At 39.6% G+C, this 144,179-nt stretch overlaps 3 protein-coding genes across 3 annotated transcripts; 2 read left to right on the top strand and 1 right to left on the bottom strand.

Moving 5' to 3' along the window:
* The first annotated feature begins 28,942 nt into the window (after positions 1-28,942).
* Positions 28,943-113,908, top strand: LOC306884833 (sucrase-isomaltase, intestinal-like). The gene is made up of 48 exons (XM_079441049.1): positions 28,943-29,053; positions 29,365-29,464; positions 38,943-39,034; positions 39,114-39,234; positions 39,526-39,635; positions 39,725-39,876; positions 40,973-41,144; positions 54,951-55,050; positions 55,195-55,307; positions 55,981-56,106; positions 58,072-58,203; positions 58,300-58,416; positions 58,664-58,777; positions 58,931-59,015; positions 59,101-59,218; positions 59,497-59,668; positions 60,507-60,623; positions 60,767-60,921; positions 61,003-61,087; positions 62,629-62,685; positions 66,337-66,461; positions 66,620-66,708; positions 67,917-67,966; positions 68,090-68,263; positions 69,609-69,758; positions 69,879-70,082; positions 70,891-71,045; positions 71,218-71,386; positions 71,518-71,614; positions 77,413-77,525; positions 77,630-77,755; positions 78,055-78,186; positions 78,375-78,494; positions 86,104-86,166; positions 86,529-86,645; positions 88,021-88,111; positions 93,148-93,286; positions 93,408-93,541; positions 95,805-95,839; positions 96,437-96,553; positions 96,780-96,928; positions 99,361-99,445; positions 109,089-109,145; positions 109,319-109,443; positions 111,108-111,196; positions 111,871-111,920; positions 112,202-112,363; positions 113,397-113,908. The coding sequence occupies exons 2-48, from the start codon at positions 29,365-29,367 to the stop codon at positions 113,475-113,477; spliced, it is 5,436 nt and encodes a 1,811-aa protein (XP_079297175.1). The 5' UTR covers positions 28,943-29,053; the 3' UTR covers positions 113,478-113,908.
* Positions 113,909-123,831: 9,923 nt separating this feature from the next.
* Positions 123,832-133,719, top strand: LOC306885868 (uncharacterized protein). The gene is made up of 19 exons (XM_079442661.1): positions 123,832-125,009; positions 125,170-125,299; positions 125,621-125,698; positions 126,005-126,394; positions 126,806-126,904; positions 127,106-127,338; positions 127,458-127,636; positions 127,796-127,889; positions 127,992-128,101; positions 128,363-128,488; positions 128,622-128,736; positions 129,381-129,443; positions 129,751-129,805; positions 130,072-130,163; positions 130,572-130,689; positions 131,531-131,632; positions 131,718-131,888; positions 132,403-132,579; positions 132,889-133,719. The coding sequence occupies exons 1-19, from the start codon at positions 124,911-124,913 to the stop codon at positions 133,098-133,100; spliced, it is 2,643 nt and encodes an 880-aa protein (XP_079298787.1). The 5' UTR covers positions 123,832-124,910; the 3' UTR covers positions 133,101-133,719.
* A 2,988-nt stretch (positions 133,720-136,707) lies between these two features.
* Positions 136,708-142,240, bottom strand: LOC306885289 (uncharacterized protein; the record flags this gene model as incomplete). The annotated part of the gene is made up of 5 exons (XM_079441716.1): positions 136,708-137,033; positions 138,045-138,088; positions 138,583-138,647; positions 139,197-139,725; positions 142,235-142,240. The coding sequence occupies 5 exons, from the start codon at positions 142,238-142,240 to the stop codon at positions 136,997-136,999; spliced, it is 681 nt and encodes a 226-aa protein (XP_079297842.1). The 3' UTR covers positions 136,708-136,996.
* Positions 142,241-144,179: the final 1,939 nt, after the last annotated feature.

Here is a 144,179-nt window from a genome sequence, read left to right as displayed (position 1 = left end):
CACAAAGCAAATGAAACTTTGCTTCTTTCGCACTCCAGTACTGGATAGGACATTCTGTTCGAACAATGTTGGGCTCTGCCAGGTACAGTTTGAGTTCAGTTAAAAAATCTTTTCTAGGATTTTGTGATGAAACCTGTAAAAACACATTTTTAATAAAGACAGACATGTGTATATTAGAAAAGGCAAAAATCAAATATCAAATATGTAGTTCACCCAAAAATATCACTTAGTTCTGTATGATTTTACTTAACTTGAGAGAAAATACCTTGAGTTCTTATCCAAAGTGATATGCTTTTATTAAAGGTACACTGTAGAAGAATCAGAAGAATCAGAATGAGCTTTATTGGCCAAGTATGTTTACACATACAAGGAATTTGTTGTAGTGACAGAAGCTCCACAGTGCAACAGAAGGACAGTAACAGGACAGGACACAGGTAATGAAACAAAATAACAGGAAATAGCCAATGACCAATGTACAAGCAGCAAAAAAAAAATAAGAAATACACAATATATAATATATAATATAGGCGACTATGTATGTACAGGTCAAGTATGTGCAAATTAGAAATGAGAAAATAAAATAAGTGAGTGTGGTGAATTGATAATGTATTAGTTGTGTGTTTTACGTTTATTTATTGAGTGTTCATGAGATGTATTGACTGAGGGAAGAAACTGTTCCTGTGTCTGGTCGTTCTGGTGCTCAGAGCTCTGTAGCGTCGACCAGATGGTAAAAGTTCAAAGAGGTTGTGTGCTGGATGTGAGGGGTCCAGAGTGATTTTACCAGCCTTTTTGCTCACTCTGGATGAGTACAGTTCTTGGAGAGTGGGGAGGGTTGTACCAATGATTCGCTCAGCAGTCCGGACTACCCTCCGTAGTCTTCTGAGGTCAGATTTGGTAGCTGAGCTGAACCAGACAGTTATTGAGGTGCAGAGGATGGATTCAATGATGGCAGAGTAGAACTGTTTCAGTAAGTCCTGTGGCAGGTTGAACTTCCTCAGCTGGCGAAGAAAGTACAACCTCTGCTGGGCCTTCCTGACAATGGAGTCAATGTGAATATCCCACTTCAGGTCCTGAGAGATGGTGGTGCCCAGGAATCTGAATGACTCCACTGCAGTCACGGTGCTGTTCATGATGGTGAGAGGGGGGAGAGCAGGGGGGTTTCTCCTGAAGTCCACGATCATCTCCACCGTTTTGAGTGTGTTAAGCTCCAGGTTGTTGAGACTGCACCAGACAGCCAGCTCCTTAACCTCCTGTCTGTAAGCAGACTCGTCACCGTCCTGGATGAGGCCGATCAGTGTGGTGTCGTCTGCGAACTTCAGGAGCTTGACAGAGGGGTCTTTAGATGTGCAGTCGTTGGTGTAGAGGGAGAAGAGCAGTGGGGAGAGTACACAGCCCTGAGGAGCTCCAGTGCTGATGGTTCGAGTGCTGGATGTGAATTTGCCAAGCTTTACTAACTGCTGTCTGTCTGTCAGGAAGCTGTTGATCCACTGGCAGACGGAGGTGGGGACGGAGAGCTGAGTTAGTTTATATTGAAGGGTTTCCGGGATAATGGTGTTAAAAGCAGAGCTGAAGTCCACAAACAGGATCCTCACATAAGTCCCTGGTCTGTCCAGATGCTGCAGGATGAAGTGCAGTCCCATGTTGACTGCATCATCCACAGACCTGTTTGCTCTGTAGGCAAACTGCAGGGGGTCCAGTAAGGGTCCAGTGATGTCCTTCAGATAAGCCAGAACCAGTCTTTCGAATGATTTCATGGCTACAGACGTTAGAGCCACAGGTCTGTAGTCATTAAGTCCAGTAATTTTGTGTTTCTTTGGGACGGGGATGATGGTGGAGCGTTTGAAGCATGAGGGGACTTCACACAGCTCCAGTGATCTATTGAAGATCTGTGTGAAGATGGGGGCCAGCTGCTCAGCACAGATTTTTAGGCAGGCTGGTGACACACCATCTGGACCAGGTGCTTTCCTTCTTTTGTTTTTCCTGAAGACCTGGCACACATCGTCTTCGCTGATTTGAATTGTAGGTGTGGGGGAGAGAGGGGTTGCTGGAGGTGTGAATGGTTGTGTGGAGGGGTGTTCTGGGCGGGTGTGGGGTGATCGTTCAAAACGACAAAAGAACTCGTTTAAGTCGTCTGCCAGGTGTTGATTCTCCAGAGTGCTGGGGGGTGGTGTTTTGTAACTGGTGATGTCCTTCAATCCTAACCACACTGAAGCCGGAGCACTGGAAGAGAATTTGTTCCTGAGCTTGTCAGAATAATTCCTCTTTGTCACTCTGATTTCCTTTTCCAGTGTGTATTTGGCCTGTTTGTACAAGACTTTATCCCCCTTTCTGTGAGCATCTTCTTTGGCCTGACGGAGCTGTCTGAGTTTGGCAGTGAACCATGGTTTGTCATTGTTGTAGAATAGATGAGTCCTGGTAGGAATGCACATGTCCTCACAGAAACTGATATAAGATGTTACAGTCTCTGTGAGCTCGTCCAGGTCATTTGCCGCAGCTTCAAAAACAGTCCAATCAGTCAGGTCGAAACAGGCTTGTAAATCCCGCTCTGTTTCGTTAGTCCATCTTTTAACAGATCTTAATACAGGCTTCGCAGACTTAAGTTTCTGCCTGTAGGATGGAATAAGATGAACCAAACAGTGATCAGAGAGTCCTAAAGCTGCTCGTGGAACCGAGTGATATGCGTCCTTTATTGTTGTGTAACAGTGATCCAATATATTACTGTCTCTGGTGGGACATGTAACATGCTGTCTGTATTTTGGCAGTTCACGGGAGAGATTTGCTTTATTAAAGTCCCCGAGAATGATTAAAACAGAGTCCGGGTGTTGTTGCTCACTCTCTGTGATCATATCAGCGAGTTTCTGTAGAGCTGTGCTCACGTGCGCTTGCGGTGGAATGTAAACACTCACGAGAATGAACGAACAGAACTCCCGCGGCGAATAGAACGGCTTGCAGTTAATGAAGAGCGTTTCTAGATCTGAACAGCACATCTTCTTTAACAAAGTTACATCTGTACACCACCTCTCATTGATGTAAAAGCATGTCCCGCCGCCGCGCGATTTCCCCGTTGATTCTGTGTCCCGATCTGCTCTTATCAGCTGGTAATTAGGCAGATGGATCGCGCTGTCCGGTATGTCGCCATTCAACCAGGTTTCCGTGAAACATAGAGCAGCAGAGTTAGAAAAGTCCTTGTTTGTCCGGGAGAGCAGAAGGAGTTCGTCCGTTTTGTTGGGTAGAGAGCGGAGATTCGCCAGATGGATGCTAGGCAACGCCGTTCTAAATCCGCGCTGACGAAGTTTCACGAGCGCGCCAGCTCGCTTTCCCCGTCTGCGCGTCCTCCTGAAGCGTTTGACCAGAGCTATGGCTCCACCAACTACAATGTCCAGCAAAACGTCCGAAAAATCAAAAACCGGTAGAAGATTTTGTGGTGTGTTCTGCCGAATGTTCAGCAGATCATCCCTGGTAAAGCTGATCTTATTTGAAAAACAAAAAACAGGAAAAACAAACAAAAACAATACAAACACGGAGGAGCAACGCACAATAGCTGCCATCAGCGGCGCCATTTTGATGTACTTTGTATACAGTGCCTTCCACTAATACTGGAGCAAAGGCTTTTACTGAATAATCTTTTGCTCAGAATATTAACAAACATACTCTGCAAACAACTGCAAACACAACACAGTTGTGAACTTATGATACAGCACATTCTTCCATACGTTATTGCTCACATATGTGAGCAGTTACCATACGATACAAATATTAAGGGAAAAATATCAATTGAACTTTCATGAGTCACCTACTTCTTGAATGGCCCAAGGGTAAGCACAGTAAATAAACAACACATTTTATATCCCTCTGCTATCCTTTCAATTTAATCTCTTACCTGAGTGTCAAAATCATGCCAAAGTTCATTTGCTGTTGAAGAAGCTAAAGGTGTAGATGCTTGTGCCTGTCCTTCTAAAACAAACATTGCACCTTCAGATGAGAGGCTCTTCACAGCCTCATCAGCCTTCTGTGGACTTATGAATCCGAGTGTTTTGAAGCGCGGATCGAGGATGGTTGCTTTTGACAGAAGACTAACAGAAACAACAAAAACAATTCATTGTACAAATCACAATCGACAAGAAATGAAAAACATGAAATAACTCTGTGAATGCACACTTTCCAAAGTGTTCAGAAAGACCATGGCATAAAACCTAATACAATGGGTGTATGTTTGTGTCATTCCAATCCATTACATTAGCAAAAGTACATCAGCTTTCCACAGCCACAGTATTTCTGACCACAGTAAAAAAATCTATATGCATCTCATGGGGAAACATACCGTGAAGTCTCATAGGCACTGCATCTACGCTGAAGGGTACCATTCAGAGCTTCTGAAGACGATATCCAATGTTACCTTTTTCTTGTTGCTGCATCATACTTGCGGTGACCTTCTGTAGGTTTCGAACCATAGGAATGCATTTGGATGCTGTTACATTGAGCTCTGCAGAGATATCCTCTGTTACCTGAAAGAATGGATGGAGAATCTTAAAAGAGAAAGAGAAAAACAAGAAACAAATTAAAAACATTAAAAATTAATTATTAGTTAGCCCAAAAATTAAAATTATGTAATTTACTCACCCTCATGTTTTTCAAACCTGTATGAGTTTTTCTTCATCTGACAGTAGCCATCGACTTCTAAAGCATTTTTTTCTACTTTGGAATTTTACTGTTACAGTTAATTCTGTCTCGTTACCAACATACAGAAAACTCAAACAGGTTTCGAACAACATAAGGGTCAGTAAATGATGGAAATTTATTTTTGGGTGAATTATCCTACACAATACAATGAATGGGGCTGTGATTTACCCTCACAGCACTTTCAATCGCATCCCAGTCAGAGCTGAAGAGGACTGGCAGTCCAGCATCTATTGTTGATAAGGCAGCAGGCAGTGGGACTTTAACGGCTAGGAAGCGTTCGAGCATCAAGTATGTGGAGTTCCACCTGGTTTCAACTTCTTGTACAAGTTTGTACTCTGGAAGCTTCATTTCCCGCTGATATTTTGAAAGTTTCTCCATAGAGACACAGCTGCTCTTAAAATGTCCAACAATTCTCTTCACCTTCTCTCTGGTTTCGGTTAGCTCAGCAACTGCAGACAGGCCATCCTTCACTGTAAGATTTAAGGTGTGTGCGAAACAAGGCATGTGCCTTAAAACAAGTTTTTTTACAGCGGCTACCATGTTGGCAGCATTGTCCGTCACAACGCACCCAACTTTGTTTTCAATGTTAAAATCCCTAAAAATCTCATGAAGAGCTGCTGCTATTTCATCGGCAGTGTGCCTCTGTGGGAACCTTTGGGGACAAAAGAAATTGTAATCACAATTACATGTATGCTTAAAACTACAGGAACACCCAAATAAATGGTAACCCTGCCTATGAAAACCCAAAGATTTACAGTTTTCTACATAAAATCATCCTATACAATGTAAAGTACATTCTGTAAAGACAGGGTAGGGTACTCTGTAAAAGGGTAGCTGACAAATAAGTTTTTAATGTCTCATACGGTGTAACAGCACAAATTTAGAAAAAAAAATCATCAAATTTCAAGAACTCTCTCTCACACTAAAAAAAAATTAATTAATTAAAAGATTACCTGTGTACGTCCAATAAACATGACATGAGGCTGTCATCGATAATAAAGTGTGCTGTGACCGCCAAGTATGCTTCTGTGTTTATCGATGTCCACATATCTGTGGTGACAGATATGTGATCAGCTTCCTGTAAACAATAATAATGGTGACAAAATATTGTTAACAAATTTGACAATTTTGTTGACAAAATTTGAACAATACTGTGGCTTTGAAATGTTTTTGATTGTTTGAAATTGAACTGTTTTGACAGCTTTCTCTTGTGGCAACTAGCACCAGCACCCCATCTACCCCTATATCAACATAGATCAAATGAAGGCATTTAGCAAATGCTTTTATCCAAAGCAATTTACAAAAATTATTTTGTACTTGAGCAATTATAACAGAATATAAGATGGCTTGATCGTGAGAAATTATGATATATAAAAAAATAAGCTGAAATCTAAAACTTCAGACAGAGAATATATTACAGCAAACAAATGGACTATACACACCTCCATTTTCTTTTTCAAAGAAGTCTTGGTGGTACCATACTGTTCTTCGAGGTTTCTAATTAGTGTTGATCTTGATGGGAGTTGATACCTTGGATCTAAAGCATAAACAAACTCTCTAAACCCCTCATCATTGACAATGTTGTAAGGCTGCATGTCTTTCACCATCATTTTGAGGAGCTTGTTATCAAGCCTTTTCTTTGGAATGCTGTTAGCTGCAATGCAAGAAAAAGATTAAAAGTTCAGTTATTTCACACTAATTGTATAGAACTATGTCACGTAAATAATTGGTACTAAAGCCTGTTCAATAAAAAATAAAATTACTGACAGCCCTAAATAGCAAAAATAATCTGCCTTCACAAGAATAAATATATACATTAATCTAGTTTCACTCAAACAGAACCCAGCAGTTGCATAAACACAGCCAATAGTTTAAGACTGTGTCTTAAAAACTAGTCTGAACAACTAGAAATTATTTAGGGCTAATTAGTTTTATCTTTGTAATTTAAAATAGACCAATCTTCCTTTTAATGTAACAGACTTAACAAAATTATGACCAGTCTTGAAGAAAAAAATTAATTGACTACCATGTAAGACTAGTCTAAGCAGTTTATGCAACTAGCCTGGTGCAAGTAGTCACAAAAGTAGTGGAAGTACTCCCTATATTACATAAAAACTCACGTAGATAAGGATCCTTAATAGCATACTGGTGCATAACTGTCTGAATCGGACGTTTCGCTGGTGGAGGACAGTTTCCTGACTCAGCTCCCTAACAAACAAAATGTCTGCACATGGTCAGATGAAAAAATGCATACAATATCTTTCATATTACTACACATTACATGGTGTGGGTGGGAAAGGGGAAATTAAACCAAGGCCCACCATCTTGTCTAATCTTATTCTAAAAGTGACGTATTTTTGTAAGGGTTGTAGGTGATTTTACTGTCATTTAAATTTGATATATATGGACATTAACTCCTAAATAAACTCCTTATTTGGATTTACATTTCATTAGCTGAATTACGTGTTTTATCTTAATTAAATATTTATCTGGGACTGTACAGGAAAACATATAACTAGCGTTATAGCGTTTACCTCATCCATCTCATCTTGACTGGCAGTGGTGCTTGGCCGTTGAAGACTTGCGAGTTCTGTTCGATGAAACGCTTTCAAGTGTTTCCACATGCATGACGTTGAACTGTTGAATTTTAAACAACGTTTACAAATATCACAACGAACTTTAGTTTTGTCTTCGGTCTGGTTGAAATATTTCCACACGGTTGAGGTCGGGGTTGCCATTATAAGTTAATGTTACTGGATTCAAAAACAGTCATCACTCAACAGTATCACTCAATCAACCACCACTTGCCAATTATGGGCATGTCCCACTCTCATCCTGAGGACTGGTACATGATTGGTTCGTAAAACCTACTGCAGTGTTTTGTGCCAATCACAACCAATTGACTGTATTGAACCACATCATGATTGATTGAGCCGCAAAACAGACCCAACAGAAAAAAAATATCTATACATTATTGTTCTTTGTTTTCCTGGCATTACTTATTTTTTCCTCTCATTTCTTTATCTTTTTGTTTTAATTTCTGTATCTTTACATTCATTATAATCTTTTCGTTATAATGAACTGTTGCTGTGTTGAACTTGAAAAAAAACACTCGACACTGGGAGTCGATTCCTGACCTGGAGTCGATTCCGACACTAGGGCTAGTGAGAGTCGAGGAATCGACTCTTTTGGAGTCGACTCCCCATCTCTATCACACATAGACTAGTCATTCGTCAGATGTAACACAGCATTTGACCAATGGATTTACAAAAATCATTTCAGGTTTAAGAAGTGTTTCAACATTGCATCAACTACTGATGAATGCATTCATTTTTATTTGAATCATCACTCAGTAGGTTATTTAACCATGTATTATTGAACAACTTTTATCTTTCATAACCATGTATTATTGAACAACTTTTATCTTTCAAACTCATTAAAATGCACAAATTCTTGTTATTTCTTATTTGGCGACATTCTCAAACTTTTTGTCAGCTGAACCTCTTTCACCTGATATATTTATGTTAAAGGGGTGGTCAATCAGCAATTCTGTAAAATAATATCTCCTTTGCATTGAACTTTGAATATAGTAACTTTGCAGATGTCGTTTATGCTCAAACAGCAATATTACACACTAGCTAAAAAAGTGAAATCATAATCAATGACCCCTTTAAGTACCCCGGAGATTTTAAAATAAATATTTTTAATAAATAAGTGTCATATTTGCATATTCACAGTTCTCTGACATTGGTTAATGGCCATATGGTGTGCAGGTAAACCAAAATATTTTTTATTTTTTAGTAAGTGAATTATTTTGATTGTTATTTTTTTAAAATTATTTATTTTAATTTGACATTTTTATGATTTAATTACATGTTTGCCTTTCATTAAACTCACAACCCCCCTGCAGTTCCTTCACAAACCCAGTTTGGGAAACCTTGATGTAATATAATGTTTAATGCACTTCATGTTGTTAATTGCAATGAAAGGAATATATTTTCTCACTCTTTGTATTTTTACATCATTATTGTACAAGATTATCCTGTTTGAATCAATGTGATAAACGAGTTAGGTCAAAAGTAATCTAAAAGTAATCTGATTATATTACCTAAAATGTGTAATGTAATGGATTACGTTACTGACTACAATTTTTGTCATGTAATCTGGAATCAGCAACAGATTACAATTTGTAAGTAATCTATCCAGCTCTGAATATAGGTCAGGGTTCGTTGTGTATATTGTTTGCTATGTGGTTGTACATGTATTACATACAGGTGTGTTAGCATGAAGCTGTATATCATTAACTGATAACACTGTTTATTTATTCTTTTATCATAAAAATAAACACAATGCACATATGTCTGATTCAAAGCATTTATTTAGGATTAAGTTAGATATGATAACAAATATAATTTACCACTTGTGATACACCAGTTGACCAAATCTGTACTGTTTAAAGCCTAGATAATTGAAACTTTTTATTTGCGCTGTCTGAATAGTAAAAACCATGCTGGGTATGACATCACTGTGGGTTTTCTTTTCAGAATTGCACATGTAAAACATGGTTTATATTTGTTGAATTATTTGTTCTGGTGTTGTATGTTTTATATTGTATTAAAGGGGACCTATTATGCCCCTTTTTACAACATGTAAAATAAGTCTCTGATGTCCCCAGAGCGTATATGTGAAGGTTTAGCTCAATATACCCCACAGATAAATTTTTACAGCTTGTTAAAATTTACACTTTTAAGGTATGAACCAAAACGGTCTGTATTTGAGTATGTTGCTTTAATGCAAATGAGCAGGTGCTCCTGGTGAAGAGGGCGGAGCTTCAAGAGCTCAAGCTCACACATTAGCAGTGCTAGCCTTTGCAAATAAACACTCCACTATTAGTACAAGCCTGTTATCTTTACAGAAAACTACTCCGTTTCAAAGTCAGTCATCTGATTATACTGTGCATAATAAATTTGTGATTATGAATTACGCAGACAGGGAACACGGCAGGATAAAAATAACAACATAGCTGGTCTCCTGCTATCACAAACTTTATAAGTCCCACTTCTGATTATGAGCTCGACAACTTAAGCGATCGACTCACATTACTTTCATATGCAACTTTTAACAACCACATTCCTATTCACGATCATTCTGGCAGCACTTGAAGGCAGCATCAGTGAAAACACAGAGACAATGGTAGTGTTAGCAATTAGCCTTACAGAGTGCCAAAAAGCTCTTTCAGAAAGGCAATTTTGAAAACAAACGCATAACACTTACTTTGTCTGGAGCTGAGATTCGTGCACAAAACAATGCTATTAATTCCTAAACATTTAGTGGACATTACCGACCTTTTCCAGGATATTTCCTTTGAAAATGAAATTTAACCACAGTGTCCTCAGGTCAAATGAGGGGAGTCTATGGAGACTCCTATGTTCACTAGTGCATACCAAAACACAACACTTGTAAAACCTCTTTGGCAATGACATTGCATATATCTCCAGTAATGGCGGACCGCAGCTTCTCACTCAGGGCTGTGTTTATGCTAATAGGGCAGAAAGCGTCACAAATGGGCGGGACTTTTTCCCCTCGGTGACGTGCACAGAGGGAGAATCTGAAACAGCTCATTTGGAGAGACTCGTTTATGATTTATTGGTTTTATAAAAAAAATGAACTGGTAGATTTTTAACATTATAGGCTGGTTGTTTTCACACATTGTGGCCACACAACTGTATTCAAACACCTTATAAAAGTGATTTTTGCATAATAGGTCCCCTTTAAGTTATGAGTGGTATGATAAAAGGTAAATACACTATAAATACCAGTATCGCTGGGTTGAATTAAACCCATTATTTTTTAAGAGTGTATGTTCTGTAAAGCCCAAAGTATACTTAAATTTTATGTGTATGCGAGGGACAGCATACAGTGTGCATGACATGAATTGTGCCATCAAAACAGTATTCGTGTACTGTACGCATACCACCCAATTTTTGTAACTGCACATACTTTATATGCTCAGGTTGCACATGTGTACTGAAGTTATTTTGTGAGCAAGAGGGTATGAGACAGCTCAGCGTTGGTTTAAAAGAGTTCAAAAATATTTATTATCAGTCATGACTAAATGGGGGAAATAGAGCAGACACTGAACATGGATGAAGCTTTCTAGAGCGTATGTGTCGACCGCCTGCATTCGCAAACAACTTCAAACAGAGTATACTTTGAAAGGCGACGCGTTTGACTGTACGCATACGTTAGCGTGTACGCATACAAAGACAAGGTATACTTAGGCCTTAAGGCAGCACCCTTACCTGTGGAATGGTACCCACCAGTGGTGGAGCCTAGACTACAAAATGGCTGACGGAGGGTATTTTGAAGCTCAAAACAACAGCTGTTGTGACTATTCTCAAACAAACATATTTTTTCAGATTATTTTTTTTAGATTGTTTTTTCTTAATTTATTTGTTTAATATTGATTTTTTCTCTCTCGCTGTGGGGTTATTCACTGTTATTATTCACTTTGATATTAAATTATATTTTTTCCCATTCAGTGTTTTTCAACAATATCTGGCATAGCAGGTTGCAAGGGTGGAAGGAGGGAGAAACCAAAATTATTATTATCAATTATAATATTCCTGGACCACAACAAAACTTGAACACCATTGTACATGGTTCATTGTACCTCATGGACCTCCAATTTTTTTATTTAATTCCTCCATAAAATCTCCATATAATAATCATAAAGGTAATTTGATAATCTATAAATATAGCTTTATTTTATATAGATTAAACAAATCTAAAATATGATTATCAATTTAATTTTGGCCCAAAATGACCTCCATCATCATTATAAATGGTAAAATAAAATTATAAAATATAATATTATGTAATTCCTACGATTTTGCATTAAAGATAATGTGTAATCATAAAGGTCATTTGTTTATCTGTAATTGTAGGTTGAAGCATTTATTATAAAATTAATGTAGCAGTCAATCAGTTGATGCTTTTTGTCTAAAACAAGACTCGCCTGCTGTCTGTCACTTCTCTTGAATTTGAAATACTACAACCCGAACTCCGGTAATGTTGGGACGATTTTAAAATTTGAATAAAATGAAAACACTTTAAAATCACATGAGCCAATATTTTATTCACAGTGGAAGATAGAGAACATAAATGTTTAAATGGAGAAAATTTACACTTTTATCCACTAAATGAGCTCATTTCAAATTTGATGCCTGCTACATGTTTCAAAAAAAGTTGGCACGGGGACAACAAAGGGCTGAAAAAGCAAGAAATTTTGAAAAGATTCAGCAGGGAGAACATATAGCAACTAATTAAATTAATTGACATCAGGTCTGTAACATGATTAGCTATAAAAGGGATGTCTTAGAGAGGCAGAGTCTCTCAGAATTAAAGATGGACAGAGGCTCTCCAATCTTTGAAAGAGTGCATACAAAGATTGTGGAATACTTTAAAAACAACGATCCTCAATGTCAAAATGCAAAGGCTTTGCAAATCTCATCATCTACAGTGCATAAGCTACCAAATCTGACCTCAGAAGACTACGGAGGGTAGTCCGGACTGCTGAGCGAATCATTGGTGCAACCCTCCCCACTCTCCAAGAACTGTACTCATCCAGAGTGAGCAAAAGGGCTGGTAAAATCACTCTGGACCCCTCACATCCAGCACACAACCTCTTTGAACTGTTACCGTCTGGTCGACGCTACAGAGCTCTGAGCACCAGAACGACCAGACACAGGAACAGTTTCTTCCCTCAGTCAATACATATCATGAACACTCAACAATAAACGTGGAACACACAACTAATACATTATCCATTCACCACACTCACTTATTTTATTTTTATTTTTATCATTTCTAATTTGCACATACTTGACCTGTACATACATAGTTGCCTATATTATATATTGTGTTTTTTTTGCTGCTTTTTACATTGGTCATTGGCTATTTCTTGTTATTTTGTTTATTACCTGTGTCCTGTCCTGTTACTGTCCTTCTGTTGCACTGTGGAGCTTCTGTCACTACAACAAATTCCTTGTATGTGTAAACATACTTGGCCAATAAAGCTCATTCTGATTCTGATAAGATCATCAAAAGATTCAGAGAAACTGTAGAAATCTCTGTGCGAAGACCTTTGTTGGATGCCCGTGGTCTTCGGGCCCTCAGACGACACTGCATCACTCATCGGCATGATTCTGTCATTGACATTACTAAATGTGCCCAAGAATGCTTCCAGAAACCACTGTTGGTAAACACAATCCTCCGTGCCATCTGCAAATGTTAACTAAAGCTCTATCATGCAAAAAGGAAGCCATATGTGAACATGGTCCAGAAGCGCTGTCATGTCCTGTGGGCCAAGGCTTATTTAAAATTGTTTCAAAGTCTTGTTGGAAATTCAACATTCTTGTTGGAAATCATGGACACCATGTCCTCCGGGCTAAAGAGGAGGGAGACCTTCCAGAGTGTTATCAGCGTTCAGTTTAAAAGCCAGCATCTCTGATTGTATGGGGTGCATAAGTGCATATGGCATGGGCAGCTTGCATGTTTTAGAAGGCACTATGAATGCTGAAAGGTTTTAGAGCAACATATGCTCTCCTCCAGATGACGTGTATTTCAGCAGGACAATGAAAAACCACATACTGCAGCTATTACAACAGCATGGCTTTGTAGTAGAAGAGTCTGGGTGCTGAATTGGCCTGCCTGCAGTCTAGATCTTTCCCCTATAGAGAACATTTGGTGCATCAAACAAAAAATACATCAAAGACGAAAAATACATCCACAAACTCTTCAGCAGCTGGAAACCTAGATCAGGCAAGAATGGGACCAAATTCCAACACCAAAACTCCAGAAACTCATAACCTCGATGCCCAGATGTCTTCCAACTGTTTTGAAAAAAAGAGGAGATGCTACACCATGGTAAACATGGCCCCGTCCCAACTATTTTGAGACCTGTAGCAGGCATCAAATTTGAAATGAGCTCATTTTGTGCATAAAATTGTAAAATTTCTCAGTTTAAACATTTGTTATGTTCTATATGTTCTATTGTGAATAAAATAGTGGCTCATGTCATTTGAAAGTCTTTTAGTTTTCATTTTATAAAAAAAAAAACAACAACAACAACAACCTCCTAACATTTCCGGAATTTGGGATGTAAGTTCCATCTGCATGTTCACATGTATTCTATAAAACTAGAGGTACTAGAAATACTAAAGGCATTTCATATTGCTTGGCGGGAAAGTACCATATCCTACAGAAAAGCATTAAAACCTGCTAGATCTGATTACTTTTCGTCTCTTCTAGAAGAAAACAAACATAACCCCCAGTATTTATTCAATACAGTTACTAAATTAATGAAAAATCAACAGGTGTTGGCATTTCCCAAGAGCACAGCAGTAATGACTTTATGAACTACTTTACTTCCAAGATCAATACTATCAGAGATAAAATTGTAACCATGTACCCGTCAGCCACAGTATCGCATCAGAAACGATTCCACTCATTCTCTACTATAGGAGAGGAAGAACTGTATAAACTTGTTAAATCATCTTTTATGTTAGATGATTTAACAAGGGTATAGGGGATGATGGAATAGGGTATGTTAGACCCTATTCCATCTAAACTACTAAAAGAGCTGCTTCCAGAAGTCATAGATCCTCTTTTGGCTATTATTAATTCGTCATTGTCATTAGGATATGTTCCCAAACCTTCAAATTGGCAAGACACGGTGTTAGTTTTCACTGTTATGCTGATGATATTGAGCTCTATATTTCTTTGCGGCCCGGTGAAACACACCAAATTGAGAAACTAACGGAATGCATAGTTGATATAAAAAAACTGGATGACGAGTAACTTCTTACTGCTAAATTCTGAAAAAGACAGAGGTGTTAATTATCGGACCTAAAAACCCCACATGTAATAACCTAGAACACTATCTAACACTTGACGGCTGCTCTGTCAATTCTTCTTCATCAGTTAGGAACCTAGGTGTGCTGTTTGATAGCAATCTTTCATTTGAAAGCCATGTTTCTAGCATCTGTAAAACTGCGTTTTTCCATCATAAAAAACATATCTAAATTGTGACCTATGCTCGCAACGTCAAATGCAGAAATGCTAATTCATGCGTTTATGACCTCAAGGTTAGACTATTGTAATGCTTTACTGGGTGGTTGTTCTGCACACTTCAACAAACGATAGTTGGTCCAAAATGCGGCAGCTAGAGTTCTTACTAGAACCAGGAAGTACGACCATATTAGCCCGGTTCTGTCAACACTGCACTGGCTCCCTATCAAACATTGTATAGATTTTAAAATCTTTTTAATTACTTATAAAGCCCTGAATGGCTTAGCTCCTCAGTACTTGATCGAGCTCTTATCACATTATAGTCCTCCACATCCGCTGCATTCTCAAAACTCTGACCGTTTGATAATACCTAGAATATCAAAATCGACTGCGAGCAGCAGATCCTTTTCCTATTTACCCCCCAAACTCTGGAACAATCTACTTAACACTGTTCGGGAGGCAGACACACTCTGTCAGTTTAAATCTAGGTTAAAGACACATCTCTTTAACCTGGCTTACACATAACACACTACTACACTTCTATTATTCAAATCCGTTAAAGGATTGTTAGGCTGCATTAATTAGATCAACCAGAACCGGGAACACTCCCCGTAACACACAATGTACTCATTACATCGTAAGAAGAATGGCACCTACGCTAATATTTGTCTTTTTCCTTTCTTATTCGGTTTCTCATTCCATGTCCAGATCAGATGGTGGATCAGCACCAAGAGATGATGTCTACAGCCCTGATCGTCGGCGGAGACCAGGACACCTGGATGAGCCCCAGAAACATATCCCCAGTGAAGACCTAGACTAAAAATACAATAAAAATAAAAATAAAAATAAAACAAAATAGCTAAAAATATAATAAAATACCTAACAACATAATACTATTATTGTTAGAAATAATAATAATAATATAAAAATAGAAATATAATACATTTATACATTGAAAATGTTAATTAAACAATTGTCACGCATTGGATGGAAAGGCATATGAGGGTGAATAAGGTAAAGGCTTCTTTATTAAACAAACTGAAAATGACCTTAACAGGTAAGTGCAATAACTCAGATTTCAAAGTAGCTTAATAAACTGAGGAAGTAATCGTCCTATATCTTTCCCTTCGGTAGCATCAACTGGAGGATGACATCCACTGGGCCTCAATGATCCAGCAGGTAAGTGGTAAGACAGATGAAGCGCATGTAACCTCGACTGGACCTTGAAACCTTGAGTTTGCAACCTTGAGACCAGCCATTGGCTGTGTCCAAATTCAGGGTCTGCATCCTCCTTAGGATCCTTCCTACCCGGTTGAAGGAGGAGGGATCCTCCGACGTCCGCAAAACCCGGAAGTCGGTGTTTGTGAATTTGGACAGCCTACCCTTCTTTCAGTTCCCTCCCTTACCCGTTGCTCATATCCTGTCGCCTAGCAACCGTGACAGCGCCAAGCAAGAAGCGGGAAAATGGACAAACAAAGAGTTATTCTCCTCATTTTTATTCTTTTGGAAGAAATAAAGCAATTAAATAAATTAAATACTTTCTTTGCTCGTTGTCGGAGAGTTTTTTATATCAGACTACAAGACAGTCACATCCAGGTAAGCCATTATAGCCTATTTTTATTTGTTTTTAAGTATTCTACTAATTTCTCCTACAAATTCATTGAGCCGAAGCATAAACTTTAGCTTGTTTTGTCAGAGAAACTCCTCTCCCACTCCGCTACCGCTCGCTTCGTCCGCCATTACGCTCTGCCGAAAAGAATTATGGGATAGGTAGGACGGGAAAGGATCCACCGCACCCATCCTTCCAATTCGGGGAAAAGGAGGACGTATTTGTGGGCTGCATTTGAAGGATCCTACGAATTTGGACAGGCTTCGTCGCGGCGCTGTGACGTAACATCCTTCAAATGAGTACTCTGAAGGATGCAGACCCTGAATTTGGACACAGCCATTGAGTGTCTGGAGTGAGCGATGTCTTATATGGAACTTGATTGGTAGTGCCATTTGTGGAGGATTCCCTGATAGGGGTCAGGTGTGAGTGATAATGAAGGAGTGCAGGTGAGTGGCCAGAGGGATGCTGGGAAATGCAGTGCAGTTCTAAAGGTGACCGTGACAATAATAATATACATATGTGAAAAATGAATAAATACATTTTAAAATAATAAATAGTATAATATATATATATATATATATATATATATATATATATATACAACAGAAATATATTAGACAGAGAAACAATAAATACATTAAACTATACTTTGCAATTATAACAAATGAATGAATCATATAAATGAAAAATGTCAAATAATGAATAAAACACAAATATAACAAATACATTAAATTATAAATTAAAATGCCCCATTGGGACAAGACCACGGGAATCAGATAAGCCCTCTACACAATCTGACATGGCTGGGGTTGGAATAGAACTGCGGGTTTCGTCTGGCAAGAGGAGAACACTGCCACTGTGACTTGACTTGAAAACAAGTAACTTTACCTTGGGCACTAAAAGCTCATGTTGGCTTGCAATACTTTGTTTCAAATACATTTGTACTCAAACAGCTAAATAAAACCATTTTTTAAAGTGTTTGCTAAACATTAACCCTTGTGCACCCTTATGGACATTTTTTTTTATAATTTTGCCTGTGTTAATGCTAACTACATAAATTTTGGCTCAGAGGTGTGTTTTTTTTTTTGAATTTTAATATTCCACCCTCATTTCCTTTAATAAATCTATTTTACACTAGGTACACAAAATTGTTACACTCAGGACCTTTTGGACAAAAATGTCCCCATTGAAACCCATTAAAACTGCTATTTTTAATCGAAGTGCCGTGTAACTGTAAAATGATGCAATTTTTGTTAATAGGCTTTCGTTCTGTTGGCAAGGCTTCAAAATATTTTTTTTTACCAGATGGTGCCATTTTTTTCAGGTTTGGTCTATAAAGCAAATACTTGCTGTATTCCTGTTTTCTGCTTCTGCGTATTATAGAGTCAATTGGATAAATAATGCAGCTATAATTGTGTGGGTGTGTTGGTATAGATGTCAGAGTGTGGTTTGTACGTGTGTCATAAAAAAATTGTGTGTGTGTATGTGTGTGTTCTTGTAAAAATTGAGAGAGAGAAACTCTACTGTAAATCATAAATCCAATTTTGCTGGCATCTAATGGGGAAAATTTGGTACTGCGCCCAAACAAAATTTTACTGAAAGCTCATTTTTTGAGATATCAACCTCAAATTTGGAACACAACTTGTTTAGATTTATGGCTTTGATTTTCTAGCAGGTTTAGAGTTCAACATGTTTCATATATAAAATATTCATAAAATAAAATATTAAATATTGTTCATAAATAATTTTCATAAACTTAAACCTGTATAACTTCACTTTTTAAACTGTTTTTTTTACTTCAACAATAATCTGCCATGGCCCAGATAGCACACGTACGTCTCCAAGATGTCTGTTAAAGATCTCTTGATCTGGAAAGCATCTGCTGTCTACAAACGTCTGGCAGACGTCTTTCAGATGTCAGTTTTACATACATTCTAAATCATAAACATCTTAAAGACATCTAATAGATCATCTATTTGACATCTAAAAGGAAATTGCAGATGAGCAAACACCCTAAATAATACGTCTTGCAGATGTAAATGCAGACATCAAATAGACGTCTCGGAGATGTACGTGTGCTATCAGGGGGGTCTTCTTTAAAATGAGACCACACTTAAGTCTGTGCTCCCAAGCTTCAAATTTTTATGACCGTTTTTTTGACATGGACATTTTTATCCACTATGGACCTAAGTGTAACTTTTTTTTTATTGATGCACAAGGGTTAAAACAACAGCAACAACAACACTATATCTACATAACAAAAATAACATGGAAGCCACCCAAATACTTGGCACACAATACATAATGTCGGTATAACGTTTGATGGATTGATTTTGAATATGAACATGTCATTTTGAGGAAAAATCTAAATTATCTCCAGATGTCACAAACTGGCAAGTTGTTATACTTAACGACAAAAGCAAAAACTGTGTAAATACAGCTGAAAAACAGCAAACATATCAATTATTCATGCTGTAATGGAGATCTACTGGTTAAGGAAATTTGTCAACAATATGGAGTGTCTAGTCAGGACACGGAAGTCAGGGATAGTCGTTGAATGGTTTTAATAAATATACTTCTAAAATACAGATGCACAGGCACTATTTCTCATACACTTTACAGTGAAGGTGTGTTCTAAATGAAAGGAAATAAACATCAATATTACTTACATAAACACAATTTAGTTAACTGAATAACTATCTCTAGTCACTTAAATAAACAGTGCTAAACATGTCCTGAAACGTAACTACAATGAGAATAACCTCTAAGTTACACATACAACAGATATAAAAGGCTGTCACTGACTATAAACATTAACATAAATTACTAATATAACTTATCTATATGATAAAGTTTCAACTTACTGGTGGTCACTGACGCACACGAACACTATTCGAAGATTAGCTTAACTGAAACTGACAGCCGTTCTCTACAAGCCAGGGCATGTCGCAACATGTCAGAAAAGGGGTGTGGTCTGAACGAACACTCGCTGTATATGCTCTGTCCATGTTCACATCACTTGAGCCTTTTGCACAGCCGCCCCATAATTCACGGTGTGAATTATCTCCTGGAAAGGCTCAACTATCCACAGGAGCTGTTGTCGAGGCATTCTCCGGGATGGCCGGCAGCTCAATGAGCTTGGCCACTGGTCTGGTGTAGGTTCTCTCGTCTACCTGCACCTCAGCAGTCCTCACTTTACTATCGACACTCCTAATGGTCTTCGTGACTCGTCCCACGGGCCACAATGCACGAGGTAACCTTTGGTCAATTACCATCACCACTGTACCCACAGTGAGGTTCTCTGTGTCCTTTACCCATTTCTGCCTTGATTGCAAGAAAGGCAAGTAGTTCCGTATGAAATGGGTCCAAAACTGGTCAGCTAACACCTGACTGTGCCGCCATCTTCTCCGACTGAGAATCTCAGACTCAGGGTACACCACTTGAGGAAGCGAAGAGTCGGGCCGCCCCATGAGGAGGTAGTTGGGGTTACGGGATCCACATCAGCTACATCTGTCGACACATATACCAATGGCTTGGAGTTAAGGATTCCCTCTACCTCAATCAGAACTGTCTGCAAGACTTCTTCGGACTGTCTGTGCTCCCAGAGTAACATAGAGTGCAGCCTTAATAGATCTGACTTCCCGCTCCCAGGCTCCACCAAAGTGAGGTGCATTTGGTGGGTTGAACTGGAAACGGATCTGGTGCTTAGCCAACTTGGTCTGCAGCTCTTCACACATGGCCTCAAAACTTGCCTTGAGCTCGTGCTCCCCTCCGCGGAAGTTGGTCCCACAGTCAGAGAGAAGCTCGAAGGGTGTTCCCCGTCTAGCCACGAACCTTCTGAGTGACATAAGGAACGAGTCGGTATCCATTTTGGGCAGCACATCTAAGTGAACGCACCTGGTGGTCATACACTTAAAAACTATTCCCCATCTCTTTTCCGTACTCCGACCACGCTTGACCTGGAACGGGCCAAAGCAATCTACTCCTGTTGAATAAAATGGAGGCTTCAGGAGGCGGAGACGACAAAGGGGCAGATCTGCCATTTTAGGAATAGCAGGCTTTGCTCTCCATTTCTGGCACTCCGGGCAGGATCTCTGATGACGACGTACAGCTTCTCGGCCTTGGAGGATCCAAAACTTGCGCCGGAGCTCTGCAAAGACCCTCTCCGATCCAGAATGGAGTAACTTGTTGTCATACTGTCGTATGATAAGTTTGGTAATATGGTGCTTAGGTTCTAGCACAATTGGGTGTACGACATATTCTTCCAGACCAGTAGAATGGCGCAACCTACCACCTACTCGGATATGGGCCTTAGAGACATCGTACTCTGGAGCAAGTGACAAGAGCCGACTGCTGGATGGAAGTGCTTTCCCTGTTTGTAGGCACTTGACTTCGTCTGGAAAGCTATCATATTGTGCTCTCTGAAGGATTCTGAGTTCTGCTTCTGCGTAGTCATCTGCACTGAGGGCGCTTGACTGGGAGGCCACCCCATGTAGTGACCTACTCGTTGCCTCAAGGAGATCTTCAAAGGTAGAGTGGTCTTCAGCGGCGGGGATCTCTGGTGCAGTAATGGCTGACATAATGCCACAGAACGTAAACCTCTTCATCTCTGACTCATCTGGCACCTCCAAGAAAGAAGTTGTGGCTGACCAACTCTCACGTGGTAGCCGAAGGAAAGCAGGACCTTGACTGAATTGGTTTGGCTTGGCTAGGTTGGATAGTGTCATCCCTCTGGTGATAGCATCCGCGGGGTTATTCTGTGTGTCCACATACCTCCATGACTGGTGATTCGTCAGCTCCTGAATCTCAGATACACGAGTCCCTACAAACACCTTGTATCTGCAGGACTCTGACTGTATCCAGGCAAGTACTGTGGTGGAGTCAGACCACAGCACTGTGTCCCTCAACTTAAGGGTGAGCTCTCGCTGGATCATCTGGGCAAGCTGAGCTCCTGTAAGGGCGGCACAGAGCTCAAGGCGTGGCATTGACTGTTGTTTTTTCAGTGCCACTCTTGAACGTGCCAGCACAAAGGCTACATGGACTTGGCCATGTGGATCCTCACCGTGTAGGTAAGCAACTGACCCGTAGGCGGACTCTGATGCATCACAGAATACATGAAGCTCGAGGGTGATGGCACTTACATCCACGTCTAGTGGGAAGTAGCTCCGGGAGAGACTAACTGTTGGGAGCTGAGGGAGCTCTTCTTCCCATAAAGTCCAGGCTTGCAGGAGGTCGACCGGTAAGTTTGGGTCATCCCAGTCGCGGTCTTTGGCCCACAGTCTCTGGACCAAAACTTTGGCCCTTGTGGTGAAAGGCAGGATATGACCTAGGGGATCATATTGGCTTGCTAGTATCTTATAGATATTTCGCATGGTAGTCTGGCTTGGGGAAACCGGGCGATGCCTGTAATGGAGTGTGTCCTCCATGAAGTGCCAACTGAGGCCTAGCGTCATTTCTTGAGCTTCACCATGTGTCTGAGAAACCCATCTTTCGCTGCTGTCAGACTTGGCCTCATTAGGCAAGTTGCGAATCACCTCTGGCTGGTTACTGGCCCACTGATGAATATCGAAACCACCTGCAGCTAGAAGGGTTCTAAGCTTCGTCACAAGGTTACTGGCTTCTACTATGGTGGGTAGACTCTGCAGGCAGTTGTCTACGTAGAAGCACTGTTCTACACTGTGGCGGACATTTTCTCCTGGTTGACTTGACTCACTGATGTGTTTCTGAAGAGCAAAGATCGCGCAGCAGGGACTGCACGTCGTCCCGAACGGCAGAACCTCCCACTGGTACACTGATGGTTGTTTGTCCGTTTTTAGATCCCTCCAAAGGAACCTCAGCAAGGGCTTGTCTCTGTCCAGCAGGCAGACCTGGTGAAACATCCCTTTAATGTCTCCACTTACTGCAACTCGATGCTCCCTGAAGCGCAGGAGGACTCCAAGGAGTGAGGCTCCTAAGGCTGGACCAGGAAGGAGGTAGTTATTCAAACTTTGTCTGCCAAGCTGGAAGCTGCAGTTGAAAACAATCCGTTCCTTGCCATTGTGTCTGACCATGTGGTGGGGCAGGAACCACGACTCCTCGGATGAGTCCACCTCGCCGGAGTCAATCTTGGTGGCGTACCCAGCAATCTCCAGTTTCTTGATCTCCTCCTGGTAGGTAGATATCCGCAGTGGGTTTTGTGCTAACCTCTTCTCTGTGTTTCGCAGGTTCTTCATCACAACTTCCTTTGAAACTTTCAGCTTGGGCATGTTTGGGACTCGTAGAAGGGGTGTAGCGTACCGATGCACTCCGTTTACTTCTACACGGATGGTCTCGGCCTCTAATAGGTCCACTGAGTACTTGTCCTGTCTGGATCTGGTCACCAACTTCTCACCTTTGAAAGGCAGTGTATCTAATTGCCACAACCGTTCAACTTGACTGAACAGCTCAACAGAAGGGGAGGAAACTGTGAACAAGCACTGTGTGGTGGGAAGCTGTTGCTGCAGGTATTTCGCTGGACCTTGGAGTGTCCAACCGAGCTTAGTCTTGACTGCTGCAGGACCACCAGGGGGACCAAGATGCACTGGCTCAATCGGAACGATCAGATCAGCATTATCCGATCCAATCAGGAGGGTTGGCTGAGCTCCATCGATGGGTGGGATTGCCAGACCTCATAGATGACGATATCTTCTCTGGAGCTGGGTAATTGGGTAGCTGTACTGAGAGAGGCCTAGGTGTTCACCTGTGAATGCGCCTTGAATGGAGAACCTCTTTGTTGGTTGGGAAGCTGGAGTGATCGTAAAGGACACACGTGAGCCTGACAGTATCTTGATGTCTTGACGGATAGTACGGAGTGTGAGGTCTTCTACTTGACCCTGTACTCCTAGGTGGCGTGCTGCAGACGAAAGCAGGATGGTTCTCTCAGAGCCATCATCCAGCACTGCATACGTGTCAAGCACTTTATCCTGGTATTGCAAATTGACTCTGACAATCTTTAACAGCACTTGGCTATATCTATTTGGCTGATCCAGGTAGTGAGTTTCTGCTGTCGATGTGATGGTGGGCTCGTTCCCACTCCTCTGGTTGACCTCGTGAAGGACAGAGAGGTGTTTCGACTTACAAAGGCGACACGGCTTCTTGAGGTCACAAGCAGAGGCTAGGTGAGACCGTCCGCATCTCCAGCACCTCCTCTTAACTTTAATCCAATCCACCATCTCTGCTTTGGTAAGTTTAGCGAAGCTCTCACATTGGCTGAGGTAGTGTTCTGCCTCACAGTAAGGGCAGTATATCTTACCCTTCCCTTGGGTTCGCATAGAATGAGCTGCTTGAGAGGGCGTGTCGGATGGATGGTTACTGGAACTGTCTGTCCCATGCATAACCGTAGTAATCTTAACCTTGGACTTCTGCTGCTTAAATTCTCTTTTATCCTTCTCACTGTGAGCTTGAAATGAGGGCTCAATGTCCAGGCATCTGACTTCTGCCTTCAGCCACTCTGAAAAGTCAGTGAGTGTTAGCTTCAGTTTATCCGGGTCCTTCCTAAACTGTTGACGACGAAATCTCTCTTGCTGGTGCTTGGGGAGCCTGCTTAGAAGGCGCTTCACATTGGAGCCGCAGTGGAGTTCCTCATGGCCTTCACCTCTGAGAGCTTTCAGCATCCCGACAAGCGACTGTACTCTGATGGAGAACTCATCAAGAGCCCTATCATCTCGGATGGGGGGTAGGCGTTCCATGTCCTCTATCTACTTCAGCACAAACTGATATGTACGTCAGAGTAGGGCATACTAGACTCTGCATGAGCTAGCACTAGGCGATGTGCATGTGGCACCTTGACATGCTTCAGCAAGATGGCATACTTGTAATGCTCGGACTGAGAAGGATGAAGGAGTGTGCTAAGGGAAAGACGTAGCTCCACATATTGAGCTCTATCCTCCTTGGTAAAATCAGGAAATGTTGGGCCTTCTATATTGGGGGGTGTATGCTGATACCCGGCGGATGGATAATGGGCCAGCATGGCTGGGTTCCCTTGGTAGAAAGGTTGGGGTACATAAGGAGGTTGATGTATTGACTGGTGCACGGGTAGAGGCATCATCTGATCGAAAGCTGGATTTACATGTAGCGATCTGGGAGGAGCCACATGTGAGAGATGTGCGGTATGAAGCTCAGGTGGCACCAGATGTGTATTTCCCAACTGAGGTTCCCTACCTTTCTCGTGTTGGCTGCCGAGTGCAGCTGCATTGGGCTTACAATTACCCGATATAGGGTAGGACGAGAGTGAGCTATATGATGTGGCATTTCTTAACAAGCCTACTGATGGCTGTAGACCCTGGGTTGACTCTCTGGGATGGCTGGGCTGAAGGTGAGCTGATGGATCATGATTAGATTCCTGCTTGATAGCTTGAACGTCATAGCATGGAACGAGCGTATTCTGAGGGGGTTGAGTGACTCGGCTGAGAGACGGAGGAAGTGTCATTTGTTCTAGCTGAGGGGTTAGATCTGCAGCTACGCTTGGGTTATCCTCAGTTCTGTGGTGGTGAGGAACAAGGGCTGGCGAAGGCTGTGGTTCACCTCCTCTGTCTGGGTAGAGTTGGCGTACTGGGGTCTGATGCCGTGATGACCTCCTTGACGACTGAGCTGAGGTCCGAGGGGAATGATGCTGCAGGAGAAACTCCAAAAGCTCTGTTTGTTTCTTAGTCGTTTCACTCTGTTGCCGCGCTGTCTCCAAAGCTTGATGAACAATGGCTTCATTTGCATTATGCATTGGTGACATTGTGGATATGCTACTAGCAGGACTGCGTAGCGCCCTCTCCTCTTCGTGCCTGTGCATCTGCGCTAAGCTATGCTGATCTGGATATTCGACCAAAAAATCATCCAGATATCTTGGGCGTTGCACTGAGCGTTTGGGGCGCACCGGTGAAACAGGGAGGCTGAGTCCTTCTTTACTGGTTGCCATATCATTGACACTATCCGGCTCGAAGGACCATAAATTGTAATGGAGATCTACTGGTTAAGGAAATTTGTCAACAATATGGAGTGTCTAGTCAGGACACGGAAGTCAGGGATAGTCATTGAATGGTTTTAATAAATATACTTCTAAAATACAGATGCACAGGCACTATTTATCATACACTTTACAGTGAAGGTGTGTTTGGTGGTCACTGACGCACACGAACACTATGCAAAGATTAGCTTAACTGAAACTGACAGCCGTTCTCTACAAGCCAGGGCATGTCGCAAATGTCAGAAAAGGGGCGTGGTCTGAACGAACACTCGCTGTATATGCTCTGTTCACATCACTTGAGCCTTTTGCACACATGCCCTGGTGCATGATGGGAATGCAGTATCAGAAAAGTTGAGTAGGATTTACTTAATTTGATTGATATTTCTTACTTACGTTCTACAAGCTTGACCTGGGTAATATAGAATTGATTTTGTTTTTTAAATTCTTGCCTGAACTAAGTTTTTTTCAGTAGTATTTTCATCAGAACAGAATGATTTTTATCAGTGCAGGAGAAAGAGCTGTCACAGTGAATTCGTGCTCTCGACTGAAGCAAGAGCTCTCACCTTACACAACCCTTCTCTGTTTTCATACTGTGAACACACAGGATCCAAAATTAACACTTGCCAAGTCCCAAAGGCATTTAAAATTTGGTGTTGGTAAGTAAATAAAACATTTCCCATTGGCTGGAAACTTTTTTATGGTTAAAACTGCAGTGTAAGAAGCACATTTAGAAGTTACCAAACCTAATAAGCAGCTTCTCAGCTAACAGGGGTGGGAATCACAGGTTAATTCACGATACGATACTGTCACGATATTTTGCCCACGATAACGATGTATTGCAACACCAGCAATTCTGTGATACATGATATTTTGCAAGAAAATTATCCACGATATATCACGATCTGTAAACGAAGAAAAAAAAAAAAATGCAGCAAAAACTCATTATGTTTCATTTATTAACAGTACATCTATTTTATTTAGAACAGCAACAATGTAGTAGTGTGCATACACAGCTGTAAAAGCCAACAAGTTAGGGTAACTCAAACCGTTTGAGTAAACAAATTCCCCTTGGTTTAAACCAAGTTTTAAAACTTGCAGTTAAGTAATTAAGTGATTAATTAAGTGCTGATTGAGCATTAGTCTGAGACACAAACAGAATCACTGAAGAAAAGAGTAACATATTTGTTACAACTCAAAAGCCCAGAGAAAATGATTGGTAGTTGGTTGTTATATATTTATAATGACAATCATCTATTAATGAACTGATCTCATTGAGAGTGAACATAGACTCATTGTGTGTCTTATCTCTGATTAAAAGGATGTTGTATTGATTATAGTGTAAATGATTCTAAGAGCCAGTAGTTTTGTGACAGTCAGTTAATATAAAGGACTTTCCAAACAGTTTGTCCACAAAAAAAAAAAAAATTCCTCTATGGCAGTAACGCAGACATCAAGAATCAGCTTTTGAACCTCAACAATGGTGACCATTAAAAAAAAAAAATCATGCAGCAATGCATGCTGGGAGCCATGGATGAGTTTTGTCCTATACTAGTACCCAGCATGCATTGCAATATGATTATTATTTTATTTTTATTTTTTAATGGTCACCATTGTTGAGGTTCATAAGCTGATTCTTCATGTCTGTGTGAGAGTTTAATTGCTGCTGTAGATGAAAACATTTTGTGGACAAACTGTTCAGAAAGTTCTTTATATTAACTGACTGTCACAGAATCACTTTCACTATAATCAATACAACATCCATTTAATCAGAGATTAGACACACAATGAATCTATGTTCACTAATACATGAATGTCATTATAAATATATAATAACCAACTACTGATCATTTTCTCTGGGCTTTTGAGTTGTAACAAATATGTTTGAGAAACACTTGCTTACAACAGCCAGAGAAAAATAAAAATAACACAAACGTCAAGGGTCAAGAGCCCAAGTAAAGCAGACACTGATCTCTAACATGGTTACTTCAAATGAAACAATAAATCAACATCTAAACGATAGTTAATTCTCAATAAGATCTTCTGTAGATGTCTCAGTCTGGTTATTATTTGGGTTGTTTAATCAGATCTTGAGAGAATTACTGTATTTTATTTCTGTTGATTTCATCTAAGGCTGTGACTGAAGTCAGTTGTAGTAGTTCTTCTGTTTCTCTTTTCTTCAGTGATTCTGTTTGTTAACAGCAGGTGTTCATCACTAATGCTCAAACAGCACTTAATTAATCACTCAATTACTTAACTGCAAGTTTTAAAACTTACATGGTTTAAGCCAAGGGGATTGGTTTACTCAAACGGTTTGAGTTACCCTAACTTGTTGGGTTTTACAGTGAATAATATTTTGTTTATTGAAATTATCACATATGCAATCGTGCTCATATTTGTGGAAACAGCTCTTACTTTTGTGATACTGCTTAATTCTATCATATGTTATAACATACAATCCAGGTCTCATACAAGTGTTTTTTTGCAACATTATCTTGAATTTTGTGGGCATTTTTTTTTTTCATTTCTGATCCAGCACAAAAAATGAAAAGATTTTGATTGCATCTGAAGCCAGAAATTTTAGATGCACATTAATGACATTTACTTACTTTACTTTACTTTACTTTTGTCATTTAGCAGACGCTTTTGTCCAAAGCGACTTACAAATAAGAAAAAGCAACTAAAACTAAAAGTTACAACTCTATAAATACTATATACCCACATATTTAAGAAAATAAAGAAATTAAATAAAATTGACACATGCATATAACAACATTTCAATAATAAACATATAAATGAATAAACTAAAATAAAAAGCGATACTTCTATCCCTTGCCAGTGTCCCTGCCCGGTGGAGTCGCACGGTAGAGTTGATGGTCTTTACACTCTTTACTTTTTAATTAATAATAAATTAATAAATACATTAATAAATAAATCAGACAATGCAATTTAGTGATGTCCCCGCAGTTGTGGTCTTGACTGATCTTGAAATAAAATCCTGAGTCCAAGACAGGAGCGAGTACTAATGCAGTCAAGACAGAGAGAAGACCAAGACCTTAAAAAAAGACTGGTTTCGAGTACTACAACACAAGTCAAAGGTCAAGCCAGTTTAATAAAGTCTCAAAGAGGCTCATAAATGGTACATGTAATTGCTTCATTAAAATATACTTATTACTCTGCAAATAATTGTATGTCCCCAAGCTCTCAATTCAACACATGACTCAAAGGAATGTGTACATTTTGAAAATTGCACGTCTCACAAAAACTTATATAACTGATTTTTTGAAAGAGTACATGCAATTTATTTTGGAACAGAAAATGTCTTGCATAATGATTTTTTTTTTTCTTTCAACAACAGTTGTGGAATTCCCACGACAGCTCTGTTTTTTGACAGCGAAATCCAGCAGTGATAAAGTGGCTATTAATAGTATTTCAGGTAGATAAGGTCACGCTCACATCATGAACTGGAAAAAAAGCTATGTCATGCCTTACATAAACAAACAGCACAGCATTGCCTCAACAGCCATGACCTTTGGAAGAGACCATCATGCATTGAAAAAAAACAAAAAACACCCACACCTACTTAATTTCATTGCTTTGCTATATATAACAGATGGTCAAGCTCAGCTCTTTCTGCTCTGCTTGTGTGCTCTGATTTTAGGCTGCACACAGGACTGGAAAAGGGAGGAATTAACAACAGAGTACTTCCATCTAACAACGAGGTAGGACTATATATATATATATATATATATTTATATTGTCAGATTATTGTAGATGCAGCATGAAGTACCTCTACTGGACATTAACAGATTGCAGAATTGAATGAAATAATGACTGTGTTTCTGACTGTTTTGTCTTTTGAAAATTTGGATGGATCTGTTGAAATTTTGGATGTTTTATGCTTTCATGGAATACATTAATAGGTGACTATTAACCTGTGCGTTTCATATATAGACTCAAAGGCATGTCCTGTGAATATCAAAGGTATGCAGAGAGATTAATTAATCTATGCTGTTTACTGTGTGTTTGTCAGATGGGAAAGCGGTGCTTCTCAGGGTTGGAGAAGACCCAGATGGTGTTGTTCGCATTGGTCAGTTTACTGCACACTGGAGAACCAAGAACAATCAGAGACGGTAGGTGAAGAGACACCAGTAACAACCACACACACTCATACAAAGACACAAACATGCATATAAAACATGTTTGGATATGAGAGACCCCTGGCAATACTAACATGCTATGCTTTTTGCAGGAATAGCAAGTAGTTCATTGCAAAGTAGTCTTCTTTTCAAAGTTCAAAATGTAGCAAAAGTTCTAAAATAGTAGAATAGATGTTCAAAATACACAGAAAAAAATAATTGCCTTACTTCTTATTTTAGATGTTTTCCAATACAAATATCTAAACATTCTTAAATTGTTCTATTATTTCTTCTAAACTTTCTTAAAACATTCTTTACTTAAAATGCAAAATGACTTAAGATATTAAGTCTTGTTTTCTGAAAAAAAAAAGTTTAAAGTTTTGTTTAAAACATAAAAAAAAATCTGTCATTGGAGCAAGATCCCCGCTTTCCCCCTTTTAAGTTTACTTTCCTGACAGGAGTTTGTTCTTGGGTGTTTAACAGCTCAGAGGGGGTGCTAAGAAATAGTTTTTCAAGTGCATCAGTTACTTCAATATTGTGCATTTATTGCATTTTATTTATTTTTCCATTTTACCTTAAAACTATACATTTACAAGGCCACATTGTAAAGTGTGCATGGTCATTAAGCACATCATCAGCTTCACTGAACATTTATTATTACCTTTATCAGCTCTTTGATTCAGCATTCGTTTACTGAAACCTGCTGGCTGACAGTCGTATCTTCAGACTGGAACAGAATGAGGGCTTCAAAAACTGCAGTGAGCTAAACTAACGAAAACATTTGTGCTTTTTAAAATGTGAACAAAATGGAAAAGAGCACAGGGTGTCGAGATGTGTTGAGAAACTAAAAAAGCAGATGAGGCGCGACAGTCAGAGACGTCTGTTTAATGCATTATGTTTACATCAAAACAACCTTTTCTCTTTTTCATCACCACTAGGCTGGAGCAAGCAAAGCACAAGGATTTATACTCAAATCTATATTATTTGATATTTCTAACACCAGTGATTCATCAAAAATATCAGGGTCTTTCGAAAAATCAGGTGCTTAAAGGGTTTTTGTAAGAACAATATGCATATTTTAAAAACACTTTAAAAACACTTTAAAAAGCTAAATAAGGAATATGAATCTGCCAGAAGCTAGATATTTTACTTTATAAAGTTTTAATATATACAGTATATATATATATATATATATATATATATATATATATATATATATATATATATATATTAGACCAGGTTTGAGTATGGTGCAGTCTATTTTCAGTTCCTCAAAATAGCAAAGTGCCAACAATGCATCTGAACACATCTCTTTTTTAGACCAGTTTGCCCATGGGCGCAAATGCATTTGCTGTTTATACAACGCCTTGCAGGATGGCAAAATGAGAACTGTGTCAGGCTGAAACTAGTAAAAACACTTGCGCCGTGCCTTGCGCTGCATTGTGCCAGGTGTATGATAGGGCCCTATGTGTTTTTGCTCATTTTTGCAGAGAACATATTACCTTTAATAATCTTTTTACTTTGCGATTAATTAGATTAATTAATCGAAACATCATGTAATTAATTAGATTAAAAATGTATATATAATATATATATATATATATATATATATATATATATATATATATATATATATATATATATATATATATATATATACATACATTTTTAATCTAATTAATTACATGATGTTACGATTAATTATATGTATATTATTAGTGGTGTCAAAATTAGCGCATTAACGCAGGCGATTAATTTTTTTCAGTTTGACACGTTAAAATTATTTAACGCTGTTAACGCAGGGCCTAGGATTGGCCACCCCACTCATAACTGCTAATTCTGTCTCTTTTTTTCTTGGCAAGAAGTGTATTTATTAAGTCGCAGAACGTCTTTACGAGCACATCAAACAGGAGACGTTTCAGACGCAAGCTTCAACTTCACTTCAGTGTCAGGCGCGAGTCAAACGAGCGCGAAAACAGTACTGTGCTCGCATCGCGTGCTCTTCAATACACGCACAAAGGTGCCGGTGCACGCATAGCCTGTATCATTTCATATCAAATCAATGCAAAGTCATGAAGTTACCAAAAAGGTGATTAAAGCTTCCATATAACTGTGCATGCATGTAATATGTTATATATGACAATATGAGTTATATTAAGAACATGTCTCTGAAATGGTTTTCAAAACTGTCCTGGACCATCCGAGCACTGTCTCTGTCATCTAACACACTCGATTCAACTCATCAGCTCATTAGAAGAGACTGAAATGGGTCAGAAAAGGTAGAGTAAAGAGAAAACAGGATGCGTGTCAGATCCGCGTCATGTTCAGCAGCAGCAGCTCTTAAAGAAACAGCAGCCAAAACAACCTCATAACCAACTGTTGTGATGTCTGTTCATCAAGAACAAAAGAAAAAAGGGGAAATCAATAACTTTTATAGCTTTAAGGATTAATCTGTTTTTAGTTTAGAATTTAGTGTTTGATAACTTTGTTGTATTTCTGTATATTTCTGCTGAGGGGCACAGGTAGATAAATATGAAATTTATTATAATGTTTTTTTTTGTGAAGATTGTTTTAAGTTCACTTAAATTAGAAGTTATTTTTAAAGTCTAATAAATGTTAAAACTGATAGCTCTTAATTATAATGTAAAGCTGAATGGCTATAGTCAATGGTTAAATATTAATGGGAAACATTTTTATAGGGAAATCAGTATTAATTGTTATCAGTGATACTGGCCTTCAGTCATAAAAACAAAGATGCCATTAAACAAATATTAAAAATATGCTGTCTTTAAGTTGACATTAATTTGAAGATTGAATGTGAAATTATTGCAATAACAGTATATTTAAAAACTTTAATGTTAGGTGGGATTAATCGTGATTAATTTCAGAAAAATGTGTGATTAATTAGTTAATTTTTTTTCATCGATTGACAGCACTAATATATATATATATATATATATATGCATATTTTTTTACATAAAAAATATCTGTAATTGGGGCAAGAAAGCTATATGTTTACATGGTCAGATTGTAAAGTGTACATGACTATTAAGCACATCTTCAATTTCACTGAACATTTATTATTACCTTTATCAGCTCTTTGATTCAGTGTTGGTTTATTGAAACCTGCTGGCTGACAGTCGTACAGACTGGCCAGATAATGAGGGCTTTAAAACTGCAGTAAGCTAAATGAACATCAACGTTTCTGCTTTTAAAAATGCTAATAAAATGGAAAAGACCAGAGTTCAGTCTTTAGCCTCCTTGTTAGTGTGCCTGTTTTTAACATTTAAACTTCGCCTTAGCACTATATGCCCTATCATACAGTCACAAGTGTTTTTTGCTAGTTTCAGCTCTACGCCGTTATCATTTTCATGTCCTGCACCATATTGTTTAAACAGCAAATGCATTTGCGTCCATTTGTGTGCCCATGGCCAGGCTGGTCTGAAAATAAGGTGTGTTCAGGCGCGTTGTTGGCGCGTTGCTATTTTTAGGCAACTGAAATAGACCGCACCACTGACCAACTAAAACCTTGTCTAAAGACAATGGCACAGTATTTAAAGAGCGTGTTAGTAATATGCACCTATAGGCGGGTCCACAACGCGCGTACACTCTGCTTATTACACACACAGGGACACGCCAGCACACAAACATGTCAAATATTAAAATTGAAAGGATTACTATGTAAAAGATTATTAATGTGTAGGCTACATAAATATAAAAATGCCTACAAGCCATAATGGAAAGTCATTGCATGTTTCAGAAGTAGGCTACCTATTTGCTCATGCACGAGCAGATCCATTCCTCTCTGGAGACGTGTTTAGTCTTTGCGCTTGCAAATTCCGCTTGTAGTTATTAATTAAGTTTGTAAATAGAGAATACGCCATGGCGTGAGCGCAACTCACTCTTAAATGGAATGGGAGACGAGACTCTGATTGGTTTATTGCATGTTATATCCAAAACACACCCCTTACTCATTAAGAGAATAGGGACAACCCTTTTAGACCATGCGCCGGCCGTTTTTCTTGTTGTTAAACTAGCAAAAGTGCACCTGCACCATGCGCTTTAGACCCTGTGCTTAGGTCATTAAAAATAGGACCCTATGTTTTAAAATGCAGTGTGAGAAAATTAAAAAGCTGATGAGACGCGAGAGACAGAGATGTCTGTTTAACGCATTGTTTACATCAAAAATGCTCTCAGTTACTCACGTAACCTTGGTTCCCCGAAATGAGGGAACGAGACATTGCTATGGGGAAATAGCTTTTTCTCGAATACTACTGAAGCCTTATTGAATCACACCAGTGAAACTGGCCAATGGCGTTCAAGCGTGCGAAATATGAGCAGGAATCCCACTCTATATAAGGCAGTGCTTGTACATCATCCATTCAGAATCTTTGACTGAAGCAACTTGGCATTCGAAGATCCTGAGCTTGGTGACACGGCAATAAGGGCAATGTCTTGTTCCCTCATTTCGGGGAACTGAGGTTACGTGAGTGTTACAACCCTGGCTCAAGGGAAGCAACATCAAGGACACAAAACAAGTTTACCGAATAAAATAAGATTTATTAAATAACAAAAAGAAGAGAGAAGAGGGACTGCAACGAAAACAAGCCCAGCTCCTGCCAAACTGGCTGCAAAATCAGAGAGAGAGAAAGAGTGAACAAGTCCTGGAGTTTAAAAGGGCTCCTTTCAGGTGACATCAATTAGCCTGTTGATTGCAGATGAGCTACTGAGTAACTGCAACAAAACACAAGTTAGAACACTCCCACATAACATGAGTAACCGAGAGCGTTCCCCTTCAATTCGGTCACTCTACATTGCTATGGGAATGTATAAAATCCCGCCGTGTCACAGCGATGGAGCCTGGCTCAACTAAGTATGTCAAGTTTCCCATTCGGAGCTGTAATGAGAGCGGCAATGATATTGGCACTCTTAGTAAACACAGCTCAGGTCTACAGGACCTTGTAAACCATGTAAAAGTCAGGGAGGTGCGTGGCAACTACACAATGCCGCATCACACCAGGGGCGGAGTTAACTCCGGTGAAACAGAGAATGTGAAATGGCAGCGGCTTCTGCACTTTTACATATAGATTAGTTGAATTTGTTTAATTTCAATGAAATCATGTGTTATGATGCACGGCCGTAGCGGTGCTCAATAAGCAGAGTATAATGGTGATCAAGTCCTAAAAGATGTGGTGAACTATATCAAAACATTGTGATAAACTGTTAGGGACCGCATTGAATTGGTGGTGCGTCAATACAGGGTGTATACGACCTAGTCGAAACCACTGATACACAGATCATAGCTGAGTCTGAGTAGGTGCGTGTGCTGCTCGCACTGACAGCACATGCGAGGCAAGTGACGACACATCCAGGTTATAAAACCTTGCGAAAGTGCTGGGTGACAACCAGCCTGCTGCCGTACAAATGTCCTGAATAGACATGCCATTTGCCCAGGCACAGGATGATGCGAGTCCGCGGGTTGAGTGGGCCCGAACCCCTATCAGACATTCCGCGCCCTTAGAGCTGTAAGCCAAAGCAATTGCATTGACGATCCAGTGTGACAGCCTTTGCTTGAACACAGGCAGTCCTTTTGTGTATCCACCAAGACATACAAATAACTCCTCCAAGAGTCTGAACTGTCTAGAGTATTCGATATAAGTGCGCACCGCATGTACAGGGCTCAGCAGTGTATTAAGTGGTTCCATCCCGGACGGTGTTTCGGGGCGGAAAGCAGATAGTGTTATGACCCTTTAAATGGAGTCGAAAGCACTTTAGGCACATATCCTTTTCAAGGCTTCAAGGTGAGTCAGCAATCACCTGGCCCAAATTCAATACACAAGTCGTCAATTGAAAGCGCCTGCAGGTCTCCAACTCACTTAACAGAGGCCAGCGCGAGCAGGAGCGATTTTCGACGTGCGCCTGAATTGCTGTTATAGTGGCCACATACACTTTCAATGTGGATGGCATACCACCACTATCAAATCGCTCTTGGAGGAAGGCAAGAATTATTGGTATCGGGGCGGTTGATTGGGTTTTCGCCCTGCAATACGCACCAACTTGAAAAAACTCTCCATTTATGTGCATAAAGACACCTTGTGGAAGAAGCCCTAGCCTCAGAGATAGTGTTCAGCATGCGCTGAGGAAGTGAATCTGTTACTGGCAAGCTCCGTCGAGCGGCCAGACATGAAGGCTCCTTTTCCTCTCTGATTTTGCAAAGCACGCGAGGCAGAAGTTTCACTGGAGGAAAGGCATACTTGCGTACTTTCGGCCAGCTGTGAGCAAGTGCATCCAGTGAATCAGTGAATAAAACAGCGGGCAGTGAGTGTTCTCCGCTGATGCAAAGAGATCCACCTCCGCTCTGCCGAATACACTCCAAATAATTTTGACTGTCAGAGGGTGTATCTCCACTCCCCGTGGATTACCCTGCCCCTCGACAGTAAATCCGCGCCGTAGTTCAGGCGTCCGGGGACATGTACTGCACGGATGGAGAGGAGGTGTTGATCTGCCCACAGAAGGTCTCTCGCCAGCTGCAGCAGTGGTCGCGAGCTCACTCCACCTTGGTGATTTATAAATGCTACCACTGTCATGCTGTCCGTCCTGATGAGAACACGTGATGGTGAAGAATGTCTGGGAGAAAGCACTCAAGTGCTAGGTGTATGACTTATGTGCCATGACTTCTCCGTTTCTGACCATGTCCCGAAGGCTGGTCTGCCATCGCATACGGCTCCCCAGCCCGTGCTCGATGCATCTGTCGTAAAATTCTTTCTCCTGATCACTTGGCCAATACAAACACCCCGGCGATACAGAGTCATATTGTGCCAAGGGGTCAGCGTGTGCAAACAGTCGCGCGTCACTTTGATGCGGAAGGTACGCGTGCGCCATGCGTTCTGTGGCACCTGGCTCTTTAGCCAGAGCTGAAGCGGTCGCATATGTAGGAGCCCTAGATTGCACACTGTCGAAGCAGCAGCCATCTGGCCGAGCGTCCTCTGAAAGCATTTTAGCGGGGAAGAACGCGCTAGTTTGAAGACTGCGAGGGAGCTGATCAGTTTTGGTGAGCGCTCCTCCAACAAACGCGCTCGCATATTGATTGAGGTTAACTCCACTCCTAAAAAGGAGATGTTCTGGCTCGGTACCAGCATGCTTTTTTGCATATTTACAGTCAGCCCAAAGCTCTGAATATGAGCGAGGAGTCTGAGTTTGTCGCTGAGCAGTGCGCTCTCTGATTGGGCTAAGACTAGCCAGTCGTCGAGATAGTTCAGGATGCGCATTCCGCTCTGCTTCAGAGGAGAGAGAGCAGCGTCCACGCATTTCATAAACATACGAGGGGCCAGGGATAAGCCAAAGGGCAGGACCGTGAATTGGTATGCTATCCCCTCGAATGCAAATCTCAGGAAGCGCCTGTGGCAGGGGGCTATTTGAATGTGAAAATAAGAGGATTTGTCTCAGCGTAATCATTTTGGACGAGTGCTTTGAAAGCGCGCGATTCAGCGGTCTCAGGTCCAAGATTGGGCGGAGTCCGCTCTCTTTCTTTGGCACCAGAAAATAACGAATGTAGAAGCCGCCCTCGCGGTCTGTGAGGGGTGCTGCCTCTACAGTGCGCTTTGCGAGAAGATTGTATATCTCCTCTCGCAGAACTGAGGCATTCCGCTCCCGTACAGTGGACATTAACACACCGTTGAAACGGGGCGGTCTGCGGAAGAACTGAAGCATGTAGCCGTTCTTTATTGATTTCATAACCCACTCTGATACCCCTGGCAGTGCCTGCCACGCTTCTGTGAACTGTGACAGCGGGCGAGGCAGACTGCCACGATAGTGAGGGATAACTCGCCGTTGGGGGGCGGGGAGTTTAATACCACACGAGTGTGAGAGTGAGTGATCGGGAAGAGGGGAGTGAGAGGAGGAAAATTGCCCTGATATTGAGGTGAGTTTTGTAATTTTTCCACTTTATTGCACTGCATAGTGGAACAGTCAAAACACAAACATGACAATTGCTCTCACACAGCGGAGCGAGCGGACTTCTTCAGTGGCTCGTCTACGGCGTTGGGTGCAGCTTTCCTCCTCCGAGAGACAGCATCGGGAATGCGGCTTTGATTCCGGTGCCGGTGGTCCTCCGTTTCTGCCAGGGCGGGGTCTCTGGCCCTTCGAGCCCTGATGACGCTTCGGCCACGGTTGTCTTGACCTCACATGATAAGACAGGAGGGAGGATCCCGGATTATGCACCCAATTGGTGGACTTTTTTATCTCGTCGTGCACCTCGGGGAAAAAGGGGCTGGGTCTCCGTGGGGTGATATATATGTTCAAGAATTGTATACGTTCACGCCATTGGTCAGTTTCACTGGTGTGATTCAATAAGGCTTCAGTAGTATTCGAGAAAAATGTATTTCCCCATAGCAATGTAGAGTGACCGAATTGAAGGGGAACAACCTTTTCTCTGGGTCATAGCACCTATGTAATCCCTCCAGATCCTAACCTCCCTGCTCCAAGAGGGAATCAAACTCAGGTCGCCGGCATGGGAGGGGGGTGAACTAACAAGGGATCTAAAGACCACAGTCTTTCAGGACGGTCACTAGTGCACCTCTTGCGGCCAGGGAGTGCGGTTTACCTGCACAGCTTTCTACCAACTGTCTTCTGTTACACTCACCCCCTTAAACCTCACTCCTATCCAGGACATGGCACCAATGTAACCCCACCCAGTTCTAACTACCCCTCTCCAAGCAGGACTCAAACCTGGATTGGGTTTAAAGGGAACAAATTGAGCCTGGTACAGGCTCACAGGACTTTTCATCGGGGGAGTCTGTCAGGTTACAGCTGAACATGTTTTAGGGATACAGGGTACTAACGGAGATCAGGTTACAAAACAAACAAATAGATTTGTGGTAAACATCATATGTAGAAGGTTACTTGGATAAATGTAGTAGTGTATGATCATATCAGATTACATTCTATTCAATGATTAGAAAATAATATATGTATGATAATGTAGTTTATACACATTTGAAGAATTCTAGCCAGTGTATGATCACTAGAAACTGTACAACAGTTAAGGGTTTAACCCCTTAACTGTCAGTCCTATTTATGGGGAACAGACCCCAATATAAATTGTTTAAACTCTGGAATGCTTTGGAGCACAGACTTAAGTTTGGTCTCTTTATGAAGGGGACACTTGGCAGATTAATGAAAAAAAATAATTAATGTGAAAAAAAAAAGTTATTAAAGTTTTAGTTTATAAATATGTAAAACTCTAAAACTGCAAGAAAATCAAAGCCAAAATCAAAATCAAAGCCAAAGCCATAAGGACTGTTCTATTTCTATATAACCTATGATTTGAGTGACCTGGACCATATATTTCCATAATGTTCATTCAATTTGTGAAACTGTCAAAATAAATGTCTAAACATGCCTTATGAGTCTGAAAATATTGTTGTTTAAATTATATCAGAGTGGTCATTTGTCTTTTTGTCCCCAACTTCAGATTCAGTATCAGTTCGAAACGTTGTTCCAGAATGTCCCAATGTTCCATACAGTGAGAGAGTGGACTGCTTCCCAGATCCTGATGCCTCCGAGGTAAGCCACAGTGGATATGGCCTGCATTCCGTACAAGCTCCCAGCATGGATTGCTAAATAGTACTGCATGTCCTTACAGCAAAAATGCTTGGAAAGAGCCTGCTGTTGGAGCCCTGTGGATGAGGCTAATGTCCCCTGGTGCTTCTTCTCCAAAAGCCATGGCTACAATGTGGTCAGCAAAAGTCAGCCTGACAGCACACGTGAGTTCAGTCTGAACCAATAATCGAAAAAAATGTACAAACCTTCTTTCCATTGTAAAAGTTTGTATTTGACCATGTAGCACAGAAGTGTCCTAGGGGGCCAAGTGTCCTGCACAGTTTAGCTCCAACTTTCCTCAACACACCTGTCTGGAAGTTTCTAGTACATCTTGTAATACCTTGATTATATGTTTCAAGTGTGTTTAATTGTAGTTTTAGCTAAACTTTGCAGGACAGTGGACCTCCAGGATCTAGCAATTAGAGACCTCATGGAAAATGTTTGTTTTGCTGTAGATATTGAGGCCAGGCTGACAAGAATGGATGCTCCATCTCTATTTGGGGCTGACATTGAAGAGTTGATCTTCTCCGCTGAAATGCAGACCGAAAACCGTCTTCGATTTAAGGTTTGTTTAAAAACTAACACAAATAGCAGAGGTATCGTATCAATGTGAACACGTCTATAATGGCGTGCAATGTTTTCTTTGTCTTCCAGATCACCGATGCAAACCAAGCCAGGTTTGAGGTTCCTCATGAACACGTGCAAGCGCCTTCCAGTCCTCCCACCGGACCCCTCAAATATAGACTGGAGCTGATCCAGCAACCCTTTGGACTGAAAGTTTGGAGAACATCTCCTGAAAAACTCCTGTGAGATGCTGATTTCTTATGGATGTTGTTTGTATTAAAACAGCTCTCAAAGAATGACTACCCACTGAGAAATAGGCCTTATTTCCAAAGAATACAACGATTTGACACATTATCATGACAATGCTGTTTAAACTGTTGTTTTTTATCAAGTCATTTCCTTTTATGTGAAAAATCAGCTCCATACAGTATGTGTGTTGCAAAACAATTTAGAAATATTTAATCTTATAAAAAGCCTGACCCAAAAGACTAATAATAATTATTTTATAGTGGATTTAGCATATATTGATATGTCATAAGGCAGCGGTTCCCAATCCCAGTCCTCGCGCCCCCCCACTCTGCATATTTTGCATGTCTCTCTTAGTTAACACACCTGATTCATATAACCAGCTCGTTAGAAGAGAGCTACATGCATGAATTGTGATCTGATTGATATGATCCCTACACCATGTTCATTGCTCCCTACTCCCTGAGCAGGGGAAAGTTTACTTCTCTTTGGGAAGGTTTATTAATGGACTTATGCTGCGCCGTTGCCTGCAGCGTCTTCACACACAGACGAATGTGACATCATATACCTCTGTAAATAAATACAATTTAAATTCATGTCTTGCACACTTTAATGCCCTTTGAATGGAACATATACACTCATTTCGAACTGGAATCATGGCGGAATATCTGGTGATGTCCACTTCGCAGGGCACTTATGGTTGAACAGAACAAGCGTTGTGCATGATAAGAGATACATACGAAATATGCAGAGTGGTGGAGGGGCAAGGACTAGGATTGGGAAACTCTTTTATAAGGAATGTATCTATATAATATGCACATTAGTCTCATCTGTAGTGAAGTAATTTTTAAAATGAAACCATACATGTGTTACAGAATGATTCTTAGCTATCAGTTTAGCTGTGGCTTCACAAATAGGAAGTTGATTTTTATTGATGAGTCATTTATCAGTATTCGTCCTTTATTCATGTGGTTTGGGTGTGCATTTTCACTGTTTTTGGACCCCTCTATATTTGAGGACATACTTGAGGGGTCAATGGATATGTTCTTGACAGGTTTCATGACAACATCCCTTCGTCTCTTGCTCTGTCAGGTTTGACACAACCATTGGGCCACTGGTTTTTGCGGATCAGTACCTTCAGCTCTCGGCTAAACTACCCTCTCACAATATTTATGGACTCGGAGAGCATGTCCATCAGACCTTCCGCCATGACACCAACTGGAGGACTTGGCCTATCTTCACAAGAGATGCTTTTCCCAATGGCGTGAGTCATAACATTCAGATCATTTGCACAAATATTTTCACTATTCAAAACCAGTCTGACAGTGAAATACAAAGTTTTTAAAGAATATATTGGCCAAAAGCAACATAAAAGAAGTAATTTGACTGAAATTCAAGTCATTTTTCATTGATAGCCAGTGAGTCAAACTCAAAAGCTGGATCAGTCTGATTTATGAATGAATCGACTAGAACAAGTCCCTAATTAGCACTACTTTTCAGATGAGATCTAGGGTGGATTTCAACATTTTCAGTGAATAACAACTTAAAACTAGATTGAAAAGTTTGTAGACAAACTTTGAAATTGGCTTGACAAAGTTTGAAAGTTTCATAAGCTTTAAAGGAACACTCCACTTAAAAAAAAAAAAACAAGGCAAATTTTCCAACTCCCCAAGAGTTAAACAGTTGAGTTTTACCATTTTCGAATCAATTCAGCCGATCTCCGGGTCTGGCTCCGGGTTTTAGCGCAGCTTAGCATAGATCATTGAATCTGATTACACCATTAGCATCTCGCTTAAAAATTAACAAAGAGTTTAGATATTTTTCCTATTTAAAACTAAATAGAAAAATATTGAAACTCTTTGGTGATTTTTGAACGAGATGCTAATGGTCTAATCAGATTCAATGATCTATGCTAAGCTGCGCTAAAAGTGCTACCGCCAGATCCGGAGATCGACTGAATGGATTCAAAAACAGTAAAACTCAACTGTTTAACTCTTGGGGAGATGGAAAATTAGCCTTTTTTTTAAGTGGAGTGTTCCTTTAAATATAATGATGTGGAAAGAGAACAACATAAACCATGGTAGCATGGATTAACATGTTTTTGCCATAGACTAGGGGTGGGGAACCTTTTTTCTATCAAGGGCCATTAGTATTTTTGTAACATACTAAATTATTGAACATATATATCACTAACCTCTCTAATGCTATAGTTGGAACGGCTTCTCTCTGATGTCAGATGGTAGTGATGACGATTGCTAGTCGCAGCTGGTTTTCCGAGTTTGGGTCAGTTGGTCTTGAGCAGAATCGAGTCTTTGCAAGAGTCAGTTTTGAAAAGAACTGCTCACAGCAGTAGGTCGTCCCAAACAGAGATGCAAACTTCAGTGCATGTCTCCTCAGAATGTGCATACAGTTTATAGAACTCAAGCAGAGGGAGGTTGTACTTTGCTTTGAGCTCATCATTGCTTTGCAGCTCAATTATTTTGTATTGTAGGTTATCAGGTACTTCAGATGGTTCCACATTAAACGGTGTAGCAAATATCTTCAGTTCATTTAGTTTACTTTTCATGTCCTGAAACATCTTTCCAAATGCCTGTAGCAGTTTTGCACACTCACCAGAATACTCAGCTGTCATAGCAGGCTTTTGTTCTTGTGAAGTAGGAAAATGCACAGTGTTACCCTTTTCCAGTTGCAATTGCTTCAATTTTGCCTCAAATGATTTCACATTTGAAAGCAGAGAGCTGAGAAGCTGGTTTGGACCTCTGAGCTTGACGTTCAACTCTGACAGGTGCTTGGTTATGTCCACCATAAAGACCAAATCACACAGCCACTTGTCATCACTGAGTTTCACAACAGGTTTTCCCTTAATCTCCATGAATTGTTTTACTTCTTCCCTCAAATTGTAAAACCGTAAGAGCATATCTGCAAGACTCAGCCATTGCACCTCACAATGGTAAACCAGATCTCCAATGACAGTTGTCATTACACTGTGGAGCTTCAGGGAATGTGCACACAGACCCTGTTGATGTATGATACAGTGGCATACAATTAAATCACTTGGATCAAGACTGAGATGACTCATTTCCTTTTTGACCAATGCAGTTAGTCCCTTTTGCGGGTCAACTGGCTGGAACTCCATCTGTGGAAAGGCCACTTAACTTTCAAATGTAATTCAAATTTTTTCATTGCCAAAACACCTTGCTCAAACAAATCCTCACCTTTGGTAGTGCCATGCATGGCTTGCAAAGACAGCAATTCCATGGTTGTTTCAAACTCAGCAGTAATTCCACGCACAAGGATGGCTAGTTGGGTGGTATTAGTTATGTCTGTTGGTTCGTTGCAGGCCAAAGAGAAAAGCTTAACTTTTCTTAGCTATTAGCTCGCTCACCACAAAACATGAATAACATTCTCTCTGTCAGAATGCGGTCTTGTGAAAACTGCTTTTTGGGCACCCAAACTCCACCAAAGAGTGTTAAGTTTATCCAGGTGCATTTGTCCTTGCAACTCATTCAGTTTAGCATGCTTCGAGCTGTAATGATGCTTGAGATTGGCCTTTTTCATCACTACAAGCGCATCCACACAAACAAAGCAAACTGGCTTGCCTTTGACTTCAACAACAAAAAAAAAAATTGTAAATTTTTCTTGAAAAGCACAACATTGTGCATCTACTTTTCTTTTCTTTTCACCATGATACTTATCAGCAATGACAACCGCAAATGTTACGTGCATGTTGTGTATTCATGCTGGCTGTGATTCAGACAGGCAAACCTATTTTATATTATTATATATTATCTACAATATTATATTTCTATTTTTATTATATTGGTAACTTTCTATGAAGCCAATATTTATAATATATTACAAGGGAATCTTTAAGGAATTATAATGAATACATAATGCATTATTTAAAAATATATATAATATATTATCTTATGAATATTCATAAGAACAGTTTTAATGTATTATAATATTTACTTATTTGTGGTTATAGCTTTTAAGAGTATGATGATTTATGACACACAGTGAACACGTTGCATCCACTTAAGTCAAGTCAAGTCACCTTTATTTATATAGCGCTTTTAACAATGTAAATTGTGTCAAAGCAACTGCACAACATCAAAAAAGGAAAATAGTCAATAACGAATAGTCAAAAATGTCAATAATGTAAAATGAAAGATTATAAAAAAAGAAAGATTTTCAGTTAAAGGCAATTCATTATTGAATTCAGTGATGTCATCATCCAGCTCAGATTAGTTTAAATAGTGTCTTTGCAATCATGTCGACGATATCGCTGGAAATGAAGTGTCCCCAACTAAGCAAGCCAGAGGTGACAGCGGCAAGGAACCAAAACTCCATCGGTGACAGAATGGAGAAAAAAACCTTGGGAGAACCAGGCTCAGTCGGGGGGGGGGGGCAGTTCTCCTCTGGCCAAACGAACCAGCAGTTCAATTTCAACTGCAGAAAAGTCGGATTGTAAGGGCTCAACTGGTTCCAGTGGTCTTTTCCGATGGCTGTCTAAGTGTTGGGGTCCTCACTGGGGATCTGTCTCTGGTGCTCATCTCGGTTCCCTGGTCTCCGCTGACGTTCAGGGCTGTAGAGGTCGTCTCTGGTTGCTGATCCACAATCTGATCCGGACAAGGACTGAGAAACAGAATAGAAATAGACAAATATTAGCGTAGATGCCATTCTTCTTATGATGTAATGAGTACATCATGTGTTATGGGGAGTGTTCCCAGTTCCGGTTGATCTAAATAATGCAGCCTAACAATCCTTTAACGGATTTGAATAATAAAAGTGTATTAGTGTGTTATGTGTAAGTCAAGTTAAAGAAATGTGTCTTTAATCTAGATTTAAACTGACAGAGTGTGTCTGCCTCCCGAACAGTATTAGGTAGATTATTCCAAAGTTTGGGTGCTAAATAGGAAAAGGATCTGCCGCCAGCGGTCGATTTTGATATTCTAGGTATTATCAAACGGCCAGAGTTTTGAGAACGCAGCGGACGTGTAGGACTATAATGCGATAAGAGCTCGCTCAAGTACTGAGGAGCCAAGCCATTCAGGGCTTTATAAGTAATTAACAAGATTTTAAAATCTATACGATGTTTGATGGGGAGCCAGCGCAGTGTTGATAGAACCGGGCTAATGTGGTCATACTTCCTGGTTCTAGTAAGGACTCTAGCTGCTGCAATTTGGACCAACTGTAGTTTGTTGATCAAGCGTGCAGAACAACCACCCAATAAAGCATTACAATAGTCTAACCTTGAGGTCATAAACGCATGAATTAGTATTTCTGCATTTGATGTTGAGAGCATAGGTCGCAATTTAGATATGTTTTTGAGATGGAAAAACGCAGTTTTACAGATGCTAGAAATATGGCTTTCAAATGAAAGATTGCTATCAAACAGCACACCTAGGTTCCTAACTGATGAAGAAGAATAGACAGAGCAGCCGTCAAGTGTTAGATAGTTTTCTAGGTTATTACATGTGGGGTTTTTAGGTCTGATAATTAACACCTCTGTTTTATCAGAATTTAGCAGTAAGAAGTTACTCGTCATCCAGTTTTTTATATCGACTATGCATTCCGTTAGTTTCTCAATTTGGTGTGTTTCACTAGGCCGCAAAGAAATATAGAGCTGAGTATCATCAGCATAACAGTGAAAGCTAACACCATGTCTCCTGATAATATCTCCCAAGGGTAACATGTAAAGCGGGAAAAGTAACGGCCCTAGTACTGAGCCTTGAGGTACTCTGTACTGCACTTGTGATCGATATGATAACTCTTCAGTCACTGCTACGAACTGATGGCGTTCATATAAGTACGATTTGAACCATGCTAATGCACTTCCACTAATGCCAACAAAGTGTTCTAGTCTATTCAAAAGAATGTTGTGGTCGATAGTGTGGAACACAGCGCTAAGATCCAGTAGAACTAATAAAGAGATACAACCACGATCAGATGATAGAAGCAGGTCATTTGTAACTCTAATGAGAGCAGTCTCAGTACTATGATACGGTCTAAATCCTGACTGGAATTCCTCACAAATACAATTTTTCTCTAAGAAGGAATATAATAGTGAGGATACTACCTTTTCTAGTATCTTTGACAGAAAAGGGAGATTCGATATCGGTCTGTAATTAACTAAATCTTTGGGGTCAAGTTGTGTTTTTTTAATGAGAGGCTTAATAACAGCCACTTTGAAGGTTTTGGGGACATATCCTAACGACAGTGATGAATTAATAATAGCCAAAAGAGGATCTATGACTTCTGGAAGCAGCTCTTTTAGTAGTTTAGATGGAATAGGGTCTAACATACATGTTGTTGGTTTAGATGATTTAATACATTTATACAATTCTTCCTCTCCTATAGTAGAGAATGAGTGGAATTGTTCCTCAGGGGATCTATAGTGCACTATCTGATGTGATACTGTAGCTGACGGCTGCATGGTTACAATTTTATCTCTGCTAGTATCGATCTTGGAAGTAAAGTAGTTCATAAAGTCATTACTGCTGTGCTTTTGGGAAATGCCAACACCTGTTGATGCTTTATTTTTCATTAATTTAGTGACTGTATTGAATAAATACCTGGGGTTATGTTTGTTTTCTTCTAGAAGAGACGAAAAGTAATCAGATCTAGCAGTTTTTAATGCTTTTCTTTAGGATAGGGTATTTTCCCGCCAGGCTATACGAAATACCTCTAGTTTTGTTTTTCTCCAGCTACGCTCCATTTTCTGGGCTGCTCTCTTTAGGTTGCGAGTGTGCTCATTATACCACTGAGTCGGACTGTTTCTGTATCTAAACTGTATCTAAAGTGCTAGAAAAGAGAGAGTCCATAGTTTCTGTTACATCATCAAGTTTTTCTGTGCTGTTGGATATGCTGAGGAATTTAGATAAATCAGGAAGATTACTTACAAAGCAGTCTTTTGTGGTAGAGGTGATGGTTCTACCATGCTTGTAACAAGGAGTAGAATTTACAGTTTTAGCTATATGGAGTTTACACAAGACTAGATAATGATTTGAGATATCATCGCTTTGCTGCAGAATTTCAACACCACTAACATCAATTCCATGTGACAGTATTAAACCTAGAGTATGATTTCGACAATGAGTATGTTCTGAAACGTGTTGTTTAACCCCAATAGAGTTGAGAATGTCTATGAATGCTGATCCTAATGCATCTTTTTCATTATCGACATGGATATTAAAATCGCCAACAATTAAGACTTTATCTGCAGCCAGTACTAACTCAGATAGAAAATCAGCAGATTCTTTAATAAAGTGTGTATAGTGCCCTGGTGGCCTGTATACAGTAGCCAGTACAAACATCACAGGGGATTTATCACTAACACGGGTTTCTCTAGATAATGTTATACGCATCACCATAACTTCAAACGAGTTATACTTAAAGCCTGCCCTCTGAGAAATACTGAGAATATTGCTATAAATTGTAGCAACACCTCCCCCTTTACCTTTCGGACGTGGCTCATTTTTATAGCAGTAATCTTGGGGGGTAGACTCATCTGGTTTTAGCCATGTTTCTGCCAAACAGAGCAAATCCAGATTATTATCATTGATCAAATCATTTACAAAAAGTGTTTTAGTAGAAAGGGACCTGATATTCAGTAAGCCAAGCTTTATCAATTGTTTCTCTGTATAGTAAACATTTTTTATTTGTTGAACAACAATTAAATTGTTACTCTTAATTTGGTTAATTTACCTCAATGAAATTTAAAAACGTGAGCAGAAACACAGAAAGAACTGCTTTGAAAGAAATAGAAGAAATAACTGCTACCATACTTTACATGTGAGAGGAAAGTTTTCTCTCACCTTTACATGTGAGAGAAAACTTCATGAGTCTGTCTGCAAATGTGGATGCAGACAGACTCATGAAGACAGACATTCAAAAATGCTGTGCTACCATTCTTTATAACTAAGAGTAACGAAGACAAAATGTGGTACGTTAAATGTTAAGTTTATAATAGTTGATCGCTAAATGTAGGGGCTATGTGCTATACAGACTGATTTAAAACATGTGAATTCAATTATTTATCCCGAAAGAAATAAAAGTGAAAAGTGCCTGGTGAAGAGAGAGAAAAATTTACTAATATTTTATAGTTTTATATATATATAGACTACAATTCACAAATCATTTTGTGAAAGAAACACTTCTTCAAATTATATTTTAAATGATCATTAGGCCAATTGCCGTTTTTTTCCCCCTTCAAATTATAGATAATTTTTTTGCAATGATTAATTTTAAATCTAGCTTAAATCAAGGTTTATCTAATAATTATTTTTCACCAAACTTTAAACCTTTAAAAATAAGCAGGTTTACATTTTAACCCATCATTTTGATCCTGAATTTATTTAAGTAATATTTGCACCATAACTTTAAACTCAGATTTAAATGTTGATTATGGATTAACTTTAAACTTAATGGAGATGTAAATAAAATGCACAAGCAATTAAAAAATACAACTGATTAAACAAAAACAGTGGAGATCTGACAAAGAGGTGTTTACCAATAAATATCGATATTTCGATAAATATCGATACTGAAATATCTGAATAGTACCAATATTAATTTCCCGAAGTATGGATACACCGATACTAGCCGAGCTGTCACTTTCACTTCTCTCCAAAGGCGCGTGGACAAGCACCACACGTGACCGCACTCGTCTCCTTCGCTCTGGTTAAATAGCAAAAGTGAAGTGAATAGAAAGATGACTGCTCTGGTTGTTAAAGAACACAGCAGGAGCGCTATCTGTAGGGATCTATGATCTCCGCGATGCAGAGAACGCCACGGAATCCAGTCATAAACATGGAATTTACAGTTTAACGCGGAATGTCACGGAATTTGTCAAAATCAAATCGCGATATGGACTAGTATCTGTAAATATTAAGCTGCAAAAGTGGATTTAAATATGAATCCTGCATGTTCTGCGCGTCTCTGTGTGAATGTGCTGCACGTGCGGTTGTGTTTACTAATGTGGCGCTCGCGGTGATTTCAGCGTCTGCCGTCTCAATGAGGACATAAATACATCAACAATATCTCCAGAACTGATCTGAAAGGCACTTTACGAGCATTTTACCATTTAATTTGAGTAAAACTAGCTTCATATCATACACACACAGAACTTTAAAAGTATTCACGGCAACCCGTCAAAATAAAAGTTCAGTTTAACTTAGCCTATTAAAGACCGTGTGCCAGAAATAGGCTATATTACTATTATTTAGTAGAATGTACATAATACTACTACTTACTACTACTGTTAATTTTTTTTTTAAAAAGAATCACAAAATATTTTAATTTTAATAGTAAATCCCCTTCATTTGCCAAAAATGTAAATGTTTAATTTTCATTAATTCAAATATAAATTAATTAAAATAGTTTTATGCCTTCATCTGATATCCAGTAAAATTTAAATACACAACACAGAATTTCTGAGGGGGAAAACACATTTCATAAGGCTACTGTAAGAATAAATACAAATTGTTTGTATGCATTCAAATAATAGACATGCTAAAACACAGAATTTGGTAACAATAAAACATAAGGTGAGAAAAAAATAAAACATTTCATACGGCCCTAAACATGTCATTTTTGTTACACTTTTACTAAATTAAATGTTAAATTGTATAATTTTCATGATTTTAATTAATTAGACATGCTTTTAGATTAATAGCATTTAATTTGACCATTAAAAAAAAAGAGTCCAGAAAAATTCAAACGGGAAAAAACGGAATCCAGAAAAATTTTAATGGAAAAAATTGAATGTAGAAAAAATAAAACGGAATTTGGGGAAAAATAAAAGGGATTTCATAGGGCCCTATATCTGGAAATATTTTGGTTATGAAGCAAATGAGAATATCAACAAATAGAACTTTGGATTTTAATTAGTACATGTATTAGTAAACGTTAGTTTCAATTAACATTTAACTAAGATTAATAAAAGATTAATAAATAAATCAACAAATGCAGTACCTCAAGACATTTTTTTGTTCATGTAAAATATACCGCATGTTCTCGACTTGTCACATTTATTTTTAAATTAAAAAAATTACCCCCTTAATATTGTGGCAGTTTTTTTCTCCGTGGTATCGAAAATGGTATCGAATATCGATATTTTTCAAGGTATCGTATCGAAGTTAGAAATTCCAGTATCGTGACAACACTAGTTGGCAGAGCTGCGAGGGTGGTGGCATGATGCAGCTCTGTAACTCATGGTGCACCTCGGTGTCAGACAAACAAAAGAAGAGAGGAATATGTTTAGCATTTAACAGCAGCGGTTAGCAGCGGTTAGCAGCATCAGGTGATGATGAGTCGAGCACCAGTGATCACGGCCGTACTGCTCGTTTCTCATGCCCGCTCCGTGTGTCTGCTGGGTGGCGATCAAACGGGCAGGGCAGCGCTTTTCACGTGCTTTTAGATATACTAGACGAATCATGTCATTTTTTTTTCTTATCTCGGTTCTTTTGTCTAAGTTATGCTATTACTCCATTAATTTATACTAGAATATACTGTATATCAAGCACTCCCTGAATGCAGTCTCTGGCTTACTGCCAGTCAAGCGCAAGTACGCTACACCCGTCTAGAGTGATAACGACGCTGATCTGATCATAACGTCTTTCCGAGTCACAGGCCTCAAGTCCAAGTCAAGTCTTGAGTCATTGCTGTCAAAGTCTAAGTCGAGTCTCAAGTCTTCTTTAATTATGTCGAGTTGAGTCACAAGTCATCAAATTTGGGACTTGAGTCCGAGGCAAGTCTCGAGTCATGTGACTCGTAGTCTCAGCCTCAGACAGACGTTTAGCCCACGGACTGTTGGCTAAACGTCTGATGCATATGGCACACTTTTCTGGAAACACTTCAGGAATGCCAAAGTCGTCATCTGACTGGTTGAATTAAACGGGATTTCCGGGAGATGCAAGTGTCGCGTTTACTTTTGGTCTGCCGGGAAACAAAGATGCCGTGGCGCCAAACCCCCTCACGAAAGAAGAAAGCCGTTGTGTTTACAAATGTGATGACGAACGCTTATCAGAGTCAACTAAATACTGGATTTTCAAAAGTATGTGAAATATTTAAAGTTTGCGGCATTGAATCTTTAAAATACATCCGAGAGTTTCACACACCGGTCTGTTATTGTGGCGACATTTCCACACCCTGAAATGTGACGCTAAACGAAACAAACTATGATTGGTTGTTTGACATGTTGGTCAAACGGCCTCATGGCTGGACCTTGGCCAATGAACGTGGCCATCTATTCCAGACTGGTGTTTTTGCTCCCCATGTGCTCCGTGACCCAGTTTCTGTCTCCCGTTCATTATGTCATTTGGTTCAGGTGTGTCTAGCCGTTAGTCCCTTAATTGTCTGTGTATTTAAGGTTTTGTCCATTTAGTTAGTGTTTGTCAGTTCTTATACGTCGTTCCTTATGTCTGTGTCCTCTACGCTCCCTGTGTTCCCTGTTGGATAATTAAAGACTTTATGATTGAATGAATTCCTTCGTCTCCTCGTTCCACGCTGCATGTGAAATAGCATATTATAAGGCTTAAATGCATTATGCATTCATTATAATGCCTTAAGAATACCCTTATAATGTAGTATAAATATGGGCTTCATAGAAAGTGTTGCCATTATATTTTTCATTATATTTGTAATTTTCCATCACAGGAAAAATAATTGCTGTCTAGCTTTTTTTTTCCCTGAGGGAGGAGGGGGATTTTGAATCGACTGATGGGTCGGATCAAACTGTCTCATGGGGTGCATGCAGCCCGGAGGCCGGACATTCCCCACCCCTGCCATAGACCATAAAAAAAATGGACGTAGTGTCCGTTTCATCACCTGTAGGTTCCTAAAGATCGTATTCGAAGCCTAAAGTGTGGTCGAGCTGGCTGTTGCGTGTTACTCCCGGATAAATGAAAATGGGCAAAGAGGTAGGATGTGAGTGGAGCTAAGAGCTGTTTCTCGGGTCAGGCTGGAGACCTTTGTCTGAAACAACATGAACCAGGAATATCACGTGATCCCCGACCAAGTTGCATTTTCTGGGATTCAATTTCAAACCTGCCGAACATATTCTGGAAAACACTTTTTCAGGTGAGTTAAATGCTTGTCAAATGTTGGACTATAAATCAAAATATCGTCCAGGTACACCATGCAAATGTGCCATGGGAGCCCTCTCAGAACTAACTCCATCATTCGCTGAAAAGTGTCGGGGGACTTAGAAAGCCCCATCCGCATGCAGCACCACTGATATAGACCCTGACCTATAGTAAAAGCTGTTTTTTTCTCTGTCTTGCTCGGCCACCTTTACTGGCCAGTATCCATTAGAAAAATCCAATATGCTGAACCATCTGGAGACTACTAATGCATCCAATGTGTCATCCACACCTGGCAGAGGATAAGAGTCCCGGACAATTATACTGTTCATGCGTCTATAATCAACGCAGAAGCCCCAGGCACCACATTTATTTTTTACAAGCACGACTGGAGACACCCGGGGGCTACAGCTTTCCTCGATGACACCCTCAGCTAGTAGGCCCACCACCTGTCTCTCTATCTCAGCCCTCTTTTCAGGCGATCTACGGTATGTGCGCTGCTTAATAGGGCCATGTTCCTTCAGTCCTGATACGGTGAGAAAGTTGTGGCCTAATGGTTAGAGAGTTGGACTTGTAATCCAAAGGTTGCGAGTCCGGCAGGTATTGTAGGTGGGGGGAGTGAATGTCCAGCGCTCTCTCCACCCTCAATACCACGACTGAGGTGCCCTTGAGCAAGGCACCGAACCCCCAACTGCTCCCCGGACGCTGCAGCATAAATGGCTGCCCACTGCTCCAGGTGTGTGTTCATGGTGTGTGAGTGTGTTGACTGCTGTGTGTGTGCACTTTGGATGGTTTAAATGCAGAGCACAAATTCCGAGTATAGGTCACCATACTTGGCCACATGTCACGTCACTTTCACTTTGATGCTGCACCAATGTACATTTCCCTGTATTTTTCCCTGAGAAGATAAAGATGTCACTGTACTCCTACAACAGTGCTGCGAGTTTTGTCCTATCAGATGTCGGAATTGGTGACTCACTTAAAGATATTGGAGGAGCTGTGTCGCGTGGGCAAGGAACCCCTGCGTCCTGTTGAAAGGGATGAATATCAGAATCAGCTACATAATAAAACTCACCCAGGCGAATCCCCTGTTTTATAGGAATGTCCTGTCCAGTAGGGTTCAAAATTTGCGCTTTAGTCAGTCCATTGTGCACATTAGTGAGTGTGTGTGCCACAACTAGACCGGCAGACTCTGACACTGGCACAATTGACTCACTGAGGGGTGGAAGTGTCATGTCGGTTGCGAGAGGACACATTGCAGTATGTAGGGACAAAATCTGAGCTGGTAAGAAGTGGAATGGAAATGTGCCATAAATGTAAATTAGCATGATTAATTAGAATGAGAGCAGCATGACAGCAGGGCATGATTTTTTATTAAAAAGTCCCATCCCAGCAACACAAACTGTGTTGTTTCTCTCACTACATGAAAAACATGTTGCCAGATTTCAGTACCCAGCTGTAGTGTCACAGTAAGTGTGCCAAGCATGAACAACATCTGTCCGTTTACAGCACAAGCCGCAATATAATCTTTTTTTAGAGGTTGAGTGCGAAGTGCAGGGATTGACATACGAAAAGCTCATCAGTGATACACTCGGACCAGAGTCAATTAGGATAGGAAGCTTGATGCCCTCAATTGTGCCTTTCACATATGATACCAGAGGCCCCTGCTCAGTGTCTGTGTCCAGTAAGGTTGTGCCATCAGGCCTGTGTAATACAGCTGGTGTTTGGGCTGCAACATCAGCTGTAACCAGTTTCCCAGATTGTAATTCCTTTCCTCTTCACCAAGGGTCATGAAGCGCACTCTCTGTCTCCTAGTTTCCTCCTCATAACTGCCTCGTCTCCGCATGCTGGGGCTAGGGGAGGGGCTGTTAGCACACCTTATAAGACAACGAGTTGAGTTGTGGTGCTTACGACTATTAAACTCCATAAACGGTTTTCTTTCAGAAGAGCGGCCTCTCTGCATCCCATATGCTTGCATAAGGCAAGCAGGTCCCTGACAGCAGCACTGTCCTGACTCACATGATGAGTAGCATGCTTTACTCCACTCATGTCTGCCGCTCCGACTCACTCTCTCTTTCAGTCTGTCGTTCTCATCCTCCAAACGGTTAAGGGTGATTTTCATGTCTCTCACCTCATTAGTTTACCTATCAATTACTCTGTACAGTCCATCAATGTCCGACACCGAGTTCACACTGGCCCCAGCCCCGTTGGCCATCAAATTATGCCTGACATTAGCAGTCACATATCCCACATCCATCGCATTTCTCACGTTCTCGCACCGATCTGTAATTATTACGGCTTCCTCCATGTCTGTCGCTCCCTGTCATATTTGTTATAGTCAGATTTAACAGGATCAGGGAGACTTCCCATAGAGAGAAAGCTGCATTGTTTAAATGTGTGGGTAAAATCCTTTTCAGTTCATAGTTGTATGAAGCGGTTCCATTCCCTTCAGTGAGCGCTTTGACAACAACTTCAAACAGTCTTTCCCAGCACACAAAACTTTGATTTCCTCTCTGGAGAACGGAGGGGAGAACAATTCAATTCGCACGCTCCTATTGCTTCTGTCACGGTCCCGCAAAACACTAAAACTGTCTTCCTCCTTGAACCACATAAAGATGATGCGTAGACCGCTCATGCTACTAACTATAAACTTTTTAATTTATGCTAACTAATTTAACACCCAATGGAACACTTTACAACACTAACTAAACTCACCCAAAACAAAACCGCTGCCACCAATGTGACCGAGCTTACACCTCGGGTTCGCCTAAATACTTTTCAAATGATAAAATAAAGCAAAACTGATGTTAGAAGACTTAAATTATAGTACATGAGTCAAATTAATAACTTTTATACTCTACTTTGTTTGTTTTTCTTTTATAATACTTAAAATATGATGAGACATAAATGTCCCAAACTTTCTAATTAACTGATTAAAAGGTTGAAATTTGGCATTACAAACCTTAATATCTTTTCCACCCCAGGGCACACACAACCTCTACGGCCACTACCCCTATTTCACATGTCTGGAAGATGAGAGCGGCCAGTCCTTTGGCGTTTTCCTCATGAACAGCAATGCTATGGGTAAGCTCTGCCATGGACTAAAGTCATAATGACTTGAGATGTCTATTATTGTGTTTGGAATGGTTGCTTTTGTTGAATATTAGCACATGAGAGCAGTTTTAGTTGTTTATGTCTGTCTGCTCTTGTCTGTGTGCATGTGTGCAGAGGTGACAATCCAGCCTGCTCCGGCCATAACCTACCGGACTATCGGAGGGGTTTTGGACTTCTACATCCTGGTTGGAGACACACCAGAAGCAGTGGTGGACGAGTTCACACAGGTTAGCATTGTGGGCAAATATAAATAGAAACACCATTATAAATTATAAGCACTTGGAAATGCTTTTTCATGTTAGAGACAGCATGGTGGACAGTACACATGCTATGACAAAATAAATAAATAAATAAATAATTAATATTAAAATATATAAAAAAATAATAATAATGAAAATTAAAATATAAAATAAAATAAAAATATATATACAGTATATATATATATATATATATATATATATACACACACACACACACACACACACACACACACACACACATATATATAGCTTGTATAATCTATCTATCTATCTATCTATCTATCTATCTATCTATCTATCTATCTATCTATCTATCTATCTATCTATCTATCTATCTATCTATTCAATTAATTCAAGTTTATTTGTATAGCACTTTTCACAATACAAATCGTTTTAAGTTTCTACATTATATTTAGGAGTAGGTTATTAGTGGTGACTATGACAGAAATGTACAGTAAGAATCACGCAGTTAGTTACAAATTACACGTAATCAAACAGATGGTGAACACTATTAACTAATACATAATAATATACAAATAACTTTTTTTTTTGTACTATATACAAATAATATATATGTATGTATATATATATATATATATTTTATGTTTGGTGTGTTTACCATTGCTTTGTATCTTTCCAGCTGATTGGCAGGCCTTTCATTCCTCCGTACTGGTCTCTGGGATTCCAGCTCTCTCGCTGGGACTACGGCAGCCTGGACGAAGTGAAGAAAGTCGTGGAGAGGAACCGGCAGATTGGCATTCCGTATGTAAGTGCCGGGAACAGACGGAGGGTTCTCGCTTTGTTCTGCAATATTTGATTTCACCCAGCACTTCAAATCCACGATCGAGAACATGGAGCAAATCTTACCAATTCATAAAAAAATAACTCCACACTTCACCTATAGGCCTACATGCATTTATGCTGCATTCACGTGCTATCGGAATTATTGTAAATACGAGCTGCCTAGTCAGAAATGATGGCCAAATATGGCCAATTTCTGACTAGTAAACTCATATTTACGATAATTCTGATAGCACGCGAATGCAGCATTAGAAGCTTTTAACACCTTATGGCGGGGCACTCATTTTTTTTTAACAAAGAGGGCATTCATTTGCATGTCAGGATTACATTGCATGATTAGAATTAGAAAATTACTAGTAGGAGAATCTCACCATCTACTAATGGCTGATAGAAGTCAAGCTTTCAGAAAAATCGAAACAGACAACAGTGAATCAATGTTAGAATCAGAATCAGAATGGATGCAAAAGAGGATGACAGAACTGATTTCACTGTAATAGTGCAGGTAGAGAGAAACTAGATTGAAAAGTTTGTAGACAAACTTTGATGTCAGCTAGCCGTATGAAGGTTTGAAAGTTTTATAAGCTTTAACTTTGAAAAAAAAAAAATCATAGCATGAATTAACATTTTAACCAATTACTTGCATGTTTTATTGCATTGCTAGCATAATTCATCACTCTGCTAACATTAAACAATGCAAACTTTTCTGATACCACTGTAAAGTTGCTTTGAAAATCTGTATTTTAAAAAGCGCTGTATAAATAAAGGTGACTTGACTCTGCTAGCAAGAATTAGCATGTTTTAGCACACATTGCTAACATGAATTGCATTTTGCCAAGATGTTTTATCATATTTCTAGCCTGATTTAACACTTTGCTTGCATGTTTTCGCACCTTGCTGTCATTTTTTAGCAAATTGCTAACTTGAATTAACATATTGCTAACTTATCACATTGCTTGCATAAATTAGCATGCTGCTAGCATGTTTTAGCACAGTTAGAATGATTTAGCACTGTTAACAAGATGTATTGTTTTAGCATATTGTTATATGAATTAGCATGTTGCTAGCATGTTTTGCCATATTGTTAACATGATTTAATACTTTGCTAACATGAATTAGCATGGCAATAGCATGATTTAGCATGTTGCTAGCATGAATTAGCATGTTGCTAACATTATTTAACAGATTTAAAATGCATTCTCAGAAATGTCGTAATTACTGTACGATTCTGGCACGTAAAAAGTATTTACGTCCTAGTAGATTACAGTTTGTAAACTGGCTGTTTTCTGAAACTATGTGGTCCTTATACCACCTGAGCGCTGCAGATTCAGTTAGGCATTGACAGCGGTGCCATAGAAACACATAATTCCCAGCCCAAGGACATGGACAGTTTTGAATATAACATCACGTGTTGTCATCGAGATTATGAAAATTATTCGGTGGTGTGAATGCAGCATTTGCATGCTGATAAAAGGATTTAACATATTGCTCACCTGAATTAGCATGTTACTAGCATGATTTTGCACATTGGTAACATGGTTTAGCATACATTGGCATGCTGTTAGTATGTTTTCACATTGCTAGCATGATTTAATATGTTGCTAGCATATTGATAACATGAATTAGCATGTTGCTAGTGTAACTAACGTAGGTCGGTACGAGCTGTGTGTTTAAACCTCATTCCCCTGAACTCAAGAGGCACTCTAGCGACTGATGCTAGGGACCGCAGTCTTCAGCCTCATTGTTAGACTGCCCGACTCCCATGCAGATGGGCCCAGGTTTGAGTCCCACTTGCAGTGGGTGGTGTGAATCAGAAGGGCTAGACTGGCATGTTGAAGAGTGCAACTCCCATAGTAAAACGTTGAAGTGAAACATGATATTCAATGAGAAAAGGATAGACTTTCAGCTGAATCATACTTACTTTGTGTTCCAGGATGTCCAGTACACTGATATTGACTACATGGAGGACAAAAAGATCTTCACCTATGATATGGAGAAATTTAAGGAGCTGCCTCAGTTTGCTGACTACATGCATGAGAAAGGGCAGAAATACATTGTCATATTGGTGAGCTTTTGATATTCATGCTGAGGTGCAGAGTTTTATGGGTTGGCAAGTTTTGAGTCCTACATTTCAACCCCTTGAACATTTCCTTCCTGGTAGGATCCTGCCGTGTCCACAGGTAAAAGGCTAAACGGACCTTATGAAGCACTTGACCGGGGACATGCAGCCAAAGTTTGGGTCACTGAACCAGATGGCAACACACCTCTATTAGGAGAGGTAAGACCCTCCAAAGAGACTCCTGACTGTGACATTATAATAGTTAATTGTCAGTACGGTTTGGGATTGAGAACTGGTGGTGGTTCTTCATAAAAATAACTGAACTTGAAAAACATCAGTTTTTTACACTGATGTGGACACAGAAAATTGTATTGCATTGTCCTCGCTGGTTGAAATGCACATTGTGAACAGGGTCTGATCTAGGAACACAATACTCATGGTAAAACGTATCTCTCACACGTCACAGGTCTGGCCAGGGGAAACCGTGTTTCCTGACTACACTAACCAGGCTTGCGTTGATTGGTGGGTTGATGAAATTTCTCGTTTCCACAACGAAGTCAAGCATGATGCTCTCTGGATTGTGAGTAACCCACAGAGATGAGCCTGATCATTTTGAACCGATCTTCCAAATCAATACTACACATGACACCGCATCAATATATATGAGCTCAATAGACATCTCATCTAGTATACAATATACACCACAAAAGCTTTAAAACTTTTTTCGCCTAAGGACATGAATGAGGTGGCCAGTTTCGTACAGGGAAGCAGCAAAGGCTGCGCTGAGAACAAACTCAACTATCCTCCATTCACTCCACGTGAGTCTGAAATGCATCTACACCTGGATTTATTCATAGCAGATACGTAAACATCCAGCCTCTTAATTTCCATTCAATGCTATAGGTATCCTTGATAACCTGATGTACAGTAAGACCTTATGTATGGATGCTAAACACAAATGGGGGAACCACTATGATGTCCACAGTCTCTATGGGTACTCGATGGTCCTGGCCACTGAGAAGTATGTGTTGGTTTTTCCACACTCTGCATGCAAATAATCTCTGTTGTGATTGACTGATGCTGCTTTTGAGTCTTATCAGAATGCTAAGAATTACAATTAACATTACAACAATGTTGTATTTACAATTGGATAGCCATATCATTTGTTCCTCAACACCCTTCTCTCAATTAGCTTAACATTTTTAGGCCACCATTGTGTCTTTCCAACACCCTCCTGGATGTCATTTTATTGTGGTGCCAGCGCTCCCTATAACTCTAATATTATATTTCTGCTTCCAGAGCAGCGAAAGAAACGTTTAAGACAAACCGTTCCATGGTTTTTACCCGTTCCTCTTTCCCCGGGGTGGGCAAGTATGCTGGGCACTGGTTGGGTGACAATGGCGCCAATTGGAATGACATTAAATGGGCTATACCTGGCATGCTGGAGTTTAACCTCTTTGGAGTCCCTTACGTAAGTGGTTTGTATTGGTAGATACCTCATTAGCGACTGTTTCTATGAGCCGCTATACATAAGTCGTCCGCCATATTGGACTGGTCTGCGAACCCTCGAGCGCAAGTTGAGTCTGCATCTGCAACACTAGTTTATATGCATGTGCAGTATTGTGGCATTTCAGATACTCATTGATTGTTATAGTGTGTGATGTCAAGTACCCCGTTGCAATATGGCGGATGCGTCTACGTGCTTTGAGTGGTCTATGGCAGGAATGATTTCACAGTGACACAAGATCTCACAGAGACTTAAAAAAAACACAGATATTTGATGCAGTTTTACTTTCCACAACTGACTGATGAAATAATATAGAGCACCTTTAAATTTAAAGGAAATTACAGATCCATCTTTGTTTCATATTGGCACCTATGTCTAAAACTAATTGGGCAATTCGAAAAATATGTATGATTTAGCAAAAATCTTACAAATTGGTATGAGTGAATCTGTACAAATTCATTTGAATTAACCACCTTGTAAAAAAAAAATTATGAATTGCTAATGAAATGTAAAAATAATCACAAATTAGATGATTTGGTCTTGGAAGAGAATGACTTCATATTTGATGTTCTTAATTGCACACTTTGGACAATTTTTATGTTCTATGGAGACATTTGTCAGATTACTGGTATCTTTTTCCATATATAAAAGACTGGAATCCCCATTTGATTTAGATTTAGATTTAAGATCTAGATTTAGATCTAGATTTAATTGTCTAGATTTTGGAGAAGCATTTCAGAAGATAAAGAGTGATTTTTCCCTCCTCTGGAGAGAAACTGAATCTCATAATTTTTTTCTGCAGATTGGTGCAGACATCTGTGGGTTCTTCGACGACTCGTCGGAGGAGCTTTGCAGACGCTGGATGCAAGTCGGTGCGTTCTACCCCTTCAGCCGTAACCACAACGCACAAGGGTACAAGGTCTGTGCTGTTCCTTAAACACCAATAGACTTTAAGTCTCGAAGTGTATGAAGTGTCTTCCTGGGCTATGTGTTACAAACATCAGTTTCTCTATAGGGATATAAGTATCTCTTCCTGACTAGTTTTATGTGCCTTTCTAACAGGACCAGGACCCTGCATCATATGGCGCTGACTCTCTCTTGGTGAAAACCTCCAAGCATTACCTGAACATCCGATACACCCTCTTACCATACCTCTACACTCTCTTCTACAAGGCCCACGTCAACGGAGAGACTGTATTGCGTCCCATGATGCACGAGTGAGTTTGTAAATATGTGCAAACAGCAGTGTAACAGTTCTAGCCTCAGCTGCTTTATAAGAATTGTTTCACGCTCGGTAGGTTCTATTCTGACAGTGAAACCTGGGGAGTGCACAGCCAGTTCTTGTGGGGAGCACATCTTCTCATCACACCTGTGTTAGATCCTGTAAGTGAACACACACACACACACGTTGGATTTCCATGTTTTATGGGCACATGTGATTTTTACACTGTACAAACTGTATATTCTATCCTCATACACCAACCCGGCAAACAAGCCTGCACTGGCCCTTTATGGGCTGCCAGCACAGGACCCCTGAGAATTCGCTCATTGGAAAAACGTTGGCCCCTTAGCGCTGGTCCTGCACGGGCAGCCCTCACTTAACCTCCAGGAAGCCTAAGCGCTGTTTTATTGAAAATAATAAAGTTTGAAGTCACTGTTATGGAGATAAGTGCTTGCTTTAGTTGGGCTCTTGGCCCTTGACGTCTTAACTTTAATTTTTCTCTGACTACTATAACTGTGTGTTTCTGAAGCACTTTTGTGAGAAGACAAACTGATCAGATGGTGATGGTTACTTATTGATGATTCAGTCACCATGTAGTGTCCTGATTCACCGATCTCATCCAGAGGCTGATCTCTGAGAACATTATTTAGGTTTAAGAATATCACTTTATAGTAGCCCTAGAACACTACATATATTTTTGTCCTGCTTTGATATTTTGAATATTTTTAAGTCATTATACACAGATATTCAGCGCATGAACCTCAACAATGGTGACGATCAACGAAAAGCTTGTTTTGTGATGTTTAGAGTTGATCTGAATATTTTGTTGACTACCACCATTGTTGAGGTTCATACGCTGAATATCTGTGTATAATGACTTAAAAACATTCAAAATATTAAAGCAGGAGAAAAATTATCCTTGGATAACTAGGACTTCTATAAAGTGAAATAATTAAATCTAAATAATATCCTCAGAGAATCAGACTACTATGTGATGACTGAATCATCAAATCAGTTTTTCATCGTGAAACTTTTGCTGTAACAAATGTGTTTCAGAAACACACAGTTATAGCAACCAGAGAAAAACGTAAGGGTCAGGAACCCAACTAAAGCAAGCGCTTACCTCCGTAACGGTGACTTCAAACTTTATTATTTTCAATAAAACAGCGCTAGGCTTCCTGGAGGTTAAGTGAGGGCTGCCCGTGCAGGGCCAGTGCATGCTTGTTTGCAGGGAACCCTACCACTAAATCTACCCATCACAGAAAACTATCTGCAATTTTTTATAAGATCTTTTTTATAAAATATTTTTTTTTTATAATTTCAATTTATAAACTCGTTTCCTCATGGGGACCAACAAAAAATAATCCCCATAATTAAGTGAATACCAGCGCACACACACACGCACACACACACATGCGCGCGCACACACACACACAGACAGACAGACAGACACACACACACACACACACACAATTTTGGTTCATTTTCAGATTCTCTTTCTTTTGGCTTCTTACTTTCCAATATCTCGCTCATATTTTCTGTTTCTGAGTCTTGAAATGCCATGACAGGTAGACCATATCTTTCTGTAAAATGACCACCTGTGATGGTCTACCTGCTAGTTTAATGAATAATGCTAATTATTAAACTATCAAAATAATATTTATCATTATGTTTAACTCATTCTCCTGTTTGTTTGTTTCAGGGTGTTGAAAATGTGGAGGCCTACATTCCAGATGCCATCTGGTATGACTTTGAGAAGGTAAGACCATCCTCTCGAACCACCATAGCAGAATGTTATACATATACAGTATATATATGCATATATAAATACAGGCTGTCTAAAAAATGTAAGTCTCTTAATTAACTTCTTGCTTATTGAACTGTTGTAAAAATCATTTGTAATAATACTGATTTTTGGAGAAAAAAACGGCACTCTTCTGTAATATTGATTAACTACACAGTAAAAGCCCCCATGTTAAATTAACACTCCCACCCGTTTTCACAGGCAAGGTTTAAGCCTAATAACTAAAATGTAAATCTGAGCTGTTCCAACTGAAAGAAATTAGAATATATTTTATATCTTAAAATATATCAGTGCCTTTGTTTTGTCTCAAGACGCACACCAGCAATGTTTTTTTTTTTCTAAGTACGTTCATAAAAATGACATAAATGTCCTAATTGAATTTAAGGCTTAATCCTGGTTTAGTCTAAACACTGTCTGTGAAACTGGGCCATAGTGTTTATATCATCCACACTCAGAGTGTTTAAAAAGTAACACTGAGTCCGTGTTAAAGTTAATGAGATAATTAGTTTGGTAACTGAGTGACGATTTAGCTTTAATGAAGAACACCTGCTGTTAACAAACTGAACCATTGAAAGAAAGAGAAAGAAGATCACAAAAAAGAGACGAGACGAACAAAATACAAGAACTACAACTGACTTCAGCCACAGCCTTAGATGAAATCAACACATCATAAGAGAGAGATACATGAGAGAAACATTAAATCTCTCAAGATCTCGGCAGAGGATGATTAAACAACTCCACAAACAGCATCACCAGCTTCAAATATTACTAACCAGGCTGACTTTAGATATTGATGTTTTAGTTTTGTTTGAATTACCATTATCAAGATCAGTGTTTGCTTTAGTTTGACTTAAAGCGTTACAATTATTTTGGTTTCCGTAACCGTGTGTTTGTTTAACCATGTTAGTTTTGGCAGAAAAAACAAGAGAAAATGTAATCAGGTGTTGGTTATGTTTCAATAATGCATAACCAGCATTAATTGGCTTGAGTAACTGATTTAATTTGGATTATAATCACTGGTAGATTTATCAGTTAATATTATGATACACATAGTTTAAAATCTGACAGTTTTAAGATTAATCTGAAAGATTCTGAATATTTTGCACTAAAAGTTTTACTTTTCTTCATCAAACAGACTTCAAGAATCAGCGAATGATTCTCAACAATGGTGACAATCAACATGAAGCTCCATGTTGCAGTGCATTCTGGGAGCACCAATCAAAACTCATCCATGGCTCCCAGCATGCAATGCGACATGAATAAATTATGCAGCTGTCTTAGTATTTGCTTTTATTCTTACTATTTCCTTTCATTCTGCGGTTTTGTGACTTTTAGTAGCGTGTTTTGTGATGTTCACAGATGATCTGTTTATCTGAATATGTTGATTGTGACCATTGTTGAGATTCATACACTGATTCTTGATGCCTGTATGATAATGCCAATTTACTTTTAGAAGTCTTTCAGATTAACCTTAAAACTGTTGGACCAAGCTTTTTACAAATAAGACTAAATATTAAAAAAATCGATGATGCTGCTCTGAATGAAACCAGTTATGAATGTTATTAAATGCTAAAGGTCTAAACAAACACACAGTTATAATAACCAAATAACTTTGAATGGCATAAGGGGCAAGAGCCCAATTAAAGCAAACACTGATCTCGATAATGGTAATTCAAATTAAACTAAAACATCAACATCTAAAGTCAGTCTGGTTAGTAATGTGTGAAGCTGGTGATGCTGTTTATGGGGTTGTTGAATCATCCTCTGCTGAGATCTTGAAATTTAATGTCTTCTTTTTTTATATTGTGTTGATTCAACTGGTTTAGCTGTGACTGGATTCAGTTGTAGTTCTTGGATTTCTGCTCGTCTCTTTTTTTCTGTTCTTGTTTCTCTTTCTTTCAATATGGTTCAGTTTGCTAACTGCAGGTGTTCTTCATTAATGCTCGATCATCACTCAATTACGAAACTAATTATCTCATTAGCTTTAACACTGACTCAGTGTTACTTTTTTTAACACTGAGTGTGGATTATATAAAAACTGGGAATTCTGTGATTCTAAATGCATTTTAATAGACTGAATTATGCAGTGAAAGAACGCACTCTAAATGTGCACACACACTAATCTAACCTAATAGAATAATATGCTGTAATAGGATCAGTCTAACAAATCGTTCGGTTTATAATGTGTACTGAACTGAAAGCCTCGTGGTGAACAGTTCAATACGAATACGTGTATCGTTACACCCCTATATATGTATATATATATATATATATATATATATATATATATATATATATACATACACTGAACAAAATTATAAATGCAACATTTTTGTTTTTGCCCCCATTTTTCATGAGCTTAAGTCAAAGATCTAAGACTTTTTCTATGTACACAAAAGGCCTATTTCTCTCAAATATTGTTCACAAATCTGTCTAAATCTGTGTTAGTGAGCACTTCTCCTTTGCCGAGATAATCCATCCACCTCACAGGTGTGGCATATCAAGATGCTGATTAGACAGCATGATTATTGCACAGGCGTGCCTTAGGCTGGCCACAATAAAAGGCCACTCTAAAATGTGCAGTTTTATCACACAGCACAATGCCACAGATGTCGCAAGTTTTGAGGGAGCATGCAATTGGCATGCTGAAAGTGGTGAAAACACCATTCAAGCTGCCATTTTGTTAATATTAATGAGTATTAGCTTTAAAAATTAGGTTACACTTTATTTTGATAGTCCACTTTAGACATTCTACTATCTATAAGTAACTTAACTACATGTCAACTACAGGTTAACTAATTCTCATTAATTTGTGTTAGAAGATATTAAGCAGACAGTCTACTAATACTCTAACGACTGCTAGTTACCATGTAGTTACAAAGTTACTTACTGTTAGTAGAATGTCTAAAGTGGACTATCGAAATAAAGTGTTACCAAAAATTACATTTGAAATATTCCCACCAAGGTCATGTGCTTACATAGGGTTAGGGTATGCCTGTCATGTCATGTCATGATAATGCCTGTCAAATTTGATTTTAAATGGAAATGTCATATGGTGTAACTGGTAACATTAGAATGTGTCCTGTTTACCTAAATTGTTCTTTTTCTGAGCAAAAAATAAATGTCAGACATTTTAACCCTGATTTACAGAAAACACCCACTAAAATGTCATTCAGTGTAACAATCTTGTCAGGCACATTTACAACAAAAATATATTCATGACATATGGATCAAATATTACTTGTAATTTCACATTTAACACTATCCTAGGTTTTGCCCATTTGACAACAAGACTTTAATCATTTAAAATACAATATATTTTATTTTGCTCACTTATTCTTTATATATTTTAATGCATACAGGTCAGAATAAGTATGTTGTTTATTTTTTTCTTAATTAAGAGTGTTACACTGAATGAAAATGAAACATTATTTCACCCACATTTTGAAATTTTATTCTCCTGAAACTTATTTGAAACCTTAAAAGTAGACACTTTACTTGCATTTAATATGTTTTCTGTGTATATGAATTCACTTTTGTAAATTTACCTTAATGTGGACATGACCCATATATATATGACAATACAATTTTTGGTTTGTTTTACAGGAGGAACGGATTACCGATCGCAAAGCAAAAGTTAACTTGAACCTGCCCGCTGATAAACTTGGTTTACACCTGAGAGGCGGAGCCATTCTACCCGCACAAATGCCAGATGTCACCACTACATACAGGTAATGATGGGAAATGAAAAAGAAATAAAAAACTGTAGATTTCCCCTATAACACATATCACCTTTAATGCTTAAAAAGGAGTCACAAACAAGAATCCCAACTTCAAAGGATCCATTTTGTGTCTGCTCTTGAGTTTCTGTATGTTTATGTTCCCTCAGCCGACGTCATCCCATGAGACTGATCATCGCTCTCGATGACAACAATGCTGCGTCAGGAGAGCTATTTTGGGATGACGGAGAGTCTCGAGGTATTTTGAAGGAACTTGCTATTAATTAAAAGTTGTTCACTTCACCATCAGAAACAAAAATTTACCTTATACAGGAATCAATATCAAGAATATAAGAATTTCAGATTTTCTACTACTGTTTTACTTTTTTAGTTACTAAATGTGATAACATTTTACATTGAGGTTCCATTACCCTGCAAACAAGCCTGCACTGGCCCTTTAGGGCTGCCATTGGCAATTTTGCTCATTGGCAAAACGTTGGCCCCTTAGCACTGGCCCTGCACGGGCAGCCCTCACTTAGCCTCCAGGAAGCCTAAGCACTGTTTTATTGAAAATAATAAAGTTTGAAGTCACCGTTATGGAGGTAAGCGCTTGCTTTAGTTGGGCTCTTGACTCTAGATCAGAGAATCAGACCACTATGTGATGAATGAATCATCAAACCAGTTTTTTTTTTCTTTCCACAGCTGTTTCTATAAATGTGTTTCAGAAACACACAGTTGTAGTAGCCAGATAAAAACTTAAGTGAAAAAGTCGAAGGTCAAGAGCCCAACTAAAGCAAGCGCTTATATCCATGACAGTGATTTCAAACTTTATTATTTTCAATAAAACAGTGCTTAGGTTTCCTGGCGGTTAAGTGAGGGCTGCCCATGCAGGGCCAGTGCTTAATCATGCTAGATTAATCATGTGTGCTCCGTCCCTTTCTCAATTGTTCAATTTCAACATTTCAATTCAACCTAAGCTTCTCAAAGTTATTTCAAACTTTCAGACAAGGCTTTGTCAAGCCAACTTTGAGCTTTGTTTACTTTGAAATGCCCCAAATGCATTTATATTTCATTTTTGCAAGAACACCTATAATTTAACCCATTACAGATGTATACAATAAACTCACATCTTATGTTTTTTCTTCAACAATATATCAACTATGTTAACAAGGACAATAACTTTGCCTTAGAGAGGTTTCCTTCAAAATGAGCAGAATTTGCAATAAGAAAAGGTTGAAGAAACGTTATTGCATTTAATATTGCATTTACAAGGCATAAAAACACATGTACATGGGCAACGAATGTAAGATGTAGTACACTGCCTTAAAATCATGCTTACTATTGAGCCCTATTGTAGAGACTAAATTATTAGATTTACCCAAATGTTTCTTAAAAAAAAAAAAAAAAAAAAACCTCATAATAACACTTGTTTGACTTGATTTTTCTCTCATAACTTATTTTTCTTAGATACTGTTTCATCCGGCTCCTACATTCATTACCAGTTTTCCGTGGCTAATGTATGTCATCCTAATATCACATTTCTGTTTGTTTGTTTTGCATTAGTATGTCCAAAAAGCAACATTTAATGCCAGCTATTACTAAAATCTGTAGTAATACCTGATCTTTTTCTGCTGGTTCAGGATGTCTTGACAATGCATGTCACCCACAATGGCTACACAGATCCAAATAACTTGAAGTTTGAGAACATCACCGTAATGGGAGTGACCAGCGTTCCTGTCTCTGTGCTCGTGTCAGATGGCACCACTACTAACGCTCTGACCGAGTCCCAGGTTAACTTTGATTCTACCAGGAAGGTAAAAGAGTTTTCTATCCATCACCAAAGTTAATGTGAAACTCTGTTTGTGACCAATTTTAAAGATTTTGATTGCAATAGGATATTTAACACCCTACAGAAATCGGTATAATGCACATTAAAAGGATAGTTCACCCAAAAATGAAAATGATTCCATGATTTACTCACCCTTAGGTCAAACTAGGTGTATATGACGTATGACATGAGGCGGCAAACACTTCGCTACATCATACTTTGTGTCAGTCATGCTTTTGCCCCAAGTCAACCTTCTACCGGAAGCTATATTTAGTTAATAAAGTTTTAAAAATTTATATTTTATTATAAAAACCCATCGATTCACTTCAGTAGGCCTTTATTAACTTCTTGCAGCCACAAGTATTGATTTTATAATGGCTAGATGGACTTCTTTGAGCTTCAAACTCATGGCAGCCATTCACTGCCATTATAAAGCTTGGAGGAGCCAGGATTTTTTAAACATAAGTCTGATTGTGTTTATCTGAAAGAAGAAAGTCATATACAGATGGCTTAAGGGTGAGCAAACCATGGGATAATTTTAATTTCTGAGTGAACTATCCCTTTATGACCTGGAATATAAAGTAAATAGGGCACCAGGAGAGGTCCTGTCACTCCAAATGAATGGATTTGTCAGGGCTTTCAAAAGCACACACATATTAGGGTGCGATTAAGGGCGTACTTTGATCTTAAACTACACGTGACACATAAAAGGGATAGTTCACCTGAAAATGAAAAATTGCTGTTAATTTACTCACCCTCAGGTCATCCAAGATTTAGGTAACTTTTTTCTTCATTAGAGCAGTAAAAAAAATTATTTTTGCGGAAGCCGTGGTCCTCTGGTATCCATATAATGGAAGTCAATGGGTGCCATAATTTTGAGATTTAAAAAAACATATGCAGACAAAATATAATTAATACCCGTGGCTCCTGATGATATATTGAGGTCTTGTGAAGCAAAATGATCTGTCTGTGCAAGAAACTGGACATTATTTAATCCACAGCCTGGGCAAATGGCCCTGAGCTTGTACACTGCAGTATGCACTATGAATGCCTTGTGGTCAGACCCGCGAATGCATCATTAATGCGACAAGATGCTCATAGTGAATACTGCTGTATATGTACCCAGGACCATTTGCCCAGGCTGTGAATTACTATACCTTTAATGCCAGCTGCTGTCATTTATAGGATGTACTAACGCAAAGACTTCATGAAGCACAACAATATTTGACATTTTTGTTATTCACACTTTTAATCTAGAGGATAGGATTCCGACTCAAATACACATGCTGCGTGATCTACCTGTATATCATTGGGTGTTTGTGGTCTGCTAGGTGCTGTCCCTGAGAAACCTGGAGCTGGAACTGGGGAAGGACTACACAGTCAACTGGCAGAACAAAGGCAGAAACTCTAGGAACTTCGATTGTTATCCTGAAGCAGGTTCCGATCAGGCCAAATGTGAAGCCCGTGGCTGCATTTGGGAGGTGAGAGAGAGAGGATATTCAATATCTGTTCAGTGCATACACAAAGACTCTAGTATTTCCTGTTACTGTTATAATATGATTTAACACATCTGTTCAAAGTGTTTTTATTGTCTTTAATAGCCTTCAAATGTTCCAAACGCGCTCTGGTGTTATTACCCCGACACCCATGGCTACATCACCAGCAACGTGGTTGAAACAGCGGGTGGCATCACTGTAGATATAGAGCGCAATACGGCTTTCCCAAGTCAACGTTCTCAATCTCGAGACATCAGCAAGCTCCGTGTGGAAATCACATATCTGAGTGGCAAAAGCTTGCGTTGGAAGGTATGATTTTCTAAATTTAGGATTATGACCAATACAATGACTAAATATACAGTTTAAATAAAGCAAAGTGTTTATCCAAAGCGACTTACATTGCATTTAAGGTATACTTTGTTGTGTCCATAACCTTGTTGTCAATAGCGCCGTCCTTTTTTTAGGAATTAAGATTTAAAGGGATAGTTCACCCAAAAATGATTTACTCACCCTCAAGCCATCCTAGGTGTAAATGACTTTTTTCTTTCAGACAAACACTTCTCTGGCTCTTCCAAGCTTCATAATGGCAGTGAACAGGGGGTGAGATTTTTAAGATCAAAAAAGTGCATCCATTCATCGCAAGTCATTGTCTGCTGGAAGCTGGATGTTTTGCTTTATAAAGTTTTAAAAACGGATAACTTTCTTGCACAAACAAATTGATTTGCTTCAGAAGGCCTTTTGTAAACCCCTGGAGCTGTGTGGAGACGTTTTATGATTCGTGGATGGACTTTTTTGAGCTTCAAAATCTCATCCCCCGTTCACTGCCATTATGAAGCTTGGAAGAGCCAGGATAAATGTTATTATAACCCCGTTTGTGTTTGTCTGAAAGAAGAGAGTCATTTACACCTAGGATGCCATTAGGGTGAGTAAATCATGAGGTAATTTTCATTTTTGGGTGAACTATCCCTTTAAATCTTAATTCCTAAAAAAAGGACGGCGCTATTGACAACAAGGTTATGGACACAACAAAGTATACCTTAAATGCAATGTAAGTCGCTTTGGATAATTAATACATTTAAGATTGAGTTTAAGATTGATTTTGGTCTTCTTTAAATAGATCTTTGACCCAAGCAATGCACGCTACGAGGTCCCCGTCCCCCTTGACCTGCCCGCCACGCCAGAGACAGAGGAAAACAACAGACTGTACAGGGTTCAGATCAACAACAAGCCTTTCGGGATCCAAGTCATCAGAAAGGGCACAGAAGAAATCATGTGAGAAGTATAGCTGAATTACTCTGGTAACATGGAGTCCAGAGAGGTTTTTTTGTGATAGTTTGACTGTAGTTTCCACTGTTTTAGGACTATAAAAGCACAGTTTGCGTTGTTCATGAAAGGAAGTCAGAGGTGTTCTCAATGTTTTGTTAAATCGTATTATTTTCTCTAGATGGGACTCTGCCGTCCCAGGGTTCACATTCTCCGATCAGCTCCTTGAGATCTCCACGCTCCTCCCCTCAAGCTATGTCTATGGTGTTGGTGAAACAGAGCACCCCAGCTACAAACATGACCTCAACTATCACAAATATGGCCTGTTTGCCAAAGACCAGCCTCCAGGGGTGAGTGGCACAACCACTGGTGATGTTTTACAAGCCTTCCTGTGTGATATGCCATTTGAACTTCACAGTATCTGGACAACTAAAGAATTGCATCACAAACTCAGACTCAAATCCATTTCCCCCATCTGTAGTATAAGCTGAACAGTTATGGACACCATCCCTTCTACATGGGTCTGGAGAAATCAAAAAATGCTCACGGCGTCCTCCTGCTCAACAGCAATGCCATGGGTGAGTAAACCACACTCACTCATTTACATTACATTTACATTTAGTCATTTAGCAGACGCTTTTATCCAAAGTGACTTACAAAGGAGGACAATGGAAACAATCAAAATCAACAAAAGAGCAATGATATGCAAATGGTATGACAAGTCTTAGTTAGCCTAACACAGTACATGTAGCAAGGTTGTAGATAGAATAGAAGAAAAGAATAGAGCAAGCTAGTGTTAGAGTCCTTTTTTGCTTTTGCTTGAATTTTATGCTAGCGACTATTTGCAGCCAGTGCAAATTGATAAACAGAGGTGTGACATGCATTTTTTTTCAGCTCATTAAAAATTTATCTTGCTGCCGCATTCTTGATTAAATGTGGGGTATGTAATTTTTCAAAAATACTTTAGAAAACTGAGTCGGGGCCGAGTACCAAAACAAACTTGTAGCCAATAAGCAGTAAGTGGCGTGTCTACTCATGATGTGGAGGAGAGAGCGTTCATTGCAGAAAGATAGAGATAAAAACAAAATAAGAAAATGTCTGTAGAACGATAAGGCAAGAAGTAGGACCCATGTAAATATCGGATCAGCTTTCCAGTGCTGGAGAGAACTCAAGGAGTGGAAGGCCTGCGATCGGACACCGAAGTTTCTTTGTTTCTTCTCGATAGGTGAGTAACACCGGACGTGACGCACCGCAACAGCTAAAGTCTGCCTACATTGGACGCGACCGTTGAAAATCATTTGAAATTTATGTCAGCACGTCATAAATAGAACACGGCAGCAGTTTTCTGTTGGAAATTTGTCGCGTAACACGTCAGCGTTTTTAAATCTGAAGTATCCCTGTACATTCTTACAATGCAAACAACCCTAGGCATGTAAATGGTTATTTTTTAATGTCAGGAATTTCCCCTGCTTATTAAAAAGTTACATTCATTACAGTTATATCAGATGAATATGATGAACATCAGATGGACAAGATCCTCAACATATATATAACAAATGACAAAGTGCTCATTCTGAAATCTGAAGAAAGATTTATGCTTTGTAAACACATATACCTTATTCACCTTGTACAGTTAATCATTGTTTATGTAATTTTGTTAGTGTTTTTATTCATATAGTAGGCTAACTGCAAATGTTTCAACAATGATTCCGTTAAAGCTTTATTTCAAGATGATGCATGGTAAGTTTAGCTTTTCATTTCAGTACAACAGAGCAATATAGAAACAGAGGCTATTGTATTATTCATTGTACATTCAAATAAATTTCTGATACTAATACGTTCATCTTTAATAATTCCGGAATAATTATGTACACAAAGAAATAGGTTATATTTTGTGTTGGATCAGTTACCTGTGTCGGCAGTGCGCAGCAGACAGACCCACCTAAACAATTTAAATATATCGCTTATCCTGCCCAAAAAGGCCATAAACATTGCAGATAACATCTGAAGTAAAAATTTATTTACATACACAAACATAAAAACATAAAAACTAATCCCGTGTGACTGATTCGCTTCAAATCAGGTGATTTTAGATCAGTGGTTTGCATGTGACTCAATGGTGCTCTCTGCCAGACTGGTAGGGAATAGTGAGATGGCGGATCGAACACTTCCGGTGACTTCACTGCCTGTCTGCAGTTTAGAATGCAATGAGCGATCCAGTCATTATATATAGATCAGTGGGTGAGACCCTTTTGGGGTAGGGACGTGTTTGTTTTGGTGATTTCAAATATCAACATTAGCTACCATAAATCGCTTACCCCACCTTTAATTGTAAAGGCTTCATAGAACTGGGTAACACTTTATTTTGATAGTCCACTTTAGACATTCTACTAACAGTAAGTAACTTTGCAACTCCATGTCAACTAGCAGTCATTAGAGTATTAGTAGACTGTCTGCTTCATATCTTCTAACACTTTATTTTGATGGGTCCACAACATACTTAGTTTGGGAAACTTTGCAAGTATTTGCAAAAGAAACTTTGAAACTTCTCCTTCAAAAACAGCCAGAAACCTTGGAGGTATGATTGATCAGCTGACTTTCTCAGACCACATTGCTAAAACTGCCCCGTTCTGAAGATATACTTTATTTAACATCAAGAAGATCAGACTGTTTCTTCACAACTCTTTGTTCAGGCTCTTGTTCTGTCCAGACTTGACTATTGCAATGCACTCTTGGGAAGTCTTCCAGCCAGTTCTATCAAACCTCTACAATTAATCCAGAATGCAGCTGCAAGATTAATCTTTAATGAGCCGAAAAGAAAGCACGTCACACCTCTGTTCATCAGTTTGCACTGGCTATCAATAGCTGCTCGCATTAAATTCAAGGCATTAATGTTTGCCTACCAGCACTGGCTCTTCACCCCTTTACCTAAATTCATTATTCCAGACTTATGTGCCTCTAGAAGTGCATTCTGCAAGTGAATGACATATTATTGTTCATCCCAAAGAGGCACAAAATCACTTTCACTGACTTTTTCATTAATCGTTCCCTCCTGGTGATGACCTGCCCAACTCAATCTGAGCAGCTGAATCCTCAGCCATCTTCAAGAAACGGCTAAAAACTCATCTCTTCCATCTTTACTTGACCCTCTAACTCTAGCACTCTCTATTCTGATTCTATTCTTTAAAAAAACAAAAAAAAAACTAACACTAGCTTTTATAATCTTTTTTGTATTCTATCTATTGGATGTCTTTTTATTTATTATATAATTAAAAACAAAAAACAAAAACAAAAAAAAAACTTGTTATAGGGTTTGCATATCATTGTTGTTTTGTTGATTTTGATTGCTTCTATTGTCCTCATTTGTAAGTTACTTTAGATAAAGCATCTGCTAAATGACTAAATGTAATGTAAATGTAATGTAAAGTATATGTCAAATTATTCTACTAACCCTAAACCTACCCTAACAGTCTACTCAAATTAACTGCATTAGAAAATAGGGTGGAGGTGGAGGCATTAAATTCATTAACTTCATTTTGTGTTAAGGAGATTGAGGAAAATAAAAGAAGTGGCATTATCAAAAATATACCAAATTCAATGGCAAAGAATATTTTTTAATTTAGATATTAATTTTATTAAAACATATAGCTCCTTGATGATACATCCGTTAACCCAAATGGCTCCAGGAAAATAATCTTACATTAAATGTTAAGAAAACTGTTTTTATGTGTTTTTATAATAGAAAGAAAACAAAAAAATACAAATCAGGGTATTTAACAAAGAAATAGAGGAAGTAAATGATGTTGTAATTGGGCTTTAAAAATAATGGACAAAAAACACAAATCAATGGCATCATTGTCATACTTGAAAGAAATGGCATATGCTTCATTTTACGAATTTAAAAAATGTATCATATGTGAAATAGATTTTTAAATGTTTGCGTAATGAGGCACCTTCTGTTTTATGTAATTTGGTAAAGAGACATGATGACACAGGCCGAACCACTAGGAGTCCAGAGGTTGGAAACTGTAGGACTGGGTTTTGCAGAACATCACAAGGGCATAGAGCTTTCTCTGTGAAGGGATCTCAACTTTGGAATATGTTGCCAAATTAATTTAAAGTGATACATGATGAAATCTTTTACATTGAAGGTTAAGCGTTGGCTCAAATTAAACCAGACTTGTAGGCATATTTACATTTTTATTTGGTTCTGAACTAGTTCATTATTAAAATTGGAAGAGTTTATAAAACTAGGTGCATGTTTGTTTTATATTTTGTTTGCAATGTGAGGTTTTTTTATGAAGAGTTTGTTACGTTACTTTTTTGTTTTTGTTTTTTAGAAAAGCCTGTCTAGGGACATGAGATGCAAATTAGCACCTGCTATAATCTCTATGTGCAGTGCATTTTTTCCAGTCTTTGACTATTTTACTGTCCCTATATACATAAATGAAAAAATGAAATAAATAAATGAAATTAGTGAGAAGTAGTTGACATGTAGTTACAAAGTCACTTATAGTTAGTAGATTGTCTAAAGTTGACTATCAAAATAAAGTGTAACCTAGAACTGAAGTCACTCGTCCAATTGGGGCAAAATGGTCTTTTTGGAGACTAAGGCCGACCTTAAACCAGCCTTAGACGTTTTGCTGGTTTAAACTAGTCTAGTTGACAGCTTTTTTGTGGACAAAAGCAAATAAGACACTTTCAAAATGAATATATTACAAGCCAATTACTTAAGAGTTGTAAAAGAAAATGATTTAGTTTAAATATGATTTATTATAATTATATTCCACAGTTTTCTGTAATATTGTCCATATAATTTAGGGAGATGGTTAACATTTTCGAACCTTTTATTAGATTAAATTTGTACATGTGCATACAAATGTACAAGCTTTTAAGAAATAATAAATTATATTTTGTATAAGTAAAGGCTATAGAAAGCCTATTAAGCAATTTTAACTGTTTTGAAAAGAAGAGGAGATGCTACACCATGGTAAACATGTCCCCGTCCCAACTATTTTGAGACCATGGATATGTATATATCCATCTAGTAAATTAGCTCATTTAAAAAAAAAAAATAGTCCACAAGAGAAAATAATAGTTGAATTTATAAAAATGACCCCGTTCAAAAGTTTACACCCCCTTGATTCTTAACACTGTTGTTACCTGAATGATCCACAGCTGTGTATTTAGTTTAGTGATAGTTGTTCATGAGTGCCTTGTTTGTCCTGAACAGTTAAACTGCCTGCTGTTCTTCAGAAAAATCCTTCAGCTCCCACAAATTCTTTGGTTTTCCAGCATTTTTGTGTATTTGGACCCTTTCCAACTATGACTGTATGATTTTGAGATCCATCTTTCCACACTGAGGACAACTGAGGGACTCATATGCAGCTATTACAGAAGATTCAAACACTCTGATGCTCCAGAAGGAAAAAGCATGCATTAAGAGCCGGGGCGTTAAAACTTTGTGGGAGCTGAAGGATTTTTCTGAAGAACAGCAGCTTGTGGACTATATGTAAACATCGTTTATGTGAAATATCTTATTCAGGTCAGTACTAAATAAACAATAACATGCATTTTGTATGATCCCTCTTATTTTGGTAAAATAATTAACATTTTGCAGATTCTGAAAGGAATATGTAAACGTTTGACTTCAACCATATATATAATTAACATTTTTATTTGATTTTGACTTTTTTTCTGTCATTTCCAAGTCAAGTGAAGTCAGCTTTATTTATATAGCGCTTTTAACAATACAGATGGTGTCAAAGCATTTAACAGTATCAAATTGGAGAATAGAGTGTCAGTAATGTATAATAATTTCCACAATGACAATTGCAATTTACCTAATACTTTTTCTAGTTTATATTTTATATTAAAATACATACATGTATTTTATACATGTTGTGGTAATGATACCTAAGTTGTGGAAATGAGAATTTCAGCAGTAAATGCAATAAATACAAAAATAATTTATTCATGTTAAAATTGCCATTTGAGCATATTTGTTTATATTAGTAAATAACCTGTTTTATATTTAAAATCCATTTCATGTATAAAAACTATTGCACATTGCACATTTTTATATTTGGATTTAGGGATGAATTGTAACCTGTAACACTAATAATTGTGAACTTAAAATCACAAAATTCCAGTTTTGATTTTATCTAATGTAAAGGTTATCGTAAACTGTGGCCATTCTGCTCTGGAATATTAATGTTGTCTGACATAAATATCCACTAATTATTGCAGTTAAGAGACTGTAAGTGCAGGTGAAGAAAATAAAAGAAAAGCAAAGAAAAGAAAAGCTGAGGTGACACATTGAGTCACAGGGATGTTGTCATTGTTTTCTCTTTTTTTTCGTGCTTTGCTCTTTTAGATGTGACCTTCCTGCCTACTCCAGCTCTGACCTACCGCACCATCGGAGGAATCCTGGACTTCTACATGGTGATGGGACCCACTCCAGAAGCTGTGGTTCAGCAGTACACTGAGGTGACCATTAGATTCTCTTAAGCCACTTGAATATTTATGTTTTAAAATGCATTTGCATTAAATATAAAATGACTTTCTCTTGGTTTGTGCATTTTGTTTGACAGATGATCGGTCGCCCAGTTCTTCCAGCCTATTGGTCGCTTGGGTTCCAACTTTGTCGTTACGGCTACTCCAACGATGCAGAGATCGCAGATCTTTACAGAGACATGAAAGCTGCTCAAATTCCTTATGTAAGCAATCTCATCATTTAGTGTGCATGTGTTTTTCAGTCTCAACATTTTTTTAGATATTTGACAAGCACACCATCAAATTGTGAAAATATTACATGGAATTTTGACTTGGGCCTGTAATTAACCACCTAGCGATTGCATAGCAACCACTCACAAGATCCTACCATCGTGTTCCCAGCATCTGCAGAATTAAATATTTCAAACCAAAGCATTGCTAAGTTTCACTAAATTACCCAATCACCTTGGGACTACACATTTAGGTTCAATGATCATAATATTTGACCTTTGATCCCTCAAAGGATGTTCAATATGCAGATATTGACTATATGGAGAGGCAGATGGACTTTACGCTGGACAATGTGAACTTCAAGGGACTGCCTGCTCTGGTGGATAACATGAGGGCTGAGGGGATGCGCTTCATCTTCATTTTGGTCCGAACAATTCTCTATTACTTGGAAAAACTAAGTTGTTTCCATAAAATGCTATTAGATGTTGTAATGTAAACAGAGTTTATACATATAGATCGATGTACAGTATGCTGTTCTTATTCTGTCTAAAATCATGCAGTTAAATGTATTCTGTACCAAAACGACATGCTTTATTTGTTTGTGTGCTTCAGGACCCGGCTATAGCAGCCAATGAGACGAAAGGCTCCTACCCTGCATTTGATACCGGGATTGAAAAAGACATTTTCATCAAATGGCCTCCCGAGCTCAGCAATGACATTGTGTGGGGAAAGGTATGACAACCACAAGAAGAACATACAGTTACAAGAAAAAAATAAGTGACTCAATTCAATTTTCTGGTTTTCTGCATAAATTGGTCATGAAATTTGATTTGATTTTCACTTAAGTCACAAAATTGATTATCAAAAATTTTATAAAACACAAACAGTCATCGTCTTTCATGTCTTTATTGAACATACCCATTAAACATACAAAGTGATGGTGGAAATAGTAAGTGAAACACTAGGCTTATGCTATCACTAAATGCCAGTTGGAGTCAGGTGTTAGAAAACCAGGAGTCCAATCTAGAGAATAAAGGTGTGATTTAGAGCTAAATTGACTTATATAAACACCCAAACAGTGTCAGTGTGTATTTACAAGCAGTGCTAATTTTGGCAGGCATTTTTGATTTAGTCTTAGTCTCTAAGACTATTAAGCATTTTCGTCTCAAGATTTATGTCACATTTTAGTCATTTGAGTCTTTCATAGTTTTAGTCTAGTTTTAGTCGACGAAAAGTCATTGCATTTTTGTCAACTTTTAGTCATTACTTTTAGTCAAACTGCGGTTACCAACATTTATTTTGGCAGCTATTTTATATGTAGTATTCAAACAAAAATAGTCATTAATTCTTCTCTCTTTAGACCAAATCAATTAAGCTTAGTTATGAGAAATTTGAATCAAGGATTGAATTTCGAAAATAATTTTTTTGTAGAGATACAAATTAAACAAATTTTTCAGATACAGTAGGTTGACTTAATTCAAATTCAAATTTTATTTGTCACATACATATACATACATAGTACGACATGTAGTGAAATGTATTGTACGACTGTCCAACAAATTGTCCAACAAAATTAAGAAAAACCTCAAGTTTACAAAAATACAAATAGAAAAAGTACAGTAAACATATATACAGAAATAAACTAGCAATAAAATAAAATAACAAATAGATATGAGAATAAAAATAGATATGAAGAATAAAAATAGAATGATTCTATATAGATTCTATAAAAAGTAAAGTGTATGTCAGTGATAAAGTGTCCGTGTGCTGTGCAGTGCAGTAAAGTGTATAAGTGAGTAAAAGGAATACTAAAGACAAAGACAATGGTATGTAAGTCCCACTCATTATCCCTACGTAACCCTTCTACAAATTAGTGCAGATTGTATTTGAAAATGTGCAAAGTGGAAGTATGGGGTGATGTGATTAGAGTGGAGAGTGGTTAAGACTCCGAATGGCCTGCGGGAAGAAGCTCCTCCTCATTCTCTCTGTGTTCGCCTTCATGGAGCGGAAGCGTCTCCCTGAACGCAGCAGAGAAAAGAGTCCATTGTTGGGATGGCTGAGGTCCTTCACTATCTTCCTGGCCCTGGTCAGGCACCGCTTGCTGTAGATGTCCTGCAGGTTAGGGAGCTCGGTGTGAATGGTACGTTCCGCTGAACGCACCACCCTCTGGAGGGCTCGTCTGTCCTGCATAGTGCAGTTCCCGAACCAGGAAGTGATGCTGCCCGTCAGGACGCTCTCGATGGTGCAGGTGTAAAAAGTCTTAAGCACCCGAGAGGGAAGTCTAAAGTCCCTTAAGCGTCTCAGATGGTACAGACGCTGCCTGGCCTTCTTCACCAGGGTGCTGGTATGACAGGACCAAGTCAAGTCCTGCGTGATGTGAACACCCAGGTATCTGAAGCTGTCCACTCTCTCCACTGGAGTCCCTCTGATCGTGATCGGCTGGTATGACCGCTCCTGCTTCGTACTGAAGTCCACTATCAGCTCCTTAGTTTTGCTGATGTTCAGGTGTAGACTATTCACCTGGCACCAACTCTCCAGGTTCTTAATCTCCTGTATGTAGGCCGTCTCGTCGTTGTCTGAGATCAGGCCCAACACAACAGTGTCATCAGCAAACTTGATGATGGTGGTGGAGTTGGAAGTGGCCACACAGTCATAAGTGTACAGTGAGTACAGCAGGGGGCTCAGAACACAACCTTGAGGGGCTCCAGTACTTAGGGTGATGGAGGATGAGGTGTGTTTACCCATCCGTACGGCTTGCTGTCTGTCCTTCAGGAAGCTGGAGATCCATTGGCACAAGTATGTGCTGAGACCAAGGACCTCCAACTTGGAGGTGAGTGTGGAGGGAATTATGGTGTTAAACGCTGAACTGTAGTCCACAAACAGCATTTTTACATAATTCCCTTTTCTGCAGTCCAGGTGACTTGTTGTGGTGTGGAGGAGGTGTGAGATGGCATCCTCCGTGGAGCGGTTATGCCTGTATGCAAACTGTAGTGGATCCAGTGTGTCTGGTAGTGATGCAATGATGAAGTCTCTGACCAGTCTCTCAAAGCACTTCATCACCACTGATGTGAGGGCTACAGGGCGATAGTCGTTTAGGCAGGTGGGCTGCGGTTTCTTGGGGACAGGAACAATGGTGGACTGCTTAAAGCATGAGGGGACTGTGGACTGTTCCAGGGAGAGGTTGAAGATCTCGGTGAACCGGTGCTAGCTGGTCAGCGCAGGCCTTCAGAACCCGACCTGTGATGCCATCTGGTCCTGCTGCCTTCCTGATGTTCACTCTCCTGAATGCCCTCCTCACGTCATGCTCCGTGATGGTGAACACGTTGTCCTCACCGGCTTCCTCAGCGTGCATGCAGTTAACACTGCTAGCGCCGCTAGCGTGATTAGCTGCAGCCTCGAAGCGAGCATAAAAAGTGTTCAGCTCGTCAGCCAGAGAAGCGTCCGCATTCCCCGATCTGGAGGGTGGTGTTTTATAGTCCGTGATGGTTCTAAGTCCCTGCCACAGGCTCCTAGAGCCGCCATGTTGGAATTGCGACTCTAGTTTCCTCCCGTAGCGCTGCTTCGCCTCCTTCACCGATCTGCGCACGCTGTAAGATGCAGCCTTGTAGTCATCCATGTTCCCGGTGATGAGCCCTGTGTTGTAGGCAGCGGAGCGGGATCTCAGGGCGTCGCGGATGGTTTTATCCACCCACGGCTTCTGGTTGGGAAACGTCCTGATGATGGTTTTCTGCACCGTATCATCCATTAGTTTCTCTATAAATCCCACAACCGCTTCCGTAAACAAGCTGACGTCATCAGAGCTGCGCCGGAACATGTCCCAGTCTGCGTCATCTAGCGTGTCCTGCAGAGCGGCCACCGATTGGTCCGTCCAGCGTTGGACCTCCCTCTGCACCGGGGCTTCCTGTTTCAGCCTCTGTTTGTAAACAGGCATGAGGAAGATGGCGGCGTGGTCCGATTTCCCAAACGGTGGTTGTGACTGTGCCTTGTAGCTGTTCTTGTATGGGGTGTAACAGTGATCTAATGTCCTTTCGCCCCTGGTGGGACAGCTGATGTGCTGATGGAAGTTCGGCAGTGCACACTTGAGGTTGGCACTGTTGAAATCTCCCAAAACAATGAATGCGGCGTCCCGGTGCTGTGTCTGGTGAAGGTGTAGTGTTTCATGTAAATCCCATATCGCAGTGTCCGTGTCCGCTTGAGGTGGAATATAAACGGCACTGACGATGACCGAGCTAAATTCCCGAGGGAGATAAAAAGGGCGACATTTGATGGTCAGAAGTTCAAGATTCGGTGTGCAGGAGCGTGAGAGGGGTACAATGCTCGCGCTGTCGCACCAGTGTTTGTTAACCATCAGACATACTCCACCTCCCCTAGTCTTCCCCGAGTCCAGCGTTCTGTCCATGCGGTAAAACGAGAAGAACTCGGCCGGCTGGATGGCGTGGTCTGGTACCGCTGGGTTCAGCCATGTCTCGGTGAAGCAGAGAAGGTTGCAGTCCCGAATGTCCCTCTGGAACCTGACTCTTGCCCTGAGGTCATCGAGTTTGTTATCCAGCGACTGGACATTGGCGAGCAGGACACTTGGTAAGGGAGCGCGGTGTGCGCGTGCCCTCAGCCTGTTCCTGACGCCGGCTCGTTTCCCTCGAGGACGCCGGTACGGGTCGCGTCCTCCTCAGGATCTCGCTTGGCCAGGATGGGTCCGGGTTCAAAAACGGCGAAAGGTTAGTGCATTGTGCACCAATAGAAATAAGAGTGGCCCTGTCGTATGTAAGAATGGCCATCTTACAAAAAGAAACCGGTGTTTATAGTTAACAATACGAAAAAATAACAAAAGAAGACAAAGTTTGGTCGGAGCAGTCGCGACGGCAGCCGATCTCACCGGCGCCATCTTCATAACTAGCATACATTTATTTAACATCCTTTGTCGGTTAACATTTATGACACAGATTATTAGGAATGCTGTCCGTTTAAGACAGAAGGTATGCATGTAATACTGACACACAATCAGTTTTCACCGACCTGTTTACGCTCACTTAAGTCATAACCGACTGTATTTACATGAGATACTCTGATTCTACACGATAGACATTTGGACTGCTGTGTGTGTATTTGAGTGCTGAGAACTGATCGCGCTCTGTCTGAGAACTGAAGAAGTGGAGCGTGCACACGCGAGAGAGAGCACTTCTATCAGCGCGATTCTACCTGTCGCGCCTTCATTAACTTTAAGTTAATCGACAACGAATTGTGACTCCTGGGAAAAACGGGACGTCTGGTCACCCGCTCCCTAACCCTTCGGGTGCTGAGGCCATTGTTCCAGGTCGCTAGTTCGCATTTTGGTAGCCAACGTCTCGTCTTAGTCACAGAAAAAAAGGTTCGTTGACAAATATTTTTTGTCGTCGTCTTCGTCGACAAAATTAACTCTGTTCACAAGCAGCGTTAGCTGATGTGAGCCATGCCTCGTAAAAAGAGATTTCAGAAGACCTACGTCGATCAAGAGTTGTTCATATACATGTAGCTGGAAAGGGTTACAGAGTAACCTCAAATCTTCAGATATTCATCAGTCCACTGTCAGACAAATTGTCTATAAATGGAGATGATATGGTACTGTGGCTACTCTCCATAGAAGTGGACACCCACCCAAGGCTCCAAAAGGCTCACTGCAGAATGTTCAACGAGGTGAAAAAGAACCCTAAAATAACAGGGATTTGGGGCTCCTTTGCTTCCTCTGGACCTGAACCGCTTGCCATGGTGGAGGGGAAAATTCCCAAATTTATCACGATATCTACAGGATAATCTCAATGTGGCTCTGAAGCTCAGAAGAAGCTGGGAGATGCAGCAGGATAATGACCCTAATCATCAAAGTAATTCTACTACACAATGGCTTCTGAGACATAAAGTCCACTTCTTGGAGTCAAAGCCCAGATCTCAACCAATAGAGAATCTGTGGAATGACCTCAAGAGAGATATTCACACATAAGAATGTGAGTGAATTGAAGCAGTTCTGTAAGGAAAATGGGTCCAAAATGACTCCTGGATATGTGGCAGGGCTAATTCACAGCTACAGGAAGCATTTGCTTGAGGTTATTGTTGCCAAAGGTGGTTCAACCAGTTATTAAAGCATTGTTTCACTTACTTTTTCCACCATCAATTTGTGTGTTTAATGAGTTTGTTCAGTAAAGACATGAAAATTCATGACTGTTTTATTAGCTTAGAAATATTGTCTTTGTTGATATTTGTGACTTTGGTAAAGATCAGATCACATTTCATGACCAATTTAAGCAGAAAACCAGGAAACCGAAAATAGTTCACTTACTTTTTTTTGCCCCAAAAAAAAATTGTATATTGATTCTGAGTTTTTTTGACTATATTTTTCTCTGCTCTGCGGCACAAGTTTGGGGTCCTTCATGTTCTTCTGTACCTCAAACTCTGTAGCTTTTAAAACATCTGTTTGCTTGTGTTGTGATTTGAGTATAATATGATTATCTACAGTACACAACAGTAAATGGCTGATAGGATGAAAATAAAGAAAGTTTGTAGAACCCCTCTGGTCCTAACCACTCTGCTCCAAGCAGGACTCGAACCTGGGTCAGCATGGTGGCAGGTGTTCTAATAAAGACACTAAAGACCACAGAGCCTAGCGTGCCTTTAGAGATCAAAGGAGTGAGGTTTACCTACACAGCTCACACTAGCTGGCCTCCGTTACACTCACCCTGCTCCAAGTGGGATTCGAACCGTGGTCTTTGGAGTCTTGTTAGCGTTCCCACCTCCCATGCTCGTGACTAGGCTCCTCGGAGCAGGGTGGTTCAGTCCGGAGGTTTATTACATGCTATTGCTTTTATAAGAAAACTTGTTTGATAGCATCAGGATGCAGCATTCTCCACGTAAAACTGATCTGGCAGACCAAACCGTAAGTCGTAGAGACTTGGAAATTTCAGGGCTGGTAGTCTACAATGTCACCAAGGCTTGCCCCAATTGGTCTCACGGGTGCACTACAGCGGCCAAAAGTACGTAATTGATCTTAACTCCCATACCGTTAGGCACAGTGCCTTATTTAATTGGAATCGTTTGCCTAAGATGGACAAAATGCATGCCTCAGATTCGCTTGTTGGCCTGGTGAATTTTTGGGGTATTTTAGATTTTATTTAAAAATCTACTTTTGTGAACTAGTCCTTTTTTGTCCGGTTTTGGCCCGATCGCAACCAAATCAGTGCAGCAAGATTCTCTGGAGTCTGATTGTCAAAATATAAAAAAAAGTTGACATTGCAATTCACAGTCTCCAGGGGCATCAAAACGTCTGCAGTGCACGGAGCCAGTTTTACTATAATGCCTATATCTCATCAACGGAATTATATTTTCACCAAACTTGGCACACATGTGTAAGAGCTCATTCTGTGTTCTCACATGAAAAACAATTCGGTAACTGGCCACTTGGAGGCACTATAACATGGGGAAAAAATAAAAAATGGGTTTAACTCATATAATGTATCGCACATGCCCACAATGTTCATATCGCATGGTAGAACTCCTCAATCGAAACTTCATCAAACACTGGAGATTATTTCAAAAAGCAACTTTTGCAAACTAGTCCTAGGCTTTTGGCTCCAGCTCCATAACTGTTAAAAAGCATTAAAACAACTACATTTCCTTTGTACATTAATGGTTGTCTTTGCCCTATATGATATACATGTTTACATGGTTGCTAAAGAAAGCACATTATTTGTTTGCACATTGCTTTAAAAGCCTTAAAACGCTTGAACCCTGATAATTGCTGTTTGCAGCTATATTTATTATTTTTATTTTAATATCATCATACCAATTTCCATAATTCTCTCAAACAGGATAGATGTTTTATAGTGAAACAAACCAAATGATGCCACAAAACAGCACTGAATTAATCAGATCCATTGCTAATATTTTGTGTTGCTGTTTGTTTTGTTGTTTTCCCTCCAAAACTGATGGTACTTAGAAGATGATGTCATGTTTTTGTATGCTGCATTTCGCAAGTCCTAAACTGGAATAACCACTAGAAGACAAATAAGTCAACCCATATTTCAGTGAGAAGTTTCATTTGAGGTCTTCTGTAAGTTGGTGATGAATGAAACACAATTCTATTGAATTACTGAATTCGGAATTCAGAGTTCCAAGTTACATGAGGTTAAGACAGGAAACTTCATCCGGAATGCAACATTAGTTGAAAAGATTTGGAGATTTGTTTGGAGCATTTTGATTAGAGAACATGGTGTTTGAATTCATTGACTGGATGATTTGGACATATACTGAAAGCAGGAATGATCCTTTAATTTTAGACGAAAGCACTGATTTTAGCTGCTGTTTCTGTGTGTTGTAGGTGTGGCCTGATTATCCCAATATTACTGTGGACAATTCTTTGGACTGGGATACTCAAGTAAAGGTATCTGCTTCTCTCTCTTGTTCTGTTTCATTATCTTTCTCTATATGTCGCTTTCTTTCTTTTTCTGTCTCTCTTTAAACAGAGAACCGGCCATCTTTTCTCTTGTTCTCCTATATATCATCAGTACAGTGGGCTATAATTGCAAATGCTGTCAAGAGAGATGATCATCAATACTATCAACCAATTAGCATGCAATGCTAATGAGCACATACTAGTACTATGCTATATCACCCACTGCATGTAGTAAACAAACAGAACACATAAGAAGTGAATCAGCACATTGCTATTTAAACTAATAATAAATGAGTAATATCCAATATCCACCTTGTCTAGCCTAACGTTTCTTTTGTTTAAACTTTCAGCTATTCAGAGCTTTCGTGGCATTCCCTGATTTCTTCAAGAACAGTACAGCAGAGTGGTGGACACAGCAGATTAAAGACTTTTACAACAGCGTCATGAAGTTTGATGGACTTTGGATCGTGAGCGCTTTGTTTTTGTCATTTTTCATGTTGGAATGAAAAGTAAAACAATTTCATGAACTAGATAAAAAAAAAAAAAAAGTTAGTCAAAACAGACTTTGAAGTTGGCTTAAGAAAGCCAGACCAGAAAGTTTGAAACAGGTTTTATAAGCTTGAAGTTTGAAGGTTTTAAGTTTAAAGTAAAGTTTGAAGTTGGAATGTTAGTTTAAAGTTTTAATTAAAAAAAAACAAAAAAAAAACAATCAGATAGTTAGATGGAGTTTTAAGGGTCTTGACTCATTTGAACATTCCATCAATGTAAATCAATGCAATTTTTATTATTTTAATCTTCATTTTATGTTGGATCAGTTTGAAAAGACATACTTCAGAACAGTCTGAAGGTCTGACCCGAGTTCAGTGAGTTTAGCTTTAAAGCTCTAGGAGAATTTAGTGTTGATCATTTTAGTCTCAGAAGAAGTAGTAGTTTAAATAACATTACAGTAAGTTGGCTTTCTCAAGCCAACTTAATTAAAATTGTATGAGATGTTCTTTGAGGACATCTGTGCCATTACAAACCATTGTTCTTTCTAAAACAACACATTTAATTCTAACAGTTACAATTAAATATCTCTAAAATTGAGGAAAATGACAGATCCATAAGAATGTTGTTAAAATCCCAACAAGGACATTGATTCAGGAATACATCTTACTTGACAATGTCATGAGCCCCTTTCACACTTCCCGGAAAATTGCCAGAGTGCCTTCTGTGTGAACGCAACCACGACCCGGGATTGATTCTGGGATCAATCCCGGGTTGGGGACCTAGTAACATTGCCGGGTTCAGTCCCGGAACGAGCGCTGTGTGAACAAAAAGCCGGATAAATGCCGTAAAGGCTGATGACGCGCGTTATCATGCAACTCTTTTACCAGGTGTTTTGAAGGCAGATCAACATTCACACAACGAAAAATGTGTAAACTGGAATTAAGCAGCGATCGGAGCCCCTCACTATCCGCGCTGAAGCTGAAATCGTTCGTCAGTTTAGTTTTTTTTTTTCGTTCGCCAGTTTAGTGAAATGGTTCGTGGCGCATTATACACGTCACATGTCATTCCGGAACATTTACGGGTTGTGTGTGAACGCACACACAGATTCCGGGAAATCACTGGCAGTGTGAATGCAGCAAATCTAACGACCCGGGAACAATTGCCGGAACACATTACCCGTGTATTTTCCAGAATCTCTGTGTGAAAGGGGCTATGGTGAGCTGTCCAAGAACAAGTGAAGACTTAACATAGCCACACCCCATTTTTATGTTAATTTGCATATCACCACTGATTTTTTTCCCCATCTTTGATTCATTAGATTATAACACTGTCATTGTGTTTTTCTTTCTGAAGGACATGAATGAGCCAGCCAGTTTCGTACATGGCACCGTTGGAGAGAAATGTCTAGGGGATCCCGCTTTGGAAAACCCTCCATACATGCCCCGTAAGTTGTGTCCTGTCATGTGTACTTGGCAACAGATATTTTACAACACAGTGGTCAACATTTACTGGGCTTGCCCCAGACTAAAGATTTTTCTGGTCGACTGGTATCTGACGAGATGGGAGACGTGCGGACCCATGTGCAAAGCTTTATTATAAAACATGGTCATACAGGCAGGGTCGGGAGACGGCAGGGTCGGGAGACAGCAAACAGGTATGGCAGAGGCTCCTATATAGTCCAGGAGGGCGGTGGAGCGGAGGCGGAACAGGGGGAGGGAACGGAGGGCCAGGTCCGTGAGGAAGTGGGAAGACCGGGGACTGAGGCAGAACCGGCAGAGCAGAGGCCCACCAGGGCGGAGCAGACGGGACCGGAGCCCACCAGGGCGGAGCAGGCGAGACCGGAGCCCACCAGGGCGGAGCAGGCGAGACCGGAGCCCACCAGGGCGGAGCAGGCGAGACCGGAGCCCACCAGGGCGGAGCAGGCGAGACCAGAGCCCACCAGGGCGGAGCAGGCGAGACCAGAGCCCACCAGGGCGGAGCAGGCGAGACCAGAGCCCACCAGGGCGGAGCAGGCGAGACCAGAGCCCACCAGGGCGGAGCAGGCGAGACCAGAGCCCACCAGGGCGGAGCAGATGACCACCAGACCCGAGCATAAGACCACCACGGCGGGGCAGACAACCACCAGACCCGAGCAGAAGACCACCATGGCAGGGCAGAGGACCACCACAGGGAGGCAGACAGGGCAGGAACCCATGACAGAGACTGGGATCTGGGGAGAACAAGGACAGACAACACAGAGAGAGTCCTTGTTGCAGGGCAGGACGGGACCAGAGTGCACCAGGGCGAAGCAGGAGACCCCCAGAACCAGACAGCTGACCACCACCGCTGAGCAGACAAAGCCGGAGCCCACCAGTGTGGCGTAGACTGGGTAGAGAATCTCCACGGTAGAGTGGACTGGTCAGGAAGCCAGGCCAGGATCAGGGATCTGGGGAGAGCACAGACAGAGACAACAGGGAGAACAGAGACAGACAACACAGAGAGAGAGTCTTCATGGTCTCAGGAGCTGGGACCGGGCAGGTCGAGAGTTCGTAAACGGTCTCCATGGCGGTGGCAGGACAGGAGGAGGATATGCAGACGGCCTCCGTTGGCGTGACTGGGCATGACGAGGATTCCCAGACGGCCTCCTTGGCCATGACAGGACAGGGCGTCAGTTCAAAGACGGCCTCTTTGGCCGTGACAGGACAGGGCGTGAGTTCACAGACGGCCTCTTTAGCCGTGACAGGGCAGGGCAAGGAGTTACAGACGGCCTCTTTAGCCGTGACAGGACAGGGCGTGAGTTCACAAACGGCCACTTTAGCTGTGACTTGAGCTATGAGAAGTTCTGGAGTGACCTCAGTGGGGCGCTCAGGAGGAGCGGGCACTTGAGGGCGCTCTGGAGGAGGGGATACTTGAAGATCGGGAACGGCACTCCTGGCCGTGACTGGAGAACCGGATTCTCGGGGATCTGGATCGGCACTCCTGGCCGTGACTGGAGAACTGGCTTCGGGATCGGCACTCCTGGCTGTGACATGAGAACTGGATTCTGGTGTAGGTGCCACCATTTCGGGAGGTTCTGCAGCCGAAGCCGCCACCTCTGGTGGCGTTGGTACAGACTCGTGGACAGGAGAGGCCTCCGGAGCACAGTGTGCAGCCCACACACTCAAAATGGCGACCGCCATAACAGGAAGCACTGAGATCAGGGGAACAGTCTCGGTAACAGCCTCTGGCAGTTCGGCTGAGGCGTGAAGAGACTCTGGCTGAGGAGCTGAGGCGTGGTGTGACTCGGGCTGGAGCACTGAGACGTGGTGTGACTCGGGCTGGAGCACTGGGACGTGGTGTGACTCGGGCTGGGACGTGGTGTGACTCGGGCTGGGACGTGGTGTGACTCGGGCTGGGACGTGGTGTGACTCGGGCTGGAGCACTGGGGCGTGGTGTGACTCGGGCTGGAGCACTGGGGCGTGGTGTGACTCGGGCTGGAGCACTGGGGCGTGGTGTGACTCGGGCTGGAGCACTGGGGCGTGGTGTGACTCGGGCTGGAGCACTGAGGCGTGGTGTGACTCGGGCTTGACAGCGGAGACGTGAGCAGACTCGGGCTTGACAGCGGAGACGTGAGCAGACTCGGGCTTGACAGCGGAGACGTGAGCAGACTCGGGCTTGACAGCGGAGACGTGAGCAGACTCGGGCTTGACAGCGGAGACGTGAGCAGACTCTGGCTTGACAGCGGAGACGTGAGCAGACTCTGGCTTGACAGCGGAGACGTGAGCAGACTCTGGCTTGACAGCGGAGACGTGAGCAGACTCTGGCTTGACAGCGGAGACGTGAGCAGACTCTGGCTTGACAGCGGAGACGTGAGCAGACTCTGGCTTGACAGCGGAGACGTGAGCAGACTCTGGCTCCTTAACGCAGGCTGTGGCTTGACTTGGCTCTTTGAAATAGGCTGGGACTCGACTTGGTTCTATACCAGCAGCAATGACGCTATGAGGTGGTGTTTTGGTTGCCATTTTGTGAGCGTGATCTAACGCAGTTGCAATCAAACAATCGGGTGCGGTATCTCTTTCCTCCGCAACTCCCACAGTGAATGCCGAACCCTCAGTCCACAAAACATAGTCCAGGAAATGACTCAATGATGAACGAGGAGCTTGGTAAATTATTTTTGCTTTTAGTGGCTGGTTAAGGCCATCACAAAAAAAAAATCTATTAACATGCAATCTGGTAGGTCTGAGCCATTAGCCAAAGCCAAATATTCAGCGATGTAACGCTCTAGTGATCGTGTACCCTGCTTAAGGGCCAATAATAGGATAGCTGCATCCATACCTGACCGATGTTCGTCGGAAAAGCTGCTGGATCCTTGTTGGGCCGAGTATTCTGTCACGTGGCTGACGAGACATGAGACGTGCGGATCCATGTGCAAAGCTTTATTATAAAACATGGTCATACAGGCAGGGTCGGGAGACAGCAAACAGGTATGGCAGAGGCAAGACAGAGCAATCCGTGGAGCAAGCGTGGGTCAACGATCGGCGTACAAAATCCAGACAGGGCAAGGCAGAGAGAATAATCCAAGAACTCGGGCAGGAATCAAAACACAGGAAAACTGACTAGAAAACAGGGACACGCTTTGTAGAGTAGACGGGCTAACAATACTCGGCAGTGAGCAAGAGCAAGTCCCAGACTTAAATAATGAGTGATGGTGATTGTGAAATTGTGATCAGGTGTGGGCGAGATAGTGAACAGGTGTGCGTGTCGTCAGTGCAATGGATTGTGGGAAATGGAGTCCAGTGTGTTGTGAGTGAAGTCAATGTGATGAACGGGTGACCTCTAGTGGTGGTTGACCGGGAGAGCATGGACCAGATTCGTGACAGTAGCAGGGTTACCAGGCTTTCACAACAAAACCTACCCAATTACTACTCAAAACTAGCCCATTCACATTTCAGGAAAGGTCCCCCAGTAAAAGTTGCTTTCCAAGGGTAAAATCTGTTTTGTTTTGTGGGCTTCCACTCTGGTACAATTCATATTCCAGGGGCCAAATATCACTTTATTGAGGTTTCTTCAAGCTGGGGACATGAACAATTCTGTAGTGTTTATAAATTAATTTTAGCAGCTGTGGTCGCCAGAATAATTTTATAAAAATTACAGAAAACTGTAAACACATTTACAGAACAAAACTGTAAGATTTACAGTATAAAGCTGTAATTTACAAATAAGGAAATTTGAATGTTAACCACTAAATTCAACAACACACACTGCATATTAAAATCTGTTTTGTACTTTTAACATACTGACAACCACCATAATAATGCAGGTGGTAAAAGAGAAAGCCACATGAAAATCACAAGCTCATCACAAGTAGTTTCACCAAAAGCAGATGTATATGCTACTACATTGAAGGTGCACAGAGCCATTCATGCAAACACAAAACACCATCATGGTAGCACACGATACTTAAATAATGCAATAAAATGTCATTAAACAACAGAAGATGTAACATAAAGGCCAAATGCACGTAAACTGATAACAAAAACTATTAAAAAACATGATTATTTCAACAAAATACTTTCAAATGTGGAGTGTCACGCAGGGAATTCTGGGAATATCAGTTTACAGTTTTTGACTGTAAATTATACATTAATTTGTTATTTTTTACTTCTAAAAACTTTACAATTAACAGCATTTTACTGTAAAATTACATGAAATGTCTGGTTAGATCTTTTACAGTTTTTCCCTGTATATAGTACGGGAACATACTGTTAACCTATTAACAGTTTTTTCAGTAGCGTTTTTTACTAAATTTTACAGTTAAAATTGCACTTATTTTTTTTACAGTGCAGCCCATAGCAACAGTGTTAAAATCGCCCAATTGGCAATACTGTCTTGTAGTCATTCAGTTAAGTCACTAGTTTTAAGCCACCTTTTCCATACTATGCATAAAGCTTGTGTCAGAGAAAATAGGAAGGAGATATTCTAATTATTTCATAATCAGAGAGTATTTGTTTTATATTTGAATTGTAGACATTTCAAGGTTTTTGTAGATACATTTCTCATGTCTGAATTTTGGTTCCTTTTTGTGATGTGCACTTAAAAATGTACCTAATAATACACATTTATCTAGATTAATGTCAGAGCGAGCGGCCATGTAAATTGCTACTACTTAGTAGAATTACTTACATATAGCACTGTAGCACCTTGGGCATCCCGAGTTCAGATCCCGTCCCCCTCTCTCACTCCCACTTTGCTTCCTGTGTGCTCCTTACTGTTCAATAATAATAAAGGATAAAAAAACACCAAAAGTTGCTACTACTTACATGTTTCATACTTACATGCTTATTTTCAATAATAAGCCATATTTGAGGTCGATGAATGATAGGCGAGCATTTGGATTCATCTATTCTTATCTAAGCCTCTTCTCTTTGACTGTTAAGGAGACACCCCTAACATTTGCACCTGTATTTAGCACTTTCTGACCAAAATGAACCTGCCCTACATATGTGTGTGACCTTTTCCCAGCTCTGGAGTCCATGCACAGAGGCCTGAACCATAAGACTTTATGCATGAACAGCGAGCAGATCCTGGCTGATGGCACACGCGCCAAGCATTATGATGTCCACAACTTATATGGCTGGTCTCACACAAAACCTACTTACGAGTGAGTTTTCTGGTCCTCCATATTCACTACTGTATTTATTTCTCAGTTGTTCTGGAATGAGTTTTAATTGCTGTGTGTGTGTGTGTGTGTGTGTGTGTGTGTGTGTGTGTGTGTTTCACAGTGCTTTGCTTACTACCACTGGTAAGAGAGGTGTCGTAATTACCCGTTCAACATATCCGTCTAGTGGTCGCTGGGCAGGACATTGGCTGGGAGACAACTACTCGGCCTGGGACCAGCTTCTCAAGTCCATCATAGGTATGATGGAGCTTATTATTTCGTGGTTTTTGAGAAGATAAGCATTGATATTGTTCGTATTTAATACTCACACATTAAAACTCACAGTGTTTATATAATCCACACTCAGAGTGTTAAAAAAGTAACACTGAAGTAGTGTTAAAGTTAATGAGATAATTAGTTTAGTAATTGAGTGATGATTGAGCATTAATGAAGAACACCTGTTGTTAACAAACTGAACCACTGAAAAAAAAAAAGACGAGGCAAGCAGAAATACAAGAACTACAACTGACTTCAGCCACAGCCTTAAATGAAATCAACACAAGATAAAAGAAGACATTTACCCCCGGTTTCACAGAAAAGGCTTAAGCCTAGTCCTAGACTAAAATGTAAGTCTTAGCTGTTTCAACTGAAATAAACTTGCACTGGCTGATCTTCAAATATATCAGTGCCTTTGTTTTGTCAAGATGCACACCAGTAATGTTTTTTTCTAAGCATGTTTAGAAAAATTACTTAAATGTTCTAATTGAACTACAGCCTAAATCTGGTTTAGTCTAAGCCCTGTCTGTGAAACCGGGCCTAAATCGCTGAAGTTCTTGGCAGAGGAGGATTTAACAACTTCATAAACAGCAACACCAGCTTCACTCATTACTAACCAGACTGACTTTAGATGTTGATGTTTTATTTTTGTTTAAATTACCATTATCGAGATCAGTGTTTGCTTTAGTTGGGCTCTTGACCCTTGACTTAAAACGTTACAATTAGTTTGGCTGCAATAACTGTGTTTATATAGACATGTTAGTTATGGCAATCAGGTGTTGATGGTTATATTTCAATAAAGAAGTCATCAGCATTTAGTGACTTTCATAACCAATTTCATTCAGAGCAGCATCATTGATTGGTTTAGTACTTAATTTTGTTCACATGGAATATAAAGTTTGATCCAATGGTTTTAAGATTAATCTGAAAGACTAAATTGGCATTAGAAGCTTAAACTTGCATTATCATACAGGCATCAAGAATCAGTGTATGAATCTCAACAATGGTGACAATCAACATATTCAGATAAACAGATCATCTGTGAACATCACAAAACACGCTACTAAAAGTCACAACAAAATAGCAAAACAAAAGGAAATAGTAAGAATAAAAGAAAATACTAAGAAAGCTGCATAATTTATTCATGTCGCATTGCATGCTGGGAGCCATGGATGAGTGTTGATCCAAGAATGCACTGCAACATGGAGCTTTATGTTGACTTTCACCATTGTTGAGATTCATTCGCTGATTCTTGAAGCCTGTTTGATGAAGAAAAGTGAAACTTTCAGTGCAGAATAAGTTTCAAAAGTCTTTCAGATTAATCTTAAAACTGCCAGATCTTCAACTACGTATATAACAAGACCAAAAACAAAATTAACTACAAAATCTACCAGTGGTTATACTCCAAATTAAATCAGTTGCTCAAGCCACGTCATGCTGATTATGTATTATTGAAACATAACCAACACCTGATTACATTTTCTCTCTCTTTTTTTTGCTATAACTAACATGTCTAAACAAACACACAGTTATTGCAGCCAAAGTAACTGTAATATTTTAAGTCAAGGGTCAAGAGCCCAACTAATGCAAACGCTGATCTTGATAATGGTAATTCAAACAAAACTAAAACATCAATATCTAAAGTCAGTCTGGTGGTTAGTAATGTGTGAAGCTGGTGATGCTTTTGTGGAGTTGTTTAATCAACCTCTGCCGAGATCTCGAGAGAATGTCTTCTTTATCTTGTGTTGATTTCATCTAAGTCTGTGACTGAAGTCAGTTGTAGTTCTTGTATTCCTGCTTGTCGTGTCTCTTTTTTTTCTTTTTCTTTCAATGGTTCAGTGTGTTAACAGCAGGTGTTCTTCATTAAAGCTAAATCTTCACTCAGTTACTAAACTAATTATCTCATTAACTTTAACACGGACTCAGTGTTACTTTTTTAACACTGAGTGTGGATTATATAAAGACTGGGAGTGTTGATTTAACACTGGGGGTTTGCTGTGACTATTGTCAGTATTCACTAAATTAGCACATTAGAATGATTTCTTAAGCATTATGTGACACTGAAGGCTGGAGTAGTGATGCTGAAATTTCAGCTTTGCTCACATGAATAAATAATTCATCCTCCTTCATTAAGTCATGGTGTATTTTGTTGGACAGCTACTGTGTCTACTGTATAGTTCAGTTTATAAATTGAACATCTGCTGACATGAAAATCAAACTCCATCTTTTTCTTTCTGTCTTTCAGGCATGATGGAGTTCAGCATATTTGGCATCCCTTACGTAAGTGCCTCTCTCATCCTGCCGCAGCACTTGCTGCTGATTTTTAGATATGCTTTAGTTCAGTTGGGTGCATCCCAGCTAAATGTTTTTGGTTCCCAGATAGTTATTTTATTAAGGTTTGTTTTTGGTTAGTCAGGAAATTTGTCTTTACGAAAATAGAATGCTAGTTTTTGGTTTGTATAACATTATTCTAACATTATTTTAACATTCCCCTAACCTCTTTACTCCGATTATAACGTTATATTCTGGTTGCAACATTATAACCATTAGGGGATGTTCTGTATAGGTTATTTTTAGGTTATTATAAAAATAACCACCCTGCAATGTTATTTTATAGCTGCAGAAAAAAATAAATAAATAATAATAATAATACCTAACAAGAACATTCCTAGAATGTAATTTTTTTGGTACTCAAAAACGGTAGAGCAACGTTATGTGTTTGCTGGGATTACACTAGCATGCAGCCATTACACTGACTCCGGAGTTTGTTTATTAATGTTTTGGGGTTGGCTCTTGTGGTCCAGTTTTTACAGAGATCTATGGTTATATCTATGTCTCCTTTTCTCCTCTTACTCTCCCTTTCCGCGTGTGTTCCAGACCGGTGCGGATATCTGTGGCTTCTTTAACACTGCCCAATATGAGATGTGCCTGCGTTGGATGCAGCTTGGAGCTTTCTACCCATTCTCCAGAAACCACAACACCATCAACATGCCAGTAAGAACACACATGGCACCTTTTTATGGATAGATTTAAAAATTTTGGACCAGTGTTTAAGGGATAGTTTACCCAAGAATGAAAATTCTCACGCGCAGTCATTGTTTACTCACCCTCAAGCTGTTCCAAACCTATATAAATTTCTTTGTAAAGGAAGACATATTTATATTTTCTTCAGAAGTGCTGAATGATTGTAATCTGATGAGTTTTTTGTGACTTTTCACAGAGGCAGGATCCCGTGGCCTGGGGACCGGAGTTTGCTGCGATCTCTCGTGATGTGTTGAATATTCGCTACACCCTTTTGCCGTATTTGTACACACTGATGTACGAAGCTCACGCTCACGGAAACACTGTGGTCAGACCCCTGCTGCATGAGTGAGTGTCCTCCAGTACTCATGTTTTGTAGTTTTCATAGCTCTGTGATATGGCTGATTGTCAGCACAGCTGTAGACCAAATGCCATAGGTAATCACAGCGTGCTGATATACAGTTACGAGTTTGATATTGCATATATTCAACACTTAGACGGCACACGTGTGTAAGTAAATTCAGTGTTAGTAAAAACCATCATCTGTGGCAGAACAGATCTCAAGTTGACAGTTTACAGATGTGACCAAGCCTCTGTAACTAATTGTAAAACTTTAGAACTAGTAAAGAAGGAATGTTGAGTCGCTCCATTGAAAATCATTGTATTATGTACAGTATTATGACAGAGATCATCTGATTCAACATTCATTCTTCAGGTCGATGTCCATAACATTATAGGAAAAGCTTTTTTTTTTTTTTGCCTTTTAACAATTAAGAAGATTTCCCACAACAGCGCTAAAACAATCTCCTTTCTGTCTTTTTTTGGGACTGACCCATAAAGGTAATCTTTGGTGCTATCTAATGGAGTATTAATGTAACCTTCACCGAAGTCTATATCACATTCACTAACAGACCCTTTCTCAATACCAAATATGGAATATTATTTATATAAAATAACATTTATTGAATAACAATATTTAAAAAATAAAGAACAATAAGAAATAAACACAAGCAAACAATTCAGTCAGACATACAAAAGCAATACTCTAGTACAGGTTCAAGTTAAATATAGCCTAAATATAAATTTGTTAAAGTTAACATATCCCCTAATCAAAATCTGTTTGCTCTGGCGCAAGTAATAGATTAATATGAGCAAAGAATGCCTCTTTCATACATCCAAACTGAACTATAGCTCACGTTTAGTCTCAGCCTCAGACATCAAGCCCACAGACCACTGGCTGAACATCTGATGCATATGGCACACTAAACTGGAAACACTTCAGGAGTCACGAAGTCATCACCTGATTGGTGGAATTCTACAGGATTTCCGGGAGATGTTTGTGTCACGATCTTTAACGATTTGCCTGGAAACAAATCTCTCGCAGTACCAATCCCCTGATTGCTGGATTTTCAAAAGTATGTAAACTGTGTGAACCTGGCAGCATAAACGCTTTAAAGTATGTCCAAGAGCGTTTACACTCTGGTCTGTTATTGTAGGAACATCGACTTTACATTTTCACGCCCCTAAACATGGCACTGAATGAAACGAACTGTGATTGGTTGCTTTACTTCTAAATCAGAGGGCCTCTTGGGCAGGCTTGGCCAATGAAAGCTTTAATGGGGTCCAGACCGTCTGCCATCAGTCTGAGGGTCTGGCTCATGTTTAACCACTAAAAGAGCCAGCGGCAAATTCCCAAAGCACTGGCCGTGATGACAGGTCTGGCGCAATAAATAATATATTGACTTAACGCACGATATACGTACATGACCTCAATCAATTTTGGTGACGCAATATATTGCCCATTATATTTACAAAAAGAGTTAATGTCACCATGTTTTTTTGCATTCCACTTGTGCCTGTGTCTTTTGCAGCATCTCGGACATAATGTGGTGTCATAGTCATGAGACGCTAGTTCAAATAAAAAACAAAAAAATGCTTCTACAAGAAAAGTTTCATCTGCAGATATGGCCTTGTTTAGGGATCTGTGCCGTTGTCCAAAGAAAAGAAGGTACCAAGCGTACACCTAGTTTTTAACTATTTAAATTTGATCTCTGTCAGTATCTTAAAGTTATGGAAGGTGTAAGGAACACTAAAGCAAAAAGACCATAGATTGCTGTAAAGCCTTGAAACCTTATCCTTTTTAAGGACCTTTGTACTTATTTTGTAGTTCGAGATATGGATTTGTTCTCATTACCCCTCTGTATATAGTTCTTAATTTTTGTGTTTATTTAGCATTTTTTATTCTACTTTCTTTAATTTGCATTATTTTTTATGATCTCTGTCTTTTTGAATTTACAAAATTTTTGCTGTTATTGTTCATTTGTGTGTGACTTGTCAGTAAATAAAGCATTAAAATAATAATAATAATAATAAAACAAATAAATCACATATTTGAGGTCTAAACAACTACATTCTCGCCCAAAAAACTCTTAAAACTAGATTCTGTGACAATAACAGTAGTATGTGTTAATGAAATATATGGTGGATTTGCTCGAGCTGCAGGTGGAGTGACACAAACAGTGAAGCGGTTCCAGTGCTGATACGAGGAGAATATCGTGTGACGGGAAAAGGCTCTCAGCCAATCATATTTGAGAACCAGAAAGAACTGTTATGCAGAAATCATTTTCTTAAAGTGTTAAAAGTGCTCATTTAAATATCCTTAAACAAGACATTAGAACTATTTTGTTCAGCATCTCATGTTTTCATGTTGTGCTCTAAACCTCTCTCGCGTCATGATCTGTATGTTCAGTGTTGATTAGATGCTATGTTCTGCACTGTAGGTTTGTGACAGATGAAAACACATGGAGCATCGACAGGCAGTTCCTCTGGGGTCCCGCACTTCTCATAACAGCTGCTTTGGACCCGGTATGCACACAAAAACAACTCCACTATGTTCACGTTATGAGCCACAGTGTCTGATATTGATGTTTAAGTTTTGAGGTGGGTGACCCTGAACTGACCCACATGCACAGATTAATTAAATTATCATAGTTACTTATTAAAATAAGTAATATTAATTATATACTATAATATTATTCTATACATAATATACACAATGTAGTCAATATATAAATATTAATTATAATTTAACATTAATTTTAGTGGTGGGCATAGATTAATTGTTTTAATCAAGATTAATCTCACTGTAATCTAGATTAATATAGATTAAAATGGCTCATTTTAATTCTGCCGAAGGCATTCAGAATATGTGTGCTACCCAAATAATGACTAAAAGTAAGTCTTTGAGAACGGGTTTCTCAAGCCAGGCGGCGCATTAGACCAGGGGCTCATCTCCTGTTTCCAAAATGCATCATAAACTGCTTGAGAAAGCTGTTATTGTTACAGGGTTGACGAGACATGAGACGTGCGGATCCATTTGCAAAGCTTTATTATGAAACATGGTCAAGACAGGCAGGGTCGAATAACCAGCAAACAGGTATGTTGAAGGCAAGACAGAAGAGTGGTCAGTAAACAGGCATGGTCGACGATCGGAGTACAATATCCAAACAGGGCAAGGCAGAGAGAATAATCCAGGAACACGGGCAGGAATCAAAACACAGGAAAACAACGAGGAAAACTATGAACAGAGAACGCTTGGTATGCAGACTAGGCTAACAATACTCGGCCCAGAGCAAGAGCAAATCCCAGGCTTAAATAGTGAGTGATTGGGTGATGGTGATTGCGAGATGGATATCAGGTGTGAGCGTGATATTTGTGAACAGCTGTGCGTGTGTCGTCAGTGCAATGGATTATGGGAAATGGAGTCCAATGTGCTGTGTAGTGTGAAAAGTCCATGTGGTGAACGGGTGACCTCTGGTGGTAAATGAGTGGAAGTGCATGGCCAGGATTCATGACATAGCCCCCCCCCCAAGGAGCGGCTTCCAGACGCTCCTCTATAGTCCAGGAGGGCGGTGGAGCGGAGGCGGAAGAGGGGGAGGGATGGAGGGCCAGGTCCGTGAGGAAGTGGGAAGACCGGGGACTGAGGCAGAACCGGCAGAGCAGGACACCCTGGCGGAACCGGAGACCAGGACAGAGCAAGAGCCCACCAGGGCGGAGCAGACGGACCAGGAGCCCACCAGGGCGGAGCAGACGACCACCAGACCAGAGCATAAGACCACCACGGCGGGGCAGACGACCACCAGACCCGAGCAGAAGACCACCACGGCGGGGCAGACGACCACCAGACCCGAGCAGAAGACCACCACGGCGGGGCAGACGACCACCATACCCGAGCAGAAGATCACCATGGCGGGGCAGAGGACCACCAGACCTGAGCAGAAAACCCTCGCCAGGAAGCAGACTGGGCAGGAAACCATGGCAGGATCAGGGATCTGGGGAGAACAGAGTTGACAACACAGGGAGAGTCCTTGTTGCAGGGCAGGACGGGACCAGAGTGCACCTGGGCGAAGCAGGAGACCCCCAGAACCAGACAGCTGACCACCACCGCTGAGCAGACGAAGCCGGAGCCCACCAGTGTGGCGTAGACTGGGTAGAGAATCCCCACGGTAGAGTGGACTGGTCAGGAAGCCAGGGCAGGATCAGGGATCTGGGGAGAGCCGAGAGAGTCCTCATGGTCTCAGGAGCTGGGACCGGGCAGGTCGAGAGCTTGTATACGGTCTCCATGGCTGTGGCAGGACAGGAGGAGGATATGCAGACGGCCTCCATTGCCGTGACTGGTCATGACAAGGATTCACAGACGGCCTCCTTGGCCGTGACAGGACAGGGCGTGAGTTCACAGGCGGCCTCTTTGGCCGTGACAGGACAGGGCGTGAGTTCACAGGCGTCCTTTTTGGGGCGCTCAGGAGGAGCGGGCTCTATGGAGCGCTCTGGAGTAGCGGGCGCTTGAGGGCGCTCTGGAGGAGCGGGCACTTGAGGGCCAGGAACGGTACTCCTGGCCGTGACTGGAGAACTGGATTCTCGGGATTCGGGATCGGCACTCCTGGCCGTTGCTTGAGAACTGGATTCTTGGGATACGGGTGTAGGTGCCACCACTTCGGGAGGTTCTGCAGCGGAAGCCGCCACCTCTGGAGGCACTGGAGCAGACTCGTGAACAGGAGAGACCTCAGGAACAGACTCGTGGACAGGAGAGGCCTCAGGAGCACAGTGTGCAGCCCACACACTCAAAATGGCGACCGCCATAACGGGAAGCACTGAGGTCAGGGGAACAGTCTCTGTAACAGCCAGGGTTGAGGCCCTGGGAATGCCAGCTACTCGCACTGACATCAGTGGTGGGTCCATCACACTGGATATCAGAACTCGAAGGACTGACCTTGAATCTGTGGTAACAGACTCTGGCAGTTCGGTGGAGGCGTGAAGAGACTCTGGCTGGAGCACTGAGACGTGGTGTGACTCTGGCTGGAGCACTGAGACGTGGTGTGACTCTGGCTGGAGCACTGAGACGTGGTGTGACTCTGGCTGGAGCACTGAGACGTGGTGTGACTCTGGCTGGAGCACTGAGACGTGGTGTGACTCTGGCTGGAGCACTGAGACGTGAGCAGGCTCTGGTTTGACAGCGATGACGTGAGCAGGCTCTGGCTTGACAGCGATGACGTGAGCAGACTCTTTAACATTGGCTGTGGCTTGACTTGGCTCTATAACAACGGCTGGGACTTGACTTGGCTCGTGACGATCAACTGGGGCCTGGCTTGACTCTTTAACATCGGCTGTGACCTGTCTTGGTTCTTTGACGTAGGTTGGAGCTTGACTTGGCTCTTTGACGGAGGCTGGGACTCGACTTGGCTCTTGCGCAGCTCTAATCAAACAATTGGGTGCGGTGTCTCGTTCCTCCGCGAACCCCACAGTGAACGTTGAGCCAGCCATCAATAAAGCAAAGTCCAGAAACTGAACAAAAGACGAACGGGGACCCTCTCGGATTAATTGTTACTTAATCAGCTGGTTAATGCCTTCACCAAAAAAATCTATCAATAGACAGTCCGGCAAGTCAGAGCCATTTGCCAAATTTAGATAGTCCTTAACATAATCCTCAAGGGATCGTGTTCCCTGCTTGAGGGTTAGCAACATACCTGCCAGGTCCCTACTTGGCCAACATCGACCAGAAAAGCTGCTGGATCCTTTTGGGGCCGAGTATTCTGTTACAGGGTTGACGAGACGTGAGACGTGCGGATCCATTTGCAAAGCTTTATTATGAAACATAGTCAAGACAGGCAGGGTCGAATAACCAGCAAACAGGTATGTTGAGGGCAAGACAGAAGAGTGGTCAGTAAACAGGCGTGGTCGACGATCGGCGTACAATATCCAAACAGGGCAAGACAGAGAGAATAATCCAGGAACACGGGCAGGAATCAAAACACAGGAAAACAACGAGGAAAACTATAAACAGAGAACGCTTGGTATGCAGACTAGGCTAACAATACTCGGCCCAGAGCAAGAGCAAGTCCCAGGCTTAAATATTGAGTGATTGGGTGATGGTGATTGCGAGATGGATATCAGGTGTGGGCGTGATAATTGTGAACAGCTGTGCGTGTGTCGTCAGTGCAATGGATTATGGGAAATGGAGTCCAATGTGCTGTGTAGTGTGAAAAGTCCATGTGGTGAACGGGTGACCTCTGGTGGTGAATGACTGGAAGTGCATGGCCAGGATTCGTGACAGTTATACTATGATAATTGGTGATGAAAATAAATCATGTTCAATAAGATGTACTTGTGTTTACTAACTGTTTATTCAGTTAAACATGAATTTGGAACTGTAGGCCTACATAAGAGGTTGTGATGAACTGTTTACAGTCAGTAGCTTTGTGTCAATCAGTCCAAGCTCTATTTCTCCTTCTTCCACCAGTCACTCAGGCAGACCAGCTTGTTCACATTTTCTGGTGACAAACTAGATCTCCTCTTCTGCACAATATGGCCTGCTAAAGAAAAAAGTCTCTCGCATGGGACAGTTGTGGCAGGAGTTCCCAAGTATTTACGGGCAATGTGGGCCATCTTACCATAGACAGCAGTGTGCTCCGACCACCACTTCAGTGGACACTGATCTAGACTGGCACTGGGCTCTACCTTGTACCTCTCCACAGTATTGTCTTCTGGTGTCTCCTCATCTGATTCTGAGTCTGATCCCATCAGTAGCAGGGCTGTTTTCTTCTTGGGCGGCTCAGGGTTCTCCTCCCTGAGTGGCTGCAGAGCAGGTTCTTCTCCCTTCACCAACTCACTTAGCTTTGCCCACACTGGCTCCCTCTCTGCTCTGGGCAAGCACTTGAGGTCCTTAAATCGTGGATCTAGAGCAGTCGCTACCTTTGATGAATAAAAAATACTAATTATTGATTGATGAAAATTTAACTTTCCAAATCCAACCTCCATATTTCTTCATGACTCATTCATCTATTCATTGACCGATCTACTGGCTTAACAGTCTATAATGGTCAAACAATGCAGTTATCTTCTGATCAGTCTGACATACCTTAAGCCATTCCAGATTTATTTTCTCCCTCCGCTGGTTGAGGTCCTTGGTGAAAGCAGCCTTGAATCGCACAATATAGGCAGGATCATCATCTGAGATCTTCATTGCGTGCTGGAGGTGGCACAGGGCAGGTAGAACCACAGAGCAGGATACATACTTATCCCCACCAAGGAGCTCAGTGATGTACCTACACAGACAGACACACACACAAACACACACTCATGTTGGTTTTTGTGGTTTATGGGGACTCTCCATAGGCGTAATGGTTTTTATACTGAACAAACTGTGTGTGCTATTGCCCTACACCAACCCTACACCTAAACTTAGCCCTCACAGGAGACTTTGTGCATTTTTAGATTTTCAAAAAAACACCATTTAGTATGTTTTTTAAGCCTTTTGAATTACGGGGACATAGGCAGTGTCCTCATAAACCACCTTCATATTGTAATACCTCTGTCATACCCATGTCATTATACAAATTTGTGTCCTCATAAACCACATAAACATGCACACACACGCACACAGAGACAGACAAACAGACAGACACACACACACACACACAGACAGACAGACAGAGACACACACACACACAGACAGAAACACAGCAATAAATAATTAATGACTGATTCATTTAACTCAGATTACACATTTTTAAAGTTCTTAATCACATTACATTTCAGGGCACGTGTTTCTTAACCCTCTGGGGCCCGCCGTATCGCCGGCGATACGAACTCGGTTTTTTTACGATAAGTGCAAAAGACACTAAAAGTACTCTGTTGATTTTGGTCACACAAATAAGTGTTATACATCAATCGAAACTGTTAAGTGTCTACTTTTTTTTGAGTACACTCACGATTACAACAAAACTTTGTGGTTTTGGAAAAAAAAAGAAAACCAACAGGATGCGCTCTCTGTCTTCTCCGTCTCCGCGATATGTTTATAGTAACGCGTCACTAAAATGAAGTGTAACTCAGCGAATACTCAACACAGAAACATGAGAGTTATCTCTATAGAAAGCCTAAAGTGTCTGCTTTCAAACGAAGTAAGTGTTATCGAAAACAAATGTTCTGTGATAAAGTAATCAGTATGAAACCGACACCATGTTCAGTCTGTCCAGTCTAACTCATTATTTCTAATGAGATCCCGCCCCCTCGTGTTCACATGTAAATAACCACGTGACGCGCGCGCGCGCTTGGAGACGCCCAACAACAAACAATCACGAGACTCTGTTGCTGCTCGTTTCTGGAAGGAGACGCGCTGACTAAAGGCTGGATTCACCTCAGAATAAGTGCAACAGTTCATACAGAAGATCGATCTGAGTAAGTAAATGCTTCTTTTTTGCATTAGTTAGCGTGTTATTGTGACAAACTTGAACGCGTTTAGTTGGGTTTTTCCCAACCGACAACATGATGAATGCTACGCATCTAAGAATGTTTAGAAGAATATTTAATGTTCACAAATAGATTTAATAGCGTGCTAAACAATAACAATTCGTTTCTCAGATATAAAATATCCTTTTTTATGGTACAAAGTACATCCTTTTGTGGTTCACAGCATACGTGAGTCTATGGCTGCAGAATCATAACAGCTAACGTTACTATAAAACCATACATACTAGGCTGTATGACTACAAAATCATAGTTGTTTTTTCCCAAACTGTAATTCCAGACTACAGTGTTTGAATATGATGGGCACTTCATTGTATTTAAATTTCTTACGGCACGAGTATGTTTTCATGCTCTAGATAAAACAATAAAAGTAATATGAGAGTAACGTTACATTGTAACATGATGAATGATACGAGTCTAAGTATGTTTACAACATGTTTATTATTAATAGTCTTCTCTGTTCAAAAATATATTATAATAGCGTGCTAAACAATAATAGTTTCTCCGATATAAAATATAATTTTTTATAGTACAAAGTACATCCTTTTGTAGTCCACAGCATACTTGAGTCTAGTGCTGCAGAATCATAACAGCTGCTATAAAATCATGCATACTAGGCTATATGACTACACAATCATAGTTGTTTTTTCCCCAAACTGTTGTTTTCATGCTCTGTATAAAACAATACAAGTAATATGAGAGTACATTGTAACATGATGAATACTACGAGTCTGTTTAGAACATGTTTATTATTAATAGCGTACTCTGTTCAAAAATAGATTTTAATAACGTACTAAACAATAATAATTAGTTTCTCAGATATAAAATGTATTTTTTTGTGTACGATAGTACAAAGCATGCATGAGTCTATGCTCACAAATGTTTTTTTTTTGGTTGTTTCTATTTTTTTTGGACCAGGTGCCTGAACCACAGATGAATCCTGATGACTTTCTTCAAGATGTTTTCCTCTGAGAGTGCTGTACCAGCATCAGATGGTCAACTACACTGATATTCTATGGTAAAACAAGATCCTTGGCTACTGATTGTGTTTTTTTCTTCTTGAATCCATGGAAATAAGTAAATATCAGGTATTTACAGTAATCTGTTGCAGGAATAACTCAAAGTCTGTTCACATCTCTGTGGTTAGATCAGTGTGCACAATAATGTGTCTTTGACCTTCATTATGTATGTTTTGATTATACTGTGTTGTAAATAAAATACAAATCATTTAAAAACCCCATTTTTTCAGTCTCCTCACACTCTCTGTCTTACCTGCCTCAGTCACAGTCACACTGATGGGCCATTAGCAGCTTTAGGGGAGGGCCCTTTGTCTGTCAGGTGAGAATCACTTAATATTCAAGCCCACTACCACTCCCTCGCATATACGCTTTAGATCACAAAACATGTCTTTAAAAATTTAAATCAATATATTGTTTTCTGTGAATGACTAAGCTGAATGATTTTCACATAATTGTGAAGTAAATATTCTAGCTTACAAGACTGATTACTCAAAAGTCTTATTCAGGACGATTTAGTGTGGCTTTTATGGCCTTATTTCAGCTACATTATTTTCCCCAAAACTTACTAACCACGCATAATATTTTTTTTCTAAGAAATGCAGACATGTACATCCATCTTGGTCACATATTATTGTAGCACAGTTTGTGCTGAATACAAAAAAAATTACATGTTGGTCAATAGTATGATTTAAGAAGCTGAAATAAGCACAAATATCAGGGCATGTCAACACATCTCAAGGGCCCCAAAATGACCTCAGACCCCAGAGGGTTAAATACAAAGTGACATTTAAAAGAACTTGTATGCCAATTCATGAACACGCTATCTTTGTAGACCATACCTGCATGGCTCCAGCAGTTTCTCTAGCTTTGCCAACTTCTCATATTCAGCATTTGTTGGGAGGGCCAGATTGTGCTTCTGCTGAGACAGCGTTGTGTGCAGTGCGTCTCTGTTGCACCTCACGCGCTTGAACATATCAAGGGTGGAATTCCACCGTGTTGGAACATCTTGCATGAGTGGCTCCTGAACTTGTCCAAGGGAGGCTTGCTGGACATTCAGTTCGTCTGAGTTGGCCGGACTGTTTTTGAAATGTCCGACCACTTTACGGCACTTGGCCAGTGCACCATCAAAACCACCTTCCCGAAGTGACATTACAATAGCTCTCTGTACAACATGTGCAACACAGGGCAAATGCTCGAATGGCAGGATCCTCCCTGCTGCCACCATATTAGTAGCGCTGTCTGTTCCAATAGTGCTGATTTTGTCAGCTATCCCCCACTGATTAGCGACGTCGAGAAACTGCCTGACACACGCTTCTGCAAAGTGACGCTCCTCTGTTTTCATCACACCTAACGGACAGACAAAGTAGATCTGAATAAGTTCACTACTAGTAGTAAACAACTAGCAATCATCAAGAAGCAAACATAATGTGGTGGTAATTCGTGGTGTCGTGGTAACTAATAGGCTAAGTAATTAAATGAAATTATGTAATTTAAAATTACATAACGTAGCCTACCTAAAGCGAAGGAGTGAAGTTCCCAGCTGGCATCGATGAGGTGTACAGTAACGCCGAGGTAGTTTTCGTTGTTGACAGATGTCCAATGGTCCCCAGTCAGTGCTACACACCTCGCCTCTACCATCTTCTCATCTTTTACGGCTTTCTCTGCGGCGTGCTGGTCATGTATTCTCCTCATGATAGTTCGCCTCGCAGGTAGTTTGTAAGATGGGTCACCTGTGGCCGCCTGGAGAACAAGCTCGAGCCCATCATCTTCAACCACGCTGATGGGCCGGCAGCTGGTGGCAATCCACTGAGCGAGGAGATTAGTTAGCTTGGCTGATAGAGCTGTGCTGATGGGCTTGCCTCGGTTGCACTCAAACATATTAGTTTGACGACGACTCTTCCCCTGCACTACAGCAGTGCTTGGCCCGGCATCTTCCGCATTAGCTAAGGGATGCTTTGCGTTTAGGTGGTACTTGAGACTGGAAGAACTCCTACAGTAAACTAATACCGCATTGCACAAGGTGCAAACAACCTTAGTCTTGTCGAGGTTTCCATTGGGAAGCTTCTTAAAAATAAAATTTCCCTGAAGCAAACCCGGCGGCTTCATAGCTGCATCCATGTTAGCACGTCACGTTTGATGTGGTAATTTCACAGTAGGCATACACACAGGTTCGAAGACTCGTTCTCGCCTCCTACAGTGCAATTCGGCTAGGTATACATCCACGCTAAAATATCAAGGTGAAAGTCATCATAGCTTGCGTAGTATAGACCCAGCTCCCAACCCAACTTTTAGAATAGATTAACGGCGATATTTTTTTTATCGCCCGATAAGAGTCTCACGTTAACGCAAGCACGTTAACGCCGATAACGGCACACCACTAATTAATTAATTTTTTCAGTGAAAAATATGGATGGATTTCAATTAATTTATGTAAATATATCATTGTTTGTTAATATATAATATAATTAATTAATTTGAATATTAAAATGATTGTTTAAAATATGTATTTGAATGTATTATTATTATTATTAATATGTATTGTGTGTATATATATATATATGGTTTTCTTTTCATTAGTCTTTTATTAAGTCACACACACACATGGCACTATATTCAGTCAGTAAGGAGAGGTCAGGTGTTGTTTGTCTTGTTGTTTATTAATTTTTCATTGATTTTGTTTTGTGAAGGGCGTTACTGCGGTCCAGGGCTACATGCCAAACACCCGCTGGTACGACTACCACACGGTAAGCATTTTATCAGCATGCAAGTCAGCATTTCTATTAGCAAGCATTCGAATCCAGTGAGATCTTAGTAGCATGTAGATTGAAGAACCAGTCATAATGCAAATTCAGCCTGTGATACTGTGTGCTCTGTGTATTGGGTTCTCTTATCTGCTTGTATTTGATTTATCTCCCAGGGTGAAGTTGTTGGAGTGCGAGGACAGTTCATGAATATGGATACACCATTATCAAAAATTAACCTGCACGTGAGAGGAGGCCACATCCTTCCCTGGCAGAAACCAGAGAACAACACACGCTACAGGTGCATCTTTATATAGGCTTGAGGCAGTTTTTCTATAGTTGCATAGTTTTTTTCCACTTTTAAAAGGTTTCTTTCTCCACAGTCAGTTTTCTTTTATATGTCCACATTGGGACTGTCTGACCAATCAGAGCAGAGTAGACTCTCAGAAAAGAGGGCTTAATTTCTAGTGATTATCGTCAATTTGATTTCACAGATACTATTTAAACTAAACTGATCTAGACAATGACATCTCTGAATTCAATAATGAAATGCCTTTAACTGAAAATTGAGTGTTTAATCTTATTATTATACATTACTGACACTCTATCCTCCAATTTGATACTGTTAAGTGCTTTGACACAATCTGTATTGTTAAAAGCGCTATATAAATAAAGGTGACTTGACTTGACTTTAGATCGAACCTTTTCAGACACTGTGAGAAGTGAGGTGATGTTGCATTGGATTTTATGAGATTTTTTTGATCTTGGATGCATGTAAACGTATTGTTGGAAATTCTAAAACAAAATTAGGAACCTTTAAAATCTTTAAAATCTTAATATTTTGTCAGCCAAAGTGGTAAAAATCATTTATTTTTTTAATCTATCTGAAATACTATTATACCTATGCTGTTTTTGTCTCATTTAGGGTCATGAACATGCATGCAAAGTTTCAACACGCTGATGTGTTGTGAAATGTACATACAGAAATTATTATACATTTGTGATGTTCGTGGGTCAATTTGACCTGCATAGGCATCCATTCAAAAGCAACTGATATACACAAAATAACAACAAATTCCTTTGTTGTATTTCAGAGCTCCTCAACTCTAGTCCTGAAGTGCCTCCTAGTGTCAGTGTCTTGATGAGTTTAACAACTTTTTAATTTCAAAGTTTGTGAAAACAAAACTGTTTACCCTTTTAATTGTAAGTCACAGTTTTTGAACATGGACATAAAAAATACTTTTCCGGCTAAAATTGTTATAAAGCTGAAGTACCAAACTTTTCCACTAGATGATACACAGGGACTCTTGATTTCCATTTATTGTTTGAGTGTTCTGAACTATATATTTGAACTATGTATTTCCATAATTTTTAAAGTATTTATGAAGTAGACATCATATTCAGAAATAGTTTGGGCAGTAAATTTAACATTTGATTTGAATTCTATCTCTAAAATATGTGTATAGAATAAAAGTGTGTTTGGCACTATATCACAAATGGAGAATCTATCGCTATTTATCTATTGCTCTGTCATTTCTTTGAAAAACAGTCACCATATATGAAAACTTTCCAAAACCTTTCAAATGATATATAATTTGTCAAGATTACTTTAGGTTTAGACCAAGATATTATCATAAAAAAGTGCAATCACAAACACCTCACAGGTGTGGGGGAGTGGCAATCAAAAATAGTGGTTAAAACCATTTTTATAAATCATAAATTCATATATTCATTCTTTGAAATGTGTGAAAAGTACTGATATTAAAAATGTATTGATTGTACTTGATTGTATGTTTTTTTATATGTCGTAATTTTTGTGAAATTACATTGAATCCAATAGGGGTCAATTTGACCCGGACCATACAGGAAGTCACCTGTTTTTGAACAGTACATGAGCGTTAATAAGTAAGTATATGTGTTCATGTGATGCCACAACACTAATGTAATGTTCCCTTTTTTTCTTAGTCGTCTGAATCCTCTGGGTCTTCTTGTTGCTCTTGATGATGGAGGTTCAGCAAATGGATCCTTGTTCTGGGATGACGGAGAGGGAATTGGTAAGTTATGCATGTTTGTATCCATGTGTGTGCAGGAATGGGAATCCTGACGAATTTAATGGTTTTGATTTAACTTGATGATCACAAACCTATTAGCTGTTTATTTCACCCAAACTCACTGGACAACCGTACATTTCAGCAGTGCTTTCAAAATGAAATGTCCAGTGAGTGGCGCTAAAAGCACATGCAGTTTTATCCTAGACAGATGAATGTGAATCTGGCAACGATTTGTTACGTTGGATGGTGGTTGTTGTAAAAGGTTAATGCTCGATCGTATTTGAAAATGACACCAGCAGCACTAAGCCCGATTCTTAACCTAGTTGTTAATGTTAACATTTTTCTTGAATTTTTCAGTTTACTATGTGTGCTACCGAACAAGCTTTTTTACATCAGAAAAACTGTATATATGAAACTGGTCATGTGACGCAGATGTCAAAATGTTTAGAATATTACGTTTTTGGAATTTTGCAATAAAAAATGTAGGCATATGTTTCCAATGAGCCTGTGTTGGATTTATTACTTTTATATTACTTATAAATTCATGTTAGGTTTTATCAGCATTGCAAACAATAAAACAGTGCTCTGAACATGTATCTATATATTAATTTTCAATTTTTTTTTAATGGTCCTTTCCTGTTCTTCTCTTAATCTTCTTTTCTTGTTCCTCCTTACAGATACTGTTCCGAATAAGCTTTTCCTCTTGACGTCTTTCTCTGCATCTTCGGTACGTTAATATGTTTTGAAGAAAGCTGTGTGTGCAGTTCTTTCAGATTTATTTGGATGGTGATCATTAAATCCAAGAATGTCCATCTCACTTAAAGCCAAACAGCTGTGGCCTTTCTCTATTTAGAAACATTTCTTCTTTATTTATATACCTTTCCCCAGAAAAAAATGCATTGCTTACTGTCAACTTGTTTTCATTTGTGATAGGATTTTTGCTCACACTGTAAATGTGCATGTGTGTATAGTGTTGTGTACAGCTGTCCTGTGTGTTTATATGTTTAGGGTGTTCTTACCAGCGCAGTTCTCATAGATGGTCTGGCCAAGGCCGACAGGTTGACCCTGGGTGTCGTGAAAGTGTGGGGTGTAACAGCGCCCGTCACTCAAGTTATCATGAAAGTGAATGAAAAGCCTGATGCCACATTGGAATTCATGTACAACGCTGAGGTGAGATACTTCATGCAAACATCATCCAGGCAGTTTTATGGATGCTTCTTTCCACCTCTAAATACAAAAAGATAATTGTGACTTTTTTACTCTGAATTGCATGATATAAACTCACAATTCTGACTTTTTTCTCAGAATTGTGAAATATAAACACAATTTTGGGTTATAAATTTCAAATTGTGAGATATAAACACAGAATTCTGAGAAAAAAAGTTGTTTCTCACAACTGAACTCTATAACTCACAATTTCGAGTTTATATCTCACAATCCTGAGAAAAGAAAAAGTCAGAATTGTGAGTTTATATCTTGCAAATACTGAGAGAAAAACTTATTGCAAGTTTTAAAGTTAGAAATGTGTGATTAAAATGTACAATTGCGAGTTATAAAGTCAGAATTGCAAAATATAAACTCTAATCTAATTAATAATTATTTAATAATTTTTATATTTTTTTGTATGTATTTGACAAATTATTAAGTTGAAATGTACATTTATAATTGAGTGGATCTCATGAAAATGCCTTAGCCATATTTTAACCCAAAACAATACTATAAATATAAATAATATATTTTAAAAAGATCGTTTGAAATCTTCATATTTTAAGTAATATAAATAAGCCTTTGTAAATGATTATTATGTATTTAAATTGAAAATGATTTATACATCATGGAACTATTTGTTTGCTGCTTTTAATTTTTGCTCGTCATACTGTAATTCGCCCTAAAATCAATACTAATAATAATTAAATAACTAATAACTAACTAATAATAATTAGTAAAAAAAAAAATATATATTATTTGCATTTCAATATTTTAATTAATATTAATATGAATTAATATTATTTTCATGACAAAAAAATAAAGTTGAATCTCGTATAACTTACAAAAATTTTGTAAATTGCCTAAATGATGTTAATGAGTTAAAATAATGTGAAAGCATCTTGTTATAACTTATTGATCATGTCAGTTTTGAAAATGATTTCTGCATCATGCAAGTATGTGTTTGCTGCCTTTGATTTATGCTGTCTCTTCTCAGGTTCAGGAGTTGCAGTTTGATGCAACATCACAATCTCACACCATCGAGAAGCCTTTCACAATCACCTGGAACACAGCTTAGACTTGGACATGAATCTATGGAAACGGGCTTAAACAGACTAATTATTTACTGATTTATTTACCAGTGTTCAGTTAACTAGTAATTTGTTTAGCTGGAATAAAACTGCAATAAAGTGATATAAACCCCTATCTGTGACTGGATATTTTATGGTAATATTTGATTTAATCTATGAAGAAACCTCTGCGTGTGTGCATGCAGGAAAGAAACAAAACAAGACATCACTGAACAGTCAGGTGCATTAATCAATCATTCTGATTCAGATCAAAAACACACAGAGACTGTTATCTTGTTATAACCAACCCTGTATGCTGGAATACATTAGAGAAAACATGATGAAAAACAGCAAACTCATGCTTTGTTTTCATGCAGTTTTCTATTTACAGTTGGGCGGTTGATGAAATAAGAAAAAATTAAAGTACATCTGGAGTTTCAAAGAGTAATGTGTGAATTTTTTATCAGTGGTCAACTCTTTAAGTATGTCTTCATTTAACCGTGTAAATTTAAGAGAAATATGGAAATGTTTTACAGCTTTTATGAAGTATTGTTAATAGTTAATAAAAATACAATTGTTAATTGAAGGGCTGTGAAATAAATCAGAACTGAGTTTCAATTTCAGTTTTGGCTTCCAAAGATTATGAAAAGCAGATAATCAAGATACAATGATAATTGTGCTGCTGCCGCCTTTCTTTCACAGCTGTGTGCCTCTGTTCCTAAAGTCTGCTACAGACTGTGCGATTTCACAAATCCTGTAAGATCATTACAAATCACACTGTGTGACATTCTCACATGAGTAGATAACTCTTTGGATGTCTTTGCGATAAACACACAATTTTTAATTCAGAAAAGTTTTTGAAATGTATGATTGAACTTTTCTCATTTGACAGACCTACGTTTCAAATTATTTACCCGAGGCGTTTAATGGTCAGAGGGAATACATGTGGTTTTCTAATGTTCATGGGAACCTTTAAATTTCTCACCTAGAACACAAAACTTGTACATTTTGACTCTTTGACTCTTTTGTAGGTATTACGTCATTTGAAATGGTTTACTAAAAGATTAAAGCGCCAGCATCTGTGTTTTCAACATGAAAGAGATGTACAAGGATGTTTAAACTATTATCGTCATTTTCTTTTTGACCCTACTAAACTGGTAATGAATTTTATATGGCAAGTGATACAATGTACAGTTCTCATACTATGTGCGTAAATAGCTTTGCTAAAGTATTTTTCCATGCCAACAGATTCTATATATAATTTCATCCATAAGCTTTCGTACATTCAAGAAACAAAGTCACTAAGAAAGAGACTATAGGAAGACAAGAAAATGTTTATAATGCAGATAGAATTCAGAAAAACTGTTTCATAAATAATTGTGAAAGTTTATTAATCACAGAATTGATATTGTGAATGATATTTTTATTACTCCACTGGATTTAGTCATCTTGCTCAGATAGCAGATGACACAATTCACATTTCGTTTGCTTGTCTGTATTTGTTTTAAGACTCCTCCGCAAGTTCATGCTAATCCTTGAAAGTGAGCACGACGAGTACATACTTATTCATTTAAGAACATTATTGAACATTTGATTTAACTTTTTATTATTTTGACAAACCTCCACTTCAAATTATTTCCCTTGAAGCGTTTGTCCACAGAATCTTTTTCAACACAACGAGATTAAACATTAAAAATGTCATCAGTCACCATCGCCAACTTCTGTGACTCAAATAAAGCAAAATCTCTGGCGTACGTAAGCATCTACAATGCGTGCATATGCTAAACATCTTTGTTTCTCCACTTCTGTCATATTTATTTGATGTAATGCAAACATATTTTGAGAACTATGATCTTCCAAACTTTTGTAAAGGTTATAGAAATAATTCAAATAATCTTTACATAGGCAATATCTTTGCGCCAAGCAAATTGACTAAAAATCATTGAATTACAAAATGCAAAGTGTATACATCATTTAAGAAAAAAATGCTGTAATGCATACAGAATACAGAAATCATCCTCTTGATCTATTGTTACTATTGTTTTACACTCACAACTGAAACATCTCACCATTGTACTCAAAGCTACACATTCAGTAAAGTTTGAGGTTGTACACAGTCTTGAAAAGGCTACAGACACAAAATATCAAGGATGTTTTTTGTGCTCCCTATGTAACTCAAGAGTCCAAGTCACTAAGAAAATTATCATATGAATACAGAAAACCATAACATTATACTACATTCCCTTTAAAAAGGTTATAGACATAGTCGTTTATACAGGAAATATGTTTGCACAACAGAAATATGTATCAGTATAATAAATACCTAATACTGAAATCCTTTGAAAGTTTTAATGTTGATTTTGATGGCCTACACCACTAGCTGATACCACTCTATACTTTTTCATTGGTTTTTTAGATGAAGACGAATCTGGTCAATCATGTAGCGAGTGTTTGCAGGAAACCATTATAAGATAATAAGATAAAAGGATAGTCCTTCTACAAGAGATTGTTTAAACTGAGATTGTGATGTACTGTAGAGCCGTTTCTGGTTTGTCTACAAACCGGCCACGAGACACAAGCCCCTCGATCTTACTGTTTCTCTGTTACATGTACATCTGTTTCATTTAGAACACAAAGTTGCACATTACAAGTTGAAGATAGTGTGGAAACACAATTTTTTGCACACGTCTCTAAATGTGACTTCAATAAATAAATCACAGATGTCATGTAGTTAATTCGGTAACACTTCATAATTGTAACATACACTTGCACGGAGGTAGGTGTAAAACAAGTTGTGTTTATTATTACAGGATGAGTGGTTCTGTGAATGGTGAGGTGAGTCGTGAACTTGAGAAGTCTTGCAGGTGATGATTCGTGCTTCTTAAAGTGTCTTACCGTGTCTTCAGGTGCTGGCCGAGGCGGTGATGTGAAACACTGGAGAGCAGGGAATCCGAGGACACACAGGATGGTCTGGAGACGGGGAAGACAACGAGGAAGAGAACAGGAGGTAAGTTTCAACAGGTAAGGATTGCAGAGGTAATACTCAACGTCTTGGAGATCGTCGGGAAGAGTCCACATTGTAGCAAAGAGATCGGACACTGGGTGAATGGAGGTGAGTGGTTTTATGTGGTTGGACTTGATGATGGTGGTGATGAGGTGCAGGTGCGGGTGATGAGTAAGCAGGTGCAGGTGAAGGTGATTGTGATGACGCTGGAGACAGGCCATTCTGTGACATTACCTCCCCCTCCCGCGCCGTAACCATCCAACCGGGGAGGGGGGGTGGACGCCCTGGATGTCGGTGGAGGACAGGGACACTGGGCTGGCATCCAGGGCAGATCAGGAGACTCGGGAGGCCATGGCGGAACTGGAGACTCGGGAGGCCATGGCGGATCAGGAGACACGGGAGGCCATGGCGGATCAGGAGACACGGGAGGCCATGGCGGATCTGGAGACTCGGGAGGCCATGGCGGATCTGGAGACTCGGGAGGCCATGGCGGATCAGGAGACACGGGAGGCCATGGCGGATCAGGGAGCTTTGTGGCCTTGGCCCTAGGCCCGGCCACGCAGGCCAGGGGAATATAGCCCTCCCCCCAAAATTTCTTTGGGAATGTTCCCCTCTAGGGACCGCTCAGGAGGAGCGGGCTCTGTGGAGCGCTCTGGAGGAGCGGGCTCTGGGGGGCGCTCTTGAAGCGCGGATTTTTGAAGGCGCTCGGGAGGCGCGGAGCTGGACGGGACCAGCGGAGACGCAGGAGAGCTGGACGGGACCAGCGGAGACGAAGGAGAGCTGGACGGGACCAGCGGAGACGCAGGAGGGCTCTCTTGCAGCGCGGACACTTGAGGGCGCTCTTGCAGCGCGGACTCTTGAGGGCGCTCTTGCAGCGCGGACTCTTGAGGGCGCTCTTGCAGCGCGGACTCTTGAGGGCGCTCTTGCAGCGCGGACACTTGAGGGCGCTCTTGCAGCGCGGACACTTGAGGGCGCTCTTGCAGCGCGGACACTTGAGGGCGCACGGGAGGCGCGAAGCTGGATAGAGCCAGCGGAGACGAAGGAGAGCTGGGCGGAACCAGCGGAGACGCAGGAGGGCGCTCTTGCAGCGCGGACTGTTGAGGGCGCTCGGGAGTCGTGGAGCTGGATGGAGCCAGCGGAGACGACGGAGAGCTGGACGGGGCCAGCTGGGGCTCAGGAGAGCTGGACGGAACCAGCGGGAACTCAGGAGGGCTGGACGGAACCAGCGGGAACTCAGGAGGGCTGGACGGAACCAGCGGGAACTCAGGAGGGCTGGACGGAACCAGCGGGAACTCAGGAGGGCTGGTACAAGGACCCAGACTCTCAGGCGATGGTTGGCTTGGAGGACGGGAAACCTCCTCCACTGTAAAGGATGATCCTGCCTGTATGAGCACAACGTCAATGTATTGCGCCAGAGAACCAGGGAAGTCCGTGGCTGGTGCGTGGAGATACAGGAAATCATTGAGGCCACTCCAGAAAACTATCTTCAATGTTCCATCATTCCACTGTACCTTATTGGCTAGCATGAGGAACTCCTCAACATAGTCCTCGATGGGGCGGCCATCCTGCATGATCGTGAGGATAGCATCCTCTGGGTGCAAGGAGATGTTGTCCATCTTACTGTTCGGTATTGGTCCGATCTTCTGTAACATACACTTCGCAACACAGCATGAGTGGTTCTGTGAATGGTGAGGTGAGTCGTGAACTTGAGAAGTCTTGCAGGTGATGATTCGTGCTTCTTAAAGTGTCTTAACGTGTCTTCAGGTGCTGGTCGAGGCGGTGATGTGAAACACTGGAGAGTGGGGAATCCGAGGACACACAGGATGGTCTGGAGACGGGGAAGACAACGAGGAAGAGAACAGGAGGTAAGTTTCAACAGGTAAGGATTGCAAAGGTAATACCCAACGTCTTGGAGATCGTCGGGAAGAGTCCACGTTGTAGTAACGAGATCGGACACTGGGTGAATGGAGGTGAGTGCTTTTATGTGGTTGGACTTGATGATGGTGGTGATGAGGTGCAGGTGCAGGTGATGAGTAAGCAGGTGCAGGTGATTGTGATGACGCTGGAGACAGGCCATTCTGTGACAATAATAATTGCACGCTTCGAATCATTAGGTAAGCATTACTAAATAGTTAGTTTATCCTTTATAAAGCATTGTCCCAACATTACAGTTTTTGCCTATTGCTTACACACTAAAACCGAATGCTTAGACCAAAGCCTCAATACTTATACTTCTTGTAGCATACAATCTTGTAGCATATAGTGTCAACTTTGCACTTTGTTTGCAATTCTATAACACACTTATTGCAAAACCCTACACACGTTTTCTTACATTAGACACTTTGTTCAAAAACGAAATCACCTGTTATCATTGGAAAACACTCTGTTCAAAATGCAAACCTCATCTGGCAATTGTAGGCACTTACATACACACCTGAAAACACTTGCACAGAAAACAGAACACCAATCGGTCTGAGCCTTAGCACTACAAATAGGCCTCAGGTAAGCCATTTTGAGAACTTTGCAAGCATGGAGGCAATGAGAGTCAGAGTAAGAGGAGGACAAAAAGAGAGAGGAGTCGGATGTGGAAGAGGACGAGGACGAGGACCAGTGCGGAGACGTGTATCAGATGAGATCAGGGATACTCTGGTGGACCATGTGATAAATCATGGCCTGTCCATGAGGGAGGCAGGGCAAAGAGTCCACCCTAACCTCAGTCACTACACAGTAGCATCGATAATAAGGACATTCCGACTGGAGAAAAGGTATATCTTCAAGTTTCTACTCCAGACTGTACCTACTGTATGTGTCACATGATTCTGTATCATATTACAGTATTACTGTACTTACTGTACTATAGAAAAATGGGTGGTGCTGTGAAGAACATGTGAAGGAATACCATTCTGATGTTACAGTGCTGTGTACAGTTTGAAAGTACAGTATGTGAAAAAGAACCTAACCAATGACATCTTGTGGTGGCATTTTCTACAGAATGGTTGGACGACCTCCTCTAGGTGGAAGGGAACGGCTCTTCAATCAACAACAAGAGCTTGCCATCATTGAAATGGTGCGAGAAAATAATGCAATCCGACTTCGTGAGTTGCAACAACGCATTATTGTAAATAGAAATGTATTCAACAATATCAACAGGGTAGGCATTTCTACACTAAGCCGCATCCTACAGAAACATAACTTCAGAATGAAGCAGCTGTACAGGGTGCCATTTGAGAGGAACAGTGTCCAGGTCAAGGATCTGCGCCATGATTATGTGCAGGCATGTGTCACTTTATTTTACATGCTATATATTGTGATGTGGGAATGAGGGTTTATGCTGCCACCTGCCTCGCCTGTATCTTGTAGTGTTTGTCTACACTGACCCAACCCAGCCCCTACTTGTGTGAAAATATAGACATTGTACTGTATGTGTTTTCAGTAACACTATTCAATATTTTCTGTCAGTTCTGCCACATGAGTTCATCTATGTGGATGAGGCAGGCTTCAATCTGGCCAAAACCAGGCGTCGGGGCTGTAACGTAGTTAGACAAAGGGCTGTAGTAAATGTCCCTGGGGAGCGTGGGGGAAATATCACCTTGTGTGCTGTAATTAGTGTCCAAGGAGTCCTGTAGTGTTGTTTTTGGCGGCCTGTTTTCATTTTAGTTTTAGTCTAGTTTTTGTGTGAAGCTGTTATTTTAGTTTTTATTAGTTTTAGTTACGTTCATACTCTTTTTTTAGTCTAGTCACGTTTTAGTCAACTGAAAGTCTGAGCATTTTAGTCTTATTTTAGTCAGAATTATCCATGACTATTTTCGTCTAGTTTTAGTCAACAAAAACTGATGACATTGTCTAATTTTAGTCAATGAAAATTGTATTTTAGTCTCTTTTTAGTAATGCAATTAAATTTAACCCAGTCAATATAGTACAAGTACCTAGTAGCAGGGGTGCCGTAAGGGGGTGGGTGGGCAAGTTAGGACGATTCTAAGGGCCCGGCGATGGGCGGGCCCCCGCGGGGAAAACATGATTTCTACCGAGGGGAACGATAGATCCCTGCATTTCGGGCCAATTTTCACGTCATAGTTCAGACGCGGGCCGGTCCTTGGGCCTGTTTTAGGCTTCTCCTTATTTTGATATTTTAGACATCCATCAATTAGTGATGAAAAAATTGCCTCGCTGGTGGAAACAACACCAGACCGTGCCGCGACTGTCAAGAGCGACTCAACGTGTTTAGAGTCCCGCAGCAGCAGCGAGTGCCATCAGCAGACGAAGAGTTCTGTGTTCAAATACACACAATAGACTGAAGATTGCTGCAAAGCCCCAGCAAAGTAATTATCATGAATGCATCTGGGGGAAATAGTAAGGAGATATTTGAATTAAGATGATTTTTTTTCTTTATTTATTACATAAACATAAAGACTGCAGTGTTTTATATAAAGCCCATCAGTGTGTTGCTGGTGATATGAAAGAGTAATTCAAATGGTGCTTGTGTGTATGGTTTTGTTGCAAAAAGTTTTTTTTTTTTTTTTTTAAAAGGAGTGTTAAGTTTTGATTGCAGTGTTTCATTTTGGCATAGATGTGAGTTGTTAATCTCCATGTGCTATGTCTGATTAGCTTGTGTGTAGAGTTTTGACATAATGAGCCAAATTCTGCAAAAAGTGTGTAAGTAATAGGCAAAAACTGTAATAATTTTAGTTTGAATAACTAGGTTAAAATGTTTATATTTGATGGCTTCACATACAGACATTATAAAGCAGTACTATTGTGAGTTACTGTGTGTAAGAGATGGGTTGTTTTTTTGTGTTACGCTCAACGGATGAACATTCAGAGACTGAATGCTAGGGGCAAGGTTGCAACTGGTGCAAAACAACATCACAATCTCCTGGGAAAGCACAAGAGAGGGGTTACATTGACCTTCAATATAAGGTTGGAAACTGTTGTCGTTTGATCATCCAGGTACAGAATTCTTGCACACAACACACTTATTGCGAAACCTCAGAGATATTGCTGAGTAATGGTTCATCTTTTTGTAACTGACACAAGTGCACCCAACTCGGAGGGGGATCAAGCCTGATCTACTTGCTTTCTCTCTCACTTGGAGGATTGTTCTTAACCCACACCTAATTTTGAAGTATAAAACATGGGGTTTCTTTCAGAATCAATGTAAATAAGTTCATGAGGCTGTGCAGCTCCATCCATGTCCAAGATTTTCTGCAACAACAAAAAATACATAGCATGGACGGCTGGCATTACTCAAAACAACAGTACTACACATACAGAACCCCCCCACATACAAACACACAGGTACCTGTGTCCCTCTCTGCAAGTATCTATGTGGTACTGATACAATGGTACATATTCAGCGATACTGGATTACATAAATACTGTATTGTAAATGTAAAGGACTGCAACACTTACCTGAACATATTCTTGTCGAAGTCCTTTGACCCTGATACAGTTTCTCTCAAATTGGGACCTTGTACAATTGCTTCAATGTGATTTTGCGCTTTACCAAGACACGTCTGATCGTGGTAATGCCTACTCGATCGATGTTGATGAATACTTGCCTATCTGCAAGTATTTGTTCCCGTAGCTGGTGGAGACGGCTTGCATTGTTTGCTCTGACCATTTCCACAATTCAAGTTCCTGCTGTTGGGTGAACAGGCGTTGCCGACCACCCCAGAAGGTCTTCTAGTCATTCTGTAGAAAAATGCAACCACAAATTGTTATTGGTTTGGTTCTTTTTTACAGTACTGTATACTGTACACAGTACTGTAACATCTCTGTACACTGCTATGTACTATACTGTACTGTATGTTCCACAAAACTACCATTTTTTTGTTACAAAAGCAGCACTAGCCAACTTACAATACAGTACATGTGATACAGTCATGTGATACTGTAAATACTGTAGATACAGTCTGGAGTGGAGAGTTGAAGACATACCTGTTTTCCAGTCTGAATGTCCTTATGATGGATGCAACTGTGAACTGGCTTAGATGTGGGTGGACTCTCTGCCCAGCTTCCCTCATTGTCTGGCTATGATTTATCACATGATCCACCAACGTTGCTCTAATATCATCTGAAATATTGTTCCGTGCATAGCCTCTTCGACCATGTCCTACTCCTCTCTCTCGTTGTCTTCCTCTTCCTCTACCTCTACCTCTTGCTCATGCTTGCAAAGTTCTCAAAATGGCTCAACTGAGGCCTATTTGTGGTTGGCTGATTGGTGATCAGTTTTGTAAGTAAGTGTTTTCAGGTGTGTGTCTAAGTGTTTTCAATCACCCAATGTGTTTTGTATTTTGAATAGATGTGTTTTCCCAATGGTACCCATGAGATTTCATTTATGAACAAAGTGTCTTATGTATGAAATAGTGTGTAGTGTGCAGGAGCAAGTGTGTTGCAGAATTGCAACTGAAGTGCAAAAAAGTTTTGTTACTTTGGTCTAAGCATGTGTTTATAGTGTTAAAGCAACAGGCAAAAACTGTAAAATTATTTATACCACGGGGCTGTTGAATGCTTGAATCTGATTGGCTGACGAACGCTCTTAAGGTGTGCAATTATTTTCAGAGAAACGCAGCTTCTCTGAAATCCAGGCAGCATTACATGGCCATATCACTTCACCAAATGATTTGAGTTATTTCAAAGGTCCTTACAGCCTAAAACAGCAAAATAACCATAACCCCCTTACAAAAATGTCCTGTGGTAATCCTGTGCTACTGCAGTACAACATAAATTTACCACACAACAAATGAGCAGAGCTAAATATGACAGGATTACCACAGCACTTTCTGTTGTACAGTATCACAGGAATTTACCAACCTGATCTCATAGAAATGCGTGAAATGAACACGAACCCTTAACCCCGATATACGTGGTGGTGGCACGGAATGTGTTGAAATTACGTGTCGGCACCACGGAAACAACACGCATACAAAGTCAATGAGGCTTATTTGTCGTGGTGGACACACGGATTCCCTGGTTCAACAACGTCACACAGTGGGCGGCGGTAAATGTTGTTTTCTAGTTTACGAAACGTCCTCCTTTTATAATTTATTATAGTGAATTTGTTGCTATTTTTGTTGTCTAAATAACAGTAAATTGTTTGTGATATAACTATCAATTTATAGATGGAGTAGCTTTAAAGAATGGCCCGAGGCAGTGTTAAATAGATTGTTCCCTTTACGTTATTAAACCCTTTACGATATTTTATGATTTTCAAATTTATTTTCTGTCATAGCAGCGAATTTTATTAATAATTATTCTTACGAATCAGAAAACTTTCAGTGGTTACCACGGCAACGATACGTCACGTTACGCACCGTAACGCACGCTTCATACCCATAATCACTTTTACCACTCATTTCACCCGCCAATTGACTACATTAAGTATCTCAACCCAATGGGTGTTTGTTTGTTAAAAAGCACGCAAAACCTTTGCTGTTATTTCTTTAGTTGTAGCCCGATCTGTGTAGCGTTCAACCCTGGAGATTAGATTGAATTTGTTAGTGTTGCATTTTCATTTACACGGCTACCCGTCGCTATCCAGCCAAATGGCAGCTGTCCCCGGCACAGTTGGATTGTGGCACTGCTAACCACAGCTACCAAAATCTGTTTAAACGCATGTATTTGTCCATGTGTTGTGAAGACAACAATTAACAACGAGTTGTTGCAGTGGTTAAAGTTTTATTCAAAGTGCAAAGTAAATGTCAGAAGTGTAACTAAGGGGAATTACCGGAATCAGGGATGGACTGCAATAAAAAAGTGGACCTGGAGTCTTCCCAGAGGATTTGACTGCTCAGTGCGACTGTCAATGACCGTTCATACCTGTATAATCAATGCATAATTAAATAGAGAGATATAGATAGATTATCCTGTAACACTATGGTGCCATACTTTTGTAAGACTTTGCCATTTTAGAAGACAATGAAATCATCATGAGATAATTGAGGGTAATTGTTACTTTAGTTATGTGTGACATTGAGAAGAGAAAGCAGTGGATATTATGAGAAGCATTTTACACAACAGGACAGAAGAAGACCACTGTTTCCATTATTTGTAGGCCTAAAAAATGTATTTGTCTATGTACTTGCTTGTGTCAAGTGACTGTGGTACAAATCTGACATTTGTACAGTAAGGATTGATTTGTATTGTACGTAGTGGTTGTGATTGATTAATATTTAATTAATAATTACAATTACTCTGCTCTAACAATTAAGAAAGGCTATTCTAATAATCTTTTGCTTTTTCTTGTTTTACAGCTTTATTGCAACACTTTTTGACTTCACCAACACACACACATACACACACACAAATCAAAACAACGGCACTTTTAAGAGCCACTCGCTCTCTCTCTCTTTCTCACTTGTCTCTTTCGATCACTCTCTTTCTCTATTTCTTCATTTTTTTTTTTATATTGTGTCTGTATTGTTTCTATTTGTATGTGATGTCCCTCAATTCTGACATCAGGGTCTTTGATGATCCCAATGATGGCAGGATCCACATGGCAGCATTAATTAGTGATGCTTATCTCCATGATGCCAGGGTAAGGCTTGTCATGAGAACCAAATACCTAAGTCTGAAAATACTAATTGCTATTGCTGTTTATAGATGTGATGAAAAGGGTTAGTAAGACCCTTTTATGCAACTACTGAATAATGCACAATTATAAATGCTGCTGGTATAAGTGCTCTGCAAATATATAGGCTGCCATGGCCAAGAAAAACCCTGCCTTTCCTCAAAGAAAAACGCGAAAAAGCAGGAAGAGATCCCTCACTAATCCACTGGTCACAGGCAGGCGTGAGAAACGTCGGGAAACACACTGCCCTGGATCAGGTTTGTTCTTTACTAAAACACGATTACTGTATCTAAGAATAAACATAATTCATTAAATAGTGTTTTGGTGGTTACACGTATTATAAAATGAGAGTCGGATACCACTTTGACAAAATGGTGTTGCAATGTTTGTGAAAACTTTTCTCACTAATATATAAGATATTTTAAGAGCATGCGACTGATAATCCTTACTTGTGTTGTGTTTTAATATCTTTTGCTTAGTTTCCCTGCCTCCAGTCCTCATGGAATATTTTCATTTTGAAATGAATTGGTTTCATGTTATATTGATCAAAGGGTTAAGTAAAATGACTGTCTCTGCAGCTGCTTCTCAATCCAGAAGAAGGGATCCAGTGCATGAGGAAGGCCTTCAGATAGAAGATCAAGAGTTGGCAAGTCTTGGTGAGGATACTGAGTGTTACAGTAGTAACACTACACTACAGTTTTTCCAATTCCCACCATTTATTTAATCATAATCAAGCATTATGTTTTGTCAGTTCCATTACAGACTCACAGTATAACAGATATATTAAATTAAATTAAATAAAATTTATGCATTTAGCAGACGTTTTTATCCAAAGTGACTTACAGTGCATTCAGGCTAACAGTTTTTACCTAACATGTGTTCCCTGATATATACTTGTGTGTGATCATAATCATGAGTATAGACCTTTTAAGGACAAGTGAATGTATATTTTTGTTTTTTAGAAACAAGACTCCAAGAGTTAAGGGACACTATAACTGCAGACCAGGTTCCGGAGGGAACAGACAGAATGGTTTCTGCTTGGGAACAAAGGCAGCTTCTCACAGATGTGAGAATGAAAACTGCTAGGCCTATGCTTTTTGATGCAAAGCTCTCAGCCGAGAGAGTATTCGTCCAAAATTGTCCCAGATGCTGTGCTGTAGAAGCTGTGATTAGGTGCCTGGACTGTGTACCACTGGACATGGAGTACCTCTGTTCTACCTGTGACATGGAGGCCCACAAGAGAAATGTCTTCCATGACAGAGAGGCTGTGTTCCATGGATTTCTTGAGCCCATTCCCCCTACAACTGCTGTGGTGGTGAATGAAAATGGGCAGCCTCAGTTTTGTGAACAAAGTATGTTAAAATTATTATTATATCAAATTGTCTCATACTTACAGTGTAATTCCCCAAATGTGTTTGTAGTTTGGCACATGTTTATATTTAACAGTGTTTCTGAATGGCTTAGACATTTTTTTCTAAAATGCTAATCTCATTCTAAGATTATTCTCAAAACTCTAAAGTGCAAGTGTGAAATTTAATAGCTGAATAACAAAAGTATGATTGGTTTTGACAGTTCTGACCAGCATATCTTTGACCAGCTAAGTCAATTGCATCTTAATAAATGTGTTTAAGCATTTACTTGTTTCTACATAGTGACAATTACAGTTGGTATAGTGTTGTGGCCAGTTTTGATTAATGGTTGTGTTTTAAGGGACTGAGGAGAAGCTGTAAATACACCCTTCATAACTTCTTTCTGTTTTGCAGTATGTCAACTGCCTGTTCCTGCACCAAGGTCAATTTGTGAATGCACTCATGACTTCACAATCACTCCAGGGAGGCATATTTCTGTGGTTACCATCAATGGTATGTTGTTCTGAAAGCCCTCCTTTCTGTGCATTATTGTACTAGAACTTTACCACTGTGTGCAAAGCAAAGCGTTGCCCAAATGCCATGTCAAATAGCTAATATATCATATATTTGTATCTCTGTATAGAAGGCAATCTGTTGCAATTTGATTACTGAAATTATTTTAGTCTTTACTACAGTATATTCACTTGTTCACAGGACGATACGATGTCTGCTTGCCTCGGAAATCCTGTTCATCATGCTCTGCAGAATGGACTCCCGAGGTGAAGGACCTGCTCATTTATCGGTACTGGCCAGCTAGCACCAGCTGCCAGACCCTATACAAGTTTGATGTCTTCACCTCTTTTGAACATATGAAGGTGACGGCACCAGCCATGTCCAGGCAGGCCTTCCTGAAAATGTTGGAGCACAGATCTGTACAAGCTGGAAGGGTAAATCTGCCTGAATATCACTGAAACATATAAGAAACAAAATTATATTACTATATACCTAATATTTAATTGTGGGCATTGCTTCAAAAAATCCTAACCAATCATTTCTTAATATACAGACAGGTAGTATCTGTGCTGATACATTTCAGCGAAGCTTTTTTGAGTTTACTTTCTGTCAATACAAAGAAGAGGATATGTGCCAGGTCCATCATTTTGAGTGTCCAGCATGTTCTCCAGACATGTTGGCTGTCTGCTCTGATGGAAACCGAAAAAATTACCGCTTCAGCAAGTCAAAAGGGTAGGTATAGGTAATTTTCAGAAGTTTATTTTAGACTTGTCTAAAACACATAGTAGCTCTTCGGGTTGTCTTTGAGTGATCATAACTTACATTTTAACAAATAGTAAATGTAGTACTTGTGATTTTTATTACTGATGCATGTTATCTTATCATGGACAGGACTGAGGAGCCACCCATATATGAGGGCTTGTTCCTGGCCAAGGACGAGGAAGTTGCTACCTTTGTTGACCTTGTCAGAGGCAACATGAGAAGTGTACGAACATTAGATTTTTTTTTTTTTTTTTTATAATAGTCGTTTATACAGATGTTTTGTGTTTTTATGTATCTTAAAATGTGTTATAAACTGACTTTATAGGCAAATGAAAGTGCTGTGTGCGGTACTGCCAAGTTCACCGCTGGCAGAGAGATGTCAAAAAAGTCTGGTGCTCAGATAGACGAGGAGGGCATTCAAGTTGCAGTTTGCAGGTATGTATGAGTTTATGTGTATGATTTTTGAGTCTGATATTTGAGTTTTAATGGTAATCCAAGTCTTAAGGTCCGTCCAGTCTGAAATTTTCGCATGCGTTTTTTCATATTCATGATTCTGTGGCTCTGAATTGTCAAAACACCAGTCAAACTGCTTGCTACTGAAAAACGCAGAAAATCGAACCTGATTCGAATTTTTTTTTATGACGGACGAAAGTTTCGGAGGGAGTCTAACCACTAGATTTTCTTCTGATTTATCAGACATGGGTTTCTCTTACGAGGACTGAACCATTATCGTGGAGAAATATTTGCTTACCCGATGTTTCTTCAAAGAGAGATGTCAAAGAAGGCAAATGCTACCTTCTTCTGTATGGATGTTACATGCAGGTAATCCTCATTGTCATATTGCAAATCCAACTCCATGATTAAAATGTCTTCTTTCTCAGCTTTACAGTGATTTTAGATTTCAATTAAAAATGGATCTTTGTTACACTCACATGATGCTGCTCCTTCTTTTTAGGTACTGGCCCTACCTTAACAAAGTAGCAATGGGTTTACCAGAGCTTCTGCCATTGACAGAAATGAGGCCATTTCTGAGCGTCATGCATGCCAAAGCCCATACAGCAAAATGCGAGGTACATGCAATAACTTTAAGTCTGGTATGGCTGTAGCTATAGGGAAATAATAATGGGTCGGATAATAAAGCATGCTGTGTGTTATCTTTCACCAACTGCTTTTCAGCTGCTTGTTTAAATGTGTAGGACATGGATTTTGTTTTCCCCCGCAAAATAAAAAGCTTGTGTCATACAACAGATAATTGTATGCATTAATGTAGATATAACATTCAAGCAATCTTCAATGCAAAGGATTATTTTTACATTTGTGCATGTTATGCCTGATTGGATGATGTTATATCAAAACTTCTGAAGTACTGCTACATAACGCTTCTCACTCTGAAGTCGTGGCCTAATGGTTAGAGAGTCGGACTCGTAATGGAAAGGTTGCGGGTTCGAGTCCCTGGCCGGCGCTCTCTCCACCCTCAATACCACGACTGAGGTGCCCTTGAGCAAGACACCGAACCCCCAACTGCTCCCCGGGCGCCGCAGCATGGCTGCCCACTGCTCCGGGTGTGTGTTCACGGTGTGTGTGTGTGTGTGTGTGTGTGCATTTGTTCACTACTCACTGCTGTGTGTGTGCACTTGGATGGGTTAAACGCAGAGCACCAATTTCGAGTATGGGTCACCATACTTGACAATACGTCACGACTTTTTTTTTGCAGGTGAGATGGGGTGGCAGAAGCCAGGATGGAGCAGGAAATACGGTGGGAGAGGAAGTGGAGCAGGTATGGTATTATTGTCAGTATTTTAACTATGGCTACAAAGAGTCTTAATAGAATCCATAACACCAAAAGGTACTTATTTGTCATCTAAGTAACAAGCCTGGTGTGAGGGTTAAAGTACATCCTTTATGTATGAGTTAAAATAAATAATAGGCAGTTCAGTTGTTAATGCATGCTTCAGGGGTCCCAAATTCCTAGGATAATACAGTACACATGTTTTCTGTTAAACCACAACCACAAGATCTATGGTGTGTAGGTAATATTTTTATGTAATGGAGACCAAAATTTTATTGTATTATTTTCTTTATAGGTGAACAGCTTTCTCTCCAGGGCAGCACTTGTCACAAAATACATGACAAAGGCTGGTTAGTGTTGCACTTATACTTCATATGCTGTCATAACCTAAATAATAATAAGTAAATACTTAATTGTGTTTTTACAGGAAATTAAAAAAAATAAGTTTCTCTGTTCTGTTCTGTTCTTACGAAAGTTATCATTGTATTACTTCAAGGTAATTACCCGTTCAACTAACTTTTAGTGATAGGGTTTAGGCATGTCTGTTGGGTTTCTCTTTTTTCCTTTTGTATGTGAAATCATACTTTTTGGCTTGTGGGTGCATTGTTTTCATTAGGAAGAGTGAACATGCTAACGCGACAGGCTATGGGGTGGAACAGAAGAAAGAGGGACAACCTTCATCAAGTGTTAGCCCACAGATATGTCAAAGTAAGGGTAAATTATAATTGAGATCCTAAGCACTGCCCCTTTCTCTCAATGCACCATCTACAGCTAGATCTGAAATTATTTGTTGATTAATTGTTTAATCATGTTACATAAAATAAATATGTGACTACTTTGATAATAATCTTGTTTTATAATTTTAAGTAACTGAGGGGAGGGTAGTGCTTAGGATTGGTCAGTTATCTTCTAAGATTGTAACCTCACTGTTGTACAGACATTTTTCTCCTTCTAAGTCTGCTTGGTAGTATACACAGATATTTAATGTGTTATTTAATGTAACACCTGTTCTGATGAATGTCTTGTACCAAAAGCTCAAGTAAAATTGGTGTTTTTTTTGCATTGTGGTGGTGCGTAGAACTTTTTTTCTGGCATTTTCTTTTTTCTTTTTAAAAGATCACAGAGAGGGCAAAACTGGAAGCTGCCAGCCTTAGTAACATCAAGAAGGAGCACAACCTTGATCAGGAGACAATACAACAGTGGGTGTGTGATGTCAGACAATGGGCGGTTACAGGTAAAACAGTACACTATGTATATACAGTGTGTGTATACAGTGGCATTCGAAAGTTTGGGAACCCCTTGCAGAATCTGTGAAAATGTGAATAATTTTAACAAAATAAGAGAGATCATACTAAATGCATGTTATTTTTTATTTAGTACTGTCCTGAGTAAGATATTGTACATAAAAGATGTTTACATATAGTCCACAACACAAAAAAATAGCTGAAATTATTCAAATAACCCCATTCAAAAGTTTGGGAACCCTTGGTTCTTAATACTGTGTGTGGTTACCTGGATGATCCAAGACTGTCTTTCTGTTTTGAGATGGTTGTGCAAGAGTCCCTTGTTTGTTCTGAACAGTTCAACTGAGCACTGTTTTTCAGAAAAATCTTTAAGGTTCTGCAGATTCTTCAGTTTTCCAGCATCTTTGCATATTTGAACTCTTTCCAGCAGTGACTGTATGATTTTGAGATACATCTTTTCACACTAAGGACAATTGAGGCCCTCAAACACAACTATTAAAAAAGGTTCAAATGTTCACTAATGCTCCAGAAGGAAACAAGATGCATTAAGAGCTTTTGGAATTTGAAGATCAAGGTAAATTGTACTTAATTTGTGTTCCGGGAAAAATACAAGTATCTTCTGTTGCTTACGAAGGGCAGAACTAAATGGGAAAAAAAATTATATTTCAACAAAATAAGAAAGATTTGCAAATCCTCATTGTGTTCAAAAGTTTTCACACACACACACACATCTGTTAATGACTGTACCTTTATACAAATAATAAAAGGTGGCTATATTTTGAAAATGTCACTAGTTGTCTCTTGTCCAATTGTTTTGTTTCACCTATTTAGAGAGAGTCTACACTCCAGGTTGTACTGAAGAGCTAAGGGCTGACATTGAGAACATCACTGTAACCCTTTTGCGCAAGAAGAAAGATCTGTATCGTCGGCATGGTTTGTTGTCAAATCAAGTTATTTAAATTAATAACACTTCAAAAAACATTTTATGGCACAGTTTTCTTTTCGTTTCGATTTGCAGATAGCAACCAGACAAGACAAAGAAAGAAAAAGAAAATGACAGAGTTGAAGAAGAAGCTTCGCGAAAAGGTCTTGCAATACAACACCGTAGTGGAAGGAGATCCGATTGACGTGGAATTGGCTTGCAGTCTGACAGAGGGATACATCCTACCATGGGAGAGACACAAAGATGGTATGATATGTATGAATTGCTAGTTTAGCTTGTTGTTCTTTTAGTTGATTTCCATAGTATAAGCCTATGGCATCACTCTACATTTTACAAATTTTATTCCCTTTTCGATCTTCATATGTAGTAATGGTTCCAACCACATTTCCATATTTACCATTGTCCTTTTTGTTACTTGTCATGCAACAACACAGGAATGGGATGATACATTGAAATAAAAAAATATCATGAATACCAAAATATGGAAATATTTATCACGGAGCATAAACATTGAATGGTGACACCACGTTATTCTGCTGTAGTAATCGCAAATAAAATGCTTGACCATCACAATTTCACAAGCTCTCCATCCAAATTATATTATTGTTACTTGTATTCATATTTTTTAATTGTTTATATTCTACAGAACCAATGCTGTCACTAAAAAGATTTCTCAGAAATAACATAATTCTGTTATACTTATATAATATAATAATAAACATTCCTTTGTCCACTGTTCCATTCCTTTCCCCAACCAAAGGCAACACCTTCAGGCTGAAGAGATCTATCTTCGACCAGGTAATGCTGCTGAAACGCTTGGAGGAGAAGCAGAGCATCCTGTTAAAGGAGATGTCTCAGCACATCAAGTACCTTCTGAAGCAAGTGCAAGAAGTGGAGTCACTCAGAGGACAGACTTTGGAGTGCATCAAAATCAGCAGTATGTACAAGATCTTTAGATTTTAGTGTCATTAATTAATTTATAATAAATAGATATATAGATAATAAAGATATAGATATATAGATATATATCTCCAGGGAGCTCTATACATTGAGTTGTGATCAGGCACTAAGCTGACCAGCTATTTGGCACCAGTGTGCACAATGTTAAAGCTGTAAATATAATGACTAAAAAGTAATGTTGGAGTTGCAAATTCAGCATTGTAAAAAGCAAAAATAGCTACAAATGTCATGTTTTGTTTGATGTGTCATCTTTCTCTTTCTATTTCTTTCCACAATTCCTCTACAGGTTTCAGTGACCTGACAGAGGACGCTACACATGGGCTCAACAGTGTCCTCAGTCGGAGGGGTCACTCACTTAGAAGTCAACACAAACAGGCTGTTAATGCATACAGCAGTATAGCCACTATGGAATGTGATTTTCTTTCCATACAGGAGGACATTGAGGAGTGGGATGGCAATGGCTTCACCAGCCCCGATTCTGAGGAAGAAGACACCTAAAGACTGCTGCCAAACAACACAGAGGAACTGGAGATTTGTACAAAAAATCTTGCCTTTGTTTTTAAATAGCTGTACCAAAGTATCTACTGGAAAGTTTTTGTAGATTCTGTATTTTTATAAACAAAAATAGAAAAACATTGTTTTATTTATCTCTTCTAACATTTGAGCTTGCTGGTTTCAGACCAAAACTGCTTATTGCTGCTTTAAATAATTAATTGTCATCTTTACATGGAAAAATCTAATGAAGTATAATACTAATGCACTTTGTTATTTCCATAATATATGTGGATTTATATTTGTTTGCAATATGCATATAGTACCCATATTATTTTGTAGTTATTTCAAGAGTTTTTATTTGTCACATACACAATTATACAGGGTATAACCAGCAGTGAAATGTAGGTAAACAGTGTCCAGTAGTTATTTGTAGTTATAGCATACTGAATACCGTCAAATAGCTTGAAACCATAAATGTTTTTCTTTTATGTTTTCTATATGACATCTACATGTACATACATAAATACAGACAGACAAATCCAAACATTTTGAACTTACATCCTGTAAAACTGTATAAAGAAATGTCTTACATGTGCACCACTGTAATAAACCCATTTGATGGAATTGTCTGTTGTGTGAACTTAATATGCCAGTTAAATCCTTCAGTGGTGGACCCGGCCGTAAAGAAGTACATTTACACAAGTACTGTAATTAAGAACAAAATACTGGTATTTGTACTTGTGTATTTTCTTTTCAGAAAACTGCTTTAGTTACTATTTACTTCACAAAGGTGGAGTTTTGCACACAAACAATATGAAGAGTATAAATTAAGGTACTCAACTGTTTATACAAGTACAGCTAGTACATTAGTTAATCGACAGAACTTTAATTGCCAGCTATTTAGATAATTGTTTAAGTCATGTCATGTAAAAACATTTCATGGTTCCAGCTTCACAAATGTGAAGATTTTCTTTTCATTTTGATTATTTTAATATATATATATATTTTTAAACATTTTTAGGTTTAGACTGACAAAACAAGCAGTGTGAAGGTGTTACTTTTGGGCTATGGCTGTGCTATGGTTTGTTGCTTTGTAGAGTCACAGGTGCTGGTCATATAATTAGAATATCATCAAAAAGTTTATTTAGTTCACTAATTTCATACAAAAAGTGAAACTTGTATATTGTATTCATTCATTACACACAGACTGATATATTTCAAATGTTTATTTCCTTTAATTTTGATGATTATAACTGACAACTAATGAAAGTCCCAAATTCAGTATCTCAGAAAATTAGAATATTGTGAAAATGTTCAATATTGAAGACACCCGGTGCCACACTCTAATCAGCTAATTAACTCAAAACACCTGCAAAAGCCTTTAAATGGTCTCTCAGTCTAGTTCTGTAGGCTACACAATCATGGGGAAGACTGCTGATATTGCTGCAGTAATTCAGGCAAAAGGAGCCCCAACTAAGTATTGAGTGCTGTACATGCTCATACTTTTCATGTTCATACTTTTCAGTTGGCCAAGATTTTTGTATTGTATTGGTCTTAATTAATATTCTAATTTTCTGAGATACTGAATTTGGGATTTTCATTAGTTGTCAGTTATAATCATCAAAATTAAAGGAAATAAACATTTGAAATATATCAGTCTGTGTGTAATGAATGAATATAATATACAAGTTTCACTTTTTGAATGGAATTAGTGAAATAAATCAACTCTTTCATGATATTCTAATTATATGACCAGAACCTGTATAATACTAAATTTCTAAAAAAAAATATCTAAAAGTTGAGGTCGGGGCCTCAAAGCCCTCTCTGAACTAATCCTGAGCCAAGGCTGTGTCCATGAGAAGTTAAAATTTAAACTTTTTCTTAGGACTAAACCAAATAAATTGTTGGAAAGGGCTCGACATGGAGAGTAACATATGTCAGTCTGAAGGTTGTAAATAGCTCCTGTTTTGAAATATTGACCTCTAAACCTTGACCTTGGTGTATGTTGGAAAGCTTGTCATTCAGGAACAAAAAAGGCTACATACATGAAACCAACTGTTATGAATAGTTCTTGACCTCAGCTATATGACTATACCCATATGGATAGAGTCATCAAGAGGGGGTGCTGTCAAAAATGGTCAAACTTGATTTTTACCTATTTAACAGTAAGGTATTTACAATTTTATTACACAAATGTGATTCCCATACCCTTTAACCCATCACTGTACTTTTACATCATTATTTACAAATTCCAATTTCAGTAAATTGAGTCATATATTTTTAAACTACAATTCCCTCTAGCCAAGCCATCCCACTTGATACTAATTAGTATCATATTTGTAGTTTTTCCTGTTTGCAAAGTTAGGGTGTGAATAGGGTCGTAAAAAGATGTATGCACTGAATATATTGAATATCTAGTACAGCCGAACTAGTACTTACACTGTATTTTGGTGTTGTATGATATGCAAAAGTAAAGATTTTGGTTTATTTTAGATATTTTCAGAGCTTGAAAAGAAAACAAATCAACATCACAGTAGTTCTTCTGGTTTGCAAAATAGGGTTTCCATAGAAAAACATATCAGGAGAATATCTTAATGTTTAACTACAGCCGAAGCATATATTACACTGAATTTATGTCGTTTATTTGAAAAAAGCAAACTTTAGGCATTTGATTTGTATATTGTTTAATTAGAATTTCTAAATGTTTGTTCGGCCACCACGACTCAAATAAAATTGCTCCTGTGTGCTTAGTAATGTTATCAGTAGCTTACTTACACAATATTGCATTGTGTTAGTAAGGATTAAGGTGCTAGTAAATTACGTAGTCAAGGTCAATGATATATGGACAGACCTGAAAAACACCCATATTAAATTAAAACATTTACAGTGCATACTCACGTTGTTTTTAACTTACTAATATAAGGCTACAAATTACTCCTAAATGTGTTAATATGTATATATCATTTCCTTTCTCTTTTCCTTGTTGTTATACAGGTATACATTACCTTCTTCAAAATCTCAATAGGCTATTCACTTTTCTTAAACTCTATTTTGATATGAATAACAGAAATGGCAAATGAACAAGAAAATGTTGTACCAAAAACTTTATTTAAGATTGTCAATTCCCATATTTGAAGTTTGTGAAATGTACATTTTCATTCCCATCAAAACTTTAAATAGTTATTTTACATTGTCAACACACAATCAGCTTCAAGGTGAGTAACTGCTACATAGGGTTAGTCCAAACAGTACGTTATGCAAATTAGGATATGGCATGATTTCATAGTTAATTACAGTACTGTAATTTAGCACAAGAGGTTGAAAGATTGCTCATAAAAATGAAGGCATTTCGAAGCCTGTGAATAAGATGGGAAGTTCCTCATTTAGTTTAATTTGTGGCGGAGGTTATTTAATATGAAATCTTAAACGAAACAGTGTCCTCTTCGATATTGAACTATGTCCCCCAATAAAGCACTCCAACTGTGTGTGTCATCAGTGGACTGAACATTTTAGTAGTTGTGAAAGGAGCAGTTGTTCCACATAGGTTAGCTTGTCTGAGTCAAAATCTGATCAACTGTAACTTTTCCATGGTCTGTTGGCCACAAAACAATCCATATAGGGGTCCTTCAAGTTTAAGAAATGTTAAGTTTGTTGACTGTTGGCCTTTATTGAATCCATACAGATAAAAGAGATTGTAACAAGCTTGAAGAAAAAACATGAAGAATATTAAAGTTCAAATTACATTACAAACTGCTTAGCTGATATAACATGACAATGTTATGGAACAATACAAGTGGACAACAAAAAATATGTAAAGAAAAAACACTTAACAAGAGCAAGGGAAAAAAATGCATGTTTGCAATGTATGTTGCATATTTGCAGGCTGCATGGGATGGGAATCAGGCTGGCTGCCAGGATGGAGGCCAGGTCTTTCCACTGAGAAAAACAAATAAATAAAGAGAGGGAAGTTGAAGGAGAATTAGTAAGTATAATACACAATGAATTGATTGTCATGATTGTAACATTTACTGTTTTACAATACTTTGTAGAGTAGTGCAGTGCATCAAGAATCTGTTGTTCCAGAGTGGGGACGAGGCGATAAAATTATGTAACTGTTAACCTAGTTTTGCATAGCAAGACCTATCTCCACACTAGAGCTGTGCCAGAGTTGGAGGAAGGTCTTGTAGTGATTAGGTCGTTATTATTCTGGTGTATCTGCCTTCCATGTGCGCAAGATTACTTTAAAACAAGATATAAAACATCACGATCATTATGGTATGTCAGTGTTACTCACAGTAACTGTTGCTCATGGAAAAATAAACAAAACTACATAATTGTGTAAAAAAATGTAGATAGGCACAATACAGCTGTCAGGTGGACCAAGCATGGTCTTAAAATGTCAAAAATGTTGTGGAAAAATAAAATAAATCCTCTAACTGACAAATAAATGTATCCATTCGCAGTGTACTAATCGCCAAACCCTGAAACCCAAATGTTTCCTCTGACTATACCATAAACATCTCCAAACACTGCATTCCTCTTCTAGAGACTTACAGCAGAAACTTAACTTTTCACTTTTGGTTTCATATGGCTATGGATGCACAGTACACCATATCAGTTTCCTCACAATTGTAAACAGCATACAAAAACTGTTTGCATTACAATTTTTCTTTAATAATCTCTACCCAAGACAATGGCTTGTCAACAATCCCCACAAATTAAAACAGTACATTACATTACATTTATTAATTTAGCTGACGCTTTTATCCAAAGTGACTTACAAATGCTGTTTATGTCAAAGGTCGCACGCCTCTGGAGCAACTAGGGGTTAAGGGTCTTGCTCAGGGACACATTGGTGTGTGAATGCTTTCTGCCAGTACAGAGAGATCCAAGAGCCCAATAATAAAATGCATGCAATCATACATAACCAAAAGCTATTTAACATACCACATTGTGCAGGGCTGCCAGTCATAAAGATGTTCTGTCCTCCCCTGTGGCAGGAAGACAAAGACATTGTATTACTGTATGTTATTTAAATGTTGTACTTTAACAAGGAGTGAAAATTGTTGACAGTTTATATACTGCATATTTTGAATCATAGTAATCAAATAAGATCCATAACTGACACTTCAAGCTAAAGGTATTTACAGGATGCCTACTTATACAGCTCAATGTTGTGACTTACACAACAGCATTTTGTCAAGGTAACATTAAGTAATTGCAAAACAATTTATCCAACAGTTATAGAATGTCATCCAGTGTTTCCTTTGTATTTTTTTTTAGGGTGGATGGGGGTGGGTGTCTTCAGGGGTAATGTTTGTTTTTTGGATAAATAATAAAAGCGATAAAAGCATTGTTTTTAATCACATATTTTTTGCTGCATTTAAAGTGAAATTTAACTTCATTAAGGTTTTGAAATGACAATTCCAATAGCATTATTTAACTAATTGAGAGGAAACACTCATCCAGTTAGTCATTGTCCTACCTTTCTTTTCCTTGTCTTTATTATTTCACGGACTGGGAACATTTCAAGCCGATTGTGAGGGCAATCTGTAATCGTAAGGAATATATTATTTGCACCAATGTCCACAATATGGGTAGTTTTTTTTTGTGGAGGAATCAATTTACAATCCACACATGTATGCATTTTTTCCACTGTTTGTCATTAGCACATTTAGCTCGTCCTAGTGAGATTTGAGAACCCCAGGAGTATCAAAGGCTGCACATGGTTCTATTCAAAATCTTTTTTCTTTGCCATTCCTTCTTTATGTTGTGTCTCCTAATGGACTGTTTACATTTTCCATCGCTTGCCACAAAGGCAGATATATTTTACACTGGTATTCTTTACACTGGGACTTTAACTTTGCAGCTCTCTAATTACATGAAGCAGGGATGTGTAAAGAAACATCAATTAAATTATTATTTAAAAAACAATAAAATAATATAGTATCTAGGCATACAGTATAATTGCAATTCTGGATCAGATCCATAATAAATCAATAATGTTTGGAGGGTTTACAAAAATCACATTAACTTCATGACAATTATGCAGGGGTAAAATGTCTGTACAAAACATGCCGTGCATAGACTAAAACACACCTTTAATTTTTAGTAGTCTTTTACGTTGCTGTGGACCCCGCAGTGGTGGCTGCACAGCTGAGACCTGGTGTGCTGGTTCCTGAATGAGTGGAGCCTGGTGTGCTGGTTCCTGAATGGGTGGAGCCTGGTGTGCTGGTTCCTGAAAGGTTGGAGCCTGGTGTGCTGGTTCCTGAATGAGTGGAGCCTGGTGTGCTGGTTCCTGAATGGGTGGAGCCTGGTGTGCTGGTTCCTGAAAGGTTGGAGCCTGGTGTGCTGGTTCCTGAATGAGCGGAGCCTGGTGTGCTGGTTCCTGGATGAGTGGAGCCTGGTGTGCTGGTTCCTGAATGAGCGGAGCCTGGTGTGCTGGTTCCTGGATGAGTGGAGCCTGGTGTGCTGGTTCCTGAAAGGTTGGAGCCTGGTGTGCTGGTTCCTGAATGAGCGGAGCCTGGTGTGCTGGTTCCTGGATGAGTGGAGCCTGGTGTGCTGGTTCCTGGATGAGTGGAGCCTGGTGTGCTGGTTCCTGGATGAGTGGAGCCTGGTGTGCTGGTTCCTGGATGAGTGGAGCCTGGTGTCCTGGTTAATGAATGGGTGGAGCTGTGTGTGGTGGTGTGTGGCTGGAAAGAGCCAGGTGTGCTGGTTCCTGGATGGGTGGAGCCTGGTGTGCTGGTTCTTGGATGGGTGAACCACACGGCACCAAATTTAGAATGAAGTTCTCCTCATCTTGTCCAACCTATAAATGGACATGGAACACACACAAATATAATATATAATATGCAATTAGGCCAAAGTGAAAATATATGCAACCCCAAATCAACCTAGATGGTAAAAAAAAAAAGATGGACGTAGTGAATGTGATTATACCCACAGGATTCTGAAAGGCATAGGGCAGAGGAGTCAAGGAAAAATGGAGAATGGGTTGGATATGTGTTCTTTCAACAGCTGTTAAGTATCGCCATTATTGTGTCACAGTCTAAGATGCAAAGAACATTGTCATCCATTGTAAACTTTGTGCAACCAGCAAAAGGTCTACAACCGCTAACAATTCTAAATCTAATTTATTGAAGCACCGCCATGTAAAACTTATAAAAAGAAACACCGGCGCTGACCGGTAGGATGCTACTGCCAGTGATGCATGCACTCGTCGGGAGAGTAGCATTAAGTAAAGTTTAATCTTCTGTAAAAACACTGAATACTGCTCTTACATGTGCAGAAAAACATTAGTTAAAAAATCGGGGTTGAGTTGCTTTATTTTTTATTTCAGCCAGGGATGTTAGGAAATGTTATATGTTTTGTAAAACATACTCCATGCTGCTCTTATCAATATGATATTAGTTAAATAGCATTAGATATCTATTAGTTGGGAGAGACTTTATTATTCTTAAATATGCACATTGCTTCTCTGTATGGCATCACCTGGTTGGAAAAGCAGCAATGTGTAAAGATTGGCTGATTGTTGACTCCTAATGTTAATTATTGTTCCAGTAAAGTGGATTCATTTCTAAAATAAGCAGACTAAACAGGTTATCTGTCACTTTTTAGAAAGGGGTGGACAAGTAACGTAACTAGTAACTTTTAATTCCCTGTAATAAGTAAAGTAATATTATAATTTTACAGGAGGAGTAACAATTTCTGAGTAACTTTCCCAACACTGGATGTGCAAAAAAAGTACCTAACTGAGACCACAACCAATCTCTATTCGCAGTGGCACAAGTAGTAGATTTACTTTGACTAGGTACCATTGTTTTTAAAAAATACATTAACATAAACGCAAGTTAGTCTTAAAGGGCAAAATGAGTAGGATTGTCTCTTGCTTTTTGTAAACACATGATTCAAAGTTGGCCCCATGTAGAGAGAGCAGCGAAAAAAGAGCAAGTCTCCCTCCACCCATCCTCACCACATTCTACAGAGGCACCATTGAGAGTGTGCTGACCAGCTGCATCACTGTCTGGATGGAAACTGCAGTGCTGCTGACCGCAAGACCCTCCAGCGGACAGTGAACACAGCTGCAAAGATCATCGGTGCCCCTCTCCCCTCCATCCTGGACATCTTCCTTACACGATGCTCCAGCAAAACCAACAGCATCGTGAAGGACTCCACCCATCCCTCCCACAGTCTCTTCCAGCTCCTACCATCAGGAAGACGGTACCGGAGCATCAGAGCCCGCTCCGCCAGACTGCTCAACAGCTTTTTCCCCCAGGCTGTGAGAGCCCTGAACTCAAACCACCCCGCCCCCCTCTGAAACCCCATGCAAACCCCTACCTCCTGAACATGGACCACCCCAAACCTTACCACACCAAAGAAAAAACTGTATGTACTTTTTTTTTGTGCAATTCGAAGTGTGCTACACACAGGTGAGTGGGCCCGTACAAACCACCTGTAGTAACACTCTCCTCTATGTGCACTAGACACTTTACACACACTGCTGCGTGTACACAATCCCACAAAAGACTCAGCAATATATGTATGTTTACATGCTCATGCACTACAAATCATCCTGCTCTGTTCCCCAACCAGCTGCTTGACTCAAAATGTCTCTCTTTGCACATGTACAGTATTTGTGAAGCATTCGTATAGTTTGTATTTTTTATCTTCTATTTTTTAGTTTGTATATGGTAAATATATAGTATACTTATAGTTAAATCTGTCAGTAGGTTAGTAGTGTATAGGTTTATAGTGTTTTGTACTTCATTGTTGTATGTCTGTATTTATGTAGCACCGTGGTCCTGCGAGACACGACATTTCGTTCCACTGTATGTCCCCACATGTAGCAGAATGACAATAAAGCTCAACTTGAACTTGAACTTGATTGAGTGAGCTCCAAAGCGATTGAAGAGAGTAAGAGGTGTTAGCAAGAACAAAGCAGTGAATCAGAGAAATAAAAGGTATTCTGATTGTTTCACTTCGGTTACATTCTAAAGAACACATAAACATGACCCCACCTCCACAGAACCCTGTTGGAAGGAACCACATTGGCGGATTTTGTGTGAATACAGCCGAAGCCACCGTCACCTTTTAATATAGGTCTGCTATAAGTGTGTGTGTAGCTCAGACACACATACCTGCATGACAGAGACAGATCACAGAGGAGAGAGATGGAGACACCAATGTAACCTGGTTGCTACGTTACTATAGAGTCAGAGTCGCGGCTTTTATTTTATGAGAAACCACAGGAAGTCCTGTTTCCCATTTGCGCTAGCTTCCCAGCTGAGTGTTTAGGCCCAGTCAAAACAATGCAGCCTCTTTGCAGGAAAAACCCTGCAAAAGCTTATCGACATACAGTTGCATCAATTTTCAATAATCCAAGTACTGACATTTTTATTGATTGGATTTAGCTGGAGGTCACCAATTTAGCTTTAGCACACATCCAGTGTCCTGCTTTGCTTGTCATCTGGCTGAAATGCTAACTGTGACTACATAAGTCTGCTGGTGGTCTTGTGCTAGAGCTTCTAGCATATTTGATTTGACTGATTTGAACGACTCATTAAAAAGTTCAGCCTCAAAAAAGTGCTCCCACTTTAGCTGCAGATTTCAAAAGTTCGAATAACTTAAAACTACCAAGGAGATAGAAGTGAGGTATTTTAAAGCACAGGCGACCCCTGCCATCATCCCAAAGCAATTTTTGTCCTTGTTTTCCACAATACCAGCTCTTTAAAATGACTCTAGGTTGCAGCTAGGCTACAGCCAGATCAGAATTTCTAGTCTTTGCTGATTGGAAATGTACAGGACAACACCAACAATTGTTCAATTGATAGAAAATTAATTTGTCATGACAAAAACTATACATTTGTATATATATATATATATATTTATATATATATTATTTTATGTTTTTCATTATTTTTTTCTTACTTGTCAGTTATACATTTATGCTGTGTGTTTGTGGAAATCTGGTAGGTTTTTACCTATTTACTGCACAAATAATCAACTATGCCATAAATTGGTTTATGATTTTTTTTTTTTCAATGAAAATATCCCTTGAACTATGACCTAAATTAAATATAAAAGGTTTCTGGATATTGGCCCATATGTTAGGCATAGAAAACTGGCATCTGCAGTTTAGAGGAAAATCTTAAGATATTATAGTTAAAGGAAGAGTGTGCAATGACCACATATATCCAGCAGAGGTCCATAGGGACTCATTCATTTTCAGTTCAATTTCAAGTCCATTTTGCTTCATGTTTCAACTTCTTCCTCACAACTTTGATATATATATATATATATATATATATATATATATATATATATATATTGTCAATATATATTTAAACATTCTAAAATAGATTAAAACTGTAATTTTGTATGTATTGTTGTTGTTGTCTGATATATTTTGAATTGTTTGCTTTTGCTAATTATTATACATAAATTTGCAGAAATTTTACAAGTCACCACTAAAAGACATGACTGTGATCACAAACTATTTATTAAAAAAAATTATTTATCACAAATTATTTATTTTTTTAGAACAAGAGATGAATTTTAAAAAGTAAATAAAACCAACAAAATACAAAACAAAACAACAGCACCAATAAAAAGTAACAACAGTAATAAACTCTTTCTTAGTTAGGCTATATTTTAAACAGATATTCTAATATAGGCTGTTTTATGTATTAAACTATCAGACGCTATCAGAACAATAATTCTCATCAAAAGCAGTCTTATCTTGGGCTTATATGATGGTTGATTCATCGCGGGTTCCCTCTAACATCATACTCCGGGCTTCCGGGCTATGTTTTTGTGGAAATCTGGTAGGTTTTTACCTATTTACTGCACAAATAATCAACTATGCCATAAATTGGTTTATGATTTTTTTTTTTTCAATGAAAAAATCGCTTGAATTATGAACTAAATTAAATATAAAATCCAGGGTAGATCCAGATGGTTTAAGCTGACCTACGATATCTTGCAAAAAAGACAAAGTTACAGGTTCAAACTGATCCAAAATATTAGTGCAAATGGGAGTGACAGAAGGATTGTGTGGGATATGATGGTTTGGGGTAGATGTAA

Source organism: Barbus barbus (genome assembly GCF_936440315.1).
Source record: "Barbus barbus genome assembly, chromosome: 19".
Classification (NCBI taxonomy): Eukaryota; Metazoa; Chordata; class Actinopteri; order Cypriniformes; family Cyprinidae; genus Barbus; species Barbus barbus.
Note: the sequence above shows the minus strand (reverse complement) of the source record. Positions and strands in the feature narration are given on the sequence as shown.

What these genes read in the sequence shown, in the direction of transcription:
- LOC306884833 (XM_079441049.1), top strand. Translation starts at nt 29,365, where the DNA reads ATGGGAAAGCGGTGCTTCTCAGGGTTGGAGAAGACCCAGATGGTGTTG. An exon ending in TTGCGTCCCATGATGCACGA is followed by an intron (nt 60,922 to 61,002) that starts GTGAGTTTGTAA and finishes CACGCTCGGTAG; the next exon opens with GTTCTATTCTGACAGTGAAA. An exon ending in AAGCTGCTCAAATTCCTTAT is followed by an intron (nt 77,756 to 78,054) that starts GTAAGCAATCTC and finishes GATCCCTCAAAG; the next exon opens with GATGTTCAATATGCAGATAT.
- LOC306885868 (XM_079442661.1), top strand. Translation starts at nt 124,911, where the DNA reads ATGTCCCTCAATTCTGACATCAGGGTCTTTGATGATCCCAATGATGGC. An exon ending in GATCTGTACAAGCTGGAAGG is followed by an intron (nt 127,339 to 127,457) that starts GTAAATCTGCCT and finishes CTTAATATACAG; the next exon opens with ACAGGTAGTATCTGTGCTGA. An exon ending in TGGGAGAGGAAGTGGAGCAG is followed by an intron (nt 129,444 to 129,750) that starts GTATGGTATTAT and finishes TTTTCTTTATAG; the next exon opens with GTGAACAGCTTTCTCTCCAG.